Raw genomic sequence first — 144,179 nt, 5'->3', positions numbered from 1 at the left:
ATTTCCCGTGGCCGAGAACAGATTCCTAAATTTCTTGAAAATGTATGCTTGTGAATTTTTAATAACTTCGACAACGCATGTAAAATTTAAAATGAAAAGTGTGGAGCGAATGCAGTAACTGATGCGTGCATAGTTTACCTAATCCGCTAAGAATTTTATAGGCGCTGCAAATGATGTTCATAGACTGTAAATGGTTCTTCTTCTTTCGGGGCAATATGTGAGAAATATCTGTAACAAGTTTTTTGCAAGTTGTTCCAGTGGTTTAGAAGATGTGGAACATCGTTATAACATTTTATATTTCATAACTTGTATTTAAAACGTATAATATTTATAAGGTGTATTTTATAACACGTATTGATTAATTAATAATTTATGCCCATTAATAATTTATAAGGGTCAAATGAAATCTGTTCTTTTTAGTACATCATACCGGCGCCGGCTATATGTGTATCTGCATGGTCGAAGGTATGAAGTGTGGTGTGTGCTCCAAGTTTTACACAGGCCAACTAGCAGCTGTAACCCAGTCAGGAACTGTAAACTAAAACTCTGGTGGCCTTCGTTCTCGTGACCGGCTCTTCCCAGCATCATGACAAAAGAATGTGGATGGCACAAGTTTTTCGTTTTAATTTAGTACCAAGTTTTCAGTGAATTAATGTTTGGTTTGGGTGTGATCTTTGTCCTCGCAAGTGGAGTGTGTGCAAAAGTCTTGGATAGATCGTTTTGTATCTGTTGTCGGTTACGAATCGAATCTGTCGAAACAGAGAAAGAACAGCTGGACTCGTAGCTACGGAGTCAAATAGTGTCTCACACTGCGTTAAAATTCCGCGTCGATAAAAACAGATGATGGTGTCAACTTTTTTATTACATCATCACAAGCGATGGCTGGTGACAAAATATGCGCTATTTCTACATACATGATTAAGATTTCGCCTTACCTCGAGAGGACTTTTTCCAGCCGTTACTAATCTTCATAATATTGGAGTATGTTGGAGTATAAGTACGCTACACCTCTCACCACACAACGCGTGTGATCCAGGTGAGCATAGTAGAACAATATCACATTGCGGTAATTGGCACGAACATAAATGTTTTGACAGTATGTTTTGACGATTTCTATTCTGGAAGATTTTATCACCCAACCTCCTCCTCCTCAGGAGTTTAGATTAACACCATGTGGAGGCAACTGTAACAGAAGGCCAGCTCTGAATGTGTGGATGCGAAACAGCACTGTCCGGGAGCTTTAAAATACACTCCTGGAAATGGAAAAAAGAACACATTGACACCGGTGTGTCAGACCCACCATACTTGCTCCGGACACTGCGAGAGGGCTGTACAAGCAATGATCACACCTACGGCACAGCGGACACACCAGGAACCGCGGTGTTGGCCGTCGAATGGCGCTAGCTGCGCAGCATTTGTGCACCGCCGCCGTCAGTGTCAGCCAGTTTGCCGTGGCATACGGAGCTCCATCGCAGTCTTTAACACTGGTAGCATGCCGCGACAGCGTGGACGTGAACCGTATGTGCAGTTGACGGACTTTGAGCGAGGGCGTATAGTGGGCATGCGGGAGGCCGGGTGGACGTACCGCCGAATTGCTCAACACGTGGGGCGTGAGGTGTCCACAGTACATCGATGTTGTCGCCAGTGGTCGGCGGAAGGTGCACGTGCCGTCGACCTGGGACCGGACCGCAGCGACGCACGGATGCACGCCAAGATCGTAGGATCCTACGCAGTGCCGTAGGGGACCGCACCGCCACTTTCCAGCAAATTAGGGACACTGTTGCTCCTGGGGTATCGGCGAGGACCATTCACAACCGTCTCCATGAAGCTGGGCTACGGTCCCGCACACCGTTAGGCCGTCTTCCGCTCACGCCCCAACATCGTGCAGCCCGCATCCAGTGGTGTCGCGACAGGCGTGAATGGAGGGACGAATGGAGACGTGTCGTCTTCAGCGATGAGAGTCGCTTTTGCCTCGGTGCCAATGATGGTCGTATGCGTGTTTGGCGCCGTGCAGGTAAGCGCCACAATCAGGACTGCATACGACCAAGGGACACAGGGCCAACACCCGGCATCATGGTGTGGGGAGCGATCTCCTACACTGGCCGTACACCTCTGGTGATCGTCGAGGGGACATTGAATAGTGCACGGTACATCTAAACCGTCATCGAACCCATCGTTCTACCATTCCTAGACCGGCAAGGGAACTTGCTGTTCCAACAGGACAATGCACGTCCGCATGTATCCCGTGCCACCCAACGTGCTCCAGAAGGTGTAAGTCAACTACCCTGGCCAGCAAGATCTCCGGATCTGTCCCCTATTGAGCATGTTTGGGACTGGATGAAGCGTCGTCTCACGCGGTCTGCACGTCCAGCACGAACGCTGGTCCATTGAGGCGCCAGGTAGAAATGGCATGGCAAGCCGTTCCACAGGACTACATCCAGCATCTCTACGATCGTCTCCATGGGAGTATAGCAGCCTGCATTGCTGCGAAAGGTGGATATACACTGTACTAGTGCCGACATTGTGCATGCTCTGTTGCCTGTGTCTATGTGCCTGTGGTTCTGTCAGTGTGATCATGTGATGTATCTGACCCCAGGAATGTGTCAATAAAGTTTCCCCTTCCTGGGACAATGAATTCACGGTGTTCTTATTTCAATTTCCAGGAGTGTAATACAACTGGCCAGCAACTAGCAAGTGTGATTCACATGTGGAAATGGACACGCATCTTGCTACTGATGTGATACCCGCGGTTCTGGTATGGGTGGATTATACAAAGTTTTCCCGTCTTCATTTACGTCAGAAGACAGCCATTACTTGTGAGAGAGTAAAATTGCCAACATTTCGGAGCGCCAACACCAACAAAGCTCTATCGGCTGCGGGAAGCAGAGAACTGACGGAGAAATAAATTCAGGTTCTGCATTACTGGGATCTGCATTTGTGATTGAATGTCCTCCAAATCAGTATCACCATCCGAATCTGACGCTGGTTTCTCGACTTTGTGTGGCGCGTGCTGGCGTTGCAGTGATGTGGAGAACCTAGGCGGACGGCCCCACTGGGAGGAAAAGGCTTAACGTCAGCAGGGCTCGTTGAGCGAAGTTTTGTCATCCAGCAGCGTTGTACACGATTGACGTGGCGTGACAGATTGATCATCGCATTCCCGTGTGTCCAATACTTATTCTTCGGTAAAATGTGCTAAAGACGGCGTAATTATGGAATGCGATGGTGACGCATTATAGCTTTAAAGTTTAGCAGACAGTACAAAGTAAGACATAACATGTATTCCTTGATTACAATATTTCTCTACTGCAGTAGTAGACGTAAAAATACCGAGACAAGAATGTATGTCACGCTAATATAGGGCACCTTACGTGAGCCTACAGAAATGTTATTAATGAAAGGAGAGGATACACACCGTTGATGAATTGGCGAAGAATTGAAAATGGAACAAAGCTTTTAACCACGTTGGTCACATTGCTCCTCTTACCGTAAGTAAAGACGAAATAGTTTTATAGCGCCTGTGATTTGGAAGTGATGACAAAGTCACTGTTGTTGTTGTTGTTGTTGTCTTCAGTCCTGAGACTGGTTTGATGCAGCTCTCCATGCTACTCTAGCCTGTGCAAGCTTCTTCATCTCCCAGTACCTACTGCAACTTACATACTTCTGAATATGTTCAGTGTATTCATCTCTTGGTCTCCCTCTACGACTTTTACCCTCCACGCTGCCCTCCAGTACCAAAATGGTGATCCCTTGATGCTTCAGAATATGCCCTACCAAACTGATCCCTTCTTCTACTCAAGTTGTGCCACAAATTTATTTTCTGTCCAGTTCTATATGGCGATATTAACTCCTCTTGTATATACCTACGACACAAAGACAACAGTTTATGGAAAGAAGTAGCCAGAGGCAAACACTATTCCAGTTGTTAACGGTTCAAAAATGTCTCTGAGCACTATGGGACTCAACTGCTGTGGTCATTAGTCCCCTAGAACTTAGAACTACTTAAACCTAACTAACCTAAGGACATCACACACATCCATGCCCGAGGCAGGATTCGAACCTGCGACCGTAGCAGTCGCACGGTTCCGGACTGCGCGCCTAGAACCGCTAGACCAACGCGGCCGGCAGTTGTTAACGGTTCTGACTATACTGAACGTTGTCAAATTTTGCCTCGAGGTCTCCATCAGGGTGGGCTACTAGAATTTCATACTTGCTGCAAATTTCCATGTATTTACTGACCAGACAATGTCAACAGTGCGACAGATACTACCTTTACATTCGGCACAACATTCAGATAATAAAAAGTTCTGAAAACGTTTTTCTCTAGTCACGTTTACATGTTAGACATTAATCGGTTTTGCTAGTCCTCACAAGTCGCCGTATGTCCGTCTTTTTATAGACGGTTGCGGACTCGGGTGTTCAATAGAGGATTTCAAATTAAACACCTTTCAGCTGTAAAATTTCCGATCTTATTTTATTTGGTAACCAATTTCAGCGTTTTACTACGCCATCTTAAGGCCCCTGACCGCCGTGTAGGAAGAATCTACCTGGGTTGTGATATACTAGTAGCAGTATTGTTGGCCACTGCTTTGATCGTCAGTTGTTTTACGTGTTTGGCCTCTCTAAAACAGTTGTGTTGGTTGAAGAGAACATGCAGTACTTTCGTAATTTATAGGGTGTTTCAGAAAGAATATTCGTATTACAAAGTATTATTTTGTCCAAACTATCGATCTCTGCGCCTCAGCTCGGCTATTGAAAAAACGAATACATAGTCTAGTTTATATTAATAGTCGCTAGATGTCAGTTGTCCTCTGTTTTGCGTGGTAACCGTCATATGCTTAAAATGGCTACTCCGCACCAGAAATCATTTTGTGTTCTCGAGTTTGCGAAGAGCAATTTCGTGATTACAGTGCAAAGACGTTTCTGGTTGAGGTACCAAATTGATCCTCCGAATGGGTGGAACAATCGCAGATGGTATCGACAGTTACTAGATATAGGATGTGTACGTAAAGGAAAGAGTGCTGGCCGCCCTCGTGTTCCTGAAGAAAATGTTGCACGAAGTCAAACTGCTTTCTGATGAAGTCCTTCAAAATCAACTTCTCGTGCCAGTCTGGAGTTACAACTGCCTACAACAACAGTTTGGCGTGCTTTGAAACGTCGGTGGGTTATGAAGCCATACAAGTTACAGCTGTTAGAAGCTCTGCGTCCTCGTGAAAAATGCTAAGGTGTGGCATTTTGTAATGAGATTCTTGATGCTATTGATTATGTCAACAGCCTCACGCAATGAATCGTGTTCGGTGATGAAGCGACTTTCCATATTAGTAGTCAGGTAAACAAACACAGTGTTTGAAATTTGGGCCTATAGAACCCACATGCAGCCATTGAACATGGACGAGATTTGCCCAGAGTCAATGTGTTTTGTGTGACATCTCGATCATCTGTTTATGGCCCATTCTTGTTTGATAGAAACACGGTTAACGGTCAGCAGTAACTCGCTATGTTACAAAACTGATTGTTTCCGAGGCTGCATGAAGACAACTTCATTTTTCAACAATACAGCCCCGCCCCGCCCCCTAATTGAGTCTCCAAGTGCGTGAATATCTGAATGAAACTCTACTGAACTGCTGGACTGGTCGTCAAGGAGCTGGCGACTTGGCATGTCTCAGCTAGGCTCCACTGACACCGGAGTTGACACCCTCCAACTTTCTCCTGTTAGTTAAAGGCAACATCTACAGGGTGTTTCAAAAATGACCAGTATATTTGAAACGGCAATAAAAACTAAACGAGCAGTGATAGCAATACACCGTTTGTTGCAATATGCTTGTGACAACAGTACATTTTCAGGCGGACAAACTTTCGAAATTACAGTAGTTATAATTTTCAACAACAGATGGTGCTGCAAGTGATGTGAAAGATATAGAAGACAACGCAGTCTGTGGCTGCGCCATTCTGTACGTCGTCTTTCTGCTGTAAGCGTGTGCTGTTCACAACGTGCAAGTGTGCTGTGGACAACATGGTTTATTCCTTAGAACAGAGGATTTTTCTGGTGTTGGAATTACACCGCCTAGAACACAGTGTTGTTGCAACAAGACGAAGTTTTCACCGGAGGTTTAATGTAACCAAAGGACCGAAAAGCGATACAATAAAGGATCTGTTTGAAAAATTTCAACGGACTGGGAATGTGACGGATGAACGTGCTGGAAAGGTAGGGCGACCGCGTACGGCAACCACAGAGGGCAACGCGCAGCTAGTGCAGCAGGTGATCCAACAGCGGCCTCAGGTTTCCGTTCGCCGTGTTCCAGCTGCGGTCCAAATGACGCCAATGTCCACGTATCGTCTCATGCGCCAGAGTTTACACCTCTATCCATACAAAATTCAAACGCGGCAACCCCTCAGCGCCGCTACCATTGCTGCATGAGAGACATTCGCTAACGATATAGTGCACAGGATTCATGACGGCGATATGCATGTGGGCAGCATTTGGTTTACTGACGAAGCTTATTTTTACCTGGACGGCTTCGTCAATAAACACAACTGGTGCATATGGGGAACCAAAAAGCCCCATGTTGCAGTCCCATCGTCCCTGCATCCTCAAAAAGTACTGGTCTGGGCCGCCATTTCTTCAAAAGGAATCATTGGCCCATTTTTCAGATCCGAAACGATTACTGCATCGCGCTATCTGGACATTCTTCGTGAATTTGTGGCGGTACAAACTGCCTTAGACGACACTGCGAACACCTCGTGGTTTATGCAAGATGGTGCCCGGCCACATCGCACGGCCGACGTCTTTAATTTCCTGAATGAATATTTCGATGATCGTGTGATTGCTTTGGGCTATCCGAAACATACAGGAGGCGGCGTGGATTGGCCTCCCTATTCGCCAGACATGAACCCCTGTGACTTCTTTCTGTGGGGACACTTGAAAGACCAGGTGTACCGCCAGAATCCAGAAACAATTGAACAGCTCAAGCAGTACATCTCATCTGCATGTGAAGCCATTCCGCCAGACACATTGTCAAAGGTTTCGGGTAATTTCATTCAGACTACGCCATATTATTGCTACGCATGATGGATATGTGGAAAATATCGTACTATAGAGTTTCCCAGACCGCAGCGCCGTCTGTTGTTGACAATTGTAACTAATGTAATTTCGAAAGTTTGTCTGCTTGAAAATGTACTGTTGCCCCAATCATATTGCAACAAACGGTGTATTTCTATCTCTGCTCGTTTAGTTTGTATTGCCGTTTCAAATATACCGGTCATTTTTGAAACACCCTGTATGTACCAGCACTCCCACAGAGCCTGGAAGAGTTGAAGAACCGGACCTGTACTGCCATAACATCAGTGTCGAAGGACATGGTTTCCCGATTATGGGAGAGGAATTTGAGTATGGATGGGATATTGTTTGTGTCGCTGATGGAGAACATATTGAACAACTGTAATCTGAAAATGAGAGTTTCTTAAATATCTGTGTAAAGTTTCATATTCGTATGTGTTAAAGTTTAATAAATATATGCATTCGAAATACGTGTAGTCTTTTCGAAACACCCTGTAAATGTACATATCTATTTATGTACTTATTTATTTTTCTCTTTAGAGGGGTAGAGTATGATTTTCTCTTTAGACGACAGTGGAATCTTACGGAGCAGAGGAGACTGCACAAGAAGGCGTGTCCAAGACTCAACACTCCAACAGTCAGTGTGTTTAAAGCCGTTTTATAAACCACGCCCCCCTCCCCTCGCACCCTGTTAACAAGCGATGTATAAGTAAGTGAACTGCTCTCTGGTGGAAGGGTATTCGATGTAAAGTCTCTGAGTCTAGAAATGGCCGCAAAACCTGCGACTGGGTAAAGGCGAATTCACATCCCTGTACACTCAGTTGGCATTTGCTTTGTCGGCAGCCCCTGGTTGTGCGTGGGAGCCTTTGCCACTGAGCCAGACGGTGATTGTGGTTGCGGCAGTTTAGAAATGAGCCAGCGAGGCGACATACGGGGGCTGCTACGAATCAGATCGATTTCTGTAACACAGCAAATGTATAGCAGTTCAGTTTAATGCAAAATGAAATGTAATTTATCGCTTAAATGCAAGCAATAAATATCTTCCTGCCCAGTGCAATTCTCACATACCTTCACAGTGCATGAAATCATTTTCTCCCCATTGACGAACATTTTCGAAGCCTCACTTGAGCATAGTTGTGAAATTAGTTTAGAAATAGGCTGCTCACCTATCTGTGATACACTTCTTGGTATCGACTTCTCAAACACGGTGGGGAACGGACACCATACTTGTCAAGAAGCTATAAAAATAATAACTTTACTTGAAACTTCCTGGCAGATTAAAACTGTGTGCCCGGCCGAGACTCGAACTAGGGGCCTTTGCCTTTCGCGGGCAAGTGCTCTACCAACTGAGCTACTGAAGCACGACTGACGCCCGGTACTCACAGCTTTACTTCTGCCAGTATCTCGTCTCCTACCTTCCAAACGTTACAGAAGCTCTTCTGCGAACCATGCAGAACTAGCACTCCTGAAACAAAGGATACTTCGGAGACATGGCTTAGCCACAGCCTGGGGGATGTTTCCAGAATGAGATTTTCACTCTGCAGCGGAGTGTGCGCTGATATGAAACTTCCTGGCAGATTAAAACTGTGTGCCCGACCGAGACTCGAACTCGGGACCTTTGCATGGTTCGCAGAAGAGCTTCTGTAAAGTTTGGAAGGTAGGAGACGGATACGGGCAGAAGTAAAGCTGTGAGTACTGGCTTTGAGTCGTGCTTCGGTAGCTCAGTTGGTAGAGCACTTGCTCGCGAAAGGCAAGGGTCCCGAGTTCGAGTCTCGGTCGGGCACACAGTTTTAATCTGCCAGGAAGTTTCATATCAGCGCACACTCCACTGCAGAGTGAAAATCTCATTCTGGAAATAACTTTACTTGTTTCCCCACTGTCAACGAGACGAGTTCTGGCCTGTTTTTATGTAAGACCGGAATGTGGAGGAGACTGCAACACAGTTTCGCCAAAGAAGACGTCACAGTGATGTAAACATGTCTTCACAGCTCGCATCACTCTTTTGCTGGATCGGAAAATGAAGCTGGTATTAACTGGCAAGCTCAACCAGGAGCGCTATAACCGATCGTAAAAATATCTGCCCTTTCTGTTTTCAAGCTGTATACTAAAATGATATACACTGAAATGTAAGAAACCGAAACACACGGCTCTCTTAGATTACCTAGATTTTCTGGTAAACATTCAGTTGTAAGTATCGTTGTTTCTGTTAACTACTACATGTCATTACATAAATCGTAACGCATAATAGCTTCTATTCCGAAATCTATTGCGAATGAAAGTAATACACAGCCCCGCCTATCTTAGCGTTCATTTTCATAACACCGTTAACAATCAACTGTACGCTTCTTTTAAGGTCTGTGAGCTGCATTTCAACAAAGAAGGATTATTAAGCAGTACAAGTATGTACGATCCAACAATTGGCAAGCTGTTAACACCACCATTGGATCGTCGACGCTGAAGAAAAGTTAAGTTAAGGAACCAAATGTTAGGCAGAGGCCTGCATTTGTATATTACAATGTCATAAGGAGGAAGCTGGTTGTATAGTTGCATCTCGTTTGGTGTTAAACTTTTCTTTTTCAGGTGAAATACCTTCAAAGTGTCTGGGATACCCTTCATATTTGTTCAATACTCCAACATCAGCCCGAGAGGACCCTGAAAGTCGCAGGGAGCGACTAGAAAACATTGCACTTCACATTATCATTCGAATAAAGCGTGGAAACGCAGGAGAAGTTGACTGAAGTGACTTCCTTCTGTAGTTTAGAGCAACTAAAAAGTGAAATAAGTGACTGTGATAAGCATAGTGACAGGATCGCAGTTAATAAATTAGAGAGTGTGCGCTTATTATTAATCAACGACAATCCATACGTAGGAGTTGTTTGCTACTCTGTTATAAACAGTGATTTATTTCGCAGCGTTTTTATTAACTGAAATGTGTTGGAAAGATGAAACTTCCCAAAAAAAAGTCTGCGGCACATAAGAGGTGAGCGATGCTTTTAAGGAAATTTATTTGGTGTGTAGTAAAGATGAGGTTCTTTTTGATAATGTTCTCTCGTTCATTGAAGATAATTTGCAGAATTTAGTAGAGAAGTTGACACAAATGGAAAGTGAAATATATTTTTCAAAGGAATAGGTTTCATTCCTGAAATGTAAAATTTAATATCAGTTTTGATATTATGCTGTGTCTGTGATTATGTGGTCATTAGTAAATACTATTAACCCACATGGATATAATTTTCTCAGAAGCACTGGCATTATTTCTATGATAAATCCAAATACACTGTCCAGGCTTTGTACTAAGCTTTTAACTAGTCCAGTGATTGAAAAACAAAGTGATGAACTTATGAATTATATCTCACAGAAAGTTGGACCATTAGCCTCACAGGATAAAAGAGTTCTGTTAATTGATGAAATACATTTGAAATCCCAGCTTGATTACGAAGGTGGGAATGTTGTAGGTGGTGCCTTCAACAGTGACTAATTTTTGTGTGCAACCAGTGCTTATGTTTTTATGATACATAGTTCAGATTCACCTTACAAGTATGTGGATACATTCTCCCACTGAGAACAACTCAGGCTGATGTACTTTTTTCATACAAAAAAAAATCTTAAATTAGAAGCAGCTTGATCTGAGGTTGTTGGTTTAGTGGCAGACAATAATTCAATTAGTAGAAAAACAATATCTAACTTTAGTACTCCACCAGAAATGAAGATAAAGTACTGTCACCCTGCACAAACTTCTGCAGATCACCTACTGTACTGTTTTGTGGACACAGTTCATCTTTTAAAGTGTATCTGTAACAACTGGTTAAATGAAAAGGAGCAGATTCTGTGTTTTCCTGATTTCAGTGAGAGCATGGAGGGAGGCTTTGCATCAGTCACAGCATTAAAGGAGCTGCACATGATTGAAAAAGGTGACTTATTACAATACAGAATCTCTCTAATTTTAAAATCTCTGTTTGCAAATTCAATTGGTGCTTTGTATCTTTAATGATATGACAGTTGTTGCTCTGCAGATACTAGGCTCGAAGAAAGGAACTCAAAATATAGAAAGCACTGCAACATTTATAAAAATAATAAATCTTTGTTGCTGTATTGTGAATGTGAGAAACATTCCATAAGGGTCAGAGTATAAGAAATGTTTTGCAGGAACCTGTAACTTCTAATTCCCATCGCATATTTGATTTTTTAAAGAGCTTCTTGTCTTGGTTAGATTGATGGCATGGGTTGAATGATGCATGAAACTTGCTAAAGAGACACACTTTGCTTTAAAACATACAACAGCTTCCTTGACTGATTTCAGTAGCTATTGGCTGTCTGACAAAAACAGATCCTATTTGCTCCTTGGAAGAATACAGACTGACAGTTTGGAACTAAGTGGGGAAAATTACCACATTTCTTTTAAACAGGTATTTGAAACTGCCCAAAAACTTAGGGCTCAGATCATATCTTCCTTTATAGTACAGTATAAAATAGTAGGAGCTGTGGTTATTAAGGTGTCAGATATTTTTGAAAGAACTTTTGAAATCCAGGAGTTAGAAGATACCCCAGTACCAGATTTATTAAATGTAGTAGTAGATGAGAACGATGTCGAAAGGACACCTGGCCATTATTGCACTACATAATAGGATACTGCTCACACCAAGTGCTGAAAAAAAAGTTCACTGCATTGCAAAGTATTTCTCATTTCAGATGAAATAAAGCAGGATGATCATTTGATAAAGGCAAAGGATCTAGGAGGCTTGGCATACACCAAAGAAGATGTAGTGGCATGTGTAGCTTACATTTATTTACCTTTTTAAAAAATTGTAAAAGAACATTAAATTTGGTTTCTGCAACAGGCAAATCAGAGGTGTGTGCCTTTGAAGATAGTATCCTGTAATATTCCCAGTGATTTGTTTAGTGGATTTCAATGGACAAACAGACATAGTCTTGAATTTATCAGGTGTTCCATAGTGCTCTGTTGCGTAAATATCGTATCAAATAATTATACTAAGAGAAGAAATGATGCAACTACGATGAAAAATATAAATGTTTTTGAAAGAATGAAAAAATGTAACTAAAGTGTACATTAATTTATTAACGATATATAGAACAGTGTTTTGGAAATCATATAATGAGGTGAAATAAAAAGTCTCTTTATATTTTTATTTAATTACATTCCTTTTCTGCCCACCCCCTCGTTTTCTTTGCGCGCGCGCGCGCGCGTGCGTGTGTGTGTGTGTGTGTGTGTGTGTGTGTGTGTGTGTGTGTGTGCGTGAGTGCGGGCGTGCGTGGGGGGCGGGGGGGGGGGGGGGGGGCGACTGTTTGCATGTGTGAAACATACATGTAACAGAATTTCTCAATTATGTTAAAGAGTTATGAATGTGTGTTTCCTTACTCATTGAAGACACTAGATGAATCAGTAGATTTCGAAAAATTTGCATTACTTTGTGTGCTGCTTCTTTAAATATGTATTCGTATGAAACAAAATTTTGGTGGCTATGTTTCAGCTAATTCGGTAATTTTCCAGTAACAGAAAATGAACATGGAATCCTCCTGCTGCATTTTACAATTAGTGATTCACATCTGCGCTTGTTTTCCATTCAAAGGTGTTAATATTTTATATATATATACGGTGACGTGGATCGCTAATTGTTGTAACATAAAAAGATGCAAATTACGAGTTATGTATTGTCACGCTATGGGCCTGTGGTAAAATTATAAAGTTGCACCACAAGAAGTCGAAATATTGCGAATATGAGATTTGCAGTTAATAGGCATCAGTGAAGGAAATTATGAACATGTTTATTTTACGTTATTTAAAATGACCATTTACATTTATGAAAGACGCAGGAAGTAATTGTTCAGTCACTTAACTGGACAACCGTCTTGCAGGGCGCGCCAAAGTGCCGATATTGTATGACCCGTGCTGTGACGTCACGACGCCCGCTGTGAGGCTTTGTTTCTAGGTGGGGTTGCCTGACGACGGCGAGCTCTACGCTACAAACTGCAAGCAGAGCAAAGATCGCTCACGACAAGCGTGAGGCTGCCTACCGTGCTGCCATCTTGTGGCACTGGCTTGCAACAGGGGTTAGTTGCCTGGCGCACCGTTCGATGGCAGGACCTGTCGCAGCTGATATCATTTCGTTTTGCAGGAACATGGGTTAAGCAATTAAAGTTCTCACAGTTGCATCGATTACTTACTTTGTTTTATTTACACAGCTGATACATGTGACAGTGAAGTGTAGTAATTGGAAATGGTGTAGAACTGTTGAATGCCTCGTTGCAGGGGAAATTGTGAAAATGTGCCACGAGCATCGGTGTTTTCTTTTCGTAAATGGGTAGAGCTCCAGCAGAACTGGGTAGCTGACTGCAATACATCGTGAAAGGTTTCGTGTTGCACAGAATCCGAAGGTAAGCTCACCATCTTTGCAAATGACTTAGATTGTGTCACGGTATGTGCACTTTAATATAGAGAACATTACCAGCTTGTCGTGTGTTCTTGTTAACATGATGTCCAGTTGTTTATGAAGAACGTAATTTCCGTTGACCTGGTGCCATTCTATAGAAAAACAAGTTCTCTCTCTACAATACTGAATCACTAGCAGACTGAGATCTACTTATGTAGCTTTCGAACTCTAAATACCGAGTCAGTATTGATCGATTTGTTCTGAAAGTAACCGACTCCAAGCGCATGTTGTTGTTGTGGTCTTCAGTCCTGAGACTGGTTTGATGCAGCTCTCCATGCTACTCTATCCTGTGCAAGCTTCTTCATCTCCCACTACCTACTGCAACCTACATCCTTCTGAATCTGTAAAGTGTATTCATCTGTTGGTCTCCCTCTGCGATTTTTACCCTCCACACTGCCTTCCAGTACTAAATTCGTGATCCCTTGGTGCCTCAGAATATGCCCTACCAACCGATCCCTTCTTCTAGTCAAGTTGTACCACAAATTTCTCTTCTCTCCATTTCTATTCAATACCTCCTCATTAGTTATGTGATCTACCTATCTAACCTTCAGCATTGTTCTGTAGCACCAAATTTCGAAAGCTTCTATTCTCTCCTTGTCTAAACTATTTATCGTCCATGATTCACCTCCAGACATGGCTACACCCCATACAAATACTTTTAGAAACGGCTTCCTGACACTTAAACCTATACTGGATGTTAACAAATTTTTCTTCTTCAGAAACGCTTTCCTTGCTATTGCCATTCTACATTTTATATCCTCTCTTGTTCTACCATCATCAATTATTTTGCTCCCCAAATAGCAATACTCATTTACTACTTTAATCATCTCATTTCCTAATCTAATTCGCTAGCATTAACCGAATTAATTCTACTACATTCCATTATTCTCGTTTTGCTTTTGTTGATGTTCATCTTATATCCTCCTTTCAAGGCACTGTCCATTCGGTTCAGCTGCTCTTCCAGGTCCTCTGCTGTCTGTGACAGAATTGCAGTGTCTTATGCGAACCTCAAAGCTTTTATTTCTTCTCCGTGGATTTTAATTCCTATTCGAAATTTTTCTTTTGTTTCCTTTACTGCTTTCTCAATATACAGATTGAATAACATCGGGGAGAGGCTACAAACCTGTCACACTCCATTCTCAACCACTGCTTCCCTTTCATGTTCCTCGACTCTTATAACTGCCATCTAGTTTCTGTACAAATTGTAAACAGCCTTTCGCTCCCTGTATTTTACCCCTGCCACCTTCAGAATTTGAAAGAGAGTATTCCAGTCAACGTTGTCAAAAGCTTTCTCTAAGTCTACAAATGCTAGAAACGTAGGTTTGCCTTTCCTTAATCTGTTTTCTAAGATAAGTCGTAGGGTCAGTATTGCCTCACGTGTTCCAACATTTCTACAGAATCCAAACTGATCTTCCCCGAGGTCAGCTACTACCAGTTTTTCCATTCAAATCAAGGTTCGTTGGTTTGTGGGGGTTGAAGGGACCGGAGTACATAGGCCATCAGTCCCTAGCAAACAAGGATGACATTAATTTTCCAATTGTTACTCACCTAACTGCTACAGACATGGCACACGTTTTGTGCATTTACAGCACACTGTGTTTGTTTTTCTGTCCTTTGAACCAGGACACAATGAACACATTCTCTCCTGGTGACTCACTCTGCTGTTGTTGTTACTACTGCTGTTTTGTAATTTAGGAATAGTAATGAACTTTTCCATATCTAGGTATATGGATTACTGTAGTAAGGGATTAGACGATTTCCTGATCATAAACAGTTAGATTACCTACACTGAAAGGTCCTTGATCAAAAGTCTCTTATGCAAAATCCCTTTATTATATGTGAGATGTCGTTTTTTTTAATAAAGAATTAAGGCTTTTGGAGAGTGTATATCCCTTTTGTTGCACCAGAGAGAGAATGGCCACCGTTTAATTTGTCTTTTGTACGTATAATCACGCACTATTTGATCCATAACATCCTCACCATTCTTCATTTGGTTATAAAATTTCACAACCTCAGGCTTGAGAACTGGATACTGTTCATCTATAGATTTATCATAATTAGTGGTACATAGGAGGCCTACACACTTGTTTTTCTTTGGCAAAAACCTAACCATCGTCATTTCCTTTGTAATTGCAAATAGACTTGAATTTACTGCTCTGCTCCTATTGGGCTTCATCTCTTTCGGAATTTCTCTTTTGTTCATCCTCGTTGTTCCCACAACAATCAGGGTTTTAGACAACATATGTTCTGCCATGGTACACTTGCAAAATAATTATCTATGGTAACATTTTTGGCTGTACCAGCAATATTGCCTGCAAGCGTCTTCACTGTGGTAAGGTCCAAATTTTTCTGGGTTGGGACACCTGGTTCTCTTCCTGTGTACACAATCCTGTCAATGACATAACCAGTTTTTCTTTGCACATCCAGAATATTTTCATTCCATACTTTACAGCCTTGTTTGGTATATATTGCACAAATCCACAATGGCCCCTAAATGGAACTAACTGTTCATCCACCTTAACATAACTTTTAGGTACATTATTTTCTGCACTGTCCAGTAAATATTTTCCACACATAGGATATAGCATCAAGTTTATCAGTATGTAACCTAGCTCCTTTGTTCTTTTGTCATCACATCTAATGAATCTTCTTATTGCCTCAAACTGACTCACAGACATTGTAGCTCTATATAACAGATTGGAAAACTTTCCCAGAAAAACTTCTCTGATTGGAACATCCCAAACTTTATCTGCTCCATTATGAGGTAAAATTACCCAGAAAGTGAACATTTTGTCTCTAGCTACATCATTCCAGTTTATTTTTGTTGGTACACAAAGTCTTCTTGCTTCTATCTTTGTGTATCTCACAGTTCCATCCGCAATGGCTAGAAGAATAAATAAATCCCAAGCATCTTTGGGGGTGCCCCTTGCTGGTCCTGGAATAATTTACGCCAAATTGTGTTCAGGCATTTTATTGGCACTGGGGGGCACTTACTCCGTTGCATACAATTTGGAGCAATATATATGTTAGTTCTCTCTGCTTATTTATCCAGAGGCATTATTACCTACATCATCATCATCATCATCATCAATATCATTATCACCACCACCACAACTTTGTTCTTCACTCAGAGAGCTGCATGCAGCTGCCTAAGGAAGAATTTCATGGTTCTCATCTGAAGCAGTACTTGTATCTGAAAGGAAATCATCATCTTCAACCTCTCATTGACTAACAAGTGATTCAAAATTTGGGCTTGATAAGCGTATGTTATCTTTTTTCCTCCCCCTTTTTTTAGATGTAGATTCTGACATTATATCTGAAAAAAATGATGTGGAGAAATAACCTCTCTTATTCTGTCGACTGTAGGACTTTAACTGCTGTTCATTTTATTGTTTAGTGTTACAAATGACACTTACCTTTCTTCCGAGTTCGTATCGAATATCAGACACACCTCTGCTGTGCAGCAAATTCCTACAACATTACTATATTGATTCACATACTCGTAATAATCCACTACAACATTTCGCTCTGTTACACAACACAGGAGTACGCTAACTCACAGTTGAACAGAGTTGTGAGTTGTAACAATATATTTTCTGCAATGACAACAATGTGTAGGTGCACCAATAATGCATTCTCTGAATTCTAACAAACTGCAATCGATTACAACTCAATCTAATTTAATGGCAATACAACATAAACCATAGGTTTCATCGGACCCAGGTTATGTACGTGAGTGGTATAAAGACGAAAAGTAAGTTACACATAAAACCAATGACACAGATTTCTAATGGTACCTTCAATGTGTTACTGAATATTGCTAGAGAGCATACCTGATGAGTTGGGCCACAACTTTAAGTCATATATTAATTAAAAGTTAAAACTCTCTGCAGGTCCCTTGGAGCCAGGGAGTGATTACCAGGGTTAAATCGTTTATAGTTAATGGGAACTTCTTTGTACCAAGTTTTGTGGTTACACTTTTACCAACATCTTACTGCATACTCCGGTAGTATTCACCACAACACAACATGAAAGTGTAAGAGTATCTGTCGTTTCTATTAGAGCAAAGCTAATGACACTATCTGACTATAGTATGCCAATCTTTGGGCAACTTGATCCCTTCTAAGCACCAAAGAAAGCCATTCAAGTTCATGAAATGTCTTTCCTGTTCATACTGGGCATCAGTTGCTACATTGGTTACAATAGTTAGTTCTAATTTTCTGCTTTCCAGGCGCTTCTGTGGAACAAGAAGCTGACGAATAGTACTTTGGACAGTTAGACAGAATCGATGGTACAGTTGCTGGTTTAAGGCGAAGTTTCAGAAGAGGCAAAGAATATTTATTTCCTGTGGATCTGGCGAATTTTCACCACGTCTCACAATGAGGGCCTCAGCGAAATGGAGCTCGCAGACCTTGAAATAATGAGAAAAACCTTCTATCGGCTACATATCATAATGCCGAAGTGCAGGGTTGCCACTAATATTAATGCAAACATGCAAAATGGCTTAGCAAGGATGGCTAGAAGATAAATGTAAGGATGTAGAGGCTCATCTCACTAGGGGTAAGATAGATACTGGCTACAGGAAAATTAAAGAGACCTTTGGAGAAAAGAGAACCACTTGTATGAATATCAAGAGCTCAGGTGGAAACACAGTTCTAATCAAAGAAGGAAAAGCAGAAAGGTGGAAGGAGTATATAGAGGGTCTATACAAGGGTGATGTACTTGAGGGCAACGTTATAGAATTGGAAGAGGTTGTAGATGAAGATGAAATGGGAGATATGATACTGCGCAAAGAGTTTGACAGAGCACTGAAAGACCTAAGTCAAAACAAGACCCCGGGAGAAGACAACATTCAATTAGAACTACTGACAGCCTTGGGAGAGCTAGTCCTAACAAAACTCTACCATCCAGTGAGCAAGATGTATGAGGCAGGCGAAATACCCTCAGACTTCAAGAAGAATATAATAATTCAAATCCCAAAGAAAGCAGGTGTTGACAGATGTGAAAATTACCTATCAGATAATAAGCCACAGCTGCAAAATACAACCTTGATTAATGATTTGTTTTGTGTGAATATCATAACCGCCAATATGAGGACAGTTTGCGATAATACTGGTGGCTTCTGTCTCAGTTTTTATAATGTAATTTATTTAAGGAACATTCAGGATTAAAAATGTACTCCTTTTAATTTAATAAAAGTGTTAAAAATGATCACAGCTGTCTTATAGTTTACTGATACACCTTAAAACAAAATATCTCAGAATGTTAATATCCACAAAATACTTTTTTATGTTTAAATTCTCGAATTGGACTTAACGGGTCCAATGGACCCAAGGTATATAAAGGTGCAGAAAATATAAGTCATGCACAGAAGGATTAAATGACTTAACTGACATTATAGATAACTTGGAAAACTACACCAGAAATAACAATGACATTTCAGTAACAGAGTACTTGCTATCCATAGCCAATTATTTGAAAAATATGGTAAATGTTTTTGATAAAACCGAAAGTAGCGAAATTAATTTTTTATGTGAGCAAGTGAATTTAATGGGTGTCCAAAAGAGGCATTACAGATACTTGTCAGATTGTATTATGTTTCATACTGTTTTATTTTCAATATAACCAGACACTTATGAGTTTATAACGAACACGCACTGTCTTATGCTACCCCGTCCTAACACACTGCATAAAATTTCTCCACATTTTCAAACATACAAAGCAGGTGAGCAGCTAGGTGGCAATTAGAGGTAGTAAACAAAACAGAAGATCCAATTTCTTTGTGAATCAGATAATGTTTCTTCACTAATTTGTCTGTATTGTTAGTGACAAAAATTCAATTAACAGATGGGCAACCTCATTCTTTGCTTCCACTCCTGAACTGTCAATTGTTTACAATATCCCTTTCAATGACACACAGCCCCATTTTGATTTTTACATTCCGTTCACACATTAAAATGTGTCACATACAAATGGATCAATGAAGAAGATCCAGATCAGACAAAAAGTACCTATAGTTTGAAACTGTATCAGAAGGTACACAACTGCTTATGGCGAAATTCTCTGCAGTCAAAAAGCTTCATGATGTGGAGTGCACACAGATAATAAATTTTTGCCAAAAACCTTAATTTAAAGTCTCTTTATAGACGCAACCTGGAGGAACAAAACTTGCGCTTAATATTTTCAATGAGAGGACTGTTCGAGTTTTGTTAGCCATGGGGGAGTATCATCTTAATGAAAGTTTGGAGAGCACTCTTAAATTCATCAAAATTAATTTGTACATGGCAGTACACCTTAAATATTAGTTGATCTGTTGGAGATATCCGTTTCAAGGATGCTCTGCAGAAACCACCTTCCAGGACAATATCAGATGTTTAGAAAGATTTTTATCATGGCAGGATATATGGAAACGTTGTCCCGATCACACATTTGGATTACCCAATGACACTCATTTGCGCGTATCTTGTACCACTCATGCTCCTCTAGAAATGGCCAATTACTGCATTGAGGACTCGAATTTTAAATATCTTTTGCCAGGAATGGTTGAGACAGACGCTGTGGAAAAAAGATTTGGAAAATATCGAACAATGGCAGTATGTCGCTATTTGATATCTCTCAGACAGGCATTAGAAATGGAATCAAAGCTAAGAATTTAGGCGCCACTACACTTGAAAATTCCATCATATGTTCTTGCAGAATTTGGAAATGATTTAGATTCTTTGGAAGCTGACTATGTACATGATGCCGCCTTACCACTACCACAACAAAACTTTGACAATATAACGGATTTCAGTGAGGATCAAATTCAGTCTGTTCAGGAATACTTGCCTTTTTTTACACATACTTGTCATGGTACTGTGTCAATGCTGTTCTTAAGAAGCTGAGATGCGAGACATGTGAAACATATCTAGAGTGAGGTAAAACATTATCAGCAATAGAAAATAATGAAGGACAATGAGGTTGTACGGCTGGTCCCGGCAGAGGTTCGAGTCCTCCCTCGGGCATGGGTGTGTGTGTTTGTCCTTAGGATAATTTATGTTAAGTAGTGTGTAAGCTTAGGGACTGATGACCTTAGCAGTGTAGTCCAATAAGATTTCACACACATTTGGACATTTTTTTTTACAATGAGGTTATTAATGTTGTCATTTCTGTTTATACGGTTGTGAATACCATGTTCTCTGGAGAACATCAACTCAGCTTCATTAGATGCTCTTCTGAGATAAATTTACTTTTAAAATTAGCTCCTGATGTAATTAAAAAAGAAGACTTCTTCATAAACAAGTTTTCTTCTAGTCAGGTAGATCACACAGACGACAGAATTTTTCAGTCAGTGGTAAAAGCAGGGTGTAATGTCTTTCTCAATAACTATGTTAAGAAAATTAACGGTAGCCGTAATGGTAACAACAGCAAAACGAGAAAATTGTCAACTGTAAAGTAGTTTAGAATAAATTTTGTGACAGGTTAACAAACATTTACATTTGTCATTTTCCCCTCATTTCTAATTTTCTCTTCTCACTATGTGTAATTGCATTGTAAACACTGAATGTGCATAATACTGAGCCTATATTTTACCTACAAAGATTTCATTTCATTAACATCAGTATTCTGGTACACAGTTGACAGTTATAATGACACAGACAGGCGGAGGTGTCAGATTTATATAATGTCTCTTTCAGCTATGTTGGTCAAAACTTGGTTACAGCAGGGTTTACAATTAAACTAATCCTGGCGACAACATCGATACGATCTTTGGTGAGTCATTTATGTCCGAGTGAATTACATTTTTGACAAAGTGACTAAACTAGAATAATTACCTCATCCTGTCTGGTAACTTCACTTGCAACATTTTTGTTAAAACACAGTAGCCGCGTGGGATTAGCCGAGTGGTCTCAGGCGCTGCAGTCATGGACTGTGCGGCTGGTCCCGGCGGAGGTTCGAGTCCTCCCTCGGGCATGGGTCTGTGTGTTTGTCCTTAGGGTAATTTAGGTTAAGTAGTGTGTAACCTTATGGACTGATGACCTTAGCAGTCAAGTCCCATAAGATTTCACACGCATTTGAACAAACAGTAAATTTTTGCATTATGATCTCAAACACAATAGAAGGAAATCAAGGAGTATTGTAAGCAGCGTAACATGCATTTTGCACTATGGCATACAGGAACGGCATACTTTCTTTATAACTGATACAGGGAGGCACAATTTCATTATAAGTGGCCCACAGATTGACAGTCGAGCACTAAGTCTCCTGATTTTGTTACTGTTTCACGAAAGAAGTGCTGGTTTGCAGCGACGGCCTAGGGGCGATGACGTCACAGTTGCGTCTTGTGGCCTGTAAATCAGAAGCTGTGGGCTCAACCCGCTGCAGTCTTCTGCACGCCTGACTGTCGACAGTTCAAGGTGACGTCGGACTGCCTGGTTGTGTCGCTCTAGCCTCGTCCTCAACTGAGCATTTTTTAATGGGCTGAAGTTCTCTATTCATCGAATTATGCTCCAATATCGAACATTCTCTGCTCTAGCTATATTCAAACAACAGAAAGAAGTTGAAACACATTTTATTAAGTCACAATTTAAAGGGAAGTCACCACTAACGTTGAATACTATTATTTTATAGTGCCTTTATTATTTCTTGCAGAGTAATTTTGTCTTGCTCGTTCGAAACACATCAGTTCTAGTGCTTCTGGATTTTGAAATGAATGTCCTACTGACATTGTTACTCATCTTAGTTGACATAAACTCCTTGGGGCATTCAACATATGAGACGTCGTAGCAAATTCTGAGGTGTGGTCCAGCAGTTTATTGAATCTGTACCAGTGCAATACTGCCACTGAAAGCTTTCGCTGCCTTTAAAATGAGCTAAAAAATCAAGAGTGACCTGATGAAAGTCTACATGTTAAGCACGATTACCTAGTTTTTTTTTAAAGTAATTACAACATTGCTTGTGAACCCTCAGGTTCTGATTGCTCATTCAAATGTCGTAATAAGTAATAGTTTTTACAAACAGGACAAACCACTACATATAGGCACTACTCCACTTCTTCCCGTTTTGGTTACTGACGACAGCTCTCACACACCACCGTTAAATGTGAATACATTAATGGTCACAGATCGCGCTTAGCATCTATCCCAATCAAAAATTGTACTAAAAGAAATTAATGATAATGTAACATCAATATTTTAAATATAGCTGCACAACGGCAATGATTTCACGTAACAAAATTATAAGCAGCCGACCAGTTGCAATGGATACAGAAATCCTTACCTAAGTTTCGACAAATATGAATTTGTCTTCTTCAAAAGGTAACCTAAGGGCAATGAACATCATAGCTTACATTAGAAAAGTATGAAACGTATAAGCCAAGAATAAATATTAAGACAAATTAGAGAACTCTTGCATTACAGAAGTATGATAATGCCGACTAGTACTTACAATTTTACATTAGTAAGGACTAATGTACCATCACCGTTTTTACAATTGTGGGCATAGATCCATGTGTCAAAAATAAAACATAGCCCTAGAAATAGGGTTTGTCAGCTTAATATAAAATAGCTCATGGATCTTGCAGAGCTCACAACCGACTGAGTGGAATCAGCGAGCGTAGTTACTCTAAAAACAGGGTAGGTGGCGTTTGTGCGGAGAAACACCCACTTAAAATAGCACTATAGAGGCGATATGGCTGCAGATGCAGGAGGGGGGGGGGGGGGCAGGACCCGGACCGATGAGGGGGAAAAGGAGGGAGGAGAGGAGAAAAAAAATTAGGGAGCCAAATGGAGAGAGGGACATGGAAAGGGGGGGGGGGGCTGGGCAGATGCGAGAAGGAGCTGGAAAGGCTGTGGAGGGGAGAGGAAAAGGACTCAGGGGAGAGAAGGGAGTCAGAGAGAGGGTAGGTGGGAAAAAAGAGGCTGGAAGAAGGGGTAGGGGGAGCCCGAAAAAAGGACAGAGGAAGGGAGGGGGAAGTGAGGTTCAGAGTTGATAGGAGGGATAAATGGAGAGAGAGAGGGCATCATCTGGGAGAGAGAGTCGATGGAAAGCCACCTTTGGAAAGGAGGTGAAGGATGTAGGGGTGGAAGGTACGGGGGACACAATGGTAAAGGTGCGGAAGAGGGTGGGGATTGGAGAGGAGAGGAGCAACCAGGGGATGAGGGGGATGCAGGTGGCGGGGCTGGCACTGGTATAACAGAGGATCGGACACAGTAAGGATTAGTAGGTGTGGAGTTCAACCCTCATGGCGACAGAGGAGTTTGAGGTGTTGAAGGAGGTTGTGGGCTTTGGATTGGATAAAGCGGGGATGAGGGATCCAGGTGAAGTTGTAAGACTACAGTAAGATAGCCAATATTTGTCTTCTCATTAATTATATATTTATATGAAGTGGAATCTCTGTAATGTGCGATCTATGATGTACTATGACATGTTTTGTCTTTCTCACATAATCTCTTTGGTTATCTTTAGAATTGAATAATTTTGTTTAACTGTCAATATGATCAGATGATATGTTTGTGTGCTACTCCAAAATTGCTGATCCTCACTTAGGGTTCCTAGTTCTCTACGTATGAAAAGGTATTGTGACTTCCCTGTGGAACAGAAACTTAACTTCATGCGCTAAATGTGGTTGGTGCGAATGAAAAGGTGGACAACGAGTTAGTCGGAAACGAGCTACAAAACTGCTGGCAGCTTATGATAGAACAGTGTATTGCGCTGGTGGCGAGGGACGATTTTGGTGCCTTGTTGCACTGTGCCAAAGCCTTGGGTGGATGGATGGATTTAATTATCTTGCTCTGTTTCTGGAAACTGTGTTAAAAAAAAATCTGAGGAATGTCGCCACCAAGAGAATGACAGAGCTTAGCGTTACCAAGTCTGTAGGAGACGAGATACTGTCTGAAGTAAAGCTGTGAGAATGGGGCGTCAGTCATGCTTGGGTAGTTCAGTTGGTAGAGCACTTTCATATCAGCACAAACTCTGCTGCAGAGTGAAAATCTCATTCTGGAAACATCCCCAAGACTGTGGCTAAGCCATGTCTCCGCAATATCCTTTCTTTCAGGAGTGGTAGTCCTGCATGGTTCGCAGGAGAGCTTCTGTAAAATTTGGAAGGTAGGAGACGAGATACTGGCAGAAGTAAAGCTGTGAGGACGGGGCGTGGGTCGTGCTTTGGAAGCTGAGTTGGTAGAGCATTTGCCTGCGAATGGCAAAGGTCCCGAGTTCGAGTCTCAGTCCAGCACACAGTTGTAGTCTGTCAGGAAGTTTCATAAGTATTAATTATTTTTCAAAGGTAAAGTGAGCATAAAACTACCAGCGGCATGAATTGCAACCAGTTTGAAAGAATGGATAGTAAAAAGTTAGCTAAGACTGAAAGTGACAGATATCTAAACTTAACAGTAACTAAAATGGATAAGAAACTAGAAATGACTGCAGACAAGCGAGGACGGAATGCGACTGACAGTTTCTCCGCCGGCGCACCAAGAGAGGCCACTAGGTGCGAATTGACTTACATACAAGTTCACTCAAACGTAAACGAACATATTCAAGACACGAACATCGTGCGTGCTAAACAAGACAAAACAGACAATGTTGTCGAAGACATAGGCTATGCAAATGAATCAAGGGACATGTTTGAATCACCAAAAACAGAAAGGGAAGTAGAATTTGAACACGAAAATGCAGAAGAACCTGAAAGTGAAAAGGACCCAGATATGAGAGATTTGTTAAAAATGTTGTCTGCACAAATTGCAGCACAGGGACAGCAAATTTCAGCACACAGTGACAGTATTAATGCACAAAATCAACCAATGAGAACTCAAAGAAGTGATATTTACCAACAGATAAAAAAACACAGTAACCAAATTGAAATGCAAAGAACCAAACTTAGCATTTTTTTCTTTATAGAATTTAGATTCCCCACGAAGGGGGCGGGCTTGCAGCACCTTAGTACACTGCTCTTCAGCCTACAGAATTTTTAAACCATAAGAAGAAGATAATAAAAACAATAGAAACAGGCGATAAAACGGTGGCTTAAATTGTAAAACGGCGAAAAATTGTGGAAAGTTCAAACTTAGTAAACCAATTGAAGATGTCGATTAAAGGAATGGTGAGTAATGAGATCAAAAGCCTTAAAAGCGAAATTAATATCATCCATGGTAATGTTACCAATGTACAAGGACAGATTGATGACACTAACGAAAGATTTGACACTGAAATGATTAAAATTCAAGATCAAATAGAACCTTTAGTCAGTACTAAAGTGAACGAAAAAGTATTTGGTATTAAATCCGAAATAAAAACAGAACACAACGCCGAAGTTGCCAGAGTAGACAGTCTGTGTCAGAAATAGGTGCCGGCCAGAGAGGCCGAGCGGTTCTAGGCGCAACAGTCTGGAACCGCGCGATCGCTGCGGTCGCAGTTTCTAATCCTGGCTCGGGCATGGATGTGTGTGATGTCCCTAGGTTAGTTAGGTTTAAGTAGTTCAAAGTTCTAGGGGACTGATGACCTCAGATGTTAAGTCCCATAGTGCTCAGAGCCATTTGAACCATTACTTTTTTTCAGAAACAGGTAGGGAACTGGTCAAACAAATTGTTATTTGCGAAAAAAAATGTGACCATGACACTTCACAAATCCAAGGTAAAATGTACGAGTTGGAAAGAAAACACAAGCAAGACCTACCCAATTTATTGAATGAATAGACTACAATAAAATCTTAGGGCGCGAGGAAAAATTCGACCCTTCAAAAAGTTATAACGGATGGCAACCCCTGAATTTCGCAAAGAATTGCGGAAGAAACTTTCCTGAATACCTGTCTGGTGAGGAAAAGATTAACGCAATGATCAGTGCATGGGCAGGTGATGCAAAAAGGTGGGGGCTAAATTTGGACACAAACCAGTTGTCTTTCGGGGATTACAAACAAAAATTTATTGACGATATCTGGTCAGAATAGAAACAACACCATTTATGGCGTGAATTCATTCTGGCCAGGTTTTATGATAGTAGAGATATACAGACCATGAAAGAATTTTATGGGTCCTCTAATAGAAAATTGATACATCTGAAGACTAGACGCACTAAAGTTGACATAGTTTGGGAACCATGGAGTAAATTACTGAGAGGTTCGAAACGGTATGTCGGAAGTAACCATAGGAGTTTTTCAGCATGTTTGGAAAGAGTCGAAGACGAAGACCTTTGGCGAGGAAATCGTGAGTCTCGTCCTGGTATCAACCAATTGCGGGAAAATAATGACCAGAACGTACAAACAGAAAATGACCGATTTCGCGTAAACATGGTACAGAGAGGTAGCGGAAGAGGAAGAGGCAATTTTGCATCCCATGCAGAGGATTCTAGCAGCGGAATTATCAAAATAGAGACTAACTGGAATACTAAAAACCGCGTGTGTTAATGGCAAGATTCACGCGGATGGCGGTTTCAGGCCCAAAACAAAGATATCAAATAAGAAATTCGAGCGGGAGGAATACAGTCTATGGGGCAGAAAGATTAATAACGTGGCGGTGGAAGATGCACGCGGAATGATACATAGTAATGTGCACTGATTGGATGCACGAGGCACTATACATAGCTATTTCAAACGGTACCAATATCTCATTGGTTGGCGGTAAGAGACAATGAGACGTAGCTACTTGTAAGTAGATCTTTGAACACTTAATATGATTTTCCCGGGACCTATCTTGGTGTGTGGATGTGTTGTGCTTTTCTTAATTCATCGTCGTACGGTAGGCCATGGCTAATGTTGAACGGACTCGTGATGAGGCAGGCTTGTGTGATGTGTGAGGAACAAATTTTAATGCAAGAAAAACCTTGTACCGATATATGAGGGTGATACATCGCAAGAATATATACGTACAGCCTAGGAAAGATATATATGTAATATTTGCGACAAGTTGGTAACGGACGTAAACAATCACATGAAGAGACACAATTTCGCTTCTGGAAAGTTAGAAGATAAGTTGGTTACCTCTCTGTCACCATATAAGTGCTGCATGGATCTTAATGTAACACAACTGCAACCAGATGGCTGGTAGTCAAGCATGCTATATTGGCGAAAAAGTTATGGAGTTATCACCAGTGTGATATCCTCAGTCCGAATATCTGGATGTGGATTGCAGATTGAGCAGAAACGTTCAGGTAACACAAAAAGCACATGGACAGGTGCAGAGTAAGGCTATAAAGGAAAGGGTTCAGGAGGTTAATTACTAGGTAACAGCCATGGGAGGCAATGCCAGAACTGGCGTAAAACTCTTTGAATGACGATTAACAGGTAACTAGTAGATTTAAGCAAAGTACAGTCTCAGTTGTGATGTAGGCCCTCTGGATAGACAGTTTACGAATAGTCAGGGATGTGGCATTTGCTCTAAATTTTTAAAGTAGTTTCATGAAGCACAAATAACTTATTTTAGATATTTGAGTAATGGAGTCCCTAGTTTCTCATTGCAGCTTTACTGTGTTGTTCACATCCCTGAAGATTCTCCTTCATAATTGGCAGTATGAAACATGATGGATGAATAAGTGAATTCATTCTGTGTACACGTTCTTTTTCCCTTGCAGTATGCTATTAAGATATTAAGCAAAAACCTGTTTTCTTTGTTATTTAGATGACATGTACCGAGTTCAATACATTTAGATGCTCTCGGAGGAAAGAACTGATACATCATTTGGAGTGTGTTCACCAACAGAAAATTGAGTGCAAAGAAATGACATTTAATTCTGTGGAAAGTGAGGAAACAAAAAATTATAGTTTATTGTTTGTATTTGCCAGATAAGTGATGTTGTACATTGATTGTATATGTAGGACTTTCCAATGAGTTAATGATATGATGTAGTAATTATTAGTGTTCATGTTGAGTATCATTAATGTAAATGTAAATAACAAAGTATTGTAGGGTAATGAATGACTGGCAGTATATTTTCAGTATATAACTTAAACAACTCTACACTGTTGGACTTTAATAGTTGTTAATCTGGATTTGCCCCAGCATGCTACATGTTTCTAAATCTTGGTGGTGGTGACAGGCTGATCTGTAGTGTACCCCTAGGCTTAGTTTAGGTTGTATTGTTGGCATAAAGCATTCTGACATTGATTGTATGTACATACCACAACCATTTTCAGATTCTATGAGACATGAGTAGGAGAGACTGTCTCCATTACCATCATTTCTCAGGCACCTTGCTTACAATAATCATTGGAGAGCTGCTAATATGTTTTGACCTTATTCAGTATTATCTTGTGTATTTGAACTAGATTATTTCCTCAGAATAACACACAAATGATATACTTATGTTTGTATTTCTTATGCATTGTAATTTTATTTTCAGAGTGCTTCCTGTGGAAGAAACAGAGGGAAGCTGAAGAGAAGGTTTCCTTCATAAGACCAAGGGTAAAACAGAAATGTGATTATTTTGTTTGCCACCATTCTGGATATGCTGACAAAACAGCTTCACACAGAAGGTTAAGGGAACCTTCAATCAAAATTGGTGGCACCTGCCCTGCCTGTTTGGTAGTAAAAAATGTGTCATCTAACATGATTAATGTCAAGTTCTACAGGACACATACAGGACACAGTCTCTCTGTGGGTAGCCTGCATCTGACCACAGCTGACAGGGCAATGGTTGCTGAATTAATTGCACAAGGTGTTCCTAATACTACAATTTTGAAGAAAGTGAGAGAGAGCATTCAAGTTGGACTCTTCAGAAGAGTTCATCTTTTAAGCAATCAAGATATTAGAAATATTAGGAAACAATACAAGCTGGGCAATAGTAGTGCACATGAAGGTCATGCAACCAGTGGGTGAGACAACAAGCGCGCCTAGGGAAAGATTCCCTGGTGATTTATTACAAAGCCCAAGGCACTGAGGATAATGGAAACAAATTATCAGAAAGTGACTTTATGATAGTCCTCATGACTGAGTATCAGTGGAAAATGGTAAAAAACTTCTGTGCAGATAAATTTTTGATAGACAGCACACATGGCACTAACAGGTATAAATAATTTTATCTGACCACACTGTTGACCATGGATGAATTTGGGTCTGGATGCCCAGTTGCTTATTGCCTCAGGACACATACTGACACAAGGTCAATGCAAGTTTTCTTTGAACAGATTAAAAAATGTACTGGAAACATGAAAACAAAGGTAAGAGGACAGTTTCATTAGAGAATGTTTGATCCACTGCTTGCTAAAAGTAACTAAAGCATTGGCATATATGTTTTATTTTTATAGGTATTCATGTCTGATGACTGTGACAGCTACTACAGGGCCTGGAGTGTAGTTATGGGCCATAGTGAACATAGCTTATTATGTACCTGGCACGTTGATCGGGCATGGAGACAGAATATATGTGCAAAAGTAAATGGGAATGCAATGCTGAAGAGTACTGTATACAAAGCTCTGAAAACTTTGCACTTACAGACAGATAGAGAGAAATTCTCAGAGCTGCTGGATGGCTTTCTTACTTGGTGTGCAGAGGAGGAAGGAACTGAGGAGTTTGACAAGTACTTTAAAGATAGATATTCATGGAGGGCACATATGTGGGCATACAGCTACAGAATTGACTTGGCCTTAATACAAATATGTTCTTAGAAGCAAACCATAAAACTCTCAAATACTCAGACTTACTGAAGAAAATAAATAACAGAGTAGATAAATGTATCCAGGCCCTATTGCACAGAACAAGGGACTCACTTTTTCAAAGATTAATAAGGCTTTGTAAGGGGACAGAGATAACCACACGCACTGCTGAAATAAGTAAGAGTCACAGAAGAGGTTGTGGTATTAATAAGGAACTGATACACTGCGTTGAAGATGGCACATGGCATGTATACACCGTTTCTGGTCGGCCCCCATATACTGTCACCTATACAGAGAACTCTTGCACAGCATGCCCATTGTCCTGTACTGAGTGCAAGGTATGTACACTTATTTTCAACAGTTAAATTCCTAGGTGTAACAACCATTTGTGCCAATTTAAGAGATGTTAATCCACATGTGTGTATAATGTATTATTTTGTATTTCTTTTCAGATCTGTGTGCACAGTTATGTGTGTTCTTGCACAGACAATTTGATCACGGGTAACCTCTGTGAACACACTCATGCAGTGGAAATCAGCAAAGGTACTGTAAAGCTTCCTATGCAAGACAGGTTCTGCAGAGAGTCATCTGTGCAGGAGTTAACACAAATAGTTGCGCAGCAGACTTCAGCTGCTGGCAGCACTGTTGACTATCGAGCTGCTTTGGAAGACAGGCTGACTATTGTGCAACAATTAGCAAGAAGTGCTAACAGCGAAACTGCTGGTTCTCTCCTTGCGTCATTTGATAAATTAATTAAAGAAATGAGGGTAGGCATTGCATTGCAAAAAGAAGTCATTGATCTGCATTTTCTAGTAACTTCAGCTCCACCAAATGATACATGCAGGAATCAGAGACTGTTTCAATCAGTAAGGAAGGCATGTGAAAAGAAGGTAAATTCATTTGCAGTACCACCCTGTGCATAAATTGAAACCATTATACAAGACGTCTTGGGGAGTGGGAACAGTATCTGGGACCATGTATATGAAAAGACAAGTAAGGAAACCATCCAATAGCTCTGAGAATTTTTCTATTTCGGCTTGTAAGTGCAGCGTTTTCAGCATTGTATACACAGTACTCTGCAGCATTGAATTACCATTTATGTTTTGCGCATGCCGTGTGTCTCTACTCCTGGCCAACATGCGAGGCACACAACCTGTGGTCACTATAACCCATAACTACACTCTCCTGGCATTGTAGTAACGGTCACACACATCAAAGTGTGTTGACAAAAGCTTTGTTGATGAAACTGACTGTCGTCTTGTGTTTGGTGTTTATAGTAAACTTTTGTATCTGATCTAAGAAAACCCTGCATAGGCCACGCTTAGTGTGTGTACTGAGGCAGTAAGCAACAGGGGATCTCGCACCAGATTCATCCAGTCAACAGTGATGTCACACAGCTCACTTTCACTAATTTGTTTAATTTATTCTCAAGACTGTAGCATTATAAGACTATATGCAGTTAACTCAGGAACATTTGCTCTTTAAGCTGTAGGCTACCAACACAGAGATTGTTCTCTATGGATGTTGTATAGAACTTTACATTAACAATGCCAAATTACATCCTGTGTGACTATGAAAGACCCATCAGAGCTGTGACCGTATTCTGAATGGGATTGCCCTTTACCTCTTGACTGAGCTGCTCATTACATTACATTAAATTAATACTTATTCCATAGTCCATGAATAATACATTTCATAGTGATGTGGAATGTTTTTGTTACACAGTTTTTTACACTTACTACTTCATATGTAAAAATCATATCTAAAATTTCAAATGTTGGTTGGCTATCTGTCAGACTTGTAATGCTATTAGGCAAATGATCAAAGATTTTTGTGGCAGCATAATTCACCCCTTTTCCTCCCAAAGTCAGGTATAACCCAGAATTCTTTCTTCTTCTATTACAACTATGCACGTTGATATCTCCTCTGCCCAGATTTAATTGTAAGGATTTATGTTTACTATGTAATTTTATTGTGGAATATAAAAAAAAAACATTTTCTTAACTGATCATTCTTGTTGTATTGGGATTAGCTGACAGTAAAGCGTTTGTTTTTCATAATGAGTTACAGAGAAAGAATGATGATGTATAGCATCTCATAAGATAAAACACCAAATAATGCTGTCACATAAGTAGAATAGTGTTACCTTAAGGAATGTAAATGCCACCTAGAAGGTTTATCACATCCTTTCTTTCCAGGTGGGATTCTTTCTCTTATTGTATGTATAAAGATAAATTACCCAACTCTTCCAAATGTTACACATCTTTTCGTTGAATTGTATATATGTCCTTGTCTTGTTGTATATGTCTGTTCAAGATTTTTCCTTTTGCTGGTGTCTGTCTATAATAATAAGAGTTCATGTACAACATGATGGTTGTCATATATTTATACTCTTTTTTATTTTGGAAATGACTGGTGTAATGTTTTCAGATATTTCACTCTGTTTCTTAAGAAATGTTTTCTTATGTTTATGAATGATTTCAAGCATTTTTGTTACCTCTGTATGTAATGGAAATGTGTCCTCAAGACACTTAATTATTTAAAAAAAATTATATAATTTAATGTGTTTCATTGATTCTGGAATGATAAGATTGTTACCATAGTGATAGCAGCATAGTTGAAGATCGGCGATGTGAACCAAGTAGACTATAATCTCAATGTTGGTATAAACTATCTTTGGTGCCAGTAAGTGAATTCTTTCAGAATTTAATTTAATACAGATGCTACGTGTTCAACTTCTACTCTTGTGTTTCAAACCTTACACACCTTCCAAGTTAACTAACTGCGTCAATATTTAATTCATTCATCTGCCACATGAACACAAGAAGGAAGTGTGGAAGATAAACTGTTAAGAACTGAGCAATTGAAATGTAACAAGGTTTCTTACACACTGCTGTATCGATTTTGGACACTACAGACCACCTTCAAGATGATGATATATAATGTACATCTGATTATGTCATTCAGTATATATTCAAATGCAACTGTAGCATTCATTGACAGGAACTGGAATCAGTTGTAATTATATTTACATGGAGATTAATTTGACATTGCAGTTGCTTTTGAATGCATTCTGAATAACACGATGTACATATCATATGTTATTACCCTAACAGTCATTTGTAGCAACCAAAATTGGTTATAATGAATAAATTTATATAGCTGTGGGCAAGAAATGTTGTTTACAATGTAATGTAATGGTTAATCTCTGTCTCGAACCCAGGCTAATGCTACTGCAATTGTAAATGTTAAATGCATGTAGTAATTAAAATTTGATTTAGTTGTTTCGTTGAATTCTTGAGGATAGTGTGCCTTAGTAATTTTCTGATACTGCAATTCTATTACAGAATGTTTAGAACAATGTTGGGAAGAACATAATTTTTCCCCACAGAGCATATGACAAATCTTGTCTTAAGTTCTTGTTATCTTCCTTCTTATAATTGACTTATTGATAGCAAAATTTATTGTATCTTGAAAATAGCTACAATTATAAAGGTCTGCAATGTTTGAGGCATAAAGGACAATGGATGATAACAACATAGATTAGTGGACTTCTCTTACATTATGATCTTTCAAAGTAGAGAATACGTTAGCTCAAAAAATGTGCTGATCATTGCATACTCCTTGAAAGAAACTACTACTAAAATCTGTGACATAGTTCTCTGAACATATACCCTCTTGCAGCTACAGCATGCACTGTTTGTTTCAACAAGTGATTATCCAAAGAAGGTAATTGCTTTGAAAAGTACTTTTTGTATAGACAAAACCAACTTGTGTGCCTGACTTTACAGATATTTGGGCAAAATGTGACATGATAATTATTGAAAAGAAATTTAAAAAGGTATCTGCACCTGTTTCACTACAGGTAAAAGCATTTTGTGAATTTCAAGACTGTATGCAACTCCGCCTGTCACTACCAATTCATCTACACTCACCTAGCTACAATGGCTACAGAGAAATTGGAGAATTTGTTTTTTTGTGGGAGCTCTACTTTTCCCTTTGTCAATATCGAAGCTGTGCAGTTTCGACAAATGATTTCATCAACAAACCAGTAACTGTATATATCATATCCACGATCAAATTTCAAAAGCAATGCATTGTAGATGTCCCTCAGGTTATAACAAACACTGTACCTATAGACTTCCTTTCATTTTGTAATATGATTGATGCCTTTAAAACTGTATTAACTATGAATTTCCAGACGGTACTAATTGTAAGATAATAGTGAGCAGCAGGTAATTCTTTGGCATTAGCTGTTTCCACATTGTTTCCAAAAACTGTGCTAGTAAGCTGCAATGCTGATTACACTGTTACTATACAGGGCATCCAACTTCGCTTTTAACAGCTTACTTTGTGGAATAAGAAAAGCAGTTGCGCACATGGCATACTGGTCTTACCTGTACAGACTGAAAACAATGTAACATTCGCCTTCCTTGTTCACACATAAAAATTACTGTTTATGCGAAAAGAGAAAAGCGATACAGTGATTAAATCAAGGAGGAGAGCCTTTCTAAATGTTTCTGCTGTCACATCTTAACTTACTTTGTATGACAATAAGCATGAGTACATACTTTTGCACTGTGCACATAATGAATATCAGCTCCATCCTGCTTCCACAATGGGTTACTCTGTTCTCAGATGCTGACATGTTGATTAGATTGCAAATGAATATCACATCTCTAGTATGTATTGTTACGACTTAAACAAGCAGTGGAAAATTTTAATACTGTTAAGAAATATTCTATCACTTACTGCACCACTCTTTCCAATTACTTACTGGGTCAGGTTGGCAGATGTAATATATCCAAAATAATTTGTTATGTATGCAGCATTCTTAAAATTTTTTATTGAAAGCAGCTTTTATCTTTTTTTTCCACAAGGCAAAGTGTATTTGAGGAAATTACTCTGTTGGTTAACACTTTTTTTCACTATCAATTGGAAGCGAATCGAAAGTGTCTACCTCTCGCACAACTTTTCATATCTCCATAATGTCCTCATCATGAAACAGAGCTCTGTTTCAGAACAGAGACTGAGGAAATGGTCTATCATTCTAAATGTACAGTTTTGGTATAAAGTGGCAAACCCATTAACAGCCATAGTGAGAGAAAATACATGTTTCCAGATGTAATAAGTAAAGTGAGCAACATACAAATATTTTTTTATAAATATCCACAATTATCATCTTAGCAGAAAGCAACCCTTTTCAGTTAATTTGAAAACTGTAAACACCTGGTGTAGCTCTGTCAATGATGACAGAGTTATCACATCACTAATTTGTAGGGCCTTTAGATATTGGGAATATGCAGACCAGGAAATGTGAGTACTCTCAACATAAAATTTTCAACAAATTAAAGTTTGTCGACTCACTGTCTTCACTGCTTGGAAACTTATAGACTTCTTATATGTAACACTGGCGAGCAGGTAAGATAACATGGTATCCTGAGACACTACTATGCAGAAGAATATCACCTTTTTGTTTTGTGGGATTCACCTCAAAAATGCAGTTTTTTGGCTAAAGTTTACAGTGGGCTGCCCATGTCCAGATGTTGGCAACACCCATGCATTTATGATTAAGAGCGAATCTGTTCTTACTTTGGAAAATAAAATCTGATCACATATCTTCCACCACTCATGTTTTAATTTGAAAAAAAAAAATCATATGAAACATTGATTCACCAATCAGCTGTTCTGCAATCTTAAATTGCCCTGACATCCCTCTGTAAAGTTCTGCCGTTTTTTTCGTATCACTCTGCACACCATTAACACCTCTAACTTTCAAATAACAGTCCCTCAGTAAAAAAACAATCAAACACACATTGCTTTTCAATTTTGCACTTCTGGACGAAGAGTGTCACAAGTTTCATGTGAAGGCCTAATTTATAAAACATATAGCGAACACTTGGTTCAAGAATCATGAAAGAAGGTTGTATACATGGAAGAATCCTGGAGATACTAAAAGGTATCAGATAGATTATATAATGGTAAGACAGAGATTTAGGAACCATGTTTTAAATTGTAGGACGTTTCCAGGGGCAGATGTGGACTCTGGCCACAATCTATTGGTTATGAACTGTAGGTTTAAACTGATGAAACTGCAAAAAGGTGGGAATTTAAGGAGATGGGACCTGGATAAACTGCCTAGAACAATTGACAGGAATAAGGGAAAGAAATACAGTAGAAGACGAATGGGTAGCTCTGAGGGATGAAGTAGTGAAGGCAGCAGAGGATCAAGTAGGTAAAAAGACGAGGGATAGTGGAAATCCTTGGGTAACACAAGGAATATTGAATTTAATTGATGAAAGGATAAAATATAAAAATGCAGCAAATGAAGCAGGCAAATAGGAATACAAACGTCTCAAAAATAAGATCGACAGGAAGTGCAAAATGGCTAAGCAGGCATGGCTAGAGGACAAATCTAAGGATGTAGAGGGTCATGTCACTAGGGGTAAAATAGATACAGCCTACAGCAAAATTAAAGAGACCTTTGGAGAAAAGAGAGTCACTTGTATGAATAACAAGAGCTCAGATGGAAGCCCAGTTCTAAGAAAAGAGGGGGAACCAGAAAGGTGGAAGGAGGATCTATAAGAGGGCGATGTACTTGAAGACAATATTATGGAAATGGAAGAGGATGTAGATGAAGATGAAATGAAAGATAAGACACTATGTGAAGAGTTTGATAGAGCACTGAAAGACCTGAGTTGAAACAAGGCCCCGAGAGTAGACAACATTCCATTAGAACTACTGACGTCCTTGGGAGAGCCAGTCCTGACAAAACTCTACCATCTGGTGAGCAAGATGTACGAGACAGGCGAAATACCCTCAGACTTCCAGAAGAATATAATAATTCCAATCAGAAAGAAAGCAGCTGTTGACAGATGTGAAATTTACCGAACTATCAGTTTAATAAGTCACAGCTGCAAAATACTAACGCGAATTCTTTACAGACGAATGGAAAAACTGGTAGAAGCAGACCTTGGGGAAGATCAGTTTGGATTCCACAGAAATGTTGGAACACGTGAGGCAATACTGACCTTACGACTTATCTTAGAAAGAAATATTAACGAAAGGCAAACCTACGTTTCTAGCATTTGTAGAGTTAGAGAAAGCTTTTTACAATGTTGACTGGAACACTCTCTTTCAAATTCTAAAGGTGGCAGGGGTAAAACACAGGGCGCGAAAGACTATTTATAATTTGTACAGAAACCAGATGGCAGTTATAAGAGTCGAGGGACATGAAAGGGAAGCAGCGGTTGGGAAGGGAGTGAAACAGGGTTGTAGACTCTCCTCAATGTTATTCAATCTGTATACTGAGCAAGCAGTAAAGGAAAAAAAGAAAAATTTGGAGTAGGTATTAAAATCCAGGAAGAAGAAATAAAAACTTTGAGGTTAGCCGATGACATCGTAATTCTGTCAGAGACAGCAAAGGACGTGGAAGAGCAGTTGAACGGAATGGACAGTGTCTTGAAAGGAGGGTATAAGATGAACGTCAACAAAAGCAAAACGAGGGTAATGGAATGTAGTCGAATTAAGTTGGGTGATGCTGAGGGAATAAGATTAGGAAATGAGACACTTAAAGTAGTAAAGGAGTTTTGCTATTTGGGGTGCAAAATAACTGATGATGGTTGAAGTAGAGAGGATATAAAATGTAGACTGGCGATGGCAAGGAAAGCGTTTCTGAAGAAGAGAAAATTGTTAACATCGAATATAGATTTAAGTGTCAGGAAGTCATTTCTGAAAGTATTTGTATGGAGTGTAGCCATGTATGGAAGTGAAAGATGCACAATAACTAGTTTGGACAAGAAGAGAATAGAAGCTTTCGAAATGTGGTGCTACAGAAGAATTCTGAAGATTAGGTAGGTAGATCAGGTAACTAATGAGGAGGTATTGAATAGGATTGGGGAGAATAGAAGTTTGTGGCACGACTTGACTAGAAGAATGGATTGGTTGGTAGAACATGTCCTGAGGCATCAAGGGATCACAAATTTAGCATTGGAGGGCAGCGTGAAGGGTAAAAATCATAGAGGGAGACCAAGAGATGAATACACTTTACAGATTCAGAAGGATGTAGGTTGCAGTAGGTACTGGGAGATGAAGGAGCTTGCACAGGATAGATTAGCATGGAGAGCTGCATCAAACCAATCTGAGGACTAAAGACCACGACAACAACATATGGATATGAAGTTTATGGAATATGAAGAACCCTTATGCAGAAAAATGTCAAATTCCTGTATGGATTGAAGGTTGTGGAGAAGTAACTGTGCTATATTACTGTTGACAGTTTCGATTTAAGGTTGTGGAGAATTAAATGTGTTAAATTACTGTTGACTTTCTGGATGGCAACTCACATAATTTGACATTTGTGTTTGCAAACAAATAGCAGATGACTACCACTGAAGAACGCAGTCTAAAACTCATTAACAGCCTGCAAATTAATCATTAGGCCTACCCTGATTAACTCTCAACGAACTGAAAGAGTTCTGAATTGCATCACCTACTTGACAAGCACACAACAAACGCTAGCCTATATACGTTTCCACACTTCACTGGTCACGATAACAGTCTACTCTGCAGTTGGGTAATAACACAAGACAACCACTTTCGATGACCAATGCTGGCATTATCACCTTCAGCAATTACTGTTTTAGGGACTTCTCTCCTGTCTTATTATGATTCTACGAAACCAATCACTAGTCATTTAAAACAATACTTATCTGTGATTCGGGTTGCGCAGGGGCAGCTACTTAGGGAAGAAAATGCTGAACGTTATGTATTAAGAAACTTCCTGGTAGATTAAAACTGTGTGGCCGACCGAGACTCGAACTCGGGACCTTGGCCTTTTGTGGGCAAGAGCTCTACCATCTGAGCTACCGAAGCACGACTCACGCCCGGTACTCACAGCTTTACTTCTGCCAGTATCTCGTCTCCTACCTTCCTAACTTTACAGAAGCTCTCCTGTGAAACTTGCAGAACTCGTACTCCTGAAAGAAAGGATACTGTGGAGACATGGCTTAGCCACAGCCTGGGGGATGTTTCAAGAACGAGATTTTCACTCTGCAGCGGAGTGTGCTCAAACTTCATGGCAGATTAAAACTGTGTGCCCGACCGAGACTCGAACTTGGGATCTTTGCCTTTCGCGGGCAAGAGCTCTTGCCCGCGAAAGGCAAAGGTCCCCAGTTTGAGTCTTGGTCGGACACACAGTTGTAATCTGCCAGGAAGTTACATATCAGCATACACTCCGCTGCAGAGTGAAAATCTCATTCTGGTTACGTATTAAGTCTTCTGAAACACCAAGTGATAGTTGCCTGAACTTGGAGATACATTTTGTCGAGAATGTTGCCCCAGGAAAATTTAAACCACAAAATTGACCTAATCTTTCATCATATGCCAAACAACATTCTTTCGCACTTCAAAATGAATGAATTCTTCTGAGGTCATTATCCATGTAACGCATTCACAAAAACTGCACATCGGAAACAACTGCTATAAACTCTAAAGGCCATGACATGACGCATAAATCTGTTGGGAAATGACACAACCCATGATTTGAAATCAGAAGTCGCTTCACTTCATAAATTTTTGATATATGTCCATTCAATGCTCTCAATTACGAAAGGCACAACAAATACATACTTCAAGATGGCTCCCCTCTCCAGTCGAAAAACATAAACAAAGCAGATGTTTAAAGTTCTGCCTACAAGTAGCTACCTCTCATTGGCTCTTACCGCCAACCAATGAGACTTAGGTGCCAGTTGCAATAGCTACATATAATACCTCATAGCGCCAACGGTATTGCTGACTAAGGAGCCTAAGCTGCAGAGTGTGATAGCTGCAAGGCTAAAACCGGAGGAAGACAGTTCTGTTTAGAACATGGTTCTCTGTAGTTGTGCTATATTGTACTCAATCAGAATAAAGTATAATTAATCATAACCATGTCTTCAACATTATATGCATCTCCCTACTTTGTAGTGAAGATCTACCACAAGTTTGTAATTTCTTTTGTTCACAAAAGAAAAGTTTATAGCATGCTTTGTTTTAAGAACCAGTAATGACTCTAACAGCTCTCTTACACTGTATTAAGATGTCGTCATACACACAACTATAGATTCACCACGAAATAATGACATGTCACATTATGCTCTTATAAAACGACAAATACAGTGTTCTAACGTTATTTCAGGTATGCAGTCCATAAGCAGCCTTAACAAGTAAATCACTGTAAACGCAATTCACCTTAATCTTAAGATAACTCATCTCAATATACCCCAGACACTTATGCAACTTGTGTCACCTGTGGTAAGGTTCTTTTTCAGAGTGACAAATATCTGGATGATTTTGTTTTCTTTCAGCAAGAATTCATTTTCTCAAAACCAATAAAATAGTTGAGTGACTGCCTTTTCGCCATACATTTTACGGTTACTGAGATGGGTATGATGGTGAAGACAAGTTGTGTTGTTTGCTTTACCATACTGTATCTAATGAGCGAGGTCAAATAATTCATTTTTTGTTAGAGAAAGGAATGTACCAAGCTCAGATCCCTTTAGCACAACTACCCTAATTTTGTTCTACGATGGACATACTTTTGGCAGCACAGACCACTTGGTTACAGTTGTGTAAATAGTGTTTTAATATTATAAGGCTTAAAAAGCTGGGTGGGGGCGCAGCTCGCATTGCAGTTAACTGGCTGCAGTATTCGGTTGCAGCCACGTCTCCGTTAGAGCGTACAATGGGGGTCATTTGGCCGCATCTACCCTCTGTCTGTCCCTCTGTCAGTGGCGTTACTTGATCACAAAAAGCAAAGCCTTTGTCCTCCAACTCTGAAAGAAGATATTTGCCTATAGAGTCTAGGTATCAACAACTGATAAGTTTTTCTAAAATCATAGTGTGATACATTAATTATTCCTAGATATTTCTGTAAACCGAAAACTTTTGGTAAATTATACATTTAAATATTGTAGATAAAGTTGAAAGTATGCAGATTTGTTTGTAACTTTGGAGGAAAGTCTTCATTTTCCTTTTTATGAACTGGATCTAACCTAGATAGTTTAAGATAATCTGAAAAACATCACTTGGATATATACTTGTTTATACAACTGGATTAAAGCTGCACAATATAATCTATTACGTTCTTCAGTGGGTTGCCAGTACATCTACTGAATATCTACACTACAGGTCAGACATAAGTATGCTTAAGGATGAGAATGTAAATAAACATTAATAGTGCAATATTTTGTGCAGCTTACATCAAGAAATGCAGGATAATTCATTAAGGTTAAATTATGTATAAAATATCAGTACAGCTCATAGGAATACTGAGAAATGTGCATGCAAGGAAAACTTACCAAAATGCCATCACTGACGATGTTCTAAGTGAGTACAGGGCTTCTCAGGTAATCAAATATTTTTTGGGATACTGAATATTGCCCAATATCATTGAACGTCTTATTTTGGTAGTGATGGTGCTCATTATATTAAGTAACACTGTAGAGCTTTAAAAATATTGACAATCATTCAACACAGTGCCAATATATTGTACTGTGTAAGTGTCATAATGCACAATATGTGTGAATTCCTCCCAAGGCCAGGAGAAATTCTGTTAGCTCCAATCAAATTTCAAGAAAAGAAATGGAAATGTAAATAACAAAATATGAGGGAATGGGCTGAAAAACATATATGAAAGCATCATGTGATATATCAGATAAATGAAGTTAATGACTGATAAGGAAATGACACATGCTTCATTGTAAAATGTAAATTGTCATATTGCACAATATTTGTGAATTCCTTCCAAGACCAAAAGAAATTCTATTAGCTCCAAAGAAATTTCAGGAAGCGAAATGGAAAAGTAAATAACAAAAGATGAGTGAATAGGCTGAAAAACGTATATAAAAGCATCATGTGGTATTTCAGATAAATGAAGTTAATGACTGATCAGTAAATGACACATGCTTCGTTGTAAAATGTAAACTTTCACAGCTGGAAATGTCACGATTAATAAAATATTCTCGATCCTTATGATGTGGTCGATGGATTTCATATTATAGCCCAACATTTCGTCTCCATCTGTGGAGGACGTTTTCAAGGGGACATTGTAGCTTCATTGAATGTCTGACTTATACCCTGGCTCACCATTCACTGCACATTGTTGCTATATACAAATGAAATTGGAAGTTTAATATGAAAAAATCAAAGACTGGGGGGGGGGGGGGAATCTCTAATTTCTAATTTTGAAGTAAAATACAATAACATACATTAAGAGGAGTGAAATAAAATTTGTGAATTTTCTCTACTAAACTTACCCAATATCTATGAAGCACTTGTTCATCAGGAGCCAGTAGATAACCAATGTCAAACACCATATTTTTTACATCAATTTCACACAATTATACAACTATTTTGTCTGTATTTCGTCATTAAAATGCTCTGAAAATATAACTTTGGCAACTTTGAATTTTGTGTACAATGTCAAGCTTATTTATCGTTCTCAACCTCTTGGAATGCGGAAGCCTTAGAAATGTTTCACTGGTCAATTGATTCCTTGTCTTGTTTTTCTTTGTATTCGCTGTAGAAAACACTTTCAGCGCTAGTTGATAAATTTAGATAATTTTGGAAATATTGATTGTCTTTCTTTATATTGCGAACTGCGATCCAGAACACTGTTGGGATTGTGGTCGCAATGCTAATGTTAGTATTTGGCAGCTTTCTCCATTCTGTGTCTAGCTGTTGTTATTCGTTGTCTCCAATTAAATTCCAAAATTATGATGCAAGTCCAAAAAGTGTTGAATTAGATTTGTTCTTTACACTTTCAGGGTTAAGAGCTTCTAACTCCTTCAAGTCATCAAAATGAAATCTCCTGCATATTTTTCAACACCTTCTATGTAGACGTTTAAGCATTGAAACTTGAAATCTTTCAGTTTCTGGGTACCTTGGTTTTAGCTTTTGGTTCCTGTGAGAGGAGTTTTACCACAAAAATAAATATCATATAATAGTTTAAAATTACTGGGATTTTTATACTGCACATTCTGCATCGTTATCTTAGAGAGGTATTCATCTTTTATGAAGCAGTCCAAAACTGGTCTGAGTGTACTAGTTACATCGTGATAAATGAGATGGATTTGTGATGATTCACTCTGGACTTCCAAATTCAAGTCGTTGAATAAGGGTAGTATAAAATTCAGAAATTGAAGGAACAATTTTGTAATTGAACTGTTTAATATCTTCAATACATTCGTACTTTCATTGCCAAGAAATTGTTCACTCAACACATGATTGGTGAAAAACAACTTTAAGGCCTCATTTTGCACTATACGTCGACCAATAACCATCTTTAAAGAAAGCCAGTGTGTTTGGCATGGGTGTAGTATCTTGTGAGATTTCACATTACGAAATCCTGAAATTCCCTCAGCTTAGCTACATACTTACAACTTGAGTAAAAACATCTGTAAACATTTCTTGTGAGACCTTTAATTTCTGTAGACAGTTTGAGGCATGCATGGGGAGCACAAACTGCAAACGAATGAGAAATACGTTTCATTGTGAAAAGGAGTAGTTGTTCTTCTCCAGCAATGTTTTAATCGACATTGAATGATACCCCCCCCCCCCAATCATTACTTTTACACTATCTGCATGAAAACCAATCATGTTTCTTTTCTACAGTATGTAATGGTCATTAAAAATGTAACAATATGGTTATACCGATTGTTACTAGTAGAGGAATTCAGAGGAATACGTACAAGAAACTCATCTTTGGTTTTATCATTTGTCATTACACAAAGTACCATACATAAATATTTTATACAATCCTTGTCAATGGACTCATCTACAACAAGGGAAAACTTTTTTTTCACAAGTTCAGCGAGTTGAGCAAAACTTCCCTTCCGAGTCACATTATTTATAATGGATGTTGATTTTATTCTCTGGCACTCTATATGCCTTGTAATTTCAGAATATCGACACGCCACTGCATTTATCTGATTTGGCAAGTGCTTGATTATTCTTGTTGTTAGATATTGTTCACAGACAAAACTAACAAGATGTATTCCACCTTACTTGACAGTTTTACTTCATTTGGTTTTAATGCACACAGAAGACACTTTAGCTGATTTAAGCCTTTTCACAACAATATTACAATTTTTCATATTTTTTCTCTCTGATATGTTTCTTCATATTATTCTTCCTAGATGTGGAACTGAAGTGTTGGTAACAAAGAGAACAATAAATAAAAAAGGACCTCTCTTACTTTTGCTCAACAATCAACAAAAAAGAAGAAAATTTTCCCATTCTTTATTACATTTTGTGCGGTATTTTGTGTTTTTACTTCTTAACACTCTCAATGAGGCATCAGACTCATTACTTGTACCCATATTTAATTATTTAATGCTTAACCTACATAGCCACCACCTTAACTGGGATACCTTCAGTAAAACTGAAATGGTGCACAGCTGCAACTGTCTTTATTTTATTTGGATCGTCAGTGGTTAGCTAATGGATTCGTGCAGATTGGTATTACATCATCTGTGCAATACTATGTACTGCATTGTCAAACATTAGTTTATAGAGAGAAATTAAAATTAAAAATGAAAGATTTCGTAGAAAAACCCATATTTTCGACAAAACATGACAAACTGGGAAATCTTCCGCTATGGTCGCAGGTTCGAATCCTGTCTCGGGCATGGATGTGTGTGATGTCCTTAGGTTAGTTCTAAGTTCTAGGGGACTGATGACCTCTGAAGTTAAGTCCCATAGTGCTCAGATCTATTTCATTTCAGCCGCATTATCAACTGATGAGCAGTTCTCATTGGCACATGGTTGCAGATTATAGGTGACACAGGTAGATTCCAGACGAAAAACAAAGATAGGAAGAAAAATAAGGACAAATGAGCCAGTATAATGACGTAAATGAGGTGGAAAAGAATTATAAATAAAAGAATTACATTTAAACCACTTAACAAAATAAAATTAAAATATAAACTCTTGTGATTAAATTTAGAAATGAGAAAAATTCTGTAGATCTGATGAGGTTTCAACCTACGACCTTCAGCACAACAGATTAATGCACCAATCATTACACACTGCAACAACAGTTGTTATATTTATACTGTGATGATCCAATCACAATGGTGAATGCAGCTTCAAAATTCAGCTTCATGCAATGTCATTCATAGCTTGTCTAATGTAAGTCGATACCTGTGACCATGGTAAGTGTATATGTTACCCTGAATCACCTTTTGTGCAGAAGTATCCAGTAGTGTTTGGTTGGTGCTATGTATGAGATATGTATTTCATTAGCACCTTGGTGTGCGTGTGTGTTTTGTTTTTGGTGTGGTTATCATGTGTGATGGAATACTTAATAGAAGTACCAGACCCTTGATTCAGAACCCAACCATATCAAGTCAGAACGCTGGACAAGGAATTGGAAATGAACTGACTAATTATTGTGAAGTTTGGCAATGGAAAGGGTTTTGGGCATGATGTTGAGTGAAGGAAACCATCTCCAACACGTGAAGTGTCAATTACCATGCAATGCTAAACAGACTATAATACACATCTTCTTCAGCGTCAGGATCCAGATGCCATTCAGTTTCGCGCCTTTCCCCTTTTTTGCTGAAATTCGTGAGTTACCATCTCTGTGGTCTCTCTGTTGTCTCCTGTCTACAAGGATTAGATTAGATTCAGTTTTTGTTCCATAGACCCAAAAAACAAGATGATTCTTGTGGCTGTGGAGCAAGTCAGAAAGTATAACACAAAATAAGATTTGAACATAATATTCACTATCCTGATAATTTGTTAGGAAATTGTCAAAATATGTGAATACATTGCAGTATCCTGGAACTGCTAAAGGTTACAGAATTAATACGCTGTCAGAATTATAGATATGCACTGTCAAAACTGAAATCTAACTGACATTTTTATTTAAGCTAGTCCAACATCCTTGTTAAGATATTCATCTATAGGTTAGAAGGAGCTGCCTATCAGAATGTCTTTCAAACTCTGTTTAACTGGTGCTTTATGTGAAACCAAGTTTTTAAAGGTTGCTGGCTATTTATTGTGTATGTGTGTTCCTAAATATTTGACCCCTTTTTGGACCAAGGTAATTTATTTAGATATTTGTGTAGATTATTATTTCTAGTGTTGATACTATTGGTTGCAAATTGAGAGATATTCCTTCAACCGAGTCTGTTAATGAATAAATGTACTGAGAAGCAGTGGCATTTCCAATCAGAAGGATATTGATTGCTTACTCCACAGGTATTTTGATACAACATCCTTTGTTTCCTGTTAGTTAGGTAAGACTCAAACCATTTTTCAGCGCTGTTGGTGACTGTAATGTTCTAAATTATTTAAGAGAATGCTGTGATTCACACAGTCAAAGGCTTTTAACAGGTCACAGAAAATTCCAATAGCCTCTAATTTGATATCTAATGATTAATGTACATTCTCACTGTCCATGTAAATAGCCTTATCTACACTGGAAACTTTAAGGATCTCAAACTGTGATTTGGGCAAAATATTATTTGCAATAAGATGCTTAAGAAGGCACTTGAACACAAACTTTTCCAATATTTTTTATAAAGCCAGCAAAAGTGAAATGGGCCCATTGTTTGACAGTATCTCTTCATCTCCCTTCTTGTAAAGAGGATTATCTTAATCATATTTTTAGTGAGCCTGGAAATTTTCTGCAACAGCTGATCTATTAATCTCTCCTTTCTACAGTTGCCCTTTTGCTCTTCTACTCGTTTTTTGGCCTTTTTTTGTAGTACTCAAACACACCTGTCCACAGCCACACGGAATCATATAAATTCCTAATTCTTTCCAGTGGCATGCGAGCATCTTTGGCCAATATCAGGTGATGACGTAAGTTACAGGTGGACTTGTAGATTACCCCAATGTTCTTTTCTGTCAAAATTTTTCCATGCGATCAGTAATGTCCTTAATGAAAGGTAGAAAAACTTTCGTTTAAACAGGCGCTTCTGCATCGCTATGATTTTTGCCCAGCGTTCTTGAAGCACGTACTTCAGCACGTGAATAAACATTATTGAACATTGCCTTGATGGGCTGTTTTAATTCCATGTCCTGTGACACAGGTTCTCAAATGTTCCTTGCTCTGTTCGCCAATGTTTCTTATGATGCCTCGCTTTTGTTGAAGTTCTTGGCTCTAATTCTAGTGTAGTGAGGTTTTGGTAAACCATCTGGCTTAAGATATCATCTTCTTTCTTGAAAACTAGTACATTAAGAAAATGTAATCTTCCACCTACTCATGATAAATGGAGTCTTCAGATTAAGCTCGTTGAAATGCTTGTGGAAGCGACCTAGTTCCTCTCTGCCATGCATCCATGAAACAAATGTATAACACTCATAGCGGAAACAATCATTCTTTTTTTTTTTGTAGTTTCCAATGCCTGCGTCTCGAATTTTCCATAAAAAAATCGCTATAACTGTGGCTAAGAGGCTCTCCACCATCACATCATTCATATTTTCATAGAATTCATCGTTCCGTTTGAAACACATTGTCATGAAGCAATATTTAAACAGTTCTACAGTATCAGAAATCTATTGCAACACCTCATTGATAGGAACCATAGTACATAACGATACTACATCAAAACTAATTAATGTTTCCTCCGACTGGACCATTATGTCGCTTAAATTACTGATATAATGTAACCAATTCTTGATATAGGAGCCCAATTGGCCCACATAAGGTCGTGAGAATGCTGTCAGGAGTATGTCATAATAACCTGGAGTATTTTATTAATTGATGTACTTTACTGTTCCCAACAACAGATGAAAATGAAGACCATGGCGTTATGACAGCAAGCAGAACTATTGATTTTACTTGTGGCAGTCCTGTGATCTGGCAAACAAGATCAAGTCAACTGCCCAGTGAGCACGTACATTGATTTCTCGTGCAACAGTTGTTATAGTCAGAACATAAGATCATGTAATATTTTAAGCAACAATATTGTTTTGTTTCGCTTCAAACGTTAGCTGAGTATGGAAATAGATAGAAAACAACATATGAATGCGATAAATTATATAATTCATTTGTCCAATTTGTAGGTAGTTGCTGTTATGACTTGCTCATATGAAAAAGTTCCTCGTGAAGCGAAACGCTCTCGGCCTTGTTTGATCCGTTCTGTATAACTTCTGCCTGTGTTTCGCAAAGTAAGCAACTTAGATACAGCACACATGCACATCGTCGAGGGCCGTCGTGTTCACTATGACGACAGAGGTCTATCTGACGCGTCCCAGGTGGAAATACTGCGCTGTAATAGTGTACCGTTCTTAGCGTCATACTTTCGGGCAACGTGTTGACACAATAGTATTGTGTTAATAGTACAGAACGTGTGAGGGCCGTTAAAACAAAAAGTGCGCAGGCATTTTTAGTATTTATAAAGAGTTATTTGAAATCCAATAAATAATTATGGAATTACTACAGGCACTATGACCACACCAAATATAATTAAAAAGAAGCCTTAGTCATGCAATCGCCAGCGTATCATCTGAAACGATAACACAAAAAAATCTACTAAATTACAAATATTTTTTACTGTGGAGAATAGAGGGCATCTACCCCCCCCCCCCCCCCCCTCCCTCACCCTCGATCCGAAGTTTAATGTGAAATAACTCATTACATTTTAGCTTATAAATCATATTAGGACAAAGATGTCAAATTTTCAAGAAATACAAGTAAAGCATTTATGAAAGTTAGAAAACGAAGATAGTACATTCCCTTGAATCAAAAGTAGCGCTTTATTGGGTTGGTCTTCCAAAGCTTATTCTTTTTGAGCATAATGCTGAACCTTCGACCATAGTATAGTATCTATGGTCGAGTATAGTATCTATGATCGAAGTGCTGAACCCAAGCAGAAGCCATGTTGTCATCTGCGAAACTGTGCAATTACGGCGTCCAGGTGATAAATAAGCAATTGGGATGATGCAAACACGAAAATTTAGTCTGAAAAAAAGTTGATGCTCTGTTAGTATTGTTATTATTATAGTTGATTTGGACTCACGGAACCAGCAAATATCTTTTGATTCTGTGGTGAGTATACCAATATAGTGTTGTGCTAATTTAATGCTATTTACCGCGTAAACTTGAAAGTGATTTTATTGTGTATCCAAACATCTGTGATTAGGTCATCTTAAGCAAGTTTAACGATATTCTTAGACAATATGTGAATGTTTCAGGTTATGTTTATCGCAACAAACCACTTATTTTCAATGGTTAGGTGACATAATTGTTTTTTCATACAAGAATTTGGCACATATGTGTACGGACATTCGGCAGTTATGAAAAACACCAGGTCGACGTGAGTATACGTCTATTGCTTCTAGTAAAGTGCTTGTTATTTTCACCGAGCCCCATAAAATTATTACATGTCTCGTTGGTCAATCGTAAAAGAAACAGTAAACGTTGTATCCAAACGATGTAAAAATGTTTGCTAAGGGACAAGTTTGTAGTGTGGGCTGTTGTTTCATATGGCCCAGTACTTCAGATTCAAGTGCCTGTGGTTATTGTGTCATTTCAGGAATGGTTCGGATCAAAGAAAGTACCGTAGCTGTTTAGAATGCTTAGGGCGTTCATTTAGTGTGTACTGCTCTACAGATCCCTAAATTATGTGTGATAATGTGCGTGCTCCAGCATAGTTATGTGTAAGGATAATGGAACAGGTTTTCGGGCATTTTTAAAGAAAGGGTAATTGGTCCAGGAGTTGATATCAGAGCCAAACAGAATATTGGCAATTTCACTAGGTTTCGTAAGGCAATGAGTATTAAATGTCAGTGATCATAAAGAATTAATTGTTCCATTGCATGATGTGAGGACTATAGTATGCAGCATTCTTTAGTAAATGGATGCTGAGTACCAGATGACAGCAGCTGCTCTAAATTGAGTATACAACTATTAACCTGAACGAGGGAAGCCGGAGGAAAAGCTGTATTAAAAATGCACATTAAAGTGATCTAAAAGTGTGTGTTTTGCTTTCTGGTGAACAGTCTTTGGCATTTGATTCTAATGTGCGTGCCAGCCCAGAATGAAATAATGGAATGAATAAAGTACAGAGTGAAATGTGGGTTTTGACTTCACCTTGGTTGATGATCAGTACAAATTCTGTTCTATTTTTAATGATTGTTAATAAGCACATGATTGTACACCTGTGAGATTATGGTATAAAGTAAGATAGTGTCAAAATAAAGCCATGGCATTAATGGAGCTTGTGGACACTTAACAGTGAGAAGCACATACATGCCTTCATCTAAGAAATGACCCTAAACTCCATTTTAACATTTCTTGTTCATATGTAAAATTGAGTTTGACCTTAGGAAATGGTATTTTTTTTTGTAAATTCACTATGCTGTATTGCTTCATCATAATTTAGTAGTTAGAATTCATGCAGAAGAGATAAATTATGTTTTCTACGGTGCTTACAATAGGACAATGTACTTTAAGCCAGTGCACTTGTTTCCACTGCATATGATTCTGATGTTATATTATTTTGAGATCGTTTGTTCTCAGGGGTGCTAGAAGTTCTGGAAATCACTGAATTTAAAACATGTCAGGGAAATATCAAGGAAGTTCGGAAAAAAAAGCTGGAAATATCTTGTTTCTATCTCGGTAGATAAAATGGTTTGTTTGCCGATGTCAGCATCGTCCTGGCTGGGTGCCGCTTCCCTACTCCCTCATTCCTACTGCTTCTCCTCTCTCTGCCACTCTCTTCAGCTTGTAGTCAGTCTACGGACCTGGGACTGCTCCCCGGCAGGCCTGAGGCAACAGGCAATGGATTACAGGAATTGTGACTGTCTGACGACAAGTACACTGTACAGTACAGTATTTTATAGAAATTTTATTTATTCTAATACATTTTGGCACCTTGAAAGTAGTTAATATATTAGAAAGTATGGACAATAGTAAGAAGAAAATTGTTGCAGTCTTTGGTGGTTTGTACGCTATGTACTCGTGTATTTCTTGAAAGAAAAATCACACAATACCTCTAAAATAATAGGTGGGTGATAACTGACAATAACAAACATAGCAGGCAGTCACATATAGTGTTGGTTTACACAACTCTCCTCACTTTATGTACTTCTTCTGAGATGCCTACCTTTTTGTGGGGTTATTTCTGAGATCTGTCTTGCGACTCCAAGGAAATGCATATTTTTTCGCCAAATGTGTTTTGTTTTATTGAAATATAATGGTCTTAATGAAATAGACAATCTACAAACAGTTCATTACAAAAGATGTTGATATTTATGCTTTATATTTTTGCTCACATGGGGGAGAAATACAAAAGTCATTAACATTTTTTGTCAAGCCATAGCTTTACTTACTCTTCAGAAATCAAAATTTATCAGGGAAAAATACCAAAACTTGTCTGTAAATCAGGGAAATATTGAGGAATATTACTTGGGGAAACTTGTGGCAACCCTGGTTCTGACTCTTTGAAACCTAAAAGTTGTAACTCAGCTCTTGAAATTTGAATTTGTATCCTTGCCCAGTGTTAAAAGTTACTTTCTGTGTAGTGACTCATTTTCTGTAGGCAGTAGTGGATTAGAAATTGAGTATAACTGATTGTATCTGATTCATTGTTTTACAGGGACAGAAACTGTAGTCATGGTCAACAAGAAAAAGATATGGACAAAAAAAGAAGGGACAGATGACATATGCACTGAACCAGGCTCTATGGTAAGTGACCTTGTATATCATGCAGTATATTGTGGGAATAAATATAATTCATATTGGGTTGATGGAAACGAGAGTAATTCAGCCTGATTTTTATTTGTTTGTTTGTTTTGTTTTTTAAAGAAAGGAACAGTAATCTGTTGATGTTAAATATGACAGTTTACAACACTGTTAAAATTTAGCGAGTGCAAAACCACACATAGAAAGGGGGAGAGATTTAATTTTTAATTGGAATAAAGATGATTCTATGATGAATATTAGCAATGAAAGTAAATTTAAAGATAGTACAGGTGCAGGTACTGCATAATAATATTACCTATATAGTGTGGAAAAGGAATTGTGTTTTTATTTATTAATTTAGATGTGTATTAGGTTTTAGGATACTACCAGTCTGCAATGGCTTGTGACATAGTTGTGCTGTTTTGTGATGTATTGTGTGATGTTGATCTTCGGTGTGTTTGATATGGAGTGGAAATGAAATAGGGTGTGGTGTATGAAGAGGGGGCATGCTCTGGTGGTTCAATTATGTGGCAACGATGTGTTTGGGAGGTATGTTACTGTGTCATTTAGTAGGATTTGGTCATAATGATGTAGAGTGTATGAAATCATGGCATAGTGGAATATATTGTGCAGAATATTGTCATACAAAACGGAATGTCGTAAAATTTAAACTGTATTCTTAGGTGCATGCGTAACCATTGAGCAAGCAGAAGAAAATGTTTAATTAAATCGTGGGAGAAGGTAGGTGGATCAGTGTTTATTAAAATATTAAATGTTCGACTCAGTTGTTAATAAACATTGATCCACCTACCTTCTCCCATGATTTAATTAAAAATATTAGTCCACCTACCTTCTCCCATCATTTCATTAAAAAAGTTAAGTCACTTGCCTCCTCCCATAATTTAATTAAAATTTACTGTGCATACAGTTACCAGCAGCAACAAGCAATGGAAAAGCCACTGACACCATAAGTGCACTTTCACTCTAGGCTTGAGCTATGTAGGTGAACTGGAGAGTGGGATACCAGTCAGTCAGTGCATTGGTTTGCATGGTATTTGTATTTTTGCAGGTGTTTTGAGTGTTGTTTTTAGTTGCCATATTGGATATGCTTGAAATTGGGGTTTTCGGCATGGTGATGATGTCATTGATCAAAGCAGACAGATGATATCCCAGTCTCTAGTAATCCCATTTGCTGATTTAAAATAATTGGTTTGAAAATGAATTTTAAGGTACTTTTACTACTGCGACTGCTATTAAAAGAAAATTTTGCAATAGTCTACATTTTATCTGTTTTTGAATGTATAAATGAGGCCTCATTAAGACCAGCAGCACTAAAAGTTCAGTTGTAGATAAATTTTATTAGATGTTAATTATTAGTTATGCAGTCTGATAGGTGCAGAATGAATGTCTGTGTTGGCAGCAAATTTGTGACAAAAGCCATGAGGCTACATATTGAATATTGGCATGTTTGTTCATAACTGACTCTTACATTAACTTCACATTGTCATAAATAATGTCTGTAAAATTGCACAAGTGTTATATAAAACTGAAGCAGTTGTTGGTGTAAATTATTGGATACATTTCTTTGTAACTTCAAATCTGACTAAGGGCTACCATTTGGAGGGTGGTCAGGTATAGCAGGTAAACAGATTCACAGGTTGCCATTAGTCAGTGATGCCTGAGGGAACTTGCCTAACCATTCAAACTACTTCTGAACACTTGTTTTGTAAATAAAACTGTCTTTTCCTGCTGCTACTTACTGTATGTAGCCCACACGTGTTTCGCGTTTTCCTGTTCTAAGGCATCATCAGTGGGCTCTACAAAAATACAGTTTTGTTAGTTTTAGATTATCTTCATCTGAACATCTAAACAAACTTGTTACTTCTGAACAATCTGTGTTGACCAGTTCTGTTTCTTTTCAAATCTCGTGAGTCAAATTGTTCCATTTGCATTTTAATATTTTTGAAAATGCTTAATTATAGTTTTTACAAACTTTGTGATAAACTTAGGATTAATTTGACCAGCAGTATCATGACTGTAGTCCTAAACCAGCTATGTAAGAAAATGTAAGAAAGTAACTAAATACACTCAAGATTATTAAACTCAGTGGTAGGGTAGTAGAATGTACTGATACAGGGCTTTGCTTTGTAATGTGACATTGCATGCTCAAAGTGACACAGAACCGATTATTTATTTCAATTTTATATTATTATTATTTGGAATAAAAAGTATCACAGGTTGATGTGAAATATAGCCTGAGGTTTAGGTTAGTTTGAATGTTGACAGCTTGATTGAAAGTTGTTAAAGCCATCAAATGGGATGTCATGAAATTAACTGAAATCCGTGTTGTGGTGCTTTATTTTAGACCTGTTGGATCATTTGTCTTGGGTTAAAGTCGAAAGTATATGATTTTTACATTATATGGGTTAGTACAGATGAATGACATTGACAGGTTCAAGATATGCCATTAAATGTTCGTAAGAAATAGCCTATTACAATTTGATAGCTGACAATAGTAGTATTTTCAAATTAATTGAAAATTTTGATGTTCTGTAGTGGATGAAAACCAGTTTACTTGAACACGAACTAGTTTTGGAACTGAACCTTGGAAGCTATTAAAACTATGCTGAATATACTGTAATTAAGTCCACAAAGACATTTTGTTTCTCATTACCTGCTGCTATAAATCTCTCTGTTAGCTGTTGTAAAACAAAGGAGTTATCTGTACAAGATCTGTTCTGTGTATATCCAGTCTAGTCTTCCTCACTATGATGGTTGAACATTCTGCCTTATTTTGTCATACAGAATTTTGCCAGATAGGCAGCTTGCTGTGCAGTTCGCATTGATGATACTGTATCAGTTAGTGTGACTTCGATCTCCCTTCTTCAAAATGGGAATCATACATGGTGTTTCCCCTTATAGTGGCATTTCAGTTTGTTGGCAACAGGAGTGGTGAGCAATAATGTGCCTGCATTTAAGCCCAAAGAATATAGGCAGTCCTGCTTTAATTGCAGGCTAATGCAGGCTGCTACAACACCTGATTATCTGCAATCGTCTTTCGCAGAAAGGATGAACCAGAACTTGAAGTCCGCCCTCATCGCTTGTGATTTAGTGCCACAGCAACAATAGGATTTGCCCCTCAGTTGGCTATCATTTGCCTTTAACCCCACCCACCACAAAACTCATGAGACCACTCCCACCAAATTAATGTTCTTCTCATTGAACTCTCGATTGGCCAGTTTATGGTGGTTGAATGATTTGTTGCTGGAGCAAGTAGATGCGACAGAGATAGTGGGAGGCAGATAGGAACAACATCAAGCTGGTACATCATCAGGAGAGAGACTGATAAAAGAAGCATAGCCAGGCAGCATCCAATAAGATAGACAGTGAAGTGTTCTTAAGAAACTTTTGGGGCGCAAAGTGAAGGCAGTCAAGGTACCACATAAAAACTGTTACCACATTTTGCAGGGCCTTACGTGCTGGTTCACCAGCTGTGCTCAGCAACTGGTGAAAGCCTCTTAACCAGCACATAGGGTCCTGCAAAATGTGGTAAGTTTTTCTGTGGTTCCAAGACAGGGTGAAGAAATCACATGTACCTGAACCAGTTGATGGTGGAGCAGGTACACAGTGACCGTAGGGCCTTAGGCAAAGGAGATTCTGGCACCCATCCCCACTTTTGCTTTAAGAGGGGAAGGTTGAGCCATCACTTATCACTGAAATGATTAGTGTATCGGATTTCTTTGTGTGCCTGCACTTTGCAGCAGTAAGATTGGCTGTGATCTTCATATTTAGGCATGTGAGAATGATTTGAAGGCAGTTGTCATAGCAGCAAGACACAGTTGAAGTTACATTGGTTTCCAAGATGGCAGTGACCTTGTCAGTTGTTGTAGCAGCACTAGTTGTGCGGTGGTCGGTGGTGGGCCATATGAGCCCAGAGTTTGTTTTGCTCCATTACTGTAGTAATGCTTGTGAGTGAACAATATGACGTGAGACTTCACACTAAAAGCAGAACTTGCTCCAATTACTATAGTAATGCTTGTGAATGAATGATGTGATGTGAGATTTCACATTAATAGCGAAACTGGGCTTATGCTACATCTGGAGGACAGTGCAGCCATGCAGAGGCCTAAATACAACTGTCTGCCTCCTATCATCATGACAAGACTTTTACTACTGCCCTCTGCAACTGTGTTAAATCTGGTTGGCAAGCTGTTTTCCCATCCAGGATCATTCTTGTATGGTTAACTGCTGGGTGCCCTTTACAACTTCTGCGATGAGCTGTGTTACCTCAAGTGTGCTGTTGCATTTGTGTGTGGGTATTCTTCACCCCATAGGTGCCATTGTACTGACAAGTACTACCTGTGTCTATTGCATAATTTACTGGGTCTAACTTACGAAAGTTGTGTAAGTTCTTTGCACTATATAGATCTTGAGTTGGGGAACTTATGCTGGAGTAATATCTGTTTAAATCCCAATACTTGGCAGGTTCTATAAGTGCAACTTTGGTAAAGCCTGCTATTTTGTTTGAAGAATGTTGTATTGAATAGCAGCATGTGTAGTCGTAATTGTGGCTCAACCAAAATGCTGGTAAAGGTTTTTCTTGCTGCACTTGATTGCATACTGTTAACCTCTGCTCGACTGTTTGCACAAGGAGCTAAAATAATGCGATGCCATTTTTGGTGTAATTCTAAAGATGTAATTTTTGCTGCTTTGCAGAGTGCTAGATTATTTCAATAAGCCTCCTCCTATCAATGGTTAAAGTTGCAAAGAAAATGTTTTACGTGCTTTAAAGCATTGTAATTTGCTTTAATGACTTTGACCTTATTGACTACACATGCAAAGCTTGGCTGCCTTCACAGTTGGTGTAAAACAAGCCATGTTCTAATAGTAGGTTTGGCATGTTATAGAAGGAACTATTTTTCCAAACCAGCTAGGCTACACCTCATGTGTTGCTTCCTGAGCAGGACAAAAAAGTGGTTCTATGACTGTGGAAGGCTGTAAGTTTGAGAAGTACTGTAATTAATGCATGCATTCTACCTTTAAGAACCTTTTTACTGATTAAGAACTCTGGCTTGTAAATAATGTTTTTGGTGTTTTAAACTATTCAAACGATTTCGAACCCCTTCGGAGCTGCCAGCCTTCTTAGTCCTTTTTCAAATAATGTTGTGTAAAGTGTTTGCATTGAACAAGTGGACCATCTGTGGAGTCTTTTGTTAAAAAACCTGTTTTTTTTAAATAAAGCTATATTTTGCAACTAAGTTTTGTCACAAGAAAAAACAAGTTCTAAGTTAAAAGAAGTTCTTTTAGTGAAGAAGGTTACTACCATTGGTGTTAAATTAAAATATATGTTGAATTACAGCCTTTGGCACAGGAGATCATTCTAAACTTGCTTACAAAAAAAACATTTTGATACACCTATATTAATGCACTACCACCTGTACACGAAGGGTGATGATACTGGAGACAGGGCTAAGGGTGTTGTGGCTGTTTTCGTTTATGTCAGATGACACACCTCCTCTGTCCTTCTTATGACAGGCATAAAACCAGTTTCGGTGGAATCTCTCTCATTGATTAAAATCATAGTGTTTGCCTTGTAGCTTTTACCTCATGATCTGTTTGATGCAGGTACACTGACAGATCTCTTCCAGGGACAGCCCCACCCAGAGGAGTTGAATTATTGATCATCTTGTCCATTTAGAGGATATCTGCCTTTTGAACTCTGATCAGATGATACACTTTTCCTTATCTGCAGGGTCACATTCAGCCATTGACCTTTATTTTTTGCTTCCCAGCTATTGCAGTCTCAGTTTAGTGTGAACTGGGCACAGAACTGCATTTCAGTGACCACTTTGCGGTGTTAATTTGACTGCCGACTTGGCTGGTGGTAGATAGGAGAAGCACAAAGATGGATGATTCAGACGGCAGGTGGGCCATGCTTCGGTCAGCAGGTCATCTCAAAACAACAGGATTGTGTTCAGCAGGTTGTGGACCACATAATCTGTGAGATCCAACAAGCTGCTACAGATTCCAGTCCCCTGCGTAGCAACCACATCAGACAACAAGCTGTCCCTCAATAGTATGACAAACGTCACAAGGCTGTCAGAGCCAGGTACGCAGCTTTGTGAAGATTCAGATACCAACTGACCACCAAAAACCTATCTGCCTTCAGATTTGCAAAAGCACAAGGAGACGAGTGATAACAGAATGGAAGGTGAACTCCTGGGAGGAATTCGCAACTTCCATTAATTTGTCCATGTCCACTGCTCAAGTTTAGGACTCAATAAGACACTTTTCAGGCAAGGGCAGTTGGAGCCTTTTTGAAAAATGGGGTCTTGATGGATGCACCAAAAGAGATGGCTCAGAGCTTAGCTGAACTTTTTTACAGTCGCTGTGTCATCCCGACAAACTTCTATATTTCAAGTGCTTCGTAAGACTGTGGTGGTGAGGAGGCTCCACTTGTCATGTAATGGAGAGGTGTACAAGCTTTCATTCCCCATGTGGGAATTGGAATCAACTCCATCTGTGGCCAGAGGCACTGCTCCAGGACTAGATCAGATTCATTAATCCATGCTCTGTCCTCTGTGCCCCGAAGACAAACACAAACGCAAACTCTTATCTCATTTCAATCTAATCTGTTTTGACAAACAGTTCCCCCAAATTAGGAGTCAATATCATTTCCTTTATGGAAACCAGGCAAGGATCATACCAACTGTTACACGTATCGATGTGTGATCTTTACCAGTTGTATGGGTGAAACTCTTGAATGCATGATTAACCACCATCTCATCAGATTACAGGAATCCAGAGGTCCTGTGTGCTGGTCCTAGAACAGTTTCTGGTGCTACTGTTCTGCCTTTGAGAACTTAAGTCTACTGGAGATGGCGATGCAATTCTTCCTATGCTGAAACTACTTGGCTGGTGTGTATTTTGACCTCAAAGCATACATCGCCACTTGAAGGTACAACATCCTTTGCCAACTTTGTGAGTGGGAACTGCATGGATGTCTGCCACATCTTACCCAATCCATTTTCAAGGACAGGTGCTTTCAATATAGAATTGGAGATTTGTTGTCTTATTGCCATGTTCAGGAAATGAAGCCCCCAAGGCAGTGTACTCAGTGTCACATTACTTGCAATCCCTGTCAGTGGCATCTCCTTCAGTCAGGAGTTTTTTGTTCATGGATGACTTCACAATCTTGTACTCTTCCTCTGATCTTATAATGACAGCAAGGCAACTGCAGCAGACCAGTAGGAGCCTGAGAGCTTGGGCTAAGAAAATGGGTTACCAAAGAAGACTACACATGTCACTTTTAAACACGCTTTAGCCAAGGAGAGCTCACAGTGGGAAACAATATTTTACATTTTAAGGATACTGCATGGTTTTTGGGTCTACTGTTTGTTTCTAATGTAGCTGGTACACCTGAAAGACTGGATTTCGGAGGTCTTCAGGTCATTGGATATTTTAAAATGCATTAGTGGAAAGATGTGGGGAGTTGACAAGTCTGCCTCCTGCATTTGTACAAAGCATTTGTTAGATCATGGTTAGATTATGACAGCATGACTTAAGGACTAGCCCATATGTCCTACCTCAAGATGTTTAATGCATCCACCATGAGGACATTCAAATGTCATCTAGAGCCTGTTGGATCTGACCACTTCAAAGTCTGTGTGCAGATGCTGGTCAACCACTACCCAGGATTTGGCAGTACCTACTTTGGCTCAACAGGCCCCGAAAATAATAGCGTTGTCTCAGTCATCAGCATATGATGCAGCATCCACCCCAACTTTGAGAGGTTGTTAAAGGATTAGCTCCATGTTACCAAGTCATGCAACTGAATGTCTGAGATATGTGGATGTATCAGACCTCAAACAGCCAGGGTGGAATAAACTGCCACTTTGGTGTCTTAAGGAGCCCAAAGTGATTTTAAGCTTTACACAGTAGAAGAAAACTAGTACTTCAGCTTACATTTTTACAATTCTGTTTGCTTCAATTTTAAGTACAGCCCACAGTTTTGTCATTATGTATACAGATGGATCCCAGCAGATGAGTGATCTTGGTTGTTCAGCTGTTTTCACTGATACAGTTTACAAAGTACATCTTCTGGAACAACTTGCAAATTATGATGTGGAGTGGATGGCATTGTGGCAGCACCCGAGTGGATTTGCAGGTATTGCGTCCAAGAGCTCTCATTTGCTCTGACTCACTCAGTGCTCTACTGGCGGTCCATCAAATGTATTCCATAGAGCAGTTGATTCAGCTCATCATGACTTCTTACAGTGGCTCCAACACTGTGGCAAGGAGGTGACATTTTGCTAGGTACTTGGGTGCATCAGGGTACAGGGAAATGAGAGCCAGCAAATCAGCCAAAGATTCATCTCTCACGCATGCCATCATATCATTATCTGACAGATGAATTATGCATCAGTGGGAAACTGAGTTACTGGAGATGGCAGAAAACAAATTGCGGTCACTCAAATTGACCACACAGGCATGGTGGATTTCATGCCAACCATGCCAATAGAAGAAAGTGCTGCTCGCCAAACTGCACATAAGATATAGCCCTGGTTTCCTGCTCCAGCAGGAGGATCCACCACTCTGTGACATTTATGATGTCCAACTTTCCGCTCAGTATAATTTGGCTGTGTGTGTCTTGTATACTGACATTAGGACAGCCCTCAGTTTGGCTCAAGATTTGTCCTCCATCCTCACTGATACGGACACAAGTATGAGCTGTCGAGCCTCATCCCTAGAGTACTGGGGAAGGGGGGGGGGGCAGACTTTAATATATTATAAACTACTCAGCCTGTGGGGATAGCCTTCATCTCCATCCCCTCCTCCACACAAAAATGACATGCTGACATTCCGTCGGGTACTGATGAGTGTGCTGTTGAGCACCCCACAGCCAACATTACCACCACCACTTATGTGTCAGTGGGTCATATGGAGCACTGTCCCTCTCATATACTAGGTTTTGTGTGGTTCAACAATAAAAAAATGTGTTGACAGACAAGCTGCAACTCACAAATGGGCTGCCAGAAATAAGACACATTGACATCTCAAAGTACTGGCTGCAAGAACAAGTAACTGCTACAAAGTGAAATTAATTAAGGTTCTCTCCTTACTTAATACATACCATTTAAATATTTCAAAGGTATATGACTGGTTGACAGAAAACCAGTTACCTTGTAAGAGTTATGGAATTTGTAAAATGTTGAATTTGGTATTTACCCTTGAGCGGGTGGTGTATGAAGTGTCAACCACAATGAAATTGTTTTGCATCATTCAGTTTCCGTTTCACAATTGTGAGCCCATACCTATTCTTTCGTTATCGCTTCAGCTAACATGGTAAGAAATTGTTGTCATACGTTCAAGTGAGCCACAGTAATATAAAATAAACAGGGGGCTAGGCAAGAAAAAATTACAATCTGTGCAAGAAAATGACTCAGATTATGAGCTAGGTGCACAATATGTAAATGTGAGACTTGTCTAAGAGATATTAATGATTGAATAAGCCATTGGTTGCGATGCAGCTGCACTGTTTAATGATTTGAGAGGGTCATTACTGTGTGGTGACACCTGTCTGGGGCAAGAGAGTGATATAATGAAAGTTTGTGTCCTTAATGTACAATTAAACAGTGCTTTAGATCATATTATGTAACTATATTTCATTGTGTTTAATTGAACTAAGATTAAACCATATTTTGCTCATACATGTTTACCTTGGTTACATAAAGACAGCTATTCTTTACCTGTGTACAAAGCACACAGCGCACCCACTTGTGTTATGAAATACAGCACACTTGTTCAAGGGTTAAGGTTATGACTGTGCCTTTCCATTTCATATGAGTGATGTTGATTTCAGTATTTAAAATTCTGGTTGTATTCTTCGATTTGACTGCAATACTATTATTTACATGTAAAGATCATGAAACTGAAAAATATGTTTGAAAATACTGGCATAGGTAGAAGGGTAGACTGCAAGACCTTAATAAATTTTTATGTATGTTGTCATTAATCATTCATGTAAATTTTTGTTTGTTCATTGAAATACACCTTAGGGACTTTGTCACTGAGAATTTCTATCTCAGGAAAGTGCACTGATCAGAACTAGTGATTAATTCTTAAGTACCTTATTTAGACTTAAAATAAGTGGCAGCTTTATCAAATATGTGGAAGTCATGAATGCTTGAATATACTCATTACATTTATTTTACTGTTACCACAGACCCAAGTCTACCCAACCAGTGTTAATTTAAAAGAAGATTGGGAGGAGACGGCGAATCAAGAGGTAATTCTAGAATTTATGTGACTGTGAAACTGAGCTCTGTTACAGTGTGACTGAGTCGTGGTGAATGTGATTGGATGGATAACCAATGTGTGCGTCTAGAATGAGATGTTCACTCTGCAGTGGAGTGTGTGCTAATATGAATCTTCCTGGCAGATTAAAACTGTGTGCAGGACCAAGACTCGAACTCGGGACCTTTGCCTTTCGCAGACAAGTACTCTACCATCTGGGCTACCCAAGCTCGAATCACGCCCCGTCCTCACACTTGCCCATGAAAGGCAAAGAGGTCCCGAGTTTGAGTCTCAGTCCAGCACACAGTTTTAATCTGCCAGGAAGTTTCAATGTGTGTGTCTCCTCACATTAGCACCTAGACTTTTGGTGCAAAAAAATATAAACAAGACACTCACAATAACAAAGTGAGCTCTTAGTGGAAAATGAGCAATAGGGGGCAAAATACACTGTATGGATTTAAGTGTTGTCTTTGAGCTGGTGAAATAGTTTTAGCATATAGATTTTTATTCATAAAATTCCATATATATCTTTATAAAAACACAAGTAAGAATACTGAGATACCATGTTGATATTCATACAAAGCAGTGTGTGAAAATTGGTGCTGTGTCCAGAACTTGAGACAGGATTTTCTGCTGTCATCACCAGTTGCCTTAATGATTTAGGCCATCCAAGCATGCCTCCTTTAATGTGTCAGACCTTTGTGTATCCAATGTGTAAGGGGACTCTCCATAAAAACCAAAAATCTTTGTTCAACTCATCATTGGGCCCCAGGTAATGTTTTACTTGAAGCAGTTGTTGTTACATTGATTAATTTCTAACTATTAAATTTGTTAGATCCTTAGTGAAGTGTTTGTAATGAACTGAAATTAGTGTATGAAACACATTTTGGGTCTGGAAATCTGTTTTTATTCAACAGTGGTGTAGATGTACACTTGTGTGGAATAAGGGCAGAAGGAAACAGAATAGAGTTGTAATGTGTGTAAGAAATGAAACAGCATGATCTCAATGGGAACAAACCTCTCAAAGCCTATTGCCATTAAGCACCTTACATTTGTCAATATATTTTTATTGCCATTGTGCTCTGAATAATTGTTGGGAACACTCAACTATGCGACTATGTCAACTTTAATTTTCATAATATCTTTCCATAGACACTGGCTTTTTGTCACTTATTCATTAGGAAAGAGAGCATTTGTTTTGCTTACCTATAATAATGGTGGCCCCTTTGTCCCCATCCACTTCGACCATTCAGTTGTAGTATATAGTATTGTTTATATTTATTTAAGGAGCAAGGTAACAACTCACTGACTAGTAAAAGCACTGAATCATTGAAAGACACATAGAGAAGACTGAGAACTTTAGTAACTTTCAAACAAGTCCATTTTCAGAACTACACAGTATGCCCCCTGCCTCTTCGATACCACACACACCAGTATAACTACATCGTAATGGTTGACTGCATTAAGTCAGCGCTAGAGTGAACAGAGCAGGCAAAGTTTCATTGAGTCTGTGGTTGTGGTATATATTTTTATTCTTGCAGAGGAACTGTTTGGTTTCAGAAAGAGCCATCAAATAACTACACAATATCATTCTACAAGGTTTTGACAACAGCTAGATAGGTCTTTAGTTCTGTATGTATTTCCTGCAACTCTTCTTACAGTCTGAAGTAACCTTTGCCTTTTTCGAATCACATTTCACAAACCATGATTCCATAAACTAACAATTAAGTTCTGGTGCTGTAGGTCCCCTTACAACTGGCTAAGTCAGTCAGCTCATACCTGGGATGCAGGCAACAGCTTACCACATCCAGTAGAGTATTGCAGTGTTCCAAATAATCTCCAGGTGGATAAGAGCTCTAGCTTTAGTTTTACATTTACTATTTCCAACATTTCAGGACATGGATTTCCCCTCAATGAGAAAAGCAGCTGACACAACCTTGGGTCTGTGATGTCTGCCAATCAACTGCTTATTTGCTTTGTAAAAGGGCTTTCAAAACCTAAAAGATATGAGTGCATTCCATGTGTAATTTGCTACTTATCTCATGTTTCCTGATTATAGTTCACTCATGGCCTTTACAGGAGTACGCTATTGTTTTTCACTGAATAACACAGTACATAATATAGGTAGTTGAGATCATCACAAAATCAATGAATGATCTGATTTGAGCCTTCAGCTCAGCTCCAGAGAAGGACAGGTATAGTCACAGTCGTTCTCTGTTGATTAAGAGGTGCTGGACAATTACCCAGGTGACTATCAAAATTATTTAGGGATGTATAGTGAAAGATTTATTACATTATTGGGTACCATCATGTACCACCACCTTCAATTGCATGGTTCGACTACCATTTTCATCATCATTAATAGGAGATTTATCCACATGTACAGAAACATCTGTGTTGGAATAACTTGCACTTGGCAGCTCTTGATCTGTGGCAAATAAAGGCAAATGTTAGTACCACAATACTGCTACGTAAACATCGAGAGGTTCACAGAATGGAGAATATTCCTCCTTCATACTCCTTTGAGCACCCTGTGTTCAAGCATAGCATGCTCAAGCATGAATGCTTGTAGTGAGAGGATGGTGATCAGATAAGGCTCTCTGGGGAGGGGAGGATGGGGCAGCCAAATCCTCATGGCTGCTGCTCTGCAGTTATGATTGTTATGGTAGCTCTATTTCTCTGTAGGCTGGTGCTGCTTCGCTGCTTCCAATGTGCTCTCACGAGCTGGTGGAATTACACTTGGATCGATTTTATTATGCTGTAGACATGTACCAGCAAAAAAAAAAAAAAAAAAAAAAAAAAAAATTGCTGCAATTGGAGCACAAAAAGTACGAGTATGTTCCTGTTCATTTAAAGGACTCTGAACGAAGAGTAGAATACCAGCTTCCTCATTCTACCTTTCTCACAATGTTAAAAAATTGGCACAAAAACTTTGACACGCAAAAATATTCGCACTCTTTTTAATATACAACTCACCTCTAACTCCCTCTAGCTTCCCTCACTGTAGCTCACTCTGACTCACTAGTCCGTTGTGATAAGTTGCACATACCCATCCTTTCTCACTCACTCATTGTGCCCAACTCACTGTCATTAGATGATAGTTTGGTGTCCTTTTGGTCATGTCCAAAAGAACAGAACCCGGAATCTCCTGCTTACTGGGCAGTTACGTTAACCACTGTGCTATCCAGACAAGTGTTTATCACAATTGCACAGACTATCTTGGCACACTTCTCAGCTGACCCACATTGCTACCTATCTGCAGTTCCCGTTTGTGTCTTCTACGCCTGCTTTTTTGAGATTACCACAGGAGACATGCCAGAAAGAACAGATACCACACGTTCATATAATTGATTCTTTTCATCTTGATGGGCAGTGAATCCACCACTTGCAACATGGATGAACAACAATGTTCGACCACCTGTGGGAATCTCAAAAGTAGTGGGCGTGGAGGACATGGGTGAGAACTGTTGGTAGGCAGTGCTAGGTGTGAATGGAGGCCTGGTGAGAGGCATGCTGATGTAGTCTACACAATCGTGATAAACACTTTGTACCTAGTAAGAAGGAAATCCTGGGTTTGAATCTCAGTCTGGCACACATTTTTGCACAGTGCCACAGATTCTGCAATGTCCAAATGCAGTTGGCAGTAGTAATTCCTTCCCATTCCTTTCCTGTCTCCCCCCCCCCTCCCCCCCTTCCACTCCAACTTCAATTTACATAACATTGTCATTATCTATTTGTGTTAACACACTGAACTCGCATTCGGGAGGATGATGGTTCAGTCCCGTCTCCGGCCATACTGATTTAGGTTTTCCGTGATTTCCCTAAATCCTTTCAGGAAAATGCTGGGATGGTTCCTTTGAAAGGGCATGGCCAATTTCCTTCCCCGTCCTTCCCTAATCCGAGCTTGCGCTCCGTGTCTACTGATCTTGTTGTCGACGGGACGCTAAACACTAATCTCCTCCTCCTCATTATCTATTTGTGTCTCCCTGTCATTGCCTCCTGTGTAACAGCCACAGTCCCCTCTTTTCTGTACTGTACAACAACAACAACAACAACAACAACAACAACCTGTTCTCACTGACACTATCTCTCTCGTGCTCTCTGTTACTGCTAATATCTCAGTCCTTCCTCACTGCTGCTGTCTCTCTGTCTCTTCTTACTGTCGCTCTCACCAGCCAGAGTGGCCAAGTGTACAGTCTGGAACCGTGCGACCGCTACGGTCGCAGGTTCGAATCCTGCCTCAGGCATGGATGTGTGTGATGTCCTTAGGTTAGTTAGGTTTAAGTAGTTCTAAGTTGTAGGGGACTGATGACCTCAGATGTTGAGTCCCATAGTGCTCAGAGCCATTTGAACTGTCACTCTCTTTTTCTTTCTCATTGTCATTCTCTCTCTCTCTCTCTCTCTCTCTCTCTCTCTCTCTCATTACCACAGGCTCTCACCCACTTCTTCCACCTTCTCTTTATCTATTCCTTCCCCTGGCACCATATCCTTCACTCTTTTCCTAGCACTTTTCTCTCACTGTCAGCTTGTTCCACTACCCTGTGTCACTGTCTTTGTCTTACACTGCCATTGTTTCTGTCACTCTTTCTGTAACAACCAATATCTTCTGCCTTCCAGTATTTACTACTTTTCCATCTATTTGCCACTGTCTTTTTCTCTCTCAGCATAAAAAAGTATGAATATGTTCACACACCAACATTTTTAAAATACTGAGGAAGGTGCAGTCTTTTAAGAAACAGGAACATATTTTCATTTTTATACTCTGATGGGAGCAATATTCCACTGGTTCCTTTTTTTCCTGCTGCAACAGGGAATGTAACACATGTGAAATGAAATGTATTGGTCAGTAAAATTTAGACAGTTTACTTATGTGAAATTGAAATAATACAAAAATAATTTTATACTTCACACTAAAGTTTAAATTTGTGTTTTGTGTGTACAAGTAGCATAACTAAAAACTTATGTATCTCTGAAATGGATAAAGATGTGAAGCTAAGTTTGAAGGCTGTTTGAGATGAAGATCTTAGGAATATGGCTTATACTGTAAAAATTACAGCCATTTTATGTGCATACCTGTCTTGGAATCTGTTACTGAGTTTTTGGGGTATTTCTTGATAACAGATAAAGATTTTTGAAAATGGGTAGATGACTATTCCAGTTAAATGCATAGAGAATATACTGTTAAAATTTGAGCAAGTTACTGCAGTTATTTATTATCTAGATTTTGCCTTATATGAGATTATATGTTTAGAAGTATGGTAACTTTGAACTTCTGTGTATTGCAAACAGATACTCTTCATGTGCTCTAACAACATTTTACCTTTATGTCCATTTCACGAGATGTGTGTGGGAGGAACTGATACATTTTCTGTCTTTGTGGAATGTACACTCTTGGACTTTCAACAGGAAACCTCTCTGTAGTGCACATTACTTCTCTTGTAGCATCCGCCACTTGAAAATGAGCATTTACGTAGAGCTCTCCCTAAATGATCCCATCATGAAGTGAATGCACCACTGTTCTTTGGATCTTCTGTATTTCTTATGTTAATAAAACTGGGTAACAGCTCCAGATTAATGAGCACTAATCAGGAATCAGTCAGGTAATTAGTTGGTAAATCACTTCTCTCTTGATGAATTACATTCCTTACGGTTCTTCCAGTGAATCTCAGCCTGGCATCTGATTTTTGTATTTATTTTTTGTGGTAATTCAACTGAAGATTTTTCTGGATTGTTACTCCAATGTATTAACAGTGTAATCAAGTAGTGATGGTGCTCTGTTACTTTTATTTACATTTATGGTCAAGTGCCAGTCCCTGCACCATTCTTCAACCCTCTGTAGGTCTTCCTATATTTTTTGACAGTTGCATGGCACTGAAGATTTTCTGTATATTACAGCATTGTTGATGGGTAGCCCTAATAGAGCATCTGATGTTTTCAATCATGTTATTAATATAAATCACTGGCAGGCATTGCAGCTTTCCCATATATAATGTCATTATTGATGGATAGCCTGGTAGAGCTTCTGATGTTTTCCAGCATATTATCAACACTTTGCCATCCGCATGTCTCATACAAAGTGATTCGCTTGCTGCCAGCAATGCTTATTCAGATTACTTTTCTTCTTGCCGGCTGTTGACATAATCAGGAGATTATAAATTGTTAAGTCACTAGTCTCTTCGTTAGTTCTCATAAGTTCTCAACCCTATTCTCCTTCTTTCTTGAAATTTCGACGTATACATATGTAAATAAATAAAAATATATCTAAAAACAAAGTTGATTTGACTTACCAAACAAAAGCGCTGGCAGGTTGATAGATACACAAACAAACACTAACATACACACAAAATTCCAGCTTTCGCAACCAACGGTTGCTTCTTCAGGAAAGAGGAAAGGAGAGGGAAAGACGAAAAGATGTGGGGTTTTAAGGGAGAGGGTAAGGATTCATTCCAATCCTGGGAGCGGAAAGACTTACCTTAAGGGGAAAAAAGGACAGGTAAACACTCTCGTGCACACACACATATCCATCCGCACATACACAGACACAAGCAGACATTTGTAAAGGCAAAGAGTTTGGGCAGAGATGTAAGTCGAGGCGGAAGTACACAGGCAAAGATGTTGTTGAAAGACAGGTGAGGTATGAGTGGCGGCAACTTGAAATTAGTGGAGGTTGAGGCCTGGCGGATAATGAGAAGAGAGGATATACTGAAGGGCAAGTTCCCATCTCCGGAGTTCTGACAGGTTGGTGTTAGTGGGAAGTATCCGGATAACCCGGACGGTGTAACACTGTGCCAAGATGTGCTGGCCGTGCACCAAGGCATGTTTAGCCACAGGGTGATCCTCATTACCAACAAACACTGTCTGCCTGTGGCCATTCATGCAAATGGACAGTTTGTTGCTGGTCATTCCAACATAGAAAGCTTCACAGTGTAGGCAGGTCAGTTGGTAAATCACGTGTGTGCTTTCACACGTGGCTCTGTCTTTGATCGTGTACACCTTACGGGTTACAGGACTGGAGTAGGTGGTGGTGGGAGGGTGCATGGAACAGGTTTTACTCTGGGGACGGTCACAAGGGTAGGAGGCAGAGGGTAGGGAAGGTGGTTTTCTGATTTCATAGGGATGAACTAAGAGGTTACATAGGTTAGGTGGACAGTGGAAAGACACTCTTGGTGGAGTGGAGAGGATTTCGTGAAGGATGGATCTCATTTCAGGGCAGGATTTGAGGAAGTTGTATCCCTGCTGGAGAGCCACATTCAGAGTCTGCGATATTTTAGTGAGTGTGACCATTGTGGCATTGTCAAGGACAATTCTTCATTTTATTTCTTTATCACAGTTTCCTGTGTCAGTGATCAATGATCTACATACACACTATCATTTACTTACTACCTCTAGAACCCTTAAGCACCCTATAAGCTGAATCTGATTTAAGCCTTAATGACTAACAACTTCCAGCTTTGTCCATGTTTATCTCTAGACAGATCCTCAAGTTCATCCTCATGTCCTGCAGTGAGGATAGTATCACCTGAAAAATATAGATTTTTTCTGCCACCAATTGCAGCAATTCCATCATCCCAGCCATCCAGGACTCCCCTCAATGCCATGTTGTGCATGGATGTTATATAGTTGTGGGGACAGTATGCAGCTTTGTCCAACTCCATTTGTCACACTGAAAAACTGTCCACATTTTTGATTGGAGTATGACTGTCATAAAGACCTTTTAGTGATACTACTAGGTGTTATGGGACAGTAATATCATTAAGCATATGCCACAACTTGTCTGAAATGATAATCAAAGGTCACTTTATAATTTAAGAAACAAATTAATGCAGGGGCACTGAATTTGTGACTTCTTGAATTATGTGCTTCAAATTCCATTAGACCTCCCAAGTACCTTTATGTGCCACAAAATCTGCTTATTCTGCAGCAATCTAGCTTGCAGGAATTTCTTTGTTTGTGTGGTTTATTATGTTCAAGAGGACTTCACTAGTATGTGATGCTATAGTCATATAATTGGAGCAGTCCCTGGATGATTGTTTTCTGAGGAGAGAGATTAGAATAGATATGGTCCAACGTACATCTACCTCTAGATCTACATGGATGCTCTGCAAATCACATTTAGGTGTCTGGCAGAGGGTTCCTCGAACCACCTTCAGAATTCTCTATTCTTCCAATCTCATATAGCACGCAGAAAGAACAAACTCCTAAATCTTTCTGTACGAGCTCTGATTTTTGTTATTTTTTCATGGTGGTCATTTCCTTATGGCATCAACAAAATATTTTTGCATTTGGAGGAGAAAGTTGGTGATTGGAATTCTGTAAGAAGATTGCTCCACAACAAAAAACGCCTTTTAATGATGACCATCTCACATCTTGTATAATTTCAGTGACACACACTCTCCATTTCATGGTAATACAAAACGTGCTGCCCTACTTTGAACTTTATCAATGTAATCAGTCAGTCCTGTCTGGTGAGGATATCAAACCACAGAACAGTATTCTAAAAGAGGATGGACAAGGATAGTAGTGTAGGCAGTCTTCTTAGTAGATCTGTTACATTTTCTAAGTGTCCTACCAATAAAACGCAGTCTTTGGTTAGCTGTCCTCACATTTTTCTGTGTGTTTGTTCCAATTTAAGTTGTTTTTATAATAATTCCTAGGTATTTTGTTGAATTTATGGCTTTTAGATTTGACTGATTTATCGTGTAACTGAAGTTTAACGGAGTCCTTTTAGGACTCATGTGGATCACCTCACAGTTTTTGTTATTTAGTGTCAGTTCCCAATTTCACACCATAAGATATCTTTTCTAAATTTTTTTGCAATTTGTTTTGGTCTTCTGAAGATGTTACTAGTCGGTAAACGAGAGCATCATCTGCAAACAACGTAAGAAAGCTGCTCAGATTGTCTCCCTCATCATTTCCATAGATAAGAAACATCAAAGGGCCTATAACACTACCTTGGGGAATGCCAGAAATCACTTCTGTCGTACTCAAGGACTTTCTGTTAATTATTATGAACTGTGACCTCTCTGACGGGAAATCATGAATCCAGTCGCATAACTAAGGCGACATTCAATAAGCACGCAATTTCACTACAAGATGCTTGTGTGCTACAGTGTCAGAAACCTTTAGAAAATCGAGAGATACAGATTCAATTTGAAATCCCTTGTCAATAGCACTCAACACCTCATGTGAGTAAAGAGCTGGTCATGTTTCACAAGAACGATGTTTTCTAAATATGTGTTGACTGTGTGCCAATAGACCATTTTCTTTGATGCAGTTCAAAATGTTAGAACAAAATAAATGTTCCAAAATCCTGCTGCATAGCGATGTTAATGATATGGGCCTGTAATTTAGTGGATTACTCCTACTTACTTTCTTGAATATTCGTGTGACCTGTGGAACTTTCCAGTCCGGATCTGTCATAGAGCAAATGGTTGTATATGATTGTTAAGTATGAAACTACTGCATCAGCATACTCTAAAAGGAACCTAATTGGTATACATCTGGACCAGAAGACTTGCTTTTATTAAGTGTTTTAAGTTTCTTCACTACTCTGAGAATATCCACTTCTATGTTACTCATGTAGGCAGCTGTTCTTAATTTGAATTCAGGAATATTTACATCTTCTTTTGTGAAGGCATTTGGGAAGGTTGTGTTTAGTAACTTTGCTTTGGCAGCAGTGTCTTTGCACTCTATAGCTATCATGGAGAGAAGGCATTGATTGTGTCTTGCCACTAGCATACTTCACATACGACTAGAATCTCTTTGGATTTTCTGCCAGGTATCAAGACAAAGTTTCGTTGTGGAAACTATTATAAGTATCTCACATTGAGAGGGCTGTGCTAAATTTCAAGCTTCTGTAAAAGATCGCTGGTCTTTGGGATTTTGCATCTGTTTAAAGTTGGCATGTTTTGTTGTTGTTTCTGCAACCATATTCTGACCCACTTTGTGTACCAAGAAGGGTCGGCTCTGTTGTTTGTTTATTTAGTTCAAATCTCTCAATTTCTCCAGATACTATTTCTTTGAATTCATGCCCTGTATGGTCTATACTTATATTAATTTGGAAGGAGTGGAGATTGTATCTCAGGAAGGCATCAAGTAGAATTTTTATCTGCTTTTTTGAATAGGTATACCTTCCATTCATTTTTGGGGGACTGGGGGTTACAATATTCAATCTTGCTACAACAACCCTGTGTTCACTAATCCCTGTATCCGTTTCGATTCTCATTATTAACTCGGGATTATTTGTTACTACGAGGTTAAGTGTGTTTTCACAACTGTTTACTATTCGTGTGGGCTCATGAACTAACTGCTCTGAAATAGTTTTCAGAGAATGAGTTTGGCACAATTTCAGATGATGTTTCATGCATACCTCTAGAATTATACGTGTATTTTTACCAACATATCGAGAGTAAATTAAAGTCACCACCAACTATGATTATGTAAGGTTGGTATGTATTTTAAATCAAACTCAATTTTTCTTTAAACCTTTCAGCAGTTGTATCATCTGAATTGGGAGGTCAGTGAAAGGATCCAATTATTACTGTATACCGGTTGCCAACAATGACTTTTGCCCATACTCACTCACAGGAACTATCTACTTCAATTGCATGACAAGATAAACTACTTCTAACAGCAACAAACATGCCACTGCCAACCGTGTGTAGACTATCCTTTTGGAACACCATTCGGTCCTTCACAAAAATTTCGACTTAGCTTATCGCTGACTTTAGCCAGGTTTCAGTGCCTATAAGGATTTGAGCATCAGTGCTTTCTATTAGTGCTTGTAGATCTGATACTTTCCCAACACAGTTACAACATTTTACAACAGTTATACTGATGTATCTACGTTTTTCTTGTGTTTGGCCTGCAGCTTGTGTGAGTGAAGCCCTTTTAACGTTTTTGTGAGACCCTCTAATCTAAAAACCTCCCAGTCCACACCCCACAGCCCCTGCTACCCATTTAGCCACCTCCTGCATGTAGTAATCTCCTGACCTATTCAGTGGAACCCAAAACTCAACCACCTTATGGCGCAAGTCAAGGAATCTGTAGCCTACATGGTCACAGAACCATCTGAACCTCTGATTCAGACGTTCCACTCCGCTCTGTACCAGAGGTCCACAATTGGTCCTGTTGACTATGCTGCAAATGGTCAGCTGTGCTTTCACCTCACAAACAAGACTGGCAGCCTTTATCACTTCTGTTAGTCGCTTGAAACCAGAATCACTTCTGATCCAAAGTGACACATATCATTGGTATCGACATGAGCTAGCACCTGCAGTTGGCTGCACCCTGTGCTCTTCAAGGCATTCGGATGGACCTGTTCCACATCTGGAATGACTCCACCTGGTATACACACGGAGTGCACATTGGCTTTCTTCCCATTCTCAGCAGCCATGTCCCTAAGGAGCCCGCCCTATAATGAGCCTAATGTTGGAGCTCCCAACTATCAATAATCCCACCATCGTGATTGCCCAGATCTTGCAGGCTGAGGCATTTGCTCTGAAAAGTCAGGCGTCAGCATCTGGCTCAGCTACAGTGTCAGCCAGACAGCACATGGAATCTGTTTGCCCGACTAACCAGGTAGGCCTTATGTGTAGCCCCCTGGGCAGTCTTTTGACAGCTGCTATGCCCTGGGGTGACCTTCCACTTGACCACAGGTGAGGGGTCAACCTCGGTGCAAGCAGTAACTGAGCTGGTCACTGGTGAGGACCCATCATAGGACACAGATGTGAGTTGGATACCAACAGCCGGCCCACGACAGTGGTGCCCATCTATTGTGTAACTGAAGCCATCACAGTGTGGAGCTGAGAGAGAAGTATCACCAACTCTGCCCACATTCGCACACAGTAATCACAGTCTTTAGGCCAGTCTCCAGCTTTCCACAGCATGTTACTTATTAAATGTAAAACACAGTTGCCTATCTCTCTCATCACAGTCTGCTTTTCTTTAGAAATACTGTCTGCTCCTAGGTTTGTTGTTTTTCACGTCCTTTATAGCTTTTTTCAATTTCACTGAATAGAATACTGATTTAATACAGATTTTCTCTTCCTTGATGGTATTTCCTTCACAGTACAGTGTTTCACAGTATTGTTTCTGCCTGACTATTGCCGATTTCCTGTCACTGACGATGTTACCATTTCATCTTCTGTATCTCAAGTATGACTTTTGAACTCTTGAGTAAAGGTATTTCTCATCGTGAAGAGTTCATGCGTTTCATATAGCTTTTGATGATGCTCTATTTCATTACAAATACTGATGATGTAATGTGTCTTGCAGTTTGGCAGCTTCACTATATTTTGCCATCAAGTGATTAGTATTTTTCATCTGGAGCAGTTTGCATACTGTGTTTCTTCATTGTGCTCCTCTGTTTGATCAGCAGTAGAGTAGTGTTCAAAATCCAGGAAGTGTATTCTTTCTCCAGATTCTTTGAGGTCTGTAACATGTCTTATTTCTTGCCTAAGTGATCAGTTTCAGTTTCGTCCACATTTTCGTGGACAGCGTAATATCATCAATGCCATACTCTGCACCAGGATAGGACCAAAATATGTCTGTGTTGCCCTACCAAAATAAAGTCATTGTGATTTCTGTCCCTATTCCCAGGAGAAATACATGTGTAGTGGCATCATGGAAGATGTTGGAATAGGGTATTACAAATTGGTAAGCTGTTATTCACACAAAATTCCAGTAACCATTCCCCACATCCATTCCTCATGCCCAAGCTGTAAAGTCCAACTATGTGTCTCATGTGTCCAGCACCTATAGTATCACCTATCTTCACATTAAACTCATCCTGGGTGAATAATATTTCTTTTTTAGGCATCTTTCTGACAGTAATTCCTAGCAGCTTATAAAACTGATCAATTTCTGTGTTGGAGGAAGCTGCAGTGGGAACAAAACCTTTAATGATGTTGATATTGCAAGAAGCAGGTTTCATTTTAATTGGAATTGTTCTCTCTCAAATGGGCTCTTAATTCATGATAGCATTACTGAGGATCTTAGAAATCACTATAGTGACACTATTTATTTCTATTCACGTCCAGAAAATATATTCTATTCGTAGCTTGAGTCATGAATGGCCACATGCTTTCCAGAGTGTCTCAGGGAGTCAGAGTATGTCTCTATCATGAGGATTCATTTACCTCTCCATGATAGCAAATGTTCCTGTGTATGAAAGACCTTGCACATGCCAGGTTGCGGTCCTTGTAACGATTTTCAAGTATGGTTTAGACTGATGTGTGCATTCTCCTCTCACACCCTGAGATATGACTGAGAGGGCTTACACTGGGATCTAATCAAAAATTGAGTATCAGAAAAAAAGAATATACAGCTGAAGTTCTAAAATACATACAAATATCAGGCAGGGTTTAAAGAGGCACATCCTATGTAGAACAAATCATTGACATTGTCATGGGAAGATGACGGGCAATTTTCCAATGCCTTCCATCTTTTCTAATTTCTCCCCTAATCTCAAACAAGTCTGAAATTTCTGCCATAAGTTCTATTGTAGATTCAGTATTTGTTAGTATATCCGTTGAGAGCTTCTGCGTGTTCTATAATATTCCAGATTCTTCAAGAATTTTGAATGAGATTAGTCTTTATTTACTGTCAACAGCCTTTTGAAAATTTACAAATGTTCACCTGTATTCTTTAGCTCTTCTAATCCTTTCTGATATCAACTTCAGATTATTGATTTGTTCTACATAGGATGTAGTTCTTTAAACCCTGCCTGATATTCGTATGTTTTAGAATTTAAACTGTATATTCTTTTCTTCTGATACTTTGAAATTCTTGGTGAAAGTGAGACTAGTATTTTCTTTCCTTTTGGACTTTCGGATATATTTTGGATTATTTCAGGTTTGTTAAACTCTAGTATGCCCCTTGGCCCCTCAAAGATTTTGTCATACCACGTTTACTTTCTTCATTCCTAAATTATAGAGCCCTTTCTGAAATTTTCTTAATTTCTTGTTATGTAATTGATAAAAGTTCCTGTTTCTTTTGTCCATTGAATAATGATTAATCAGATGTAATTGCTCTGTCTCATACTTTGCATTAGCATTTATGAAAATCTGTTTCCTCTTTGATGCTATAGTTCACAAATTTTTGTGTGCTGTTGTTAGGATATCAGTTTTCCAGGCCTGTAGTTCTTTCAACTCCATCACACTCCAGTGTTCACCATGGATGTTTTCTCATTCTTTTTTCTGGGATAGCTTTGTCTGCTGCACCGGCTAATTTCTTTCTTATTTCCCTTAGTTTCCAGACACTTGAGGAATTCGGTATCTCTTTAATGCCCAATGTGTCTCTGAATCTTTTTGGAATATGCTCTTCATTTATTCTGAACTGGAAATCTTATTTTTATCATTCAGTTCAGTTTCTACATGGATCCCTTTCTGAATCTATTGTCTTGGACTCAGCTCTGTTCTAGCCACATGATCTACCTGAAATTTTTGTCATGGTGTTGGTTGATCTCCATGTTTTTTCAGCAATTTTTTGAATTTTGTTGACTTTATTTTCATAGCTGTAGAACTGTCTTTCCCTTTTGTATTTTGTGTGTGCGTGCGAGTGGGCACGCACGTGCACGTGCACGCACACGCGGGCGTGGGCGTGTGCGCACATGTGTGTATCAGGGAGGAATGAATGGTAGAATAGCTACTAACAATGTATGTTCTCTGGAACTTTGTACAGTTCATATCCACATTGTTTTCACAACTTCTGCTTTGTCTACATTGCTTTTGTTACCTGATTAATTGGCACATGTGTGCTAATTATTTTGTCCCTCTTACACATTGAATTGTGATGGGAGAATCTTTCTGAAGGTGACAAAAAATTTTCTACTAAAGGTAGGAAAGATTTGTAAATTATGAATGCAAGTGTGGCATCGTTTTTGATTTTTGTTTCTGCCCAAAGTAATGCAAGAATTTAGAAATGAAAACATCTTGGCCCTGGACTGTTATTAAATGTATTTGTTCACAGTTGTGATTTTGACTGTCATTTTCAATTTATAACACACTGAAGTGTTTACATATTTCATATGTACAAAAAGACAAGAGTTTGCTTTGTCTGTATACCTATATTAGGACATGATGTAGCACTCTATACAATGATGTCTGTTGAATCCGTCATACTGGAATCTTTAATTTCCACTGTTCCTGCATCAGTGAGTTCTCACTTGAGAATGGCATAATAGACAAATTTTCAGTTGTTAATAAATACATATGACAACAGTTCAGGCAGAAAAGATTCCCCCCCCCCTTTTTTTTTACCAGTTTCAACATGAGAATCTCACAATAAAATCCTTGTATTTTCTCTGTAACTTTGACCAACTCATGTCCACATTGTTTTCAAAGCTGTTTTGTTTTGTCTACATTGCTACCATTATCCTGATTAATTGGTGCACATATGCTAATTATTGTGTACCTCTTATTCACCCATTGAATTGTGAAGGGAGAATCTTTCTGAAGATGACAACAAATTTGTTAACAAGGTAGTGTACATCTGTTAATTATGAGTGTAGTGCCTAGCTGTGGCACAATTTTTACAATTTTATTTTCTATTTTCCCCTTGAAGAGTCTACAATTATATGGATGCGATATTTCTTCACAGGATATTTCTTTTGTGTTAGTCTCTAATTTTGTGAAGTCATTTATTTGTATTAAATGGGCATTATGTCAGTAGTTTATTTGCCAACATGTATTTGTTTTTTGTGTATTTGATGTGTGAACCCCATACTTCATTTAGGGTTTGAATATTGTGGTTGTTGGGATTAGAAGACACTCTGACCCTCCTTCTCATGTTGATTTTGGTTCTGTAGACTATAAAGGCCCAAATGCATCACTTGTGATCATGAATTCACCTTCCAGAGACCTAAAATTTATAATGAAGAACGCAAAGAACTTTTGTGCGAGACAAATGCGTAGGACAGATATAAGATTTTTCTGACCACCTATATTTAATTGAATTAATTAATTTATTTGTATATTTTTTTAAGTGTCAAGTAGGAAGTATGCAAACAACTAAACCTACGGCTTTAATAGTCACCTATAGTACTAAAAACAAAATGGTGAAATGAAGTGTGAATTTTTACATATATTATAATCTGTTTCAATAACCACTATGATTCATGTGGCATTTCTTCTCTATTTCTATTTGTAAACATTACAAATAATGTCTTTTGGAACAGTCAGTGGTTTTTTTAATAGAATTTTATTTATTTAATGACCCATTACATGTAAATCACTGGTAATTTCTTTAAATATTTTAGGTGGTAACATCAACAAGACATGCATCCAACAGTAGAAGGTATGTTTCAATTATTCACTGCAGAATTTTGCGAGTAGTATAAATTTTTATTTGCTCTATGTGAAAGTATTTGAAGTATAAAACATTTCATAACTGATTATTATTATCAATAAGCAACAATATTCCAAGGCAGTATGGTCAGTAACACACTCTATACAACAGCTGTTATGTTTTCTGCCCAGATCACGTAAGAAACTGATTGCCCAATCGCTTGGTCTAGCAGGCAACCCTTGTCAGGGAACAGCCACCAGGCGGCAACAGTGTCGCACCCTTACTTGTGGCACCAACCACTAGATGGCACTCTGTTCTGTGAAATATGTGGCAACATCGTCCGAACGCATGCAGCTTTCCATTTGCTGTCTGTGAAGTAAAGCTGTTTCTGACATACTGGTGGTAGTGGATCAAATCGTCATGCTGAGGGCCTGCGAGTATATAAACTGTGGAAGGAGTAGACGGACAAATCCTGAAATAAAAATGTGCAGATTTTCCATCAAAGATAAAGAAAGGTTACGGGAGTGGATTTTAAATTCGGGTAAATCAATAAATTAGTTAAGAGTAAGAATTAATAAATAGCCCTAAGCATTCGATCCTATCAAAATTTTGTCGATTTTATATTCTGATATAACATGGCAGCCATTGCTGTAAAAGAATCATTTCATATAATTTTTAAATAAAAAATTTGCTGCAATATGGACTTTTTTAAATTGTTTATTCACTTCACTATTGTAATTTTGGCTGTAGAGGCATTTTTGTGTGCAATGTGAAAACTGAAACCAATATAAGATATGGATAACAAAATGCAAAGCATAGTGTGGTAACATTTGGTAAACAATTTAAGAAGCATTACCTCACAAGACCTTTCCCTTGGTACTTGAAAATGGCTCTATAGCTGAAATCGCTACAGTGAAATAAATGAATACTAGCCGTCATCTAACTGCTAGGTCATCGGTCCGTCTAAATCATGGTATATACTAGAGCGAACAAAGTGAAAGAGTGTAAAACCTCGTTTACACTGCAGCAAACGAATATTCATAGATAATTTGCCATGTTCACTGCCATTCGTTTATACTTTTGAACAAGCGTTTGTACTGGAATGAAAGGAGGAGAATAGAAGAGAAAGAGCATAACATGCACACTACAGACGCTGCCTATTTTAATTTTTTTATCTGTGCGCTAATAATCCTCACACAGCTTTCACTCGAAAACAACACTACTTATAGTAACAGGTCTGCGCGAATGCGGATATCCCCAGTAATAACTGTGTTGCAGCTAAAAGCGTACACCTGTTGCGAATATTTGCTGGTTATCTTTAAACTGTGCAAAGTAAATTTTTAACATAATTATGGTTTGCCGGCTGTGGCTCTTCAAAGTTGACACCGCCAAAATATGTTCCAAAAACATGCTTTCACTTGTATATTACCGCGTTTGCAGCTCCCTTTTCAACAACAATCCAAAATCCATCGTTTTGTGCCACTCTTATATCATTTACGATCAGTTACATGCAAAGTAAAAGAATTTAAATTTGAAATAACTGTCACTGAAATATGTCCAGCATTAATTCGCATCATAACGGAGTGTGGATTTTGAAAACTTTCTAGTGTTAACCTGCACATGGAGATCTTTTTTACTACCATAATCCATATGAGAAGACCTGTATAGCAAAGAGGAAATAGACAGCATGGAAGGCGAGTGTCAAACCTATGTGACTACAATACAGTTTGCATTTAAACAGAAACTCGCGAGAAATGTTTGTGTGTTACTGTGTGTTACTTTTCATTTATTTCATTTCGCATATGATTGTGAGAAACAAACTTGGTTTGTAGAATTACAGGAGCTAATCTACATTCTTAGACTGAAAACTCAGGAAAAACCACAGCTGATCATGAGCTACAGTCAGCAGTGTGACGAATGCATTTCGCGCGCAGCGCTCTAGCCGAACGCAAATTAGTGTCATTCACGTTGCCAATTCCATGACATGGACAGGTCAGTTGGCATTGTAGCGTCGCCTGTGACATCTGTTGACCGACGGGAAAACTATTTTTACGGTTGCCTGTTCTGCCGTAAGGACGGTCAATCTGTTTCTTACGTGATCTGGGGTTTTCTGTCTCTTAATGAAAGGAGTGAGCTTCTAATAATCATACAGGTAAATGAAAATGCAGGTGGAATGTTACAATTGTATTGTGCTTACTGGAATCGAGAGAATTGTCAGAGCGTGTGCTTTGATAAGTGCCGAAGTGGTAAGGAATACCACTCAATCCATGATAAGAAGATTGCAGCACTCATTGATACCAGTGGTCATCACTTTGAACAGCTTCTGTAAGAGGATGTTCATGCCACCTTTTGGACCTTCATTGACCTTCATGGGCCTTCAGAGTTCTTACTGTTACACATTATTGGTTTTGTCTTGATAGCCACTACCAGAAAATAAGTACCAAACGATAACATCTCATTTAGAACAACAAAAGTTGTTCTTCATATCTCTGATGTGACCCCACCTAGCAACAAAAAACTGTCATATCTACATCCATACTCCGCAAGGCACCTGACGGTGTCTGGCGGAGGGTATATTGAGTACCTCTATCGGTTTTCCCTTCTATACCAGTCTCGTTTATGGCCCTCGTTGTTCCATGCAACTTGTCCCACAAACATTTCAGCTACTGTCATAGTTTTGCAGTTATTCTAGGTGGCAATGGTCAGTGACTCACCCTGTAGATCCAAAAATTGAAGTCAAGTCCCAACCACATCAAAGTAATTAATATGGCATTGAACAGCTCTTTGTATGCTGTGACACAGTAATAAAGTAGTGAACGTGCAGTTTTATACTACCATCAGTTTACAGGCAACTTTCAAGAAGTGTCTTAAGTTCTGTAAAACAGCTGGAGACATTTAAGTAAGCTTATGAAGACTTTCATTGGTGTATCATTATTTGTAGAGTCCTTAATAGTCATTTCCTGCCAGATAGTATGAGCCAAGGACACCTGAAGTGCTTAATGTCCAGCTTTAAAAACCTGCCACAGAAAAATTCTATGTCAGTAGTATGGACATTATGCAAGAGCCATTGATAATTTGTTTTTGGATCCAATGATCTTCATTGATTCATTAGCAAAACCAATGGCTAATCTGACCATGCTGTTCAAATGTATATTGATTAACTTAGCTCATATGAAGCTATACTTAGGCTCAGCACAGAAATATGCATGGCTGTGTTGTCAGTTGCTGAGACAGTATGTAGGCAGAAGATGCAAGAGTGACAAGGAGAGTCGGAGAGGTACTTGTACTGCCCAGGAGTGGCAGCACAGGTGCCCTGCACCAAAGTTGAACCACTCATAGACAGGCAGGCCGATTCTTCATTTGTAGAAGATCAGCCCAGCCCTCATCTTCAGTTGGTCATCATTGTGAATGGCAATAACGCAGCTCACATAACTGAAGTTCCCTTTGCAGCTGGATGGTTTTGGGCTCGTAATGGTGCACTCCACGGCCGTGCTGGGTATAGATAATTTGTCATACTCACCAGGGCAGTAAAGCTGATCTTCCATTGGTACCCGTGATGTAGATGGAGTGGCCAAACTCAGAAAGTGAGTGTAAGGAAGGTGATTTCTTCCATATTGGTGATTGTGAATATGCCCTTGTTTCTTGAGCCTGTCAGCATTCTTGTCTCACCCAAAGTTTAACTTCAGTGTGTTCCTTTATGCAAATTTTGCAGCCTGGAAGGCATTTTTCTGTCATTCCCAGGTGAAGTTATTAATCTTAACCCTGTTATGGAAGAGTGTTGTGTCTGCTCTGCACTGATGTCCAAGTGCTGAAACAGGTTTTTCTGACATTTTCTCTCTCACACCAAGGGCCAATAAGGTCCCTGTTTCTACTGTAGCTCTTTCAAGTGCTGACATGGATTACACCACAGTTGTGTTCTCAATGGAAATGTTCCACTTAGCATTGTTGCATTTGATGTCAGCAAAATTTTATTCCTGTACTTAATTACTGTCCTGCTGTGCAACAGATCAGTCACAGCAATTGGAGGGAATTAGATAAGAAATGTTGTGAAGAAGTTTGTAAGCCGATAGCATGGGTGGAAATAATTTTTTTTTTTAACCATGCTCCTAATCTTATATTCTCCTAATAAAGCATAAAACTAAGAGAAATAAGGGTAAGGGTCAAATAACTTCTGAGATTGTTATATTGCTCTAGGAAGAGGGAGCTGTATGTGGTCTATGATCTTATTTTTATGATACAGTGAAGAACCTTGCTATACTGCTTGCAGTACACCTTCTAATCTGTATTGGAATAGTCCTGTGTATTGTCTAAAGCTCACCCTTCCAGGCATAGGATATTTTGATACCAGTGTTAGCTGCCCTTTCTCTTGGCTTGAACTGTAATTACCACTGACGTCTTGTAAAGGAAGACTGGGTCATGATGTTGCAAAAATATTATAAGTGATAAATAATTTCTGTCATTGTCTGCATCCCTGGTAACAATTTCCCATTCTTCATCCACTAAATTGTCTCAGGCTAGTGTGACTTCCATGTCTACAACTACATTCACGTCCATTCCCTGCAAACCATTGTGAAGTGCAAGTTCGATGTCCAGCATTGGACCCATGCAGTATGTGGCCCACACACTTGTACAGTATTCTACCACATGGCATGTGAGTGTTCTGTAAGCATTTCCTTTGTGGCTGAGTGGATTTCCCCAGTATCCTAGCAATGGAGCAAAGTCTGCCACCTGCTTTACCTATAACTGATCAGTGTACTTATTCTCTTTTATATTTCCACATATTGCTGCACTCAATTACAGTCTTCAAAATTAAACAAAATATGACTCAATACATTCATTCAGTCATTTCATCTGTAGAGCTAGTAGATATATATGTACACTACTCTAGATGGTCTTAGTTTCATGTCTCATATGGCTATAGCAGTGCATCACTGTACTGCTGTTAACAACAGCTTACCCACATTTCTATATTCATATTTAGTTTTAGTCCTATTGCCCCGTTAACCAATATCATCTTGTGTTGATAATCGTGTACTTAACAAACCAGAAGTCCTGTTTTTTGCCCCACTACTTTTTAGTAATTTACACCATACCCAGCCTCAACCTATACACCTCTCCTATTTATGTTCTCTGACCCATATACTCAGCTAAGAAATTTAAGATTACACACTTTGACCTGTAGTCCTGTTTGTTTCTTTTTCTGGATGATGACATTCTCCACAGTAGTCCTTGCTCAAAGATTTGAATGGGAACTATTTTACTTCCAGAATATTTTATCAAAAATGTTGCCATCATTATTAACCTATACGGTGGAGCTACCTCTCAGGAAGTACACTGGCTGTAGTTTCCCCTTGTTTCTAGTTGTTCAGAGCACTAGTATAGCAAGGCCATGTTGCCTAATGGCACAGGGCCTTGCTGTTCCAACAGCAGAAAATGCTGCTAGCCATCTTCAGTAGCCATACATGAGTGTGCTCTATTCTCACTTATCCCTATTGCACTATGCTATGGCTATATAATTAAGGCATGCATGCCATCCTACTTCGACAAGGTCAATGATTCATGTGGGAAGGAAGGTTGTTGTGCAACTGAAATGTGAAATAACTTGACCATTACCTGATGGTCACAGAATTTGAAAAAGTAATATTTTGCCATGGAGATAGTAACTGAAGTTTTAATGGTACACTGATCTCAAATCATTCTCTACTTTAGTAAATTTGTGGTTCCTTTTAAGTCATTTCTCAGAACTTGTGTAGCTGTTGAAGGATGAGTGGTAGAAGGCAAAAACGAGGAAACTGTGATTACCAAAATTGGTAAGCTGAAAATATCACTGATATTGATATTAATCAGCAGTTCATAATTGCTATCAGAAAATGAAACCTATCACTTAATTTGCCCAAGTAAGAATAGTTGATGAGATGTTTCATGTTTGTGTTGTGGGGCTTCACTCTGTCATTTAGGGAACAAGAAACCTATGGAAAATACACATGGAGGGAGAACATGGTATTACATGCTCCTGATTTTTCTTAATTGTTGCAATAATTATGCTGCTGGGGGCTATGACTACCCACCATTGGAGGAGGATGTACACTGTCATTCATTTCTGTTACGAAAAGACAATTCAGAAGACACATTTTGGTACATGCAATAGTGAAGCTTTCATTACAGATGTCTTCAAGAACACGTCCAATGATCTGTCAATAGGTTCTCATTCCTATCACATTTGGGAGGTGAGACAGCAGATATGGGTATTGCTTAACATTCCTTTCTTTCCCAGCATGCAAAGACTGAAAACACTTCAAACCCAAACACACCACCATGATCACTAGAGGAAATTGCGCATCATTATCAAAGTAATGGGACTTGAGGGTTTCAGATCATTAGATGCAACTGCCCTATCCTGTGATTCGCATGTGGACACTGCCAACTAGTTCTAAATATTGATAGTTTCATGATGGAACCATGTTGCTGACTCCCCTTTGTGAGACTGACACAAAAGTAAGTCCTTGGTGAAGTTACTCCTATACTGTACTGCAATGGAACATTCATGGCTTGAGAATAAATGTAGGATAACTGAAACTTTTCATTCATAGAAGATAACTTGTGTGTGTGTGTGTGTGTGTGTGTGTGTGTGTGTGTGTGTGTGTGTGACTGGATGCACATAGGTGTATGTGAGGACTAATGTCAACAGACACCAACTGTCTGAATATTTATGACATTTACTCAGTGGCAACAATATATACTGTTTCGATTACCATGCCAAGATCCTTTTTATGAGAAACATTGCTGATGCTTTTATAGAAGTTTGACAACTTTATATTTTTTAGGAGGTATTAACATTAGTATTATACAGCATCTTCAGGGTTCAGGCTGCAAAAACCTTGAGCTCATGAGAAGAGCTATGTTTTCCAAATCCCAAGTGGTAGCATTTACTTTGGCCCGGTAACTTCATTTCCTCCACCTAATCGCTTATCCTACTTCCGTAGACCAGTATCCGCCACCGAGGGGCTTATTGTGTATAACTTACATGAATTTACTGATGTGGATACCACGTGGAGCTAACTGGGCAATATTACACAATCAGCCAATTTTCGAATTTGTTTGTAGTGCCCCAGACATGGGTACATTTCAAGGGAGACTCACATCACTGTATGTGCTGTTGTCCTGTAGTGGAACTAAGTGTAACAGTCAACACAAGGCATCTTGTGCAGTACTTGGTGACAATTCCATTGTTGGTGTACGGAGAACATCAGATTGTTTTGCTTCAAGAGAACACTTGTATTGTTGTGAACTTGAGGTAGCTCCAGAGAGACAAAATTGATACATGAACAGTTCTTGCTTGTCAGCATAGTTAAGAGTCTTGGTAGGGTCTGTAGATGGTTTGGGAGACAGTTCATCTGTGTGCAAAGCTTCATGCAAACAAGCAAGTATACACAGTCCTTTGTTCAGTCATTCATCCTGGTTCCTCCATGTAGATAAAAAAAGTTTCTAACTATTCCATCCAGCTTGTACAGTCACTGAAGTGCATTTTCATCACCAAGTAATATTTTGTGCTGAGCAGGATGTATAGTAGTGGCCAGTGGCACAGACAGGGAGCTGCTTTCACAGAGGAACATTGACATGGCACAGTGACTCAGCAATGGTACAAACACTGCACATGGCTCAACTGCAGTGCCAAGCAGGCAGTGGGTGATGTTGGCCAGTGTAGTGGAAGGTCATGGTGCTGCCCAGAATCTGACTTCGAACTGTTAACTGGACTCGCAATGATGAGTGATTGAAAGCAGGTGGTGGCTGGAGTGCTGTTGGCTTTCCGGACTGGGCATATGGGCAGAGGTCCCTCTTTTGTGGCAGTGATATGGAAGTTGTAGTTGCCCACTCAGTTCGAGGGGCACCTGGCCGATTCCATTATGTGGTCTTATTGCAGTTCCAGGCTCAGATTTATGCTTAAAATTTTATCCAGTTACAGTCTCCTCCCTTCTGCAAAGAAAATTCTCCCATGAATTGTCTGCAATACACTCGTCTTTATTTACAATTATTTGTGATTCATACTTCCACATCATTGTGGCATTACATTGCCTAATACCACTAGCACTTATCTATAGTTTCTCTCAACCACTGGGTTCATATGTTCCCATTTTCACACTTTTTACTTCATTTCAATTTTAGTTTACAAGTGTAACTTCAAAAATAACAACAACATAGGACAGTTTTGTCACACAGAGGCTTTCACCACATTTCACACTTTAATAACTTTTAAAACATTTTAAGAAATACTTTGATAGAGGGCATAAGAAATAAATCTGTTGCAAGCATTACCAATTAGTGGACCAAAACCTGTTGTCTATTCTAGTACAGCAAACCAATAACAAAACGAGACCAAGAAAACAAAACAAAGTGTGTAAGAACCATAAGATAAATTTTTTAAGAAGTCTGAAACTGGCCATTGTTTGATTCAAGTAAACCTTGTTAACCATAGTAGTGGCTGGTTGCTGTTTCAGTTATAAATCTTATTTGACAGAGTTATGGACAATGACACATCTCGCATCCGTGTGGTATCTCAGTGCTTTGGCTGCCTTGATGCAGTGCCCCATGCTGTGAAGACAGTGAAAACTAATGAGATAATACTGTTGTGACTAATCTAGTTGTAATCCATCAACACTGTACCATGGCTTATACCTATTTTAAAAACCTATCTTAACAAACTGAGTACATGCTAACTATTTTCATTGAGCCTGAAATTCTTCAAATTTTATCTCCTAATATTCTTCGTTTAGCCATTACCATAAACCCTACATTATACCTATCTGTAATAGCTGATGTACACGTTAGGAATCATTTTTGCTCATCCTAAAACATTTGCCCTGTAGAATTCTTTAATTGATGCAAAATTCCTTAAGCTTCTTCTGACTTATCGTTACGAAATTTTTGGGATACTGAAGGTTTCCCATTCCTGAGTCAGGCACATTCTGTGTGCTGACTGGAGTGATACCTTTTTTGATGGGAAATCTAACATACTACAGGATGTGACTTGGTGCAGGCAGCTGAATGCCTAGGCAAATTGCACTGGGTGCACATTTCTAGAGTTCAAGTTTTGGCTGTGAGTCTCGTGGCAAATACTACATTTTTATCTAACCCTGGCAATAATGGGGGAAAAATAATGAAAGCTCAAACCAAAGGATGTAAGGAATTACATGAGTGATCTAGCAGTCTCCAAACCATCTCAGTTCTGACACCTAATATAACAGGTACACCAAAATCGTCCCTGTTTGGTGCTCAAATGTAGCAAATGAGGAACATGTGGTGTAGCTGGGGCAAACTGGAGTAAAGTGTAATAATTTGCTTGATGAGATGGGTATAAGTCTTCCTGTCGGCATAGTAAGTTTTGTAGATTATTGGGAAGATGGGTGACACATGTAGGAAAGCTGCAGACAAGCCAATGGGGGACGTACACACAGTCCTTTATTCAGTCATTCAGCTTGATTCCTGTGTTCTCAAAAGTCAAATACACCTCATGTCTCTTGATTATTCAACCTGATTAGTACAGTTTTTGAAGTGCATTTTCTTCTTAAAGTAATATTCTGGGCTGAGCAGGAGGCATAGCAATGGCCAGTGGTGCAGACAGGAAGCTGTTCCACAGAGAAATGTTGACTTGGCATACTGACTCAGCGATGGAGCAGACACAACACATGGCTTAGCTGTGGCACAAAGCAGGCAGTGGGTGTCAGTTGGCAGTGGAAGGTCATTTTGTTTCTCAGAATCTTACGCTGGACTGGTGGCTGGATTTCCAACCGTGGGTGATCGCAAGTCAGTGGCATCTGGAGTCATGTTGGCTGCCTGGGCTGGGCAGTGTGTCCACTTTCACAGCTCGCTGGTGGAAGAGTTACAGCAACAGCGTGGATACACACAGACTGGGTGTAACTTATTGCTCAGCTGCTGGCTGAATGATGACGAGCTGATATGGATGTGGTTAAAGGCTGCTTCCATGCTTTGGCAGTTGTGGAAGGTGCGACAATGTGTCATGCTGAATTATTTGGAGTGAATATAATGACCTTCTGTTGTACTTGGTGGTGGGTAGAGTTGCAGGTCTTCTTCGTTACCAGCCTGGTTTTGTCACATGGACGGCAATGGTATGGAAATTGTATATGTCCACTGAACTTGAGGGTTGCTGACCATCACCTGACTGACACCAGTATGTAACCTCATTGCAGTTTTGGGCTCTGATTTCTGTTTCAAGTTCACCTGTAGTTTTACCACATTAGAATATGGGAAACTTTTAGCCGTGAATTCATTCCACAGAATTTTTTTCTATTGTTTAGCAAGATCACCCAAGATGCAGTAAATAACCAGGAGGAGATAGCTTACCAAAACTTTTATATGAGTTAGGAATGACTGTTAACACTGGGGGGGGGGGGGGGGGGTGGAGCTCAAAGAGAGGGAAAAACAATGCTATGGAAAGCCTAGATGTTGCTTTTTATTTTCAGGGAGTGCTAATTAGGATATCAGTTATAAAACTGTTAATTAGCAAGTACCCTTTCTTTGTGTTGCATTTGGATTCTGTTAGAGAAACTAAACAATGAAACAAAAATCTTTCGTTTTTTACTTAAGAGCTGACTGTCAAGAGACGTTTGTGCTTATGGAAGGAAGCAATTTTGTTTCCTCTTCATAGTAGTTTCCATGATGAGGCCCTCGTCAACTGAAAGGAAAATAACATGAAAAGTTTGGTCAGCATATTTTGGCTATAAATCTAAGAAACTGTTTACTGACTTCCTGCAGCACTCCAACCTGAACAATTCAACTGCTGGAATACTCTGACATCTTCTGTGCTGATAACACCTCTGAGAATTGTAAGAGTTCTTGTGGTGCTCTTTACTAATTGTATTGTGAAAACAGGGGTCTTTTGAATCACCTTTAACATGAGAGATGAGAGTTTCTCCTAGTTTATAAAATTTTCAAATAACTTACAGCAGTGCAGGTAGATGACATCATTAATGGCTTCTGATATTCCAGCAGAAGCATATCTTGCCATTTTCAGGGTATAACTGCAGCAAGTAAGTGTTGGGAAAGGAAATTTAAAACTGCAGTTCACAGAGAAACTCTGGAAAGATAACACAAAGCAAAGATGAGTAACATCTCTAGTTATAAATAGTGAAATCAATGGGTGAGGTAGAATTAATTACATTGTTCTGTTTTTTTGACAAGAAAGAGAGCACGATTCCATGTAGAATTTAGACAAAAACCATCATCTCTTTATAAAGTTACTTTCTAATTTAATTTCAATAGCTTTCTTAATAACATTGTACCAATAGCTGAAAGTGCATGCCAGAATCTGTGTTATATTCCATAGGGTGACCAGTGCCAAGACAGTGCTCTGCAGTAGCCCATTTGTTCAGCTGTTGTAAGCACATGTGCTGCTTGTGCTCAGTAGACTGGTCCTCCACAGTCCTGATAGTCTGATCAATGTATGACATGCCAAAACTGCAAGGAATACAATAGACACAAACCAGTGTCATCCTTAACAGAACCTTAGATGGAGGTCAGAAAACACATTCCACATAATATTCCTGCAAACTATGACCAGTCTTATTGTAAATACTGTCTTTCTAAGGTAGACAGCCCGTAGAGCTTGGTGCCAATTCAGCGTAGTTATCACTTGCTCAGTGCACAGTTGTTTGATAACTGGTGCAATGCACATCTGATGTGTCTTTCACTATATCTATTCTGATGAAATGTGACCTCAGATAAATTAATTCAGCTTACAAACTCTCAGGGTCTGAAGTACCCCTTCATGTTTAACCAGATAGTGACAGCTGTTAGTCCTCAGATACATGTCACTGTGAGTAGATTTCCTATAAATGGCATGCCCCAATGTACCATCAGTCTTCCTCGTGACCAATGCACTGAGGAAAGACACAATATTCAGTTGGATGAAAATAAGGCATTCTAAAAAGTCATTTGAATTCTCACTGCCATAAGGACACACAACAAAAGTAATGTTTGTATGTCTGGGGAAAATAGACCCACACACGTTTCAAAGCTGTCAAGTCAAATGCACACTCCTCAGTGTCTTCCATAAGTGAATTGGCAATAATAGGCGACAGTAGCCTCCCTATCACATCTCCTTCTATCTCCTGATAGTATTGGTCATTGAATAAAAAGTAAGTGGAACTCAACACATGTCAAAATGGATTTGTTAATTCAGCACCAAACCTGACCTCAATCAACAGTAATGAATGAGATAGAGGAAAATGAGTAAAGAGAGAGATCACATCAAAACTTATTGGGATACCAGAGTCATTCAAACACATTCCCCTCTAATTGACATAAGAAATCTGCTGAAATCTTCTAGTGTTGCTCATACAGGCCTACTAGATGACTCAGCAGAGCAACAGCAAGACATTTTGCTACATGATATGTTGTAGCACCAGTGTTACAGTTGGATGAAGAGGAACCCCTTTCTTGTGAATTGTATTGAGGCCATGTATTGGGAACAGCACAATAAAAATTAAGACTCGTGATAGTTTCCTCTGACAAGGAACTTCTCTTCTTCAGGAGGCTTTTAGTCTTTCTCTCAACACTTCTTGTAGGGCCAGCACCTATCCTGCAGTGTGTTGAATCAGACAGTAAGCACTGCAGCTTTTTAACATAATCCTGCTTGTCCAAAACAGTGGTAACATTGCTCTTGTCCACAAGTAAAATAATATTTGGATTGGCTCTTAAGTGAACATAAAGCAACCTTATCAGCTACTGGATGTGCCCCAGTCAGCATATGACGTGTCGCTGCCTCCTCTTCCCTCAACATGAGGAGGTAGTTTAAAAACAGCCTGTTGAACAGGACTAATAAAATAAGTCACTGCCATGCACTTGGGAGTTTGTGCAGAATTTAAACTTTTCGCTAGCATGGATAAATCTGAATTTTCAAAGCTTTCTCCGTTAACTTTATCACAGAACATTGGGATACAGTATTTGTCTCCAAGCCTTGGAAATGTTCAAACTTCATCAAATTCTGGCTGTTACAGACTGAAACTCCCCATTAGACTGTGACCAGAAGCACCGTCCAGCCAATCACAAGAAAAAGCCGAAATTCTTGAGGCAGTCATGAAAAGAATGAAAAAAAAACCTGGGAAAGAAAATCCAACTGTTGATGAATGTGATATAACCTTTCATCAAGAAGAACTATGCCAACACATTGCTTGATGCAATTGGCAGCAGGGGAATTAATGTGATTCACAATTTTGGCAAATGTTGGAACATTATTGTGATCACAACGCACAGGAAAATGACTGTGCATATTGCAATGTTGCTCTGCTGCTGCAAAGTTTATTCAGCCTCCACAAGCAAAAATATATTTCTTCCCCTCTACAGGGAAGAGAGGGGAGGAAATATATCATTAATTGTGGAGGCTGAATAAACTTTTCAGCAGTGGAGTGAGACTATAGTACACACTATCACTTTTGCTGTGGTATTGGGACTAAAATGTTGTTCCGTCAAAGCTGTGCATCATATTAATTCACCTGCCACCAATCGCATCAAGCAAGTGTTGGGCTAGTTCTCGTTCAAGAAAGGTTCCATAACACTCGTCGTTAGTTGGATTTTGTTTCCAAGGAATTGTTTCGGCTTCATTTAATGGTGACTTCAAAAATTTCAAATTTTCATTTTGGTTGGCTGGACGGTACTCCATGGCTGGCCACAGTCTAACTGGGAATTTCAGTCTCTAACTGCCCAGCTTTTGGTGAAGTTTGAACTTTTTATGTCTTGAAGTTAAATACTGTATCTCAACTTCACATGATTAGAGCTTTGACATTGCAGCTTCATCTGTGCAAGGGAAAGGTTTAAATTTTGCACAGACTCCAAGGCATGTGTCAATAGTATATTTTATTAGTACTGTTGAATGGATGTTTTTAAGTGCCTCCTGATGTTGCTAGAAGAGAGGCATGTCTTGTGTTGACTGGAGCATCTACACTCAAGATTAATATCACAATACATAACATTCACTAAGTTGACCCGAATATTGTTATTGTACCTGTGGACAAGAGCTGTGCTACTGTTGGTTTGGACAAGCAGGATTATGTTCAAAAGATGCTATGTTTACTGTCTGATTCAATATGTCACAGGATTGGTGCTGACCCCACAAAAAGTGTTGAGAGAGAGAGAGAGAGAGAGAGAGAGAGAGAGAGAGAGAGAGAGACTAATAGCCTCCAGAAGGAAACTTCCTTGCTGGAGGAAACTATCAAGAGTCGTAATTCTTATTGCACTGTTCCCCACTATATGGCCACTCTAAGGTCCACAAGAAAGGGACTCCTCTTGGTCCGATTGTGAATAACATGGGTGCTCCGACACAACATGTAGCATAAGAGCTTGCTACTTGGTTGAGCCATGTAGTAGGTATGTGTGAGCACCACATTAAGAACTCAGCGGTTTTCTTATTCAAACACATGCCCTCTAGTCAACATGACTCCTGTAGCCTTGTAAGATTCGATGTGTTCTCTCTCTTCACTCATGTTTCTCTGTCTGATTCATTACAGTCAATTGAGGTTAGGTTTGCTCCTGATTTGTTAAATAAATATCGACATGTGTTGACCACTTAATTATCATTTAATGAGCAGTACTGTGAGGAAACAGTTGGTGATGTGATGGGAAGCCCATTGTCACCTAGTATTACCACTCATTTTGTTGTTGTTGTGGTCTTCAGTCCTGCATGCTCTCCATGCTACTCTATTCTGCGCTAGCTTCTTCATCTCCCACTACGTACTGCAGTCTACATCCTTCTAAATCTGCTTAGTGTATTCATCTCTCGGTCACCCTCTATGATTTTTACCCTCCACACTGCCCTTCAATACTAAATTTGTGATCCCTTGATGCCTCAGAACATGCCCTACCAACCGATCCCCTCTTCTAGTCAAGTTGTGCCACAAACTCCTCTTCTCCCCAATTCTATTCAATACTTCATTAGTTATGATCTACCCATCTAATCTTCATTTCAAAAGCTGCTATCCTCTTCTTGTTTAAACTATTTATCGTCCCACAAATACTTTCAGAAACGACTTCCTGACACTTAAATCTATACTCAATGTTAACAAATTTCTCATTTTCAGAAACACTTTCCTTGCCATTGCCAGTCTACATTTTATATTCTCTCTGCTTCAACCATCATCAGTTATTTTGCTCCCCCAATAGCTAAAGTCCTTTACTACTTTAAGTGTTTCATTTCCCAATCTAATTCCCTCAGCATCACCCGACTTAATTGGACTACATTCCATTATCCCCTTTTTGCTTTCGTTGATGTTCGTGTTATATCCTCATTTCAAGACACAGGTCCATTCTATTCAACTGCTCTTCCAAGTCCTTTGATGCCTCTGACAGAATTACAATGTCATCGGCGAACCCTCAAAGTTTTTATTTCTGCTCTCTGGATTTTAATACCTACTCCGAATTTTTCTTTTGTTTCCTTTACTGTTTGCTCAATATACAGACTGAACATCGAGGAGAGGCTACAACCCTGTCTCATTCTCTTCCCAACCACTGCTTCCCTTTCATGCCCCTCGACTCTTATAACTGCCATATGGTTTCTGTACAAATTGTAAATAGCCTTTCGCTCCCTGTATTTTACCCCTGCCACCTTCAGAATTTGAAAGAGAGTATTCCAGTCAACATTGTTGAAAGCTTTCTCGAAGTCTACAAATGTTAGACATATAGGTTTTGCCTTTTCTTAATATAGCTTCTAAAATAAGTCGTAGGGTCAGTATTGCCTCACTGTTCCAACATTTCTACGGAATCCAAACTGATCTTTCCCGAGGTCAGCTTCTACCACTTTTTCCATTTGTCTGTAGAGAATTTGCATTAGTATTTTGGAGTTGTGACTTATTAAACTGGTAGTTCGGTAATTTTCACATCTGTCAACACCTGCTTTCTTTGGGATTGGAATTATTGTATTCTTCTTGAAGTCTGAGGGTATTTCGCCTGTCTCATACATCTTGCTCACCAGATGATTGAGTTTTTGTCAGGACTGGCTCTCCCAAGGCTATCAGTAGTTCTAATGGAATGTTGTCTACTCTCGGGGCCTTGCTTTGACTTAGGTCTTTCAATGCTCTATCAAACTCTTCATGCAGTATATCATCTCCCATTTCATCTTCATCTACAACCTCTTCCAATTCTATAATGTTGCCCTCAAGTAGATCACCCTTGTATAGACCCTCTATATACTCCTTCCACCTTTTTGCTTTTCCTTCTTTGATTAGAACTGCGTTTCCACCTGAGCTCTTGATATTCATACAAGTGGTTCTCTTGTCTCCGAAGGTCTCTATTTTTTCTGTATGCAGTATCTATCTTACTCCTAGTGAGATAAGCCTCTACATCCTTACATTTGTCCTCTAGTCATGCATGCTTAGCCATTTTGCACTTCCTGTTGATCTCATTTTTGAGACATTTGTATTCCTTTTTGCCTGCTTCATTTACTGTGTTTTTATATTTTCTTCTTTCATCAATTAAATTCAAAATTTCTTCTGTCACCCAGGGATTTCTACTAACCCTCGTCTTTTTACCTACTTGATTCTCTGTTGCCTTCACTACTTCATCCCTGAAAGCTACCCATTCTTCTTCTACTGTATTTCTTTCCCCCGTTCTTGTCAGTTGTTCCTTTATGCTCTCCCTGAAAATCTGTACAACCTCTGGTTTAGTCAGTTTATCCAGGTCCCATCTCCTTAAATTCCCACTTTTTTCAGTTTCTTTAGTTTTAATCTACAGTTCATAACCAATAGATTGTGGTCAGAGTTCACATCTGCCACTGGAAATGTCTTACAATTTAAAACCTGGTTCCTAAATCTCTATTTTACCATTATATAATTTATCTGAAACCTGTCAGTATCTCCAGGCTTTTCCCATGTATACAACCTTCTTTTATGATTCTTGAACCAAGTGTTACCTATGATTGTGCTCTGTGCAAAATTCCAGCAGGGGCTTCCTCTTTAATTTCTTACCCCCAATGCAAATTCACCTACTAAGTTTCCTTCTCTTCCTTTTCCTACTATTGAATTCCAGTCACCCATGACTATTAAATTTTCGTCTCCCTTCACTATCTGAATAATTTCTTTTATCTCATCATACATTTCTTCAATTTCATCATCATCTGCAGAGCTAGTTGGCATATAGACTTGTACTACTGTTATAGGCGTGGGCTTCATGTCTATCTTGGCCAGAACAATGCGTTCTCTGTGCTGTTTGTAGTATCTTACCCGCATTCCTATTGTTTTATTAAACCTACTCCTGCATTACCCCTATTTGATTTTGTATTGATAACCCTGCATTCACCTCACCAAAAGTCTTGTTCCTCCTGCCACCGAACTTCACTAATTCCCACTATATCTAACTTTAACCTATCCATTTCCTTTTTTAAATTTTCTAAGCTACCTGCCCTATTAAGGGATCTGACATTCCACGCTCTGATCTGCAGAATGCCAGTTTTCTTTCTCCTGATAACGGCGTCTTCCTGAGTAATCCCCGCCCAGAGATCTGAATGGGGGACTATTTTACCTCTGGAATATTTTACCCAAGAGGATGCCATCATCATTTATCCATACAGTAAAGCTGCATGCCCTCGGGAAAAATTATGGCCGTAGTTTCCCCTTGCTTTCAGCCGTTTGCAGTACCAGCACAGCAAGGCCGTTTTGGTTAGTGTTACAAGGCCAGATCAGTCAATCATCCAGACTGTTGACCCTGCAACTACTAAAAAGGCTGCTGCCCTTTTTCAGGAACCATATGTTTGTCTGGCCTCTCAAAAGATACTTCTCCGTTGTGGTTACACCTATGGTAAGGCTGTATCGCTGTGGCCCGCAAGCCTCCCCACCAACGGCAAGGTCTATGGTTCATGGAAGACTTTTAGAATGTGCCTTGGATTTGGCTGCTTTCAAACCTAGCTGGGTCTTCTTTTTTTATGATATATAGATGATACATCTGTTCTTTGTCCTCAAGGCATTGTGAATTCGAATGACTTTTTGGAACACCTGAATTTCATTCACCTGAAGATTTTGTTTCATGATGGGATTTGAAAAGGATGGCTGTCTTTCTTTCCTTAATGTGTTGGTGAGGAGGAAGACTGATGTTACACTGGGGCAAGCCAGTTATAGACAGCCTACTCACAGTGACTGCATCTGTGGGCTGATAGCTGTCACTATATGGTTCAACATGAAAGGCTGCTTTATACCTTGATTCACAAGGCTCACATAATTCCAGACCCCAAGAGTTTGTTAGCTGAATTTGCCCATCTCAAAGACACTTTTCATCTGAATGATTATACTGAAAGACAGAACAGATGTGTTGCACTATTAACCAACTGTGGCCTGGGTGAGTGATGATAATACTGAGATGGCACCAAAGTCTAAGGCCTTTTTGCCTTACACATGGGTTATTTCAAACAGGATTGGTTGTATCTTGCAGAACTGTGATGTGAAATGTGTTTTTCAACCACCATCTAAGATCAGGATCCATTTAGGATCTATACAGAATGATCTTGGTTTGCAGAAGGTGGGTGTCGTGTATTCCTTGCAGTTGTGGCAAGTTGTATATTGGCCACATTTTCTGGACTCTGGGAGACCAGTCTACTGGGCATAAGTGGCACACATACTTAAAACATCTGATAGAATTGGCTATTGCAGAACATTGTGTTAGTGCTGGTCATCCTATGGAACAACACAACATGGAGATTTTGGCATGTACTTCTAGCTGTTGGTACAGTGTTAGTAAGGAAGCTGTTGAAGTAAAAATTAGCAAATAACCTTATAAATAGAGTTGTTGGTGTCTGTTTAAATTCTGTATGGAATCCTGGTATCTCCCTCGTCAAAAACCAGGGACAGAGTTAATGCTACTTCACCCACTGATTATTAATTTCACTGTTGATAACTACTGATGTCATTCATCTTTACTATGTGTGTGTGTGTGTGTGTGTGTGTGTGTGTGTGTGTGTGTGTGTGTGTGTGTGTGTATCTTTCCAGAGATTCTCTGCGGACCAAGGATTTAAATTCCCTAGGACAGCACTTACTTGCTGGAGATGCCCCTTAAAAGTAGCAAGGTGTGCTCGTGTTGAAATGTCAGTTGTTTACGACATTCCCCTGTTGCATTCCTCTACATTATTTGAACGTCTCAGATTCACTAGTCATCTGCTTGGTATAATGTGGCCTACTTGGAGCGAGCTGTATAAGAAATGTGTCATGTAGGCCATGTCTGATAGGTTTATTTTTAAACACAGAATGACGTACAGTGTTCTGCATTTACTCAGCAACTGGATTTTAGAAACAACCCCATTTTATTGTGATTTCTTAAATAAACATTTTTTATGCCTAGCATCAGTGACACTGTGTGTAACTATTCCAAGCAATGAGTACTCTCTACCAGTCTAGTGAATAACTGTAAATGTTTTGATTAATTGCCTAACAAATGTATTTGGTCATTTACATTAAATATTTCAAAGCTGATGTGTAAATATAGGTACATGGGTCTTGGGAACTGACCAGTTGACAAAGCTCATGAAAAGAGGAAGTTTCATTAAGAACTCATTTAAATTTTCTTCTTATTTGCAAATAGTATGCTTGAGAAAGAGGTTGGAATTGTGTAGGAGGGAGTTACTCTGAAGGGGTAGACGTCATATTCCTCACCATAACTAAAGAAAATAATAACCTCACTTTCAACTTGGGCCAAAAGTGCACATGAGCATATATAATCTAATTGCTCAATCAACCAGACACAGATAGCAGTGTGGTATATGCTGCCCAAAGCATAGTCTCTCACTTAGTAAACATTCATATCAGCAAGATATATTGTGGGCCAATGGTAGAGACTGACAACTGAAATCAAATCACTACTGCAAAAGAGGAAGCAGCACATAGGTCTTAACAATGTATAGTAACAACATATAGAAGGGTATTAATCACTCAATGTAAAACTGAAAAACTATTATTAATTTTTTTACATACATAAGTTAACATGGGGTGTGTAACATATTCAAAAGAAGACCTCTACATCAGTTACAGAACTAATGAAATACTACACATACACAAGTTCAAAATGAAGATTGTAGCAGATAAGTACACAGGAATAGCAATGTATTACTTACTCATACAAGAATGGATCTACAGAATCCAGTATGAGGGACAAACCTAGAGAATATTCCATTAGAGACGTGAAGAGGTATAGAGCTAAAATAAAAAAAAAGTGTACATGTGCCAGATACCATGCAAAACAAAACTATACATCCAGCACAACACACAAAAAGTCAGAAGCAGTTCACTCTGCTCAGCAGAAGTTGTCCACTTGGCTAACAGCCTCCTGCATTGTCCAGATGTTTTACTTTTTAGTTTTACTTTGTGAGATATCAGCCGACAGTATGAGAGATGTTTTTTCTTTTAAATTGACAATACACAGTACACTTCAAAGCAGTTCATGTTGCGCATGCCAAAAATCATTCTGTGGTGACATTATTACACTGGCTGCTCATCATAGTTTCAAGTTTATTTTTCAAGGCATTACTCCACAGTATAGACCACTGTATGATGATTTATTTTTAGCTTCATTATCCACAGTAAATGTTGAAACCACATATTTTATACTAAAATAAGCTTAAAAACTGCATTCATGATCTCACACTGTTCCTACTCTCATGCACACAATGGTCAGTTTCTTAATATCTTTCTCATGAGAACCTTTCACCTAGTAACATCTCTATGTATTTCTAAAGCTTGAGTTCTCTGACATAGCACTGCAATATTCACGCTGTGTAAGCAACAGAAAAAATGGTAAACAACAATTTCATAAATAACAATTACAAAATGTGTATAAAAAACAAAATAACAAAGCCTGAGCTGTTCAAACACTCTCCTTAGTACACCCCCACCCCAGATTGCACTGTTATAGCGGTATATTTGTGTGTCCTCTGCCTCCTATTTTATGTTTTGATATTTGAACTTCTCATGATAAATTGACTAACTCAAATGAAGTATGTCGTTTGTGCATTTCTTGTGTTCACACAACCCTTCATAAGTTGGTACTTTAGTCATCAGTAGGACAGAGACAGAATCAAATACCACATATCATTACAATAAACAAATGTGAAAATAAGTCATTTTACTTTAAAATTCGTAAACTATTTTAGCTGTAATCCCAATAAAATGATCTAGGCTATAAAAGAAGCAAATACATTTGCCTTACTATGAGGCCTGTTAAAAAATTCTGGAACATCCATAACTTAACACCACTGGTGTGTTGGAGTGAAATGCAGCTAGGATCCCTGCACGTGCCTGTGTTTAATGTGTAGTTGCTAGAAGTTTCATTGTTTTATGTCTGTTATTGTTCAGTGCTTTATTGAATAGAACATTGTGTTCCACAGTTTTCAAATTTTGGGATGGCAGAGTTAGAGCAGCAATGAATCTGCATTAAAATTTACACAGACAAGCCAAATGATGCAGGAAGCCTATGGTGATGAGTGCTTAAGTGAAATGAGTGTGCTGCCTCATCTTCTGTACTGCCGAGACCTGGCCGCTGCAGACTTTTTTTGTTTCCAAGTTGAAAACCCTGTTGAAAAGATGAATATTTGCCGTGATAGATAAGATAAAAGAAAATCTGCAGATAGCATTTCGCATTACCTAGTAAGAAGCAGACCAAGTCTACTTCTGGAAGTGGAAATGGTATTGGGAGCAGTATATCAACTGTGGAGGAGAGTTTCGAAAGAGATCGTGCATAAGAAGTAAAAGATAAACACAGAGGAATTTTATGAACAAAGTTCTGGAAATTTTTGAACAGTCTTCGTACAAGAAAAATAATACAATTCAGATTTTATATATGCTTCTGATTTTACTTTTTTATTCTTTTTATTGATACACCATGTATATGTTTTTTTTACAACTTCAGTTTCTGTAGTCCACATACAGAAAATTTCTCCTCCTGCCTGTTCATCACTGCCTCATCAACCAAAAACTACAGACGTTTTCTGAAACTACTGTATATCAGTAGTATACAGTCTTGATAGTATGTTACAGTTTCCTTCTTGATCACAGTAGCTGCAGGTGGCAGTGTAGACCAAACAAGCTCTGCTAAACAAACATGAAGCGTACCAACATGACACAACTTGTTACTCATTCATTACAACAGTTTGAATTCTGTAGTTTCATACAGGCTCTTTTTATATAACAATCTGTGATGTGCATCAGAAACCATTTACTTTTCAAACAAATTGCTACACATTCACAGCATTGTAGTATTTGATTATTAGTTTATTAATATTTTTTCATGGCAAGAACTTAGCTCTTTACCAGTGTTCCACACACTGAACAGTACATACAAAGCTGTCAGTTCAGTTCAACTGTCCTTTCCATGCCTCTCTTGATAGTTTCCCCTCATTAGTTCAAGATGCAATAAACTATAATGAAACCAACCTAATCTGTATTCAAGATACACATTGAAACAGTACATGTTGTGCCCACTGAAACCACTCTGTGGTGAATGACTGTTGTCTGCACATTGCAGGTTCAAGTTTATTTTTGGAGATCGGACTCTACAATATGAATCACTATATTACGTTTAGCTCTTAGTTTCATGTTAAATACTGGAACTGCATACATTGTACCAAAACAACAGTCTCAAAACTACAGCCATGATCTCAGAATATACCCTCCATATCACACCACAGTCATTTTCTTACACACCTCCTCTAGATACACCTTTTTTACAACAGCTAGGAACTTCTCATTACATTTCTAAAGCTCCACTTCTGTTGCATACCATTACAATATTCAAAATATGTATAAATACAAAACTTCATAAAAAATGGAGAATGACATTTCTGTAAACAGCAACTACAAAGTTTCAAAATGTAAACTATTGTTACAGCCATCAAAGAACAAACAAAAGACAAAATAAAATTATAAACAGCCAACCAGTTGCAATGGATAAAGAAATTCTTCACCTAGGTTTTGACAAATATAAATTTGTCTTCTTCAGAAGGTAACAATTTAACATAAGTAAGGACTAATGTACCATCACCATTTTTACAATTGTTGGCATAGATCCATGTGTAAAAACAGCAATGGTACATTAGGTCTTACTTGTGTAAAATTGCTACCTTCTGAAGAAGACAAATTTATATTTGTCAAAACCTAGGTAAAGAATTTCTTTATCCATTGCAACTGGTTGGCTGTTCATAATTTTATTACATGAAACTGTTGCTGTTGTGCAGCTATGTTAAAAAAAAGACAAAGAAAAGAAAACAAAAAACATTAATTTACAATAGTTTTTTCACACCTGAAATGCACCCACTGTGAAGGGGTTACTGCATGTGGAATGATAGGGTCCTAAAATGACAGCGGTAGCACAGGTACCAGCTGCCATCATTGGCAGTAGGGTAGTGTCCCCTGTGTCCAGTGGTGATGTGGACATTGGTGTGTGGAATAATAGGTGATCAGGTTTTTGGGAGTCTTAAAATATTTCAGAATGGCTGGGCACTGTATATGTATTGGCAGATTTACAGCTATTTCCATACTGTCAAACAATTTCTGTTTACAAAGTGCCAACAACACACATGTTCTGTTGCAAACCTCTATAAATCTGTGTCATTCATATTTATATATGAAGCACATTTGTTTGTTTTGCCACTTGTTGATCTGACATTGTTTTGAATTAGTGTAGCCGTTATACACTTGGTCAAGTTCCAGAATAATCAGCCAGCTTGCTGTAGTAGTTGATTCACTTGGAAACAAATAGAAAAATTTGTTTTAACTGATAAAGCAAATTTATCATTGATAGTTGTACCATTTTCTATCCTGAGCTGAAAGTGTTTTCCAAAACAGAGAAGGGGGGGGGGCTTAAAAAGCATAATTTTATTTTAATTTTTTATGTTATAGTAATCTAAAACTCTGTTTTACTTTGTGTTAATATTTGTTGTGTTAATATTTGTCATGTGTAGAAGCTGTTGAGTACTAAACTGGAAGCTGTTAGTACGTGAGATTAATGCTGAAACAGTAAGGATATAAAATCAGTGAAAAACAGTCTAGATCAAAATTATTTTAATAAAATGACCTGTTTCAGCCTAGTGGTTGGCCATCTTCAGAGCTGTACCATCAGCTAAAGTTGACAACGTCTAGAACACTCAGTTGCCCTCAGTCACTGAAACTGGTGAGCAACAGATCAACTGTCTGCTCTAAACATCGTGAACCTCAGCTGGTGGTTCTGCTCCAAAGATGGCGTAACACGAGGATGAAACTGGTCATTTTAGTAACATAACCATCATGATCTAGACTGGTTTTTCTCTGATTTTATATAACTTAGAAGATCTCTGTTTTCCAAAAATGTCCCCAAAAATTTAGGAAGGACATAGTATTAAGCAGATTTATTATGCATCTCAACTAAATCTGAAATAGATTGCACCTTCCACTTTCAGGATTATCTAATGCACAATGAGATAAATTATTTTGATAAATATGATAAATTGGTGTGTACAATTAGCTTGCAGCACCATAGTTTACAAAAAGTTGTGACTTATAAATTACAATATCTTCTAAAAATGTTGCAAATGAAGTAAACAGTAAATGAGGTTGGTCGCTATTGAAATTCCTCCCATTTTGTTTATAAAGGGGCTTTTCTGCTGCAAAATTTTATTCTCATAGAATTTCATGATAATTCTCTTCACTAATATTTGCTGAGTATGTAATTTCTGAAGCTTATACTTATATGACCTTTGAGTTTTATTTCTGGATTTGTGGACATTGAAATATTGTCTGTGTGTTTCTGATTTATTCAGCATTCTTCTCTTCTTTCTCCAGGTTGATTCAACGTAGGGGTGATAGTTGTGGCATTTCATTTCAAGAAAGTATTAATGCAAGAGTTGTCCATGATGAACAGAAGATAGGCACATGGGAATCAACAAATTTCACCATGTTTGGTACACACACAGGAGGATTGACCTCACAAGAAGATAACGTACTCTGCACGAAACTAAAATATCGTTCGAGGGAAAAAGAACTACAGAAATTTAGTTGCAGTTTCTGCCTACAGAGCTTTCCCTCAAAATATAAACTCATAAAGCATGTCTTCACACACATAGATGGTGTGCAGCCGCCTGTATATATTTGTAAGTTGTGTGGTGAAGTATTTCCCAATAATGGTAGCTTAAACAAACATGGGAAAATGGGTGTGTGTGATGAAGTTTTACTTGCCGGTATTAATGAGAAATTTGACTCTAGTTATAACCCCAAAAAAACTGCCTTCTTGGATCATGATCAAGAACTTCCTATGTCGGAACAGAGTGAGAAGCAGTCTTCATCTAAGGACTCTGGGAAGACTTTAAAAAAAACCTTTAATGACGTTTGTAACATGCGAACTATTTCACACAACTCAAAGAAACGAGACAGAGGTGAAAGTAATTCAACTTTAACAGCAGCTGTTAAAGTCAGTACAAACACTGTTGGACTTACTGTAAAGAGACCCCACAAATGTGATATATGTGGCAACTGCTTTACGCAGCTGGGTTCTCTAAAGAGCCATATATTAATTCACACTGGGAAGAAACCTCACAAATGCGATGTGTGTGGTAAATCTTTTACACAATTGGGTACTCTCAAGAGCCACGTCTTAATACACACTGGAAAAAGACCACACAAATGTGACATTTGTGGCAAATCTTTTACTCAGTTGAGTACTCTCAAGACACATTCATCATTACACGGAGGAAAGAGACCACACACTTGTGAAATATGTGGCAAATCGTTTGCTCTGTTGCGTGGTCTCAAGTGCCACTCATTAATACATGCTGGTATAAAACCACACAAATGTAATATTTGTGGTAATTCTTTCACTCAGTTGGGTCATCTCAAGGAGCATGTATTAATACACATAGGAATAAGACCACACAAATGTCATGTATGTGGCAAATCTTATACCCAGTCAAATACTCTCAAGAAACATGCATTGACACACATGGGTAAGAGACCATACAAGTGTGATATTTGTGGCATGTCTTTTACTCAATCGGGTAATCTGAAGACTCACTCCTTAATACACACTGGACAGAAACCTCATAAATGTGATATCTGTGGCAAGTCTTTTGTCCAGTCAGGTACTCTAAAGAGCCACAGAATAATACACACTGGAAAGAGACCGCACAAATGTGGTAGTTGTAACAAATCTTTTACTGATATACGCAATCTCAAGAGACACGAATTAATACACACTGGTAAGAGACCCCACAAATGTGATATCTGTGGCAAATGTTTTAATCAGTTGGGCAATCTCAAGAGGCATGTATTATTACATACTGGAAAGGAATAAGAACATCAATATCTGTGGATGGTGCCCTCAAGATGAATAGAGCATGCAACAGCATGAAAAATCATTTTTGCAGCTTGACATTTGGATAAATTGCTGTATTAGGTAATGCAGACATATCACTTTAATGATTTTTGGTGTTTGTCACTATGCTCCTGTCAAAGTGAAGACCAGAAGTTGCTCAACTGTAAGAAATCTCTTGAATGTTGGAGTAATCATAAGTACCATGTAGCATTCAGTGCTCTAGATAAGGCAGGGAAATGTAATGATATTTTGCATGTCACTTCAAGGATGGTGTCATTCTGAGACCCATGGAGCTGTAAATGATAGGCAGAAGGAGGTGGTTAAAATAAACGTTTGTGACACCCTTCACTCAGGAAAGTAATCTCAACATTTGAGAAAGATGGCAAAACTTGTACAGTTATAGAAGTTACTTCTCAGAGGTATGCTTTCAATACACTAATGTTGTGAAAGTAACTAAGTGTATATCTATGATTCTATGTTATAAAATGCCTCTTAGTGTCAAAATACACAGGTGGGTGTAAACATCATGAGAACTGCCTAATAGTGTGGTGGTCCACCATTGGAATATACTACTGGAAATATTCTGCTTGGTATGGCCTTGTGATGTGGTTAGTTATCCTACTGGAAGATGCTATTATCTTCAGGGAAGATATCAAGCATGAATGGATGCAGGTGGTAGCAATAATGTTTATGTAGAGTCCAGTGGTGAGGTATATGTCAATACTACATGGCCTATAGCACCCCAGATGAATGTCTGCTATGTCACAATTTTGGACTCAAATGCTTGTATCTGGGTATGATCATTGATGTGGTGCAACAAGAAAGTCACTCATTCAGCATGGTGACCAAATCCATTGACAAAATACAATGCTGTTGGTGCAGTATGTAGAATTTGTGTGCTTCGGAGCCTCATGTTCAGCAATGTGTCCTGAATGGTGTGCAACTACACAAAGTAGCAAGTTTATGGTTTCACTGCCCTGCAAACACTTTCCTTGCATGCTCACAACAGTAGCACACCAACAACACACGAACTTTGCCACCTCCTAGAAGCTCATTGCCAACCACCAGGACATAACAAACTGCTCTTTGATTATATCACTTATATCAGTGGATTTACAACTTTGGGTCCCATAGCATCGCTAGAATGATTCCCCATTCATATACCTTGTGTATGACATTGTACATGGCAGTAGGTGGCATTTGACCTCCTGTTCGATGGCAGTCATAATATTTTGGTTCATCAGTGTATCTTGACAGAAGGCAGCCAGTTGGTAATGTGTAGTTTCGCAATTCTTATCATAATTGGTAGCCTTTTGTACTAAATGCCGCTGTCTATTAGAGAGCTGTATTTCTTTTGAAATGTGTGTTATGTATTACACAGCTCTATCTGAGATTCAGAATAAATAAAGATTAGTACCGTGTATAAAAACTTTTGTTTGTCATTGTTTATCAGTGTGTAAATAAATTTGCAAATGAGTGCATTGTCTAGTGTTAATCTCTAATTCCAGTTGCTTGAATAAAATGCAATGACAACACTCAAATGACCTGCAAGTATGATTGCTAACAACCTGAATTTAACCCAGATACATAAATTTTCATTATACTAAGCAAATATATTAAATGGCAATAATTTTAATTGCTTCCTTTGTTTTATTTTAACACACTAACTCCTGCACACTTAAGAGATGGATTTTTCACTATGTTAGTTGGTCACAAAGGCTCTATGATGGTTAGCAGGCCCATTGCATCTGATGTGCAATCCTCCATTGTTGCCCATGGCCTCATGGCAGTTGATGTGTTAAACATGATTGAAGTGCATCTAATGTTGTAATTCCTGTGAATAAGCACGATCTTTTTTGAAATATCTGCTACTGCTCTATTTTATTTAAAAATGTTTATTTTTAGGATCAGTTTATTTTCTACTTCCTGCCAATTTTTTGTTGGTGTAAAATATCTGCTTTGCTATGTCATGTAATACCTGGAGTGACTTCATGTAGTTATAATAAAGTAAGCAGCATCCTTCAATATTGCAACACTTTCAGCTGTGTGGATTTGCAGTGATGTTATGACACTTTAATGTTTCGCTCTTGCAACGTAATACTGTCCTGCAATATGTAGTATCACAGCGATTTTAGATATTAAGCAAAGTTGACCTATTGACTATCTCTCATCCAGTATTCTTTAGACATGACAGAGTGAAAAATACATAGATTTCAAATTTTGGAATATTTTTGTCATTTTGTTACATTATTTTGTGCAGTTATTTCTTTGCTCATTTTTGGTTCAGTTCCTGTTGTACTGTAGTGTTGATATTCTGATTTAGTAATAATGGACACACAAGCTGTATTCCCAGGAATGACGACTTTTAACAATAACTTCAACAATTATTGCTCAAGTAAGAACAGATCTCATAATTTACAAATGTACAATGGTATTTCCCACCATGACTCTTTAATTTTAACTTGTACTCATCCATTTTCAGAATCTCATCACTGAAAATGAGAAGATATTCTCAACACAAATTAAGTAAAGAAACCGTCAGTATTATGTTGTGTGTATTTAGATGATAAAGTAGAAATGACAGTCAAGAGTAACAACATTGCCAACATCATCATGTGATATTCTCGATGATTTCTGCGGAAATACACCTCCAGATGCCATAAGTTCAAAAACGACATCGTCATATCAAAATGCTTACATTCCATATGATGCATATTCCATTATTCATTATTAGATGTACATACGTTCACTGCATGAGAGTTAATCCATAGCTGAATTGAAGTTGCAAATTAAAAAAAATTAATTTCATAATTCCATTATTAGTAAAAATAACATGTCACCATAGCAATAGAAGTTTACATGGCTAACACGTTGCCAACCTAAAAGTACTAAGAAAAAATCATCTAGCAGATGATAGTAGCCAAGATTTATGTTTCATAAGTTAGCTCAGCAACAGTTTTCATGAAGCAGTTCTGTTTAAAGGCAAGACAATCAACAGTCAAAAGGCATTTTAAGTAACCTTATTGTTGACTGGATCCAGGATGAAACATAAAAATAAAGTGTGTCAATATTAAATAGTATTCACAGCAAAAAGTGCAGTTCTTTGAATTTAGAATTAACCACATTTGTTGGAAGACAATACTGGTTACATTTAAAGATAAAAATATCTACTTCTTGCTAAACTATAAGTTGTTAGCATGCTGTGTTTGAATGTAGTTTATCAAAATTTAACTGTGAATCAAGTTGTTAAAGTAACATTGTTTAGCAAGGCTTAATCAAATAATCATTGATATGTTGTATGTTAGGAGCAAGGGGTAAGTTAATTCTGGGCCCTGCATAGGGTGACTGGTGTAGCCCACTGATGTATTTATACCTGTACATTCGTCAACATGAACCTATAAGGTTCAACATCTGTGTAATTTCCCATGTTTTTAGTTGTTGTTACTAGTACTTTTATGTAAACCAACAGATCAGTGTACATGAGTATCTCACTATAGGGGTTATGTATAGTGTTTTCTTTTTGTAGCATGTATTCCATGATATTCCAGTCAGGTGATTTTCAATGAAGGTAAAAGTCTATAGAACAAGTCCATGACAAGGTTGTTGGCCTGACTGCAGCAAGAATGCAGACTTTCTGTTTGATGTGTCACTAGAAGGTGGAGGGCTGACAGGTCCCAGACTCCAGCCACCTTTCATAATTTGAAAGTAGGCTGAGTGGACTGGAATGAGGAGAAATCTTTCCTCCTATCCAGGATTGAACTTGGCGCCACCTGGGCTAGAGTTTAGTGCTCTACCCACTGGTCTACCAGGGCCCTAATTTTTAGAAGTAATGCTGTGATGCAAGTTTCAGACATCCCTTAAGTGTTCATATTGCTATCAATATTAGTTTTCTGTGCAGACAGAGTTAAGTCTTCATCTAAAATAACTTCCAGGGAAGAAATACATTTCCTTTTTTTTTTCTTTTTTTTCTTTTTTTTAATACTCCAATGAAAACGATGGTTGTTCAAATGTTAGTGAAGAAGACAGGACAATAAAATGATTTTGGTACAGAGATAACAATAATGAAACAAACAACTCTACATCCTGAATAATTAACCAGTGGAGAACAACAATTACAACATGAAATATATTCAATTTCAGGTATGGAGATGGCTAACATCGTGGCTCAGAAGTAGTATAGTTTGACCTTACTAGTGATAAGAACTGGCAAAATGAAGACGACACACAAATTAGCAATATTCAGTACGTGAAAATTTTGCAAATACCTGAAAATGTGACAGCTGTAGACGCAAGTGGAGTGCAACAAAAGAAAAAGTCGTAAAACCTCAGCCTGAAATCTAGTCACTTGTAGTCTTGTGAGTACAGAAGCTGTGCAGTGTACAAGACATGAAGTGGATTGTGGGCAGAAAGCCACAACAACTGGGCACAGAAATTAAAATGTTAATAAAAAAATTAGATCAAATTATTAATTTAAGTTGATCCCTGTTTGGACTGACACTCACAATTTCATGTTCTTCACGATTTCAAAAAGGTCTATGGTATTTATATCTAGAGGCTAACAATATGGTCAGGTCTCAGTTTGCTTTACATTACAATAAGAGAAACTTGTGTGTAACAAAATGATTTGCTGCCCCTCGGATTAGCTGGGTCAGTTAGTGTAGAATTCCAGATCTGGCAGGACTGTAGAAGAGAGCTGCTGAAGAGGGACAATATCTTAGACTTGGATGATCACAGTGAGAGGACTCCATAGTAGTAATATGGCAGTACAAAGAAATATGCTTAACACAAACCCCAGGAAGAGTCCACTGGTATGAAAATCACAAACACTGCAAGGAAGGAAATATTCTCTTTGGAGATCACAGTGAACATTAGAAACTGAAATTAAGGGCAATATTTTCATTTGTAATAGGGATGCTTTGAGAGATAAATGTAGTGAACAATGTTTATCTTAATTGTAGGAATTAACATTAACAAAAGGATACACAAAACAGGGTAACCATAACCCTCGTCCGTGGACCTAAAGTCGATAAAGTTCCAGGGCTGGAAAGTTTTAACATCTGTGACATCACCACATACCGGACATTTCACATCGCAGAAATCTATAACAGAGATGTGGGTCATTAATATTACCTCTCGACCACGCCTTTCATCCTCAGGAGCAGGAACCATCATAAAATAAATGAATCATAATCTGTGTCAGTGTGGGTTAAAGGTGCTGACAATTGTAAAAAAAATTACACTCGTCGGTGACCTTACCCATTATTATAGAAGTTAAATAAAGTCTTTCCTTTCCCTTATTCCTATCAAAAAAGAATACCAAATAAAAATAAATAAATTACAAAGCTATTGCATCAGCTTCATGCGAGATACTCTGCGTGAGCATTGACCTTGTTCATTGCACAACAGCCTATTGCTTATCACTGTGTTTACAATATATATATATTTTAATGGGAGGTATTCTAAGATGTGATTTGTTTTGTCAATAATGTGATGACATGAAAGTGGAAATTTCCAGTCAAAATTAGTAAAACTGAAAAACATCAAAATGTATCATTAAAGTTCTTGACCATTATAGTTCCCACCAAGTAAATATTAGTCAAACCTTCTGAAAAAGAAAATTACTGGAGTTAATCTGAAGCAATATGATAAAAAAGAGAACGGGTCCAATGTAGACAATTTGTCAAAATCTTTTACAATAAAACCTAAAACTGCAGTGAACCTAGGCCACAAACTAGATAGCAGAGCAATTATGCAAAAGACAAATATCACTATGAATCTAAGCAAGCACAAAAAACTTGTTTAGGTCTTCATCAAGTATTGTTTAGGTCTTCATCAAGTATTGTGAGCATCATATCTCCCATAATCATAGTTCCACAATTACCTTACGATGTAACCCAACGAAGATGTGAAGCAAGTAAAATGAACTACAGGAGTAGCTGTAGAAGAAATCATGATTCATTGTAAAACAGAAAGGTAGTCACCATTTTTTGTTTCTGGAACTTAGCATGCCCAGCTGCATTGGTGTTTTCAGTTTACTTTATCAAGAGGGATGCCTACATGATTATAACCACAAACTTCCGTGAAGAAAAGTGAACTCGTGGCACGTTTAAGAAACTGAAAAGCCAGTAATTAAAACTGAGAAAAAGATAGTTTTCTAGAGCATAAAAATAAATCACTTTAATGCACAATTCCAGTTACAGGAGAACTTTGTGCAAACGATGACAACTAACCTAACAATGACTTGTAATGGCATATGACAGAAATGAGCCAACACTGGGGGATAATTTCTGCATGAAGCTCCAGAGCACAGGAGAACTGTAAACATAGTGGCCCCTGTTGAATCCACTGGAGGCCAAACTGCACAATAACCCTGGGTTTGGCGTGGGATGGAGGAGGGATGAAGTGTGAAGTGGACCACTGCGGCTGCAATGGGGATGGAGCCTCTCCATTGTTTCTAGGTCCCTGTTTAATGTGCAATACAATACCCTCATCTAATCTGTCCATCCGTTCTTTGGGGTGGAAGAAAGTGTATGCATCTATCATTGTCTGAAAGTTCACAGATTACTTAAATCAACAGACCGTGGAAGACAGTCCTGAAGGACTGTGAAGGATGCTAATAGGGAAGACCACTGACTTGCACTAATAGGCTTGATGGCCCCATAAGCATGCCATTGCTGTAACTGCCAGTAACCTGTTCCTTAGTAACAAAACTTTGCTTGTACATTGTCTTTTGAGTGACATGAGCTAAAACATTGTTCACGGAACCAGAACCATTGCTGAAAAATTCACTAACTTTGTCACACAGAGCCTGAAGCTTGTCTATACGTACATCTGTCGAATTTGCAACACTTAACTTGTGGACTGACAATCCGAAAATGTCAAAAGCGTGTAAGCCAAAAGTATTCTGTTATTCCGTGATGATTTGGCAGAAAACACCACGAATGAATTGTCTTCATTACACCTTAAAAAGTAGCTGGCATACTGAAATTTCCTAAAAGTGGAATTTCCTGTCCATTGTAGCCTGGCAACACATGAATAGCTGGATTCAGTATTGGTGAAAGTAATCGCCCAAAATTAAGTTTGTTCAGAAGTGTAACTGAAGCACCAGTGTGCATTTTCAGGGTGACATCTTTCTTAGCTACTTGACTGAGTTGCTTTGCACATCTAAAACAGAACTATCGCCTTCTTCCAGTTGATGTGAGTTGCTACAAAGTGTGATAGGTGAAGTGGACAAATATTTAGTAGTGGATCTGTATTTGCGTCAGCATGACTTGTTTGACTCATGAAAATCACTCGATTGATGTTCATTATGTATTATACTTTGCCAACTTTTCCAAACATATACTACTGCCATTGGGTTGCACTGTTCCCTGGCTGGATGTGTCATGACAAACATTAATGATCTGAACTGGTTTAGTGGCATGTTGTTTGGGAGTTTGCTGTCCGCATAGCCTTTTCATGCAGATTGACTGAACATAATCTTTTGTACTGCAAAAGTAACAAATAGTCTCGTGATTTAGGCACTGCGTGTACTTATTGTGACTAAAACATTTTGGGCAAGACTTTGCTGTGTTTCTCTGTCTACTGGCATTGTGCCAGCGTGACATGGCACTATTCGTCTCTGTGCATCATATGCTGAGTTGCACATGCCAGGTGGGCATGGGACTGTTTGTTTTATAGCACTTCTAACACTGTCAATATGCAATTAGTTAATATTTGACATTAGAATCTCACACATAGGTAAGTCATGTGTTCTCAGCCTCAATTAACTGTAACACTGTATCTAAGGAAGGATCAAGTTGTTTCAAAATAACATTTCAAATTTTATAATCACAAATATTTTGAATTATAGTGTCCTGCATCGTGACATAACAGCATGATTGTACGCGACTACACAAAAATTTGCAACGCCTAGTTAAACCTCGTAATTAAGTGATTCACTGTTTATGAGTTTGATCTTCTACCTGTTAAAGAAAGAAAAACTTGAATCTTGCAACAACCATGAGTGTTTGTTCATTGAAGTAAATGGTTAATTTGCGAACTAAAGTCTCAAACACTAAATGAGCTGGTAGTTCGTCAGGAAACAATGTCACTATGAGCCTGTAAACTTCTGTTTCCACTACGAAAAGAAAAATGTTTTGCTCTTTGGATCTTGCAGTTGGTGTGCCTCCACATTTTTCTTCGATTGAGCTTAGTATTTCGACGAGTCCTCATGCTGTCTGTTGGATATGTGGAATGGTTGACAGAGGCTGTTGCTGCTGTGCTGCTTGTAGATTCAGATGTTATTGTGTTAGCTGCATCTTGGGTTGCAGTAACTACTGGATTTTCCCACTCTGTAACTGAATAGCATGCGTTAGAGAACCGCCTTTTGGGGCAAAAACCATGCCTGTAAGGAATTTGGATTAGACATGTCACACAAAAAACAGACTCATCTCAGTTGTAATGTCCATCCCAAGTCGAAAGTCCACATGCTAATGTACTAGAGATATAAACAGAAATAGCAAGAAATAACAAGTATCGAGGATGGATGTGTGGGCAAAAACAAAAATTAACTCTAATTTGCTCAGATCCCATCCCTCCTGATCACCAACTGTTGTATCATACTTTTAATACTACAGAAGGAGATTTTACGCGTCATCATCTAAACTATTTACAGTGCTCTGAGGGAAACACTATGAGAGGAAAACGAGAAGAATACTGATACGCTGATGATGATTAGTGACAAGAACACACATTTATCGATGATACTCCACTTCGTACAAATCGGGTCAGGCAGCAGATACTGAGGTTCAGCTACTATTCCAGAAGCTAAAGCTGGATAGTAAACAGTTCCTCCGTCACACTAAAAGTTCGCCGAAGACGGGCTGGTATGTACTTGCTAAAAGCACACAAAGCGCCACGAAGTGCACAAGTAAAAGGCGTCTTCGCCATAGTCGAGCTGATTCGGAACTTCATGCTCTGCTGTGGTGGCAGCGCATATCACTTCTCTGGCGGCACTACTGCTGGGACTTCTTGATGTGGCAATAGCTAGGCTGTAAACCGTCTCTGGAGTGGGTTGTTGACCTGTCGACACCTGTTGTGCTGCCTGCTGGTGTGTTGAGCTTATACACCACAGTCCCTATTTTGAAGGTGCCAACAAATTTCACTGAACACAATCGCAGGGAAGAGACAACAGGCATGAAAATTATAAAGAAATACTGAGAGGAAATAACCATCTATTTGGAAGTCACAGCAAACATTAGAAACCGAAAATGTGCGCAATATTTTCATTTGTAATGTGTTACACTTTAAAGTAACTGGAAAAAAAATGTTTCCGAACGGGAGGCAGAGTGAATTTGGCAATGGAGCATTGCATAGAGAGAAAGTTACTAAGAGTGTCTGACGCAATTTTCGGTGAGGCATTGGTATCTATTAGTCACATAGAATAATTGTTCAGAAATACGATCTCAACTGTGGATAGTCGGCAACAAAAAGAAAATAACGAATGGAAAACATCGAAATTCCTGACAGGCAAAATTATTACAAAGAATTCTCATCCTTTGAGACTGCGCCCCAGTAAATACACTGACAAAATAAATTGCAGTACCAAAAAAAAAAAAAAAAAAAAAAAGTAATGAATTTTTTGGAATACGTTTGTCTAGGTAATATATTTAAATGATTAATATTGCAAGATCACAGGTTAATGTAATAGCAAGAGAAGCCACTGCAAATGTGAAATTCTGGTGTATCAATAACTGGTGTAACCCCCAGAATATTGAATGCAAGCATGCACATCTGCGTTCATTATGTTGTATGGTTGGCAGGTGTCCGTTTGGGGGATGGAGTTCCATGCCTGTTGCTGTTGGTTGATCAATAAGTGGACGGTTAAGGATGACACTGGAGTTGTCATCTGATGACGCCCCATATGTGTTTGACTGGAGACAGATCTGGTTATCGAGCAGGCCAAGCCAACATGTCGACACTCTGTAGAGCATCTTGGGCTACAACAACGGCATGTGGGCGAGCTTTAACCAGTTAGAAAACACCTCCTGGAATGCTGTTCATGAATAGCAATACAATACACTGAATCATCAATCTGAAGTTTCCAATCAGGATGCATGGGATAACCACTAGAGTGCTCCTGCTGTCATGCGAAATAACACCCCTGACCATAACTCCATGTGTGGGTTCAATGTGTGTACTATGCAGACAGGTTGGCTGTATGCCCTCATCTGGCCTCCTCATAATGAACATACAGCCATCGCTGGCGCCGAGGGAGGACCAGCTTTCATCAGACAACACAACACATCATTCTGCCCTCCAATGGGACCTCGCTTGACACCACTGAAGTCGCTAACAGCGGTTCTTTGGCGTCAGTTGAATGTGTACTACGGGGCATATGACCCAGAGCTGTCCTTGATGTAACTGATTTGCAACAGTTTGTTGTGTCACTGATACTCAAATTGCTGCTGCAAAGGCAGTACGATGCCCCAGAACCATTCACTGAACACGGTGGTCTTCCCTCCCAGTAGGGCCACATGATCGTCCAGAGCTTGGTCTCCTTCTGACTGTACATTCCCATGAACATTGCTGCCAGCAGTTATGTACAATGGCTGCATTCCAGCCAAGTCTTTCTGCAATATTGCAGAAGAAACCTCCATCAAGTCACAATGTCCAGTCTCAAAAGTAACTAACACTCATGACCGTTACATCCTGTATTTAAAGCAAACATCCTTATACTGGCGCTAGCAGCGCCACTCTTATGAAACTGGCGCAATAATTGACTATAGATCATCTTTCAGGTGCAGGTACACACCTACCAACTTTAGTGTATGTCGTACAACTCCTTCTTGGTGTTAGGATTTCTTTTCCATCAGTGTATTTTTTTCAAAAGGAATAGATCGTAAGACAAACTTGTCACATTTCTTTCATTCTCAAAGAATACTTGATGCACAAAGTATAATGAATGTGGGGACTGCTCTTGATAACCAAAAATTGAATGAATACACAAATAAATAAAAGCTGAGACTGCAGAGACTTAAGAAAACAGTTGACGAACATTACAGCTGCATGAAAGTATTCGGGTTCTAGCATAAAAAGTAATTCAACAAAGTTCTTGTCAGAAGAACATATGAAGAAAGGAGTACCTCTGATATAAAACACCTTGTAGCTTGCACAAAAGTAAATCTTTACTAACAAACAAAGTCAAAACAGTACAAGAGGGGCATTCAGTTCATGTTTGACGTTAGACATATTGATTCTGAAGATCTTTCACTTCTTAAAAGTAATTTGAAACAAAATAAACTTATTAATTCTTTTCCACGAAAAGCAGAATAATGAAGAAAACAATAATGCCACATAATGTTGTGGGTGCGATATTCTTCCAACGCTGAAGACAATATTACAGGCATGGCATTCAAAGTGTTAGAAGCAGCCTAAAAGTAAATGTTTTCTAAGCCACAGATCAAGTATTTTATTTGTTATTTGTTACTGTACTACAGCAAGTCACCATTATCACAGAAAACACCTTTTACCATTCGAAGTTGATTTCTCTGGCCTGCTTAAAGTACCAGTAATAGATTTGCTTTTACCCCTTGAAAATAAACTCTTCTCAACATATTCAACGTAATACTGTATCATTACTATAACGAACTAGAAAGAAAAATTAAAAATTTGTGTGATGTATCCTGATTATCATCAACATCATCATCATCAAGAAACTATTTAAAACAACATAAATCTCCATAAAAACTTAAAAATACTTTCAACAGATGTATCGTCATAAAATTGTCAATGGACATCCCTATCATCCTACCTCACAATACTCACATAAAATACTGTATGGAATGTATTTTTTCACCGTTCGAAATTATACTGCTGGTTATCATGCACCTAAGCATAACAAGTGAAAGATTTTTGGACGATGCTACATCTGAATTCCACACTTACTGTCAGATACCTATGCCCCTTGTGTCTGAATCTTACATTGAACGAGAGAGAGAAAACCCACAGTAAGAAACTGTTGTATGTTGCCAGAAAGAATGAAGCTTGAAGAATCATCACACAAAACCCAGATACTTCATAGTAGTTAGACACGTATTCATACTGAGCCAGGTGGCGCAGTGGTTAGGACACTGGACTTGCATTTAGGAGGATGATGGCTCAAATCCGCAACTGGCCATACTGACTTAGGTTTTCTGTGATTTCCCTAAATCGCTACGGGCTAATGCTGGTAAGGTTCCTTTGACAGGGCACAGACAACTTCCTTCTCCATCCTTCCCTAATCTGATGAGATAATTGATCTCGCTATTTGGTCCCTTCCCCCAAACCAACCAACACCTATTTATAAAGATTGATTCACACATGACAGAATGGAACGTGAAAACAATGTACAACGCATTTCAGACGGAGTGGTTTACATAGACAATCAATGAGATGGAACAGCATATAACATCAGATTTTCTGGAGAAGATGGTTTTTGGTTGAAGTTATGGCAGGGCCGTACAGAAGCAGGGTGTTGCGTCGTCTGCAAACATTGCAAGTTGACCTACTTTCACTGCACTTACTCGTGTTATGTTAATGAATTTCGTACTTTAGCATATTCTTAGTTTTTATTTCGTTGATATGCAGTGGTTTCCTGACCCATTGCAAATGTTCTGTGACAGCTAGGACGTTTGTTTCTTTCTCTACTGACTGTTCTTCTATAAGAGTGGCTAGATAAATTAGGCAAACGTGAAATTTAATTAGGTTTTACTGTACCTGGACAGAATGAGAAAGCCTACACTGTGTATGAATAGGAACATAAATTTATAAAGCAAGTTTTATTAAATAAACTTTTGTTAACTGTCAGAGTCAACTGTATTGAAGAGAGAAATAAAGTTTTTTTTATACATAGTGTAGAAAAAATGCCGGTCTTGGAGGTCAGCATGCGATTACTCAACCACATTCAAGACAAAAGTTTTTTAGCAAAATTTAATGGGGTGTTTATTGAAAATTCGTGTACGTTAACAAGGAGGTGGCAACACTGCTACAACATGCAGCACTTCAGAATGTGGAGAGAAATGTGTATCACCTCGCACCATCATGCCAGCCATTGTAGCTCACTGAATAGACTGCTAGGGCATCAAATCCATACTCACCATGGAGCTGTGATTTGAATCCTTGTCAGGTTATTTTTTAGACGCCTGTTCCATAGTTCTTATTGTTTATGAGCAGAACATTATGTTTTCACATGACAGTAGCTGATCACATGACAAAGGGAGCAATAAATTGCATGCATGTGTGTACTAACTACACAGTGCACAGCGACAACTGGTCGTGTCAAGTTCATGTAAGGCAGCTTCCCTATGGAATAAACAAATGATGGATATGTTGATGCGCTTTAGGAGTTGAGTGCATCCAACAAACAAGCTGCTGCTGCTGTTGCTGCTGCATGTGTGTTTGCACCTCAAAGACACCATCCTGATAAGACTGATTTTTGGCACGTGGTGCAATGCCTTCAGGTAATCGGTAGTCTTTATTCGCAAATAATGAACAGTGATAGTCCAAAGATTGTACATACTCCACAAACAGAAGATGTGATTATTGAAACCGCTCCCCAATCACCTGAAGTGACTGTGACATTGCAAGGCAGTGTTAGGTATCTCAAAGGTTAGCTGTTGACATGTTGCACAATGAAGAACTGCATCCTTATAATTACATGTTAATTCAAACACCAGTGGCCAGAAGACTGCAGTCGATGAGTACAGCTTTGTGGATCGCTTTTACACTAAGCAGAAAATAACAAACACTTTATGAACGATGTGATATGGAATGGCATATCTATCTCCACTTTTGAAGGTTTTTCAACCTCTACAACAGCCATTATTGATTGGAACACAACCCCAAGCCACCTGTGAATGTCACTTTCAGACAAGCCTTGGCATAAACGTGTATGCTGGAATCGTTGGAGTAATGCTTATGTGCTCTCACCTATTGTGGACAAGTAGAATGCGCTCCTGTATCATGTGTTTCTTTGCAATGCTTTTGTCTAATGTATTAGAAAATGTTCCATTTGGTGTGTGGTGACAGCTATGGTTTGAGCATGATGGTGTACGACCGCTTTTTGGATTGAAGGTACATAACTATTTAAATGAAGCATTCCCAGGGAAATGGATTGGTCATGGAGGTTCAATATTCTGGCCTCCACGTTCACTGGACCTTAATCAACTAGATTTTTATTTGTGAGGACACTTAAAGCCTAATAGCTTGTGGGAATGATGCTTCAGCAATGGTGGATTCAGGTGTGTTGCGTGGGACCCAGAATATAATGACCCAGTGAGTGACGAAGTGTTTGCAAGTGCAGATTAGTCACTTTGAACATTTCTCAAGTAGACAATGCTCATACCTGTATGTACTGGCCCTGTGAAAATATGCCTGGACGTCAAACATACAGAATGGAATTATGATAGTTTAGCTTACATATAGTTTGTGGGTACCTCTTTGGATCGATGTTACTGTATAGTCTATTAGTGTCTATTGGCTTTATTTGTGTCATGGACGAAACAATATGGTCGTCGCAGCTGTAATAAGTTCATGTGCATCCCACTATTTAAATGAAGGTAACAGTAACAAAAAGAAACACATAATATATCGCATTTTGGAAGTGTAAATAGGACACATTTTGATACTTTAACTGAAAAAAAAGTTTGGTGCGAACGCGACTCGAACATCAGCGAGTCAGCATATCCAGTCTGTATGGCATTGCCTTGTCTCCCTGAGCTAAAGGGAAATCTCTGGCATAGCGTAGAGTTCATGCTACCTGTTCTTGAGCCCGCTGCACACTGTTACAGCATTGCCTGAATGTGCTTTTTAAATCACGTTTCTATGAAACCTGTTGGCTGGAGTAGGTTCTGCTAGGTACTTTTTTTTTGTCTAGAACTGGGATGAAGACTCGCATGCCAACTAGCATGAGCTCCTTGAAGACAAACTAAACCTCTGTCAACGTATCACCTTACAAGGGCACATTACAAAATGGCTCTTTTCGATCTTCATAAAAGTGATTATAAGATTATACCATCAGTAATTACTTAAATAAGGAATGGGGAAACAGGCAGAAGCCGGCCTTGGGAAGATCAGTTTGGATTTGGGAGAGGTGTAGGAATGCTATTTAATACTGACCCTATGACTTAGCTTAAAAGAGTGGTTAAGGAAAGGCATGCGTACGCTTATAGGATTTGTTGACGTATCGAAAGCTTTTGTCAATGTTGACTGAAGTATTCTCTGAAATCCGGAAAGTAGCAGGGATAAAATACAGAGAGTGAAAGGCCATTTACAGCTTGTGCAGAAACCAGAAGGCAATTATAAAGAGTCAACGGGCATGAAAGGGATGCACTGATTAAGAAGGGAGTGAGTCAGGGTTGTAGCCTATCCAAAACGTTATGCAATCTATTCATTGAGCAAGTGGTAAAGGAAACCAAAGAAAAATTTGGAACAGGAATTAAAGTTCAGGGAACAGAAATAAAAAACTTTGAAGTTGTCAGACACAGCAAAGGACTTGGAAGAGCGATTGAACAGATATAAGATGAACACCAACAAAAGAAAAACAAGGATAATGGTTTGTAGTCGAATTAAATCAGGTGATGCCGAGAAAACCAGACTAGAAAACAATACACTGAAAGCAGTAGATGAGTTTTGCTGTTGGGCAACAAAAGAACCGATGACGACTAAAGTACAGAGTATCTAAAAGGTAAATGACAATGACAAGAAGAGTGTTTGTGAACAAGTGAAATTTGTTAACAACGAATACACATTTTAAGTGTTAGGAAGTCTTTTCTGAAAGTATTCGTGTGAAGTTAGTTGGTGTGGAAGTGAAACATGGATGATTAGTAGTTTAGACGCTTTTGAAATGTGATGCTATGGAAGAAAGCTGAGGTTTAGATAGATATGTTGTTGTTGTAGTCTTCAGTCCTGAGACTGGTTTGATGCAGCTCTCCATGCTACTCTATCCTGTGCAAGCTTCTTCATCTCCCAGTACTTACTGCAACCTACATCCTTCTGAATCTGCTTAGTGTATTCATCTCTTGGTCTCCCTCTACGATTTTTACCCTCCACGCTGCCCTCCAATGCTAAATTTGTGATCCCTTGATGCCTCAAAACATGTCCTACCAACAGGTCCCTTCTCTTGGCCAACTTGTGCCACAAACTCCTCTTCTCCCCAATTCTATTCAATACCTCCTCATTAGTTATGTGATCTACCCATCTAATCTTCAGCGTTCTTCTGTAGCACCACATTTCGAAAGCTTCTATTCTCTTCTTGTACAAACTATTTATTGTCCATGTTTCACTTCCATACATGGCTACACTCCATACAAATACTTTCAGAAATGACTTCCGGACACTTAAATCTATACTCGATGTTAACAAATTTCTCTTCTTCAGAAACGCTTTCCTTGCCATTGCCAGTCTACATTTTACATCCTCTCTACTTCGACCATTTTGCTCCCCAAATAGCAAAACTCCTTTACTACTTTAAGCGTCTCATTTCCTGATCTAATTCACTCAGCATCACCCGACTTAATTCGACTACATTCCATCATCTTCATTTTGCTTTTGCTGATGTTCATCTTATACCCTCCTTTCAGGACACTATCCATTCCTTTCAAGTGCTCTTGCAAGTCCTTTGCCATCTCTGACAGAATTACAATGTCATCGGCGAACCTCAAAGTTTTTATTTCTGCTCTCTGGATTTTAATACCTACCCCAAATTTTTCTTTTGCTTCCTTTACTGCTTGCTCAATATACAGATTGAATAACATCGGGGAGAGGCTACAACCCTGTCTCACTCCCTTCCCAACCACTGCTTCCCCTTCATGCCCCTCGACTCTTATAACTGCCATCTGGTTTCTGTAGAAAGTGTAAATAGCCTTACGCTCCCTGTATTTTACCCCTGCCACCTTTAGAATTTGAAAGGGAGTATTCCAGTCAACATTGTCAAAAGCTTTCTCTAAGTCTACAAATGCTAGAAACGTAGGTTTGCCTTTTCTTAATCTTTCTTCTAAGATAAGTCGTAAGGTTAGTATTGCCTCACGTGTTCCAACATTTCTGCGGAATCCAAACTGATCTTCCCCAAGGTCTGCTTCTACCAGTTTTTCCATTCGTCTGTAAAGAATTCGCGTTAGTATTTTGCAGCTGTGACTTATTAAACTGATAGTTCAATAATTTTCACATCTGTCAACAGCTGCTTTCTGTGGGATTGGAATTATTATATTCATTTTGAAATCTGAGGGTATTTACCCTGTCTCATACATCTTGCTCACCAGATGATAGAGTTTTGTCATGACTGGCTGTCCCAAGGCCGTCAGTAGTTCTAATGGAAGTTGTCTACTCCCGGGGCCTTGTTTCGACTCAGGTCTTGCAGTGCTCTGTCAAACTCTTCCCACAATATCGTATCTCCCATTTCATCTTCATCTGCATCCTCTTCCATTTCCAGAACATTGTCCTCAAGTACATCGCCCTTGTATAAACCCTCTATATACTCCTTCCACCTTTCTGCCTTCCCTTCTATGCTTAGAACTGGATTTCCATCTGAGCTCTTGATATTCATACAAGTGGCTCTCTTTCCTCCAAAGGTCCAACGGCAAGGTCCATGGTTCATGGGATGTATCAAATCAAGAGGTATGGAATAAAATTGGTGAAAAACTAAATTTATGGCACAATCTGACTAGAGGGAGGAATTGGTTAATGGAACACATTCTGAGACAACGGATTGCAATTCAGTGTGGGAGGGATGTGTTGGGGTTAAAAATAGTAGAGGGAGAGCAACTCATGAAGACTGCTAGCAGATTGAGAATAATGTAGGTCATGATAGTTATTTGGAGATGAAGATGCTTGCACACCATAGAGCAACATGGAATGTGGCCTCAAACCAGTCTTTGGACTGAAGACCACAACAATAACAAACTATTATAAGACATGATGCTCAGTGCCCCACCATCTAGAAGGTTTTCGAGCATTTGAAATTTATTATCATAGTCACTGGAAGCTGGGGGCTTAGCATGAACGTTTGTTAATTGTAAAGATGTTGGTCTAATCCCAGTAGTAGTAACATCTGTTCTGTTTTATTTAAATTCCATATTGGATTAACCACTAGAACTGTTATTTAACGAATATTAAGTTGTTTCTTTAATAACATTTTTTATTTTTTAGTTACTAACTGCATGAACATACCAGTATTGAAATAATTTAAAATTTAGTGGAAAAATACAAAGCATCAAATCGAAATATAATAGAATTTTCTGTATATGGGAATTGGATGGTATCACTGATATATTTAATATTTTTAACATAAAGACGTTTTGCATGTCTGCATCAAATTGTAAATTATTTTTGTACAATTAGTGATTAAAAATAACAACATTAACTTTCCTTTCTGTTAATAAATGTGAAATTGAAATAAAAGTAAAAAAGACTTTGCTCCATTTACACTACACACTCAGCTACTGACGATTCTGTTAGTTGGTTCTACATGTTTTGCACATAACATCTCTTGGAAATCTAATTTTCAAAGAGAATTTTTTTGGAGATATCTTTTTATAACTGCTTGGTATTGCTTTAAGAAACTGATGTCAAGGAAATGACTTTCAAGTCCCATAAGCATGACTAAAACCATAAAATGGACTTCTCACTAATAGTGCAACGTGTATGAATGCTCAGGTGTTAGCATTTCAAGGGGACCGAAATGAAAGACGCATAAAGCCCTTTCGTTGGCAGTCTGTTCTTCTCCATCAGCTGCAATAGGCAGCAGCTTCCTCAGTGTGGCGGTTTCTCCTCCATGCCAACTCTCAGCAGGCTGAACACAAACAGTGTGGCAATCATTGTGTGCAGCTTCCAGCGCTTGCAGCGGCGAACAGCTATGAAGCAGGGTGGAAATCTGTGGGGAGAAGGCATCTGCGGCGGCAGCAGTATTGCAAAATACTATGTGGCGATTTCTTGGCTGCAGGCGAGACGTCAAAGCAGCACCGGAAGTCGACGTGCGCCTGACTGGAGCGCCTCCACCTGCAGCAGCGTGTGGCCACCAGTAAATGCCTCACCTGGAGCCCCGTTTACACCAGAGCGAATGGGAGCGAAACTGAGTGAACGAGCGTTCGCTGACATCTCACCAGTGTTCAGTACCATTTGCTTCTACTCCGCAACAAGAGTTTACACCGAGGGAATGGAAATGTATGTGAGAGCGCGAACGTAACACGCCAACACTATGGATGTTACGTTATCATTTTTTTTTTGGCACTAATAATCTTCACAAATGTTTCAGTAAGTATGACACTAGTTATTCCATGATACAAAACTTTTATATTCAGAGAGGATTTGCATGGCAAGCGTGATGGTCTTACCAGTCCACACAACCTTCCTTGGCTTTACTGCTAAGAGTTGTTTGATGACTTTCGCCGCCTTGTTGTTAACATGAAGGGATAATCAATAATTACTGACAAGTAACGTAACACACAGAACACAGCATGTTGTTATCAATGGAGAGACGTCTACAGACGTTAAAGTAACCTCTGGTGTGCCACAGGGGAGTGTTATGGGACCATTTCTTTTCACAATATATATAAATGACCTAGTAGATAGTGTCGGAAGTTCCATGCGGCTTTTCGCGGATGATGCTGTAGTATACAGAAAAGTTGCAGCATTAGAAAATTGTAGCGAAATGCAGGAAGATCTGCAGCGGATAGGCACTTGGTGCAGGGAGTGGCAACTGACCCTTAACATAGACAAATGTAACGTATTTCGAATACATAGAAAGAAGGATCATTTATGGTATGATTATATGATAGCGGCACAAACACTGGTAGCAGTTACTTCTGTAAAATGTCTGGGAGTATGCTTACGGAACGATTTGAAGTGGAATGATCATATAAAATTAATTGTTGGTAGGGCGGGTACCAGGTTGAGATTCATTGGGAGAGTCCTTAGAAAATGTAGTCCATCAACAAAGGAGGTGGCTTACAAAACACTCGTTCGACCTATACTTAAGTATTGCTCATCAGTGTGGGATCCGTACCAGATCGGGTTGACAGAGGAGATAGAGAAGATCCAAAGAAGAGCGGGGCGTTTCGTCACAGGGTTATTTGGTAACCGTGATAGTGTTACGGAGATGTTTAACAAACTCAAGTGGCAAACTCTGCAAGAGAGGCGCTCTGCATCGCGGTGTAGCTTGCTCGCCAGATTTCAAGAGGGTGCGTTTCTGGATGAGGTATCGAATATATTGCATCCCCCTACTTATACCTCCCGAGGAGATCACGAATGTAAAATTAGAGAGATTAGAGCGCGCACGGAGGCTTTCAGACAGTCGTTCTTCCCGCGAACCATACGAGACTGGAACAGGAAAGAGAGTTAATGACAGTGGCATGTAAAGTGCCCTCCGCCACACACCGTTGGTTGGCTTGCGGAGTATAAATGTAGATGTAGATGCAGAACCTGAAGGATGGTTAGTATTTACATACAGTTTGTTACCAACAGGAGATAATTACAATTGTTTTGTGTTCCCATAGCTCCTATCTTAGACAGTTCCTGGTTATTGCAATGACACGTGCCAAGCACTTAATTTATTGAAGGACAGATCGTGCGGTAGCATTCTCGCTTCTCACGCCCGGCTTCCCGGGTTCGATTCCCGGCGGAGACAGGGATTTTCTCTGCCTTGTGATGACTGAGTGTTGTGTGCTGTCCTTAGGTTAGTTAGTTTTAAGTAGTTCTAAGGTCTAGGGGACTGATGACCATAGATGTTAAGTCCCATAGTGCCCAGTACCATTTGAACCATTTGAAGGACAGATAAAGAAAATAATGCAAATAAATCAGTATAATAGATACATATTTCTCCCCTTTTTCTTCCAAGATAATTTATTGTACATTTTCCTTTTAATAAAAACAAATCCAAAACGTGTGATTATTCACTCAGCTTCCTCTGCTGGAAGAATTTAATGAATTTACCACCTCACTCATGTCCCAGTCGGGCCTTTGAATGCTTCAAAGAGTTTCGGCTTAACGCATTCATTTTTTTTTTAGAATTTTTGGTGTGGGTCTTTTGGATGCCACAAACCTCTATGTTGTCTATATTCATATATCACAGCTTTCTGAGATATGCCAAGTTTTATCTGACCATGTGCTTGTGTAGTGCAAACATTTTTCTTGTAGATTTATTTAGTTATATGGTTGTATATAGGTATTTTCTCTCTTCGTTTTGCAAGATATTGCCTAAATGTGTGTTAATACCTTCTAGATAGCTTCTATGGGGATGTAGGATAACAGTGCTCTATTGTTGTTGCTTTTTGGCATTGTTGTGCCAACCAGTGGTCAGCTCTATACGCACCTCATGAGATGTTCCTACCCGAAAATTTTTTAAAAAATTATTTTATATTCTGTGAGATATTCAGCACTGGTATCTATCATCTCCTATCTTTAAATACAATTTATAGTATCTGCATCTCTGTCAGTATTCCATACTTCAGGTCTTCCCGTAATATGCAGCTGACTAGCACATACAAAGACTGCTTGGTATCGTGACTTCATAAAAATACTCTTAGTTAAGTTTTTGCTTTTTATACTACTCACAGCAGACTCGTTAATATGACAACAAATTTTTCGTAGGTCATAACTTCTTCACTTTCCAAAAATAAAATTTGTGTTTTCACTTTTATGGTATAAAAAACTAGCAGTTATAACAAGTTAGCAATAAATGGCAAGTGAACTTTAAAAATAGTAGATTCATACATCTTTCTCATAGATTTCATTTTACAATTAGATTATCAGTCGCCACAGGAATGGGAACAAAACCATGGTACCTTCTCATGGTCACAGCCCAGTGGCTAAATGTGTCACTCTGTTCAGGATAGCAACTGGTCCACTCCCAGCTCAGTACACACATGGTGGTGTTCGGATCTCCACTTGTTCAATAACAAACATAAAAAAGATGTATTTTGTGATTATTTTGCAAGTCATATTGGGTCAAAACTCCTTAATTTTGTTGCAAAAGTAATATCTATCTTTCATCACTCAAGCAGCGAAGATCGAAATTCGATCATGCAACAAACTGCGATCGAGCTGTATTGAGCCAGGCTTAATATTGCTAATTGCTTGCAGGAAATCAGGCTATTATGTTTTGAAAGAAAATCAATTTTTCGGAAGGGCAAGAAAGTTGACATTACCATACAACTTAGTATTGGTCTTCCAGTTCTGAGTGATTTAATATGCCCCACTGAAAGCCAAATAAGGTTCCCAGAACTCATTATGACATTCAGTTTGTCAACTATCAATGAATCATAGAGGTGACAGCTGTATACACGGACTGTAGCCTTAGCTGTGGAATTAAAGGGTCAGTATGACGAATTATACAGTGAAGTGGCATAGGTATTGCATTATGTGCCGTCTTTGTGCATTCAAGGCATTATGGAACATGGTCAAGCTGCCCTAAACATACATTGAGAAGGCAACATGAATGAGACTGGTTTACAACTGCTTGAATTTTGTGATAAGAACCAGATGTGTGTCACTCAACAGAATTTAACGGCATGCAAGGAACAATGTTCCCTAGGTGTCCCATCCCTCCAAACACAGCAAGCAACTAGATCTTATTTTAATCAAGAGGAAATGTCTCCACCATTTTCTTCACATGTTCTCTTTTCATTGCGCCAAATGTGACACTGATCGTATACCAGGAATGACAAAGGTGCACTTCAAGCCTAAAAAGATTCACTCTGCTGAAACATCTAGCAGAGCCAATCTGTGTAAGGATATAAACCGTGCAAGGAGACACAAATTTGGTGACATAGTCCAGAAGGAAGTTTATACCTGGGGCTCAAATGCACACATTTCCAAAGGTGACCAGAAGATCAAATACTTCTTACCCTTACATGTGACACTATATTTGACAATTTCAAAGTGAAATGCCAAAGTAGTTTTCTCTAGAATATTAATATCCTGAAATACTCCCTTGATTCTAGGAATCAGGCAACTACCAACTAGTATCAAACCATTACATCATCACCCACTGGGACAAAAAAAGCAAATGCAATAGTACAGCACACCATCTGTAACATTGGTAACAGTGCTGCAAGAAACTTTGTGCAAGTAAACAGGAGTTTTTCAACTCTGGGAACATTGGTTGATTGTACCTGGATACCAAAACGGTCATTGAGCCCACTTTTAAAAAGAATGCCCTTCATAAGGAGACTGGTGGAACAGTCATCACTGATTATAACAATCAATTACACTGCTGGGTGGAATAATACTCCAAACCCTAACCAAATGAGGTGGTGCAGTGTTTAGCATGCTGGACTAGCACTCAGGTGAGTAGTGGATCTAATCCCCATTCGGCTGTCCAGATTTAGGTTTTCTTTGATTTTCCCAAATCACTCCAGGCTAAATCCAGTATAGTTCCTTTCAATGAGTATGACTGATTTCCTTCTCCATCGTTAAGAGCAATGGGCTTGTGTTCCATCTCTAATGACCCCATAGCAAAATTGTTTGAGATTGAGAGGTCAGCTCAATAGAATAATCAGCTTGGTGGCAAATCTGCCAATAGTTTGATCTTCCATGAATATATGTCTATGCAACATCATTTAAGTAAATACTGCAATAATGCAACTGAAAACTATCTCATACACACAGTACATTTACGCGTAAGACCATTGAAAAAAGTGTGCGTGACAGCAAGAAGCAGACAACTATTCAGTTGTAATTCTTCATGCTTTCCCGGCGATCTGTTGACATCTTGGATATTCGGGAATCCAGCCGGATGTTCGCGTCGTTCTCGCACGATATTTCAACAGCGTGCCTCGCTGTCTTCTTCAGGTGCTACCTGAGACTGGTCCTTGGGTCGATCGAGTCGACTGGGCGCGGACCGATTAGGGAACGCCCAGCTCCTCCCAGGCATAAATACTGGACTCGATCGACCCAAGGACCAGTCTCAGGTAGCACCTGAAGAAGACAGCGAGGCACGCTGTTGAAATATCGTGCGAGAACGACGCGAACATCCGGCTGGATTCCCGAATATCCAAGATGTCAACTATTCAGTTCTTTTTTTCAAATAGTTGCTGGCAATGTTGAATCTTCAATAGTTGTGTCTGGATGAGAAGAAGGTTAATGAACATACAATCATTTCAATGTTTTAATCGTACTAAATCCATTTTACTGTCTAGTAATCTCCTACCACTTTCAACCATGGTCAGTGATCATTTTTGTGGTCTATTTATTGCAGATATTCCTGAAAATGTCCAGACTTCCCAGGCGGAGGTTGCAAGTGAAACTACAAGCGTAAGTGTTTAAAATCACTTATCTCCATAGATGCTGGCAAGGGCAGCAAGAGGGGCCAATCATCCCACTCCCCCCCCCCTCTCCCACAGTCATGTAGAGTAGACAATTTTTAATAATTACAGAGTTATCATACATCAGGGATAATCATCTGTTCTCTGTGACATGATAACTTTTTTGAGTCAGCTGTAAAATTTAGCTCTTGCCGCATGACATGTCTCAAAGCTAACCAACTCATATATATAAAAAATAGAAATTTTAGAGTCTTGCTCTGTCCCCCACTGGATAAATTTCTGTGTATTCCAATGCTGACATCAAAACCTCTTGGCTTTTTTGCGGTATGTTATACGTTATATCAAAAGGTAAACTTAGATACTAGAGCCAGAGAATGAGGCTAAACGAATATAAGAAAGTAAAACAGTGATCAAGTGGACTGACGAAGGAAGATAATAGACACAGAGGAAGAGTGTCAAATGGCAGATCAGAAAAACGAATCTAAAAACATTATTACATGATTCGGTAACATCCATATATGAATAATAGCCGTCATAAGTTAGAGACAATGATGGGCTGTGCTAGTTAATTGTCATGAATTTCAATTTACTTGTGAATTGTTTACCCCAGCATTGAAACGACAAAAGAGAAATAGGAAGAAAAAAGAAAACTTGCACATTCTGTCTTCCTTCATATTCAGCTGTATAGTACCAGGTGAGCAGAAGACTCCAGATTTAATGGCAGGGAGTTCACACTCAGTTGGCTGTACGTAGAGTGGGGGAGTGCCACAAGATGGCACCAGCTGTTGCCAGTGGCAAGTGAAGGTCTATATAGGGGAGGTCTGGACACCAATATTTCCTATAGATCAGCCGTATTCGGGCTAGAGCAGACGATGTAGGGTAATGTCGCTAAGGAAGACAGTAGTGGCTTTTGGGAATTACCACCATTCTGAAGCTAGTTTGTATACCTGTAACTTTCAGATCAGAAAATATCTTTTTAAGCTTAAAATCAAGATGTTGGTTGTGCATGAGCCTGAAGTCGCTAATTAAGACACAAAATACTGTGGCATCAAACTGCAAGGAAAGATCCATACGAGCCTGCTAGACTACATGAAGTAAATAAACACCTCATTATTGATTGGTTAACTATAAATATATACATGGTATAACATCCCAGGACCTCCACCAAATCATAACATCCCAGGACCTCAACACCAAATTAAAACGTTGCATTAGGAGGTGTCTGCTTCGTGCAAAAGGTCTTGAGTTCATATTGACGACAACAAGTAATTCTTCATTACAGACGTTTATTTACAAACAGAACTGACAGACTTCACAGACTCAACAACTGACTCTCAGAGCTAACCGCACTGCACATCCCAACTGGCAACTGACAACTCCTAGGTGTGTTAATATCTTTCCAAACAATGAGAGTCTTTTACAATGTTTTGTTTACAATACGATAGCAATTCACGACTTAAAACTAAATTAGACATTACAGAATTTTAGTACAGATTAAAGTAAGTAAAAGGATCAGTACATATAAATTCTTTCAAGCATAATTTCCAAACAGATTTTATAACATTTTTCTACCAGCTTCCGGATAACCTTCACCAGATTTGTACCGATGTTTCCAGAAATATCTTGACATTTGATTCTGGATATTTCTTGAGTGATTTAGAACTATTTATATGTAAAATGATTTAAATCGTGTTTCAAAACGTAAATAAATCTTTTTAGCAATATTTCTTGATACAAATCGTCTTTCGAAATTAGGTTATGAAACAGTTTTCACAAGTTTTCGTATTTTTGCGATCATAATATAGAATTTCTCCATAGAAAGTTCCAGAAGTGTGCATTAAACGTTCATTTACAGACTTTCTCTTTAGCTGGTGAGTTTTTAAAAGTATCTTGTCCATATTATACGAAATAATTTAGCTCAAAACTGATAATTTATACAATTAATCAGAGCTACAGCAAACAGTGAGTCTTTCTTTTACAAAATGAAATATAATTACAAAATTGAATGAAAATAGGTTACTAACACTAATATATATTTACATTAATTCTATTTTTGTTCTTTATGTGCAAAATGTCCTAATATTGACACAGTACAATATTTAAACATCACCAAAGTTTCCCTTTACATTTTGCATATCTGTATCGACATCCCCTAAAAGTCTACAGTATCGAATACTTCAATATGTCCCAATATGTCCTGTAATGTTACAACGGGTATAACGTTATTCAGCAACTAGGGAATAGATTCCTTTACAGTGTATAGGATTCTTGTTTGCCTAATAAGCTATCACTCTACACTGCATCATTCAAGAGTGGTTTGAACGTCAAAGATTTATATATTATCAGTGGTGTCCATTCTTTTGGAGATTTCTCAAAGAACAGGCACCACTCTTATAGATATAAAGGGTGTTACAAAACGGTATGACCAAACTTTCAGGAAACATTCCTCACACACAAATAATGAAAAGATGTAATGTGGACATGTGTCCGGAAACGCTTAATTTCCATGTTAGAGCTCATTTTACTTTCTTCAGTATGTACTGTACTTCCTTGATTCACCGCCAGTTGGCCCAGTTGATGGAAGGTAATGTTGACTTCGGTGCTTGTGTTGACACGTGACTCATTGCTCTACAGTACTAGAATCAAGCACATCAGTACATAGCATCAACAGGTTAGTGTTCATGTGCAATGTTTACAAATGCGGAGTTGGCAGATGCCTATTTGATGTATGAATTAGCATGGGGCAAGAGCCGTGGTGCGGTACGTTTGTATCGAGACATTTCCAGAACGAAGGTGTCCCGACAGGAAGACGTTCGCAGAAATTGATCGGCGTCTTAGGGAGCACGGAACATTCCAGCCTATGACTCGCGACTGGGGAAGACCTAGAACGACGAGAACACCTGCAATGGACGAGGCAATTATCGTGCAGTTGACGATAACCCTAATGTCAGCGTCAGAGAAGTTGCTGCTGTACAAGGTAACGTTGACCACGTCACTGTATGGAGAGTGCTACGGGAGAACCAGTTGTTTCCGTGTGCAGGCACTATCAGCAGCTGTTTGGCCTCCACGGGTAAATTTCTGCGAATGGTTCATCCAACAATGTGTCAATCAACATTTCAGTGCAAATGTTCTCTTTACGGATGAGGCTTCATTCCAACGTGATCAAATTGTTAATTTTCACAATCAACCTGTGTGGGCTGACGAGAATCCGCACGCAATTGTGCAATCACGTCATCAACACAGACTTTCTGTGAACGTTTGGGCAGGCACTGTTGGTGATGTCTCGATTGGGCCCTATGTTTGTCATCTACGCTCAATGAAGCACGTAATCATGATTTCATACAGGATACTCTACCTGTGCTGCTAGAACATGTGCCTTTACAAATACGACACAACATGTGGTTCATGCACGACGTAGCTCCTGCACATTTCAGTCAAAGTGTTCGTACGCTTCTCAACAACAGATGCAGTGACAGATGGATTGGTAGAGGCGGACCAATTCCGTGGCCTCCACGCTCTCCTGACCTCAACCCCCTTGACTTTCATTTATGGGGGCATTTGAAAGCTCTTGTCTACGAATCCCCGGTACCAAATGTAGAGACTCTTCGTGCTCGTATTGTGGACGGCTGTGCTACAATACACCATTCTCCAGGGCTGCATCAGCGCATCAGGTATTCCATGCAATGGAGGGTGGATGCATGTATCCTCGATAACCGAGGACGTTGAAGTGTTTGAAGTCACGCTGGTACGTTGTGTTGCTGTGTTTCCATTCCATGATTAATGTGATTAGGAGAGAAGTAATAAAATGAGCTCTAACATGGAAAGTAATCGTTTCCGGACATGTGTCCACATAACATTTTCTTTCTTTGTGTGTAAGGAATGTTTCCTGAAAGTTTGGCCGTACCTTTTTGTGACACCCTGTATATGTTCTGTGAAGGCTAATATGATCATTCACTGCAGGACACTATACCCGATCTCACGTGGACTTCATGTGATGCGCCAAGCGAACACAGGAGAAAGGGGTAGGGGACTTTACTTATGTACTGTGCAGCAAATGAGAATTTGGATTGATGGGGAAGGTGTTCTTGGGTAGTGAGTGCAGTTGTGTATGATCACTATGCCAAGTTGTTGACTAATTTAGGCGTTGCCGACCGAAACGCCGTATTCTGTCTGTTTACATATCTCTGTATTTGAATGAACATGCCTGTACCGGTTGCTTTGGCTCTTCAGAGTATAATGCTGTTATATCTAGAGCATGCATTTTCTGTTTTCACAAAGTAGCTGAGAGAAAGTTTTACCCATATTACAGGAAAAATAAAATGCCATGATTTCAGCGTAGGGTTTATGGATTTTACCATGTTATTCGTTTTATATTTGCAGCAGCAACAAGGAAACTATTAAAAACTGTAGTTCAGTGTTTATTTTACACTCTTGGATATAATAAGCACTTATACATAAACCGTTTTTCTGTTATTACTTTTATGCTCTAATTTCATGTACTGAGACTTTCCATGACCATGGAGATCTGCACCTCAATATGGTGCTACAGAACTAGATGTGTAAAGTAATAAAAATACACAGTAAATGTACCTGAAAAATTACATCTTTGTGCGGTATATAGTTCATTTGGTAGAACAAAGATTTAAATAGGTAATAAGTGCTAAAATGGGGAGCATTTAAACTTCAAATCATACATGACGTTTTAGTTTATTATTTCTTTACTACTGACTATTCGCATCACACTTTGCAGACATGATGCACAAGCACCACTAAACGTATTTTAACGTTCTCTGGCAGCACACACACTATTAATAAAATGAAATGACATTTAATTGTACTATGTACGCCGCTATGAGGCAATTCGTATGTACTGTAATTGTTTAACAAAAAATATTATTTAATTTTGTACAAAGGACGTTGGCTATTATTGTAATATTTTCTGTAATAATATTCTCGATATATTTATCATTGTAATATTTCTATCCTCACAATGTAATTACGAAATATGTTAATATCTGCGATGAAGTAGCATTATATGAATGAGTAGACTTCTTTTGTCTGTATCTGTCTTTAGCCGCCATTAGAGGAGAAATTATAAAGGTGTGTAATTTTAATTATTGTTATGGTCTAAATACGTAATTTATCTAAATTGTGTATTACTAATGTAAATTAGCTTGCCCATGTCATCTATAATATTGCTTTAAAGAATTTTCAGCACTTTAAGCGATTATCGTTGGTGTTGCTGGGCTGTGCCGCGACCGAACGATTGCAGCGACTTCACATTTAAAAAATTGTTCCGCTATAAAATTAACCGAACCGTAAATCGGGAACAGGTAAAATTAGCAGTGAATTACTAAATATTTTTCTTTTACAGCGATCCTTAGGCTGACTGAATTTATTACTGGTTTTACATTTGTGCATTCATAGGCGGATAATTAATGTTGAAGTTGTTAATCTGTTGGTTCTTTCAATTTCTAAAGCAAATAAATTAAACGTATAGTGAAGTGTGTTTTGTCAATGATAATTAAACGTTCAGGTCGGCTTGGCAATATTTAACTATTTTATGCTAACAGAGACAGTCTTGTGTTCCATAGCTAACGCCTGGAAAGAATTCAGTAAATGTTTAAAAAAACACTGCATTTAGAAAATGTGTGACAAGGCCGAAATACGTAAAAAATTCAATTTAAATAATTTTCAAAGTCATAAATGTTATTAATCAGTTTGAATTTATCAGCAGGAGAGGGTTGCTAAGGTTCACGTAATTTTAAGTGTGCTTAATTCTGTCTAAATGAACTTTTATTACCACACGTAAAAAGGGGGTGCTACAACAAAGTACGTATTGAAAGAGTAAATAAAAATATTTAAAGCCATTTCTTCCCCATTTTCATCCATTCATTTCACATTTTTTTTCATTAAAGTATCCACAAAAGTATTTTACTGTACAGCACAGAGCTCAAGAGAAATTATGTCAAACACTGTCATGCGGAAAAAGCCACCTTTTGCTTCAAGCAGACCGCAAATTACTAATACTGTATTTATCCAGTGTCTCATAATGAAAGGACTTAGACATCCAACCAGCATTAAACATATTTTCAAACCTTTTCTAAACTTTTTCCCGCTTACATACCGGAAGTCAAATATTTAACACATTAACTCAGATGTATGAAGCTGTTTTATACATTGGTGTTAGATTCTTTAAGGAATACGAGGTTTACTTGTACTTATACAAACGTTAATTGTGGTAGTCCCATTTCACATTCTCCAAGTCAACACAAATTAGGCCTGTGGTATCGCACGCCATATCCAAGACATGCACTGGAATACAGCTCACTCGTCTCATTCATATACAAGCATTGGAATACAGCTGACCTCTCTCATTCATAAAGTTTTCCACTCGTGCTACTAGAGGGTCTCGTAGTAGTAAAAAAAAAAAACAAAAAAAAAAAACAAAAAAAAACGGCATTTATATGCTCCATATATCTTGCATTCTGTTAACATCAAATCGACGATTCAATTGTTCAGTGAATAGCTTTGTATCGTGCAGTCATAAAGGGTACACGAGTGTACCTTCGACTCAAAGTCCATATCGATGCTGTTTCGTTGAATGGTTCACACGCTGACACTTGTTGATGGCCCAGCACGGAAATCTGCAACAATTTGCGGAAGGGTGCACTTCTGCCACGTTGGACGATTGTCTCCAGTCATCGTTGGTCCCGTTCTTTCAGAATCTTTCTCCAGCTACAGAGATGTCAAATCTGATGTTTTACCCGATTCCTGATATTCACAGTGCACTCGCGAATCGGTCGTACAGGAAAATCTCTATTTTGTCGCTACATCGGAGATGCTGTGACCCCTAGCTCGTGTGCCGACTACAACACCACGTTCAGACACCCTTAAATCTGATAACCTACCTTTTTAGCAGCAGTAACTGATCTAACAGCAGCTCCAGACACTTTTAGGTTTTGCCGACCGCAGCGTCGTATTCTGCCCGGTTGCACGTCTCTGTATTTGAATATGCAAGTCTATGCGAGTTTATTTGGCGCTTCAGTGTGCATTGATTAGCCATGAAAAAAGTACAATTCATCAAAAATTGTTTACAGCTTTTAAAGAAACAGAAATAAGATTAATTAATAAAATGGGAACTGAAACATCGTTAGGAACAAATATACAGTCTGGAAAAGAATAGTGGTGGAATATATTGAAACGAACAGTAGCTTGCATGAAGTCTCTAATTATACAATATGGTACATGCACTCTGTGTGGTCATGTTGAAAATGTTAAAGAACATAAAAATGTTGGAAACCTTTACTGTATATTGTAGCTCTGTTTTATTCACTACCAGCAAATCATCTTAAAAAGAGTCGTGGAAACGCCACGATCTCTGACATATCTGTCACCACAAATTCAAAATGAATTTATTCATCTTCTGGTATCCACAGTTCGAAATCGAATAAAATAAGTAAATATTATGGACTTTTATTTGATCTGACTTCTGATACGACTGACTGAGCAGAAATGTCAAGTATTTAGAAATGTAGGCATTGATTTTACCAATAGAAAAGTTCTTATCGACGAATCTTTAGTGGCATACGTTGAAATACACGTTAAATACGCATCCTCAATTTAGAAAAATTTAGTTCAAATCATATGATTTGAAACTGTAGATCATAATGCTATAACAACGGTGCTGAAACATCAGGTCATATATCTGACATTTAACAAAGAATTATGAAGAGAATAATAAAGCACTATTTGCAAAATATGATATCCATTCCTTGAATTTAGTGGGAGTTGCTGAGGGTAAGCAAAAGCCGATCATTGTAACAAGTTTTGGAATAACTGAAAAAATATACATCTTTTTTCATGTACGACATTATGGTGGCTATTATTATAAATGCTTTAAAGAAAGCTGTTAAATATTAGTTTGAAACATGGAGTGCCAGGGCACAAATGGTTAGTATTATTGTCAGTGGGCTGGAAGAGTTAGTAGAACCGTTAGAAAAACTAGCACAGGACAGCACTACCTAAGTGATACGAGAAGTGAAGCTACAATTTTATTGCAAAATACACTGAATTATAGTGTCATGTCTTTAGTCTATTTCTGGAATGAGATCTTGAGGAGAATGGAAAGAGTGCATTTCAGATTACAAGATCCTAAAATGAATTTTTGGGACGTATTCCATGATCTTGACTCATTAATGTCTGAACTTGCAGGCATCTGGACAAGTTTTCTGAATAGGCAATAGAAAAGGCTAAATCTCTGTGTGAAAAATGATATACTGATATAACAGTGTGTTGGAAGAGGCTGAAAAATTATTGGAGAAATGGCTAGCAGTTTTGATCTTTCTGTAGAAAGGAAATTTCTCACTTTATGAAAAGCGTTCCTGATCATCTGCAGTAAGAAATAAGTACATGGTTTACACGACTAAGGTATTTTAATTACAAATTTGGATTTCTATGGACACTAAAAATTTATAAAATAAGGCTAATGATGATGACAGCCTTGGAAAGAATTTTCCAATTTTAATTGACTGAAATCCCATGTCGAAATATGTGACTGCAAGATGTTACTCTGCAGCAGAAGAGGCACTGAACCTGAAGAGCTTCTTACCATTATAACTGCACATGGAGAAAATGTTTCTGCGAACCTGAGAGAAGCATTTCAAATAGTCCTCAGAGTAAACATTTGTTCATCATATTAAAAGTAATTTTCATGTATCTATGATGGGACAAGATTGCCTAAGTAACCTAGTATCTATTCCTTGAGCAGTTGCTCTGGTATACACAGCGAAACAGAGTTCATTGTTTTGCTCTGAATTCTAATAACTCATTGTTGCACTGCTGGCAGTTCCACCTGTCTTCAAATTAAACCTTTGTTAGTCACCTGTATTATTGTTTTTTTTGTGACAAGGCACTGGAAATATTTCTAGTTTATTTTTTCTGTGCTCTATTTGGTGTACAGAGTCAACCAAGTGACTGGAATGTAAGTAAACATATTTCTGTTAATTATATGTACCACCGTTTTTATGAGTTAAAGTCTTTCACTATCAATTATGTTTCATTTTTATTTATACTCTTAGGGCCCATTTCAAGAAAGGGCTCTCAGGGGGGGAAAACGAAAAGTTTCTCAGTGATGACAGTGAGTATTCTGAATATGACAGGTCTGAGAGAAGGAAAAAGAAACACTAGTTACTGATCAAAACAGTGAAATGTGGAAAAGGATCCACTAGAGGAGAAATGTCATGTTATGGAGAAAAAGAAGTATTTGGCGATTTTATTTGTGGTTAAGATAGTAAAACTAAGTCGTCCTAGCTAAGTGTAGCCCTCAAAAAAGTTCTTCATCCGTAGAAGTCTGCTAAGAGTATTACAGAAGAAGTGATAGCGTTCAACAACATTAGTGAGAATTAGATTGATTCACTTGTGGAATATACTAATTTATCTATTAGAAATTAATAGAACAACTATTCTAGTGGGAGGGATGTGAAGAAGATTTCAAGGGAAGATATCTGTTGCATCATTGGAATCCTTATTTCGACAGGGTTGAAGAGTGGAAATAAAACAAATGTTGAACTTTGATTATTCTTAGAAGTGTGTGTTATACAGACGATTGTTACTCCGAATTATTTCCGGGAGTTGTAGACTTTTTATGAACACTTTATTGGGCTAAGAAACCGTTCATAAAATCAGTTTAAATTTTTAAAGTGAGAGTTTAGCCTACGAGTATAAAAAAATTTGCGGGAACTATTGTTCCAACCGAACTCTGGAGTAACTTCACTTACTAATTTGAAAATGTATTTCCTTTATTTTTTAGTACAAAAACATGTTAATGATTAATTTATATTTGTATTAGTTCATACTGTCCTTTGAGTTCACTAAGGTGATATACAATGGAACTTAGAGAAGCATGGTGCTTCACACAAAGGTACACGACAGTTGCTACACTTTACTTTTGTTCTACATTGGCGGCATCTTCTGTTTGTTGTGCCATTTGTAGGGAAATGAGTTCCAACTTTCTCCAACAGCAAAAGTCCTGATTTTGCCGATGTGGTCAAGCTTGAAGTTTCCTCAGTGTCGTCACATATGCATCAGAATTTATGGTGGTTCCACTTGGCATGATGTCCACAAGCAAGAGTCCTATGGAATCGGAAACACCATAGCCATACCTTTTCCAGCAGAAGGTGTGGTTTTGAATTTTTTTTCTTGGGTGACTTTGCATGATGCCACTCCATTTATTGCCTCTTCGTGTCACAATTCTTCCAAGATATTCATCTCCACCATTCTCGTACTGTTCCAAAAGTTCGCTGCATACCGTTTTGCTTGTTTCTTTGGGAGCCACTGTCAACATCCTGGGAACCCACCCGGCACAAACCTTTAACACCACTTTCAGTATTCTGCAAACACTTCCTTCCCCTACCCCAACGTAGCGTGACAATTCGTTCACTGTGACGCGTCTGTCAGCAGTCACCAATTCGTCAACACTCTGCATGATGTCTGGAGTGTGTGCAGTACGAGGCCTGCCGCTGCGAGGACAATCCTCAATATTGCCGTGCCCGCTTTCATCACGTAACCTGCTTGCCCACTGATTAACTGTTCTGCGATCTACAGCAGCATCTCCATACACCTTTTTCAACCCCTTGTGGATTTTTCCCACTTTCTCGTTTTCACAGCACAGGAATTCTACGACAGCACATTGCTTCTGACGAATGTCAGGTGTAACAGCCATCTTCAAGACATGCTGTGGCGGCCACATTCACAGGAACAGGTTGAACTAAGTTTGGAAACAAGTGAGAAGGATGTATCTATACACTGTAAAACTTTCACACATGCAGAATGAAAACTTTTTTTACAAAAATAGTGTGCATTTCTTTTGGACTGTCCCTCGTATTATAGATATTTTAATGTAGGTAGTACATTATATTATTATTTGTACTATACCAAATTATGTCAATTAAGCGGCTGGCAGCTTTATTTGGCGCAAACTGCATGAATTTGTAGAATAAGGTAAGACAAGCCAACACTTAGTTCAAGAATCATAAAAGAAGGCTGTATACACGAAAGAAGCCTGGAGATACTGACAGGTTTCAGATAGATTATATAATGGTAAGACAGAGATTTAGGAAGTAGGTTTTAAATTGTAAGACATTTCCAGGGGCAGATGTGGACTGACCACAATCTATTGGTTATGAACTGTAGATTAAAACTGAAGAAACTGCAAAAAGGTGGGAATTTAACGAGATGGGACCTGGATAAACTAAAAGAACCAGAGGTTGTACATAGTTTCAGGGAGAGCATAAGGAAACAATTGACAGGAATGGGGAAAGAAATGCAGTAGAGGAAGAATGGGTAGCTTTGAGGGATGAAGTAGTGAAGGTAGCAGAGGATCAAGTAGGTAAAAAGACGAAGGCTAACAGAAATCCTTAGGTAACAGAAGAAATATTGAATTTAATTGATGAAAGGAGAAAATATAAAAATGCAGTAAATGAAGCAGACAAAAAGGAATACAGACGTCTCAAAAATGAGATCAACAGGAAGTGCAAAATGGCTAAGCAGGGATGGGTGGAGGACAAATGTAAGGATGTAGGGGCTGATCTCACTAGGGGTAAGCTAGCTACTGCCTACAGGAAAATTAAAGAGACCTTTGGAGATAAGAGAACCACTTGTATGAACATCAATAGCTCAGATGGAAACCCAGTTCTAAGCAAAGAAGGGAAAGCAGAAAGGTGGAAGGAGTATATAGAGGGTCTATACAAGGGCGATGTACTTGAGGACAATATTATGGAAATGGAAGAGGATGTAGATGAAATTCGAGATACAATACTGCGTGAAGAGTTTGACAGAGCACTGAAAGACCTGAATCGAAACAAGGCCCCCGGAGTAGACAACATTCCATTGGAACTACTGACGGCCTTGGGAGAGCCAGTCCTGACAAAACTCTACCATCTGGTGAGCAAGATGTATGAGACAGGCGAAATACCCTCAGACTTCAAGAAGAATATAATAATTCCAATCCCAAAGAAAGCAGGTGTTGACTCATGTGAAAATTACGCAACTATCAGTTTAATAAATCACAGCTGCAAAATACTAACGTGAATTCTGTACAGACAAATAGAAAAACTAGAAGAAGCTGACCTCGGGGAAGATCAGTTTGGATTCCGTAGAAATGTTGGAACACGTGAGGCAATATTGACCCTACGACTTATCTTAGAAGCTAGATCAAGGAAGGGAAAACCTACGTTTCTAGCATTTGTAGACTTAGAGAAAGCTTTCGACAATGTTGATTGGAATACTCTCTCCCAAATTCTGAAGGTGACAGGGGTAAAATACAGGGAGCGAAAGGCTATTTCCAATTTGTACAGAAACCAGATGGCAGTTATAAGAGTCGAGGGACATGAAAGGCAAGCAGTGGTTGGGAAGGGAGCGAGACAGGGTTGTAGTCTCTCCCCGATGTTATTCAATCTGTATATTGAGCAAGCAGTAAAGGAAACAAAAGAAAAATTCTGGGTAGGTATTAAAATCCATGGAGAAGAAACAAGGACTTTGAGGTTCGCCGATGATATTGTAATTCTGTCAGAGACAGCAAAGGACTTGGAAGAGCAGTTGAACAGAATGGACAGTGTCTTGAAAGGAGGATATAAGATGAACATCAAGAAAAGCAAAACGAGGATAATTGAATGTAGTCGAATTAAGTCGGTGATGCTGAGGGAATTACATTAGGGAATGAGACACTAAGTACTAAAGGAGTTTTGCTATTTGGGGAGGAAAATAACAGATGATGGTTGAAGTAGAGAGGATATAACATGTAGACTGGCAATGGCAAGGAAAGCGTTTCTGAAGAAGAGAAATATGTTAACATCGAGTATAGATTTAAGTGTCGTTTCTGAAAGTATTTATATGGAGTGTAGCCATGTATGGATGTGAAACATGGACGATAAATATTTTGGACAAGAAGAGAATAGATGCTTTTGAAATGTGGTGCTACAGAAGAATGCTGAAGATTAGATGGGTGGATCAGATAACTAATGAGGAAGTATTGAATAGGATTTGGGGGAAGAGGAGTTTGTGGCACAACTTGATCAGAAGAAGGGACCAGTTGGCAGGACATGTACTGAGGCATCAAGGGATCACCAATTTAGTATTGGAGGGCAGCGTGGAGGGTAAAAATCGTAGAGGGAGACTAAGAGATGAATACACTAAGCAGATTCAGAAGGATGTAGGTTGCATTAGGTAGTGGGAGATGAAGGAGCTTGACAGGATAGAGTAGCATGGAGAGCTGCATCAGACCAGTCTCAGGACTGAAGACCACAACAACAACAACAACAACAACAAGCTAAGACAACATTTTCCCAGAGTAATGCTGTCATTTTAGATTCAGTGTGTGAGCAGAAGCCTCCAAATGACTCCCAGTCTGCACCATGAGATTCTTCCACACCGTAAATCTCTGATTAGCATGTTCTTGTATGAGCGTGGTTTGAAAAGTTATCGAAATCGAATAGGAAAAAGTACTTACATCACTGAAACTTTATTTTTCAATGTGGTCTCCTTGTAGATAAATGCACTTGATCCAAAAATGTTCTGGTGCCTTGATCCCATCTCAAAAATGAATTTCCTCGATGCCTGCAAAATAGTTGTCAATTCTAACTATCAGTTCTTTGTTCGAAATTAAGCTTCGTCCACCAAGAAATATTTTCAGTTTAGAAAATAAATGGTAGTTTGATGGAGCCACATCAGGTGAATAAGGAGGGTGTGGCAACAGTTCATGCCTTAGTTTGTGTAATTTTGACGTGGCGATGCCATATGTGTGTGGGCGCGTGTTTTGATGGAAGAGGGTTCTCTTCCTTGCTAAACCTGGCCTTTCTTCGCGTATCTTTTGTTGCAATTTGTCCTGGAGGTCAGTATAGTATTCTCCAGTATTTGTTTGGCCAGTGGGGAGATTATCTTCAAACAGAATCCCCTTCGCATCCCAGAACTGATGCCACGACTTTTGCCACCGAAGGACTTGAGAATCAGCATGTTTCCGCTACTTTGTTGTTTTGTGTCTGAGGTATAGCAGAGGACCCAAGTTTCATCTGTGGTCACAAACCTGCGCAAAAAATCTTGTTCGTTTCTCCTAAAACGGGCCAAACGTTATTCTGATATGTCTAGCCTCATGCGTTTTTCATCCAGCGCCAAGAGCAGCGACTACCCTCATGCAGATAATTTTTTCCATTTCTAATTCTTGAGCTAAAATGTGATGTACGCATACAGTTGACGTCTGGCAAGCGTGAGCAGTTTCATGCACTTTCAAATGGTGACCCTCCGTGACCATTTTGTGCATTTTCATCTCTGGAGCGGTGACAGATCGTGGCCGACCACTGCGCAGATCATCATCTAAGCTCTCCCGAACAAACTTAAATTCATTTGCGCATTTGGCAACAGCTGAATATGAAGGAGCGGAATCCCCCGTGTATTCTGGAAATCTTCGCGAATATCCCTTGCTTTCATACCTTTCTTTATGAAGGACTTAATCACTGCTCGAATCTCGATTTTTTCCATCTTCGCAAATCACTACTGGGGAACAATAACAGAGCCACGTCACTGCCTCATCTCTCTTCCAAGAGCACTGACGTGGCACGTGTTTAGAGGCAATAGTCCAATGAATACCATGTGAACAATCGTTGCGCTAGCGTTGACATCTCTTAGTGATTCCGAGAACTTTTCAAACCACCCTCGTACTGACCTTTACTCGTATTTAGCAGTGACTGCCTTACTGTAACGTCATTGAGACTGAATCCTTCCTGAAAGCCATTAACAAATGTAACTTGTCTGACCACTCATGATGTTATCAGGGTTCTCTTCTTAACTGAACTCTGTTTTTCGCCAGAATCCGTGATTAATGACATCAGCACGTAGGATAACAGATTAAGGGAACAGTTGCTTACAGAGCAGCAGGCCAGCAACGCCTGTGCGTACCTGACTGGGCTGTGGCCTCAGACAGTGCGAGGAGGCGTCGTGTGGTCGCAGGTGGTTGACTGACTCGCGACGCCTCCTGGCCCGAGGCGTGGTTCTCGCTGTTTCAGTGTCCTGTATAGCTCCACTGTGGACGTGCGGGAAAATTTCACAACGCCTGCTACTCTCAGTTTATCACACACACAATGCCACGGTAACCGGATGCTCTGAATGCGGGGTCAAGCACGTATGCCTGTGCTCCAACCACGCTCGTATAGTTTTATCCAGCCTGTAGAACCAAAACGTAGACATGCAGAAAACGCGCGATAAT

General features: G+C 39.0%; 1 protein-coding gene across 6 annotated transcripts; it reads left to right on the top strand.

Moving 5' to 3' along the window:
* Positions 1 to 48,920: 48,920 nt before the first annotated feature.
* LOC126295152 (zinc finger protein 93-like) lies at positions 48,921 to 114,258 on the top strand. 6 transcript variants are annotated; one of them, XR_007552393.1, is made up of 6 exons: positions 48,921 to 49,106; positions 51,658 to 51,746; positions 61,969 to 62,031; positions 78,298 to 78,335; positions 103,121 to 106,196; positions 114,229 to 114,258. XR_007552393.1 is itself a non-coding variant. In XM_049987443.1 (5 exons), the coding sequence occupies exons 2-5, from the start codon at positions 51,675 to 51,677 to the stop codon at positions 104,622 to 104,624; spliced, it is 1,677 nt and encodes a 558-aa protein (XP_049843400.1). In that variant the 5' UTR covers positions 48,921 to 49,106; positions 51,658 to 51,674; the 3' UTR covers positions 104,625 to 106,798. The 6 variants fall into 6 exon arrangements, 5 of the variants coding, with proteins under 5 accessions (XP_049843400.1, XP_049843404.1, XP_049843401.1 ...); XM_049987443.1 differs by lacking the exon at positions 114,229 to 114,258 and having other exon boundaries at positions 103,121 to 106,798; XM_049987447.1 differs by lacking the exons at positions 103,121 to 106,196; positions 114,229 to 114,258 and adding an exon at positions 78,518 to 78,952.
* Positions 114,259 to 144,179: the final 29,921 nt, after the last annotated feature.

The sequence above is a fragment of the Schistocerca gregaria genome, chromosome 11, assembly GCF_023897955.1.
Source record: "Schistocerca gregaria isolate iqSchGreg1 chromosome 11, iqSchGreg1.2, whole genome shotgun sequence".
Classification (NCBI taxonomy): domain Eukaryota; kingdom Metazoa; phylum Arthropoda; class Insecta; order Orthoptera; family Acrididae; genus Schistocerca; species Schistocerca gregaria.
The sequence above is the reverse complement of the archived record's forward strand: the minus strand, read 5'-3'. Positions and strand labels throughout refer to the sequence as shown.

Excerpts from the sequence above, each read along its gene's own strand:
- LOC126295152 (XM_049987443.1), top strand. The coding sequence starts at position 51,675 with ATGGTCAACAAGAAAAAGATATGGACAAAAAAAGAAGGGACAGATGAC. Across the intron at positions 62,032-78,297 it reads AGGAGACGGCGAATCAAGAG|GTGGTAACATCAACAAGACA; the intron begins GTAATTCTAGAA and ends TAAATATTTTAG. Across the intron at positions 78,336-103,120 it reads CATGCATCCAACAGTAGAAG|GTTGATTCAACGTAGGGGTG; the intron begins GTATGTTTCAAT and ends TTCTTTCTCCAG.